Here is a 132,415-nt window from a genome sequence, read left to right on the forward strand (position 1 = left end):
ATATATATTACATTAAAACTATACTAAAAGAATAGAAGAAAGGATTTCATCAGAAGGCTGGCTAAGAATAGAAAAAGAAAGAATGAATAATAGAGAGTCCGAGCCAGCTGGACTGTGATTGGCTATTAATTAGAAACAACCACATGAGCCCAATCCCAGATGCACGTGTTGCATTCCACAGCAGCAGATAACCATTGCTTACATTTTGCTCCTGAGGCCTCTCAGCTTCTCAGGGGAATAAATCCTAAGGAAAGGATTTTTCAGGAAATATCACGGCTACGGAGCTCTGGCTGCTGGTGGAATCTCCAAAGATCCCGTGGCAGAGACGTTCCCTGCCCCGGGCTTCCCTCATCTGCTGTTGGGGTATCTCAGTGAGCGCCAGGGGCTTGCACCCCCACACATATCACAGCACAAAAACGCATTGGAGAGCCTGGGAGAGCTGCCAGGCTCTCGGAACGAAGGGAGAGCAGCGCTGTGAGAGCAGTCGCTGCCGTGTGACCGTGCCCGGAACGCAGCGCTGCCCTGTGGGCTCCGACGGGACACAGGGGCTGCGAGAGGAGCCTCGCTGCGAAAACCCTGAAACAGTTTCGTGTTTGCAAAGGGAGGGAAGGGGAGAGAGGGAGGGCTCGGGACCTCCAGGATGCCGGGAGAAGGCAGCAGCGGGGCTGGCGTGGCACGGACAGGGGCTGCGCGTGTCCGTGGGCGAGATCCCCGCGCTGCCTTGGTTTTGCTGTAAATCTTCTGCTGCACCAAGATCGGTTTCACCGCGCCGGGAGAAAGTGCATCGGGGCCAGATGGAGTTTCGGAGAGGAAAGTGGGGCTTCCCCGGGGGCAGCGGGTGTTTCCTGCTCCCAAATCCACCCGGCAGCAGCTTCCCCAAGAGATGCTCTTGCAGGAATCGCCAAGGGGGCGGCTCATCTCTGTCAGTGCCGGCTTCGAGCACCGCCCGAGTTGTTTTGTGCCGGGTCTGGGGGGATTCACCGGGAATGGGGTGAATTCCCCGCCCGGGGGACGCAGAGGACCCGCAACAGGCGGAGGGCACCGGGCTACCCCCAGCCCTCCCACCGGCGGAGCCCCCGGAGCCGCGGGAGGGAGGCGGACAGACGGCGATGGGACGGACAGACGGACACCGACCCCCCCGCCCCGCGGAGCCGCCCCGCGCCCCGCACTCACATCCGGGGCCGGGTTTGCTAATGACAGACGTAATTAACCCGGAAAGAAGCGACGGCGGAGCCAGGGGCACACCCCCTCCGCCTCCCGGCCGTCCGTCCGTCTGTCCGTCCGTCCTCCTGTCCTCCTGTCCTCCTCGCAGCGCCCGCCGCCCCCCGCCCGCCCGGGGCGCGCAGCCCAGGGACGCCGCGGGGTAAGTGACACCCGGGGGGACACGCGTGGCCACCGAGCCGCCTCCAGAGACCCCACGGGCCGGGCTGGGAGCCCTCAATGTCCCCTCCCCACCCTCTCCCTGCCCCCGAGCCCCCCGCGCTGCAGGGTCCGCGCCCCGCGGCTCCGGACAGCGCTGGTCCCCCTGTCCCTGGCGGAGGCTCCGCTTCCTGCAGCTGCACCATCCGTGCCGGGGCTGGAGCGGAGCCCTCCCGGTGCCCGATGGGGGCAGCGAGGGCGGCTCTGCCCCGGGGGAGCTCCGGGAATGCTGCAGGCACCGTCCTCGCCCGAAGCCCGTGGGGTTGGAGGCAGGCTGGTGGCGGGGGTTTGCAGCTACTCTTGTGTGCGTTCTCCGAATCTTTGCGGCAGATGAAGAGCTGTATGCAGCCTTCCTCCCGACAGGCTGATAGTTTCATGAAGGCAAAGATCTGCCATTAGTAGGAGCGAGTTGCTGGGCGTCTGTCTCGTAGATCGGGGCAGACGCGGCCGCATGGGAGCTCCTCTGCAAGCGCAGGTGAGAGGAAGCGCTGCTGCAGCCGCTGCGGGGCACCGGGCACGTCCCAGTCCTCCTGGAACGGAGGGAGGCTCCTCCAGGTGTGAGGGAGGACGAGAAGGACGCTGTGGCTGCCCACAGGTGCGCCGGGTGCTGCTGTGGAGGGAGGTGCCGAGGCGATGCTTCCCGGCAGCGCGGCTGCGATGCTCCAAATGCCGGCTCCCCCATGGCATCGGGGTTTTTCTGCTGTTGTGCCGGGACAGAGCAGGGCACGGGCAGCCGTGACCGTGCAGGGCATCCTGAGGTGCTTCCCGGAAAGTCTGGCTGGGTGGCTGCACACGAGGCCTCTGAGCCACCCTTGGGTGCTGCACGGACAGTGCCCTGCACCTCCTGCCTCTCCCTGGGGAGCACTTCCCTTTGGCCCAGGCGGGCAAGGGGGTGGTGTTGCTGTAAATCTTCTTCTGCAGCCCAATTGCTTGCCTTGTTATTCACAGAGTCAGGAAAGGGATGCTTTTTGTGGTGGGATATTGTGATTTAAAAAGCTGGCAAGCCAGTTGCTTCAGAGGTAGGGAAGAGTCCTGGAAGTCTCTGATAGGTTTCACTAGGAAACTGAGCATTTTCTGGCCCTCCTGGATTTCCTTAGCACAGCTGGAGATGCTACTTTTATCATTTTCTTATGGAAAAGTGCAGTTCTTTGGTGGCTCCAGAGAGAGACCATTTGTGTTCTGTGGTTGGTGGGATGCGAGGGGACAGGAACTTGGCTGACTTGGTGCAGAGTGTGGGGCAATCCCAATCTCCTCTGCTCACAGCTTTGGGCATCTCCAAGTGCAGCCTGAGGTCAGTGTGCACAGGAGGGGTGAGTTTGCAATGAAGGATGGTGGTGGGAGGACATGGAGACCCCCAAGAGGTGTCCCATGGGGCTGGGGGCCCATCTCTGTGCTGCCTGTGGCACATTCTGCTCCTTCCTCATCCACCTCCTAAGCAGAAATCCCTAGACCTTTGCTGTCAGCAGAAGGAAGGGTTTATGAGGTTTGCTCTGAACGTGTTGGTATGGTTGAAGGTACCTAGGGATTGGTTTTCCGTGTGCTTCCTCACCACAAAAATAACCCCACAAAAGAGCAGCGAGCCTTGAAGTGCCCACAGAAACCCTTGTGCCAGGGCACTGTCGTTGGTCTAAAACAATCTCTCCCCCTTCAGCAGCATGGTCCCCATGAACCAAGATACCCATCTCTGAAATGTTGAGATCTTCACAGCAGGTTGACTTCTTTTCTGCCTCCTCTACCTTTGCAGCTGCACCCCAGCTCTTGCACAACCCTCACCTCCCCGGGCCCCACTCCACTGCAGCTCAAAAATAGTATTTCCTCCTTTTGCTGCATGAGTTCTTTTATTTGTGTAGCTCTGCTTCTGGCACCTGCGTGATCACCACTCACTCTCCTGCCAGACAAACCACACTGGGTTCACTCACATCCTTTGGGTAACGGCTGCTCTCATCCCTGCCCTCCACCCTGTGCCCTGGGCAGGGGGACCCATCCTGCCTCCCCTGGCCCCTTGGTGCTGGTTCTGCTCCCCACACAGGGCTGGGAGTGATGATGGTGCTCCTACAGCAGCCCAGGGGCCTTGAAGGATCCCTCCATGGTGAGGGGTGCTGGTTCTGCTCCTCATTCAGGGCTGGGAGTGATGATGGTGCTCCTACAGCAGCCCAGGGGCCTTGAAGGATCCTCCAGGGTGAGGGGCAGTGCTGGGCAGGGTCCATGCCCCTGGCAGAGCTGGGGGCACAGCGTGGCCCTGCTGGGATGGGTCATTGTTTTCCCTGCTGACTCGACATCCTGGCTGCAGGGATTTTCTGCTGGAGTTGCAGATTGTTCCCCGTTTCCTGGGAGTGTGCTCAGGCTCTCTCCAGCACTCTGCTTTGGGATTATTGCTCACCACAGCTCTCAGGGATCTGGTGTCTCGTGGCAGATCCTTTGTGGCTGCTCTGGCCTCGCTCATGGGGTTTGGTGGCTCTGGGGGCTGGCAGTGGTGGGTTGGACGTTGTCCCTCCCATCTCCCTCCAGAGAGCTCAGCTGTGGCTCAGTGGCCGTGCTGGCATCCCAGAACACCTGGGACAGGTTGGGTGCTGTGGATGTGGGGGCAGAGCACCCACCTGCCCCTGCCTGCCCTCATCCATCACAGGAGCTGTGGCTGAGTGGCTGCACTGACATTCTGGAACACCTGGGACAGGTTGGGTGCCACGGATGTGGGGGCAGAGCACCCACCTGCCCCTGCCTGCCCCCATCCATCACAGGGTGATGCCAGAAGGAGCCCGGCATGCCGTACCTGGACCGACAGAACCGGATCTGTGGCTTCCTGGACATTGAGGAAAATGAGACCTGTGGCAAGTTTCTGCGGAGGTATTTCATCCTGGACACCCAGGCCAACCACCTCTTGTGGTACATGGACAATCCTCAGGTGGGCATGTCCCTAAAAATGGCAGTGGGTCTGTGGGCACTTCCATGTTGGGGAACATGAAACAGGAAGGCCTTATAAATATGATTGTCTGGCAATTTTGAGAATATTTTGATATTTTGATATGATTGTCTGGCAATTTTGAGAATATTTTGAGAATATAGAAACCATAAGCGAGATTGAAATGAAAGCAAGATTTGAGATCTTTTAGTTGCTGAACAACTGGAAAACAATGGTGTGGCTGGCTGAAGGTGATCCCCTTTTGATGGAACAACATCCTCTGCTTGCAGACAGGCCCAAGGGTCAGAGCAGACCCTGCCAGCTTGGCAGAAGGGGCCCAAAGAGGAGTTTGTAGGGTTTAAAATGTAACACAGGATGGGAATGTAATGATTCTTATAGGCTGTATGTAAATGCTGTAGGATTTGTATCTTTAGTAGATTGGTTAGTGAGAATGAGAATATTCAACACAGAAGAAGATTTATTGTATTGGAACGGGAACTTCACTCTCATCCCCTTTTACTCTCTTATGCTTTTGCTCTCTTGCCTCTCTTACTCTCTTCCCCTCTCATCCTCTCTCCCCCTCTCTTCTCTCAGTCCTGCTCTGAGCTGTGCCTGGCAGCTCCCAGCAGGGCCCTGCATTTGGCCCTTTGCAATAAACCCCAAATTCCCCACCTGGCTGCAGAGGTCTCTGCTCTCCATCCATCCTGACCGTCCTGCCCCTGACACTCCTACACATCCCACCTCCCTGGAGCAGGCATCACCCCAGGTCTCCCCAGGCCCCTGCCTGCTGTGTCAGTGTCTCTCATGACCAGGCTCCAGCCCTTCTGTGACCTCTGTGGTTTCCAGAACTGTCCCAAGGAGCACAGCAGGGCTGCTCCCACTGCTGAGGGGTCTGGGCTGAAGCAGGTGCAGGACAGGGAAGTGGCTGAGGGAGGCAGCTGCTGCCTGAGCCCAAGGGCACAAACGACAGGCTGGATTGCCCCTGCCACCTTCTCCCTGTCATTTACCTCCCACTGCTGCCCTGTGTGTTGCAGAACCTGGCCATAGGAGCGGGTGCTGTCGGATCTCTGCAGCTGACCTACATCTCCAAGGTAATGTTGGGGTGGGGCACAGGGAAGGTGAGTGCTCCCTGATTTCCCCTTATCCCTGTGCCATTCCCAGGAGAGGCAATGGGAAGCACCCAAGGCCAGCTGCTGGTCCTGCCTGGGCTCCATCTCCCTGGCATGAAGCTGAGCAGGGCTGTGGGGAGCAGGGAGGGACCCCCCAGCACAAAGATCCTGGAGTGGCACGGGACAGGGTGCAGGGCTGGGCTGCAGGAGGAAGAGGAACTGCTCTGCTGTGAGGAAGGCCAGGGGGTGGCCAGGGCTGAGGGGCGACAGCAGCGTGGTGTTGGTGTGAGCTGGGCAATCGGCTGAGCAGTGCTCCAGGAGCTCTCCCCGTGCTCACAGGGCAGTGCCCTGAAGGATCAAACCTTCTGGAAAGTCACCTGTGTGTCTCAAGGGGGTTACCCAGTCTCCTTGGGAAGGCAGGAGCAGTGCAATAAGGCAGAGCTGTGGCTGTGTGTGGAGAGTGGAGCTGCCACCATCCTCCTCCTCCTCCTGCAAGTGGCCCCTCAGCTGCTGGGGGGGAGTGTGGGGCTGGTGCTGCTTTATCCTGGAGCTGGATATAGCCTTGGACAGATCTTCCTGTTCCTGCTGAATCATGATTTATAAATTAAGCGCAGATGAAGCAATGCTGGGAGGCCGAGCCTTCCCCATTTTGGAAAGAGCCTCACAAATTACATAGGTTTTAGTTTAAATGAAAATTGCTGCAGGACAGCATTTGGTCACAAACTGCGGGGTTGGGTTCTGTCAGTGGCTGGAACTACCAACAGTAAATACACCAGAAAAAGGGAGGTTTGCTTGAGAAAACATATTTAAAGCATTATGGACTGGCTTTGAAGGAGGAGGACTGTCAGAATAAATACTCCACGAATGTTGTTTGTGGAGCCTCAAGGAATATTATTCTTATATAAACGATTCCTACTCTTCAGGGAAAAACCCCCACTATTATCCCTCAATTCTCTTAATTGCTGATGAGAGTGACTGTGTTAATCCAGGAGAATGGATGTTTTCAGGTCCTTTGAAAGCTTTCTGTCCTCTGCTGTGCAGCTCAGCCAGTGCCTGAGGGGATGCAGGGGATGGAAGCCCTGGCTCAGTGCTGACCTTCCCCTGGGAGCCAGCACCCTGTGCTGCATGTGCTCTGACACGGGCCAGTTCCCTTCAGCTGCCACAGCTGTGCTGCAGCTCCAGCTGCCCTCGTGTGTCCGGGGTCCTGCTCAGGGGTCCTGGCTGAGCCCAGGCAGGGAGCAGGGTGGGTGGGTGGACACTCCCAGCTTTTCTGCCCACCCCTAGCACGTGCTGTTATCTCTAATTTTTCTCCCCGATTTGCTGTGTCACAGGTTAGCATTGCCACCCCAAAACAGAAGCCTAAAACTCCGTTCTGCTTTGGTGAGTGAGTGGGGTCTTGGTGGGCTCAGTGGGGGGACAGCCTCCCACGGGAAGCTGCAGTGTGGGTGCCCCATGGACCCTTCTGAATCCTTCTCTCCTTGTCCTTCCTCCTCTGGCAGTTATCAACGCTCTCTCCCAGCGCTATTTCTTGCAAGCCAGTGACCAAAAGGACCTGCAGGACTGGGTGGAGGCACTGAACAGGGCCAGTAAGATCACGGTAGGTTACTTCATGCTCCTCTCAGTTGTTCCCTCCACCATCCCCAGGGATCCTTATGGCTGAGGTTTGCTTGTGCCTCTTCCTTCACCCTCCCAGCCCAGCTGTGGGGGACAGCAGCTGTGCCCCAGGAAGGTCCTGTGGGAGCCATCCAGGCCCTCCTCCTCCTCCTCCCGTTGCTCCTGCTGGCTGGGATCTGGCCTCACTGTGCCTGTCAAAGGCTGGCTTTATTGTGCTTCAGTAACTTATTTATTCCGTTTTTATTCTCCCTGGAATGCTGGCTCTTGTGGTGAGGCAGCGAATCACTGTGGGGCACGGCGAGGCAGGGGCTGTGCCTGCATCCAGAGGGCTTCATCTGCCACCTCCTGTGCTGTGCTGCTGTGCTCACAGGGCCGTGAGCTGATGGGCACTGACCCGGTGCCTGCTGCTCCTGGCAGCGTGGGATGTGCCCTGCTCCCTCCTGGGCACTGCCAGGGCATGGGCTGGGAGCTCCAGGATGGATTCTGCCTGGATAGGGGTCTCTGGGAAAGGGCTGGGGGCTTCTGCTGAAGGGGCTTCTTCTGGGGGCTCACCTGCAGTGAGCAGTAGGGTATTGTAAATCAAAGGTGACTCCAGCAAAGGGGAGAGAGAATGATGCATCTGACTCCATCATCAGAAGGCTAATTAATGACTTTATTATACTATACTAAGTACTGAATCTGCCCTGCACTCACTCTTGCTCACACTGCTCACACTCTCATTCTCTGGTGGCTGTCCCATGACAGCCCCACACACACACACACACCTGGCCCTGACAGGCCAAGGGAACAAACCATCCTCACTTTGGGTAACCAATCTCCATATTGCATTCTACTTTGGCACAGCAAGCAAGATCAGAATTGTGTTTTCCTCCTTCTCTGCTTGTCTCACAGCTTCTCTCTGTTCAGAGGGCCTGTGAATACAACAGTAGGGCCAATGCATAACGTGAGCAGAGTTTTATTAGGTCATGCACTGATGCATGTTGTTCATGGTGTGTAAACTAAATGTAAGGAAAAGTCATGTAAGCAGTTTGATTGGGGCCTATCCATGGGTTTTTTTCTTTAAAATCCCTGGAGTGCCACGGTGTAGTCTCTGGGAAACTCATCTGCAAGATCAGACCTGGCTTGTATTTTCTTTCTTTGTCTGCAAATACATGAAGTGTGACAACCTTTGCACCTGCAGCTGCCACACAGCTCTGGCTCGTGCCTTCTCTTTCTTGGCCACAGACTCCATCTCCAGAGCTGTAGGCAGAGCCTGCCTGGGCTCTGTGTCTGGCTGTACTGTCAGCAGCGTCCTCCAGGGTCGCTGCCTCTGGGCCAGGGGGATTCTGCCAGGCTGGCAGAGCTGGGCTGACAGCACAATAATGAGATGCACCTTCTGCTTCTGCAAGAAGCCGTGGTGCTTTCCATGGCCTGATTTCGGCCAGCCCTTCCCCACTCTGGCTGTGTCCCAGCTGGCCAACCGGCTCGTCCAGCCCTTCAGGGAGGAGCTGGCCCTGGCTGGCTGGGAAAGCCAGGGATGTGGTGCTGCTGTCACTCTGCCCTGCTCTGGGGGAAGGCAGTGAGGGGTGGCATTAGGGCAGCTGAAGTGCAGGGAGGGGAAGGGAAGCTGGTTTTCATTGCTTTTTACTAAACTGCCTTTGCTTTCTTTGCTTTTTACTAACTAAACTTGTTGGAAACTGCCCTTTCTGTCCAAGGGAAGGAGCAGGGAAGGGAGAGGGGAGGATGGCAGTGCTGGGAGCTGCGTTGCTGCAGCCCAGCCTCTGCCCAGGGGTGTGGGGCCAGGCAGGGGGGGCACAGCCAGCTCTGGGGTCACAGCAGTGCCTGGCTCAGCCTCGTTAGCCAGCCCCAGCTCCTCATTAAGCCCGGCTGTAAATGGAGCGGGGACAATTAAAGGAGCAAGTGTCCCACAAACTCACTGAGCTGCAGAGGCGAATCACAGGCGCCTCTGAAGGGATGCTTTAATCACTGAGCTCCTCTCATCTCTCCTCTGGGTGTCTCCTGCTGCCCAGGGGGTTCCACACCCTCCCTAACTGGGGTGCTGGGCCAGGAGTTGTTTTCTGAAGGGATGTGGCTGCATTAGGCAGAGATGGGGTGCCCAGCATGGTCACCCTGTGCCCCTCATCCCTTCCTTTCTCCCACAGGTGCCAAAGGGTGGCAGTGTCCCACCGGCCACAGAAATCACAAAGCCTCCAGTGGTGCCCCAGGCCCAGGAGAGGAAGACCCAGGTGGCCTACAAAACTGAGATTGTTGGGGGGGTGGTGGTCCACACGCCCATCTCAATCAACCAGGTGAGCTGGTTTGCAGTTTCATTCCTGGAAACAGCGTGCCTGCAAGCCCTTTCCTCTGCAGGTATGAATGGCTGCTCTCAGCACCCTGAACACCTCTGCTTTTTCTCACTCTGAAGTCTGATGAGATGCGGGGGTGTGAGGAGGAGAAGGTCATGAATCTGCTCCGCTTCCTGGCCATCACCATCCACCCACCCACGTGTCTTGGGTGCAAATCCTGTTTAGGTACCCAGGGCAGAGGAGCCCTGTGTCTGGTGTCCCACCACAGCAGCCACAGGGACTGTCCCAGGGCTGGTGGCACCTCTTGCTGTGGCTCTGCCTCCCTTCCCTGGCACGCAGCTGGGCGTGCACGTGGCCATCAGTATCTCCCATGTTCGGGCACTTGTCCAGCTCTGGGTCTCACTTCAACTCTTATCAGTGGCAGCACTAAAAATAGAGTGGAGACTTAGGTCATTGCAGCAGTTTCTGCTGGCAGATGCTCTTAACTTCCCTTGCCACAGGGTTAGGCAGGGTGCAGAGGTGTAGGGAGGGCTGTGGGGTGCAGAGGGGTTTTTTGGAGGTGGTGCATCAGCTGCCAGAACATTTCTGTGCTCTTGCTGCTTTCCCCCCCCCGTGTGAAATGGCCATTCCCCTGCTGCAGCTTCCTGGGTGTGTCTGTGGTTTCCTGGCTGTGCTGCTGCAGGACTGCACAGGGGAGTCCCACGCTCAGGAGCATCACCCCAGCCTCGGGGCGTGTGACACTCCTGGCTGCAGGAGTGTCCCCAGCTCTGCTCTGGACACCCCCTGTGCAATGCCCAACAGAGCTGGCACTGGCTCGGGGTGTGGGTGGCATCCCCATCGTGGTGCTGCAGCTGTGCTGCACTGCTCTCTGCAGGGCTGGGCAGCACTTTGAGGCAGACAAACAGCTGCTGGTGTGTCCTGGGGACACGTAAGCAGCTGTGGAAGGTGCTGGGCAGGCAGGTTCACCCAAACCGCAGTCCCTGCTGTGGGGCCATATAAGGCTGGCAGCGGCTGCCATGGCAATGCTCAAACCTCAGCCCGGGGAGGAAGGGCTCTGAGGGATGGGGAAGAAGCTGAGTGCAGAAGATGTTTCATCTCAGCCATCCTCTGTGCTGCTGGGGGGAAGGGAGGGCGCTCCTGGGGTGGGTCTGGCCTTTGGGGTGCACTGGGATCCCAGTGCCCCACTGCTCCTGGGGTGGGTCTGGCCTTTGGGGTGCACTGGGATCCCAGTGCTCCTGGGGTGGGTCTGGCCTTTGGGGTGCACTGGGATGTGCTCAGGGGAGCCAGGGCTGGGTGCTGGGCACGTGGTCGTGACCACAGCCCCTTTGTGCTCACAGCACTGAGCACTGCACTTGGGAGGGACAGCTTGGGGCCAGAGGAGGCACAGCTTCCCTTCCTGAGCTCCTAACACCCAAGTATCTGTGGGAGAACTTGGCTCTGAAAATGAGAATCAGAGACTTTGATGGCTTTTCTGAGCAGTTTATTCCTGTGGTATATTGCCTTCTCTAAAGCATTCCTTTCCAACTTGTGTTTGTCTGGTGGTCCTTGCTCTCCTCATACCTTCAGTGATGCTGTTGAGTCACCTCTTTGTGCAGGATGAGCCAGGCAGGTGGGCTCTGTTAACTCCCCTGCTGCAGGGGATTACCTTCAGCCCTCAAATTGCTTCTCTGCAGCCCTTCTGATTCCTGGTTTTTAACACATGGTTGCAAGAGGGGGAATAGCACCAGGGAGCTGCACACAATGAGAGAACATCAGCTCTGGGCTCATTCCCTGCCCATGTTCAGCACCTCCACAAGCCCTTGGCTCATACTATTCACTCGGGGCTTGTGTCAGGTGGCTTTTCCCTGCAGCTGGCTGTCCTGGGCTGCCTCCCTGCTGACAGGGGCTGTGTTCTCCCTCTGCAGGACGGGGAGGGCAGCGAGGTGGGCACACACCCTCTGCTGAGGCGCTCGCAGAGCTACATCCCCCCCTCGGCCACCAAGCCCCCTGCCGGGCCAGCCCCGCTCAAAAGCGGCTTCTGTGTCAAGCAGGGCAACGTGGTGAGTGCCAGGCATGGGCTGGGGCTGCTCTGGGGGGTGCTCTGGCTGCAGGACCCCCACAGAGAGCGGCAGGAATGAGCACCCAATCTCCTGCTCTTTTCCAGAGGAAGAGCTGGAAGCGGCGGTACTTTGTTCTGGATGAGTTTTCCATCAGTTACTACAAGTGTGAGCAGGTGAGCAGCTGCCCCAGGACCCCAGCAGGGCTCTGGCACCCTCTGGCACGTCCTCCTCCTCCTCTTTGGGGGGCACATGCCCACCCTGGGGCCAGCCAAGCCCAGCACTGTCTCCTCTCACCTCTGCAGGACAAGGAGCCTTTGCGTTCGATTCTCTTGAAAGATGTTTGCAAGACCCACGAGTGCCTGGTCAAGTCTGGGTAATGCTCCCACCCCTGTTTCCCTGCCCTGGCCCCAGGCTGGCTCAGGCCAGAGCAGCCAGAGGGAGCTTGGGCTGCTCCAGCTGCTCATGTGGGGTGTTTTCAGGGTCCCCTGTCTGAGAAGGAAGGAAATGAATCTGATTCCATGTTCTTAGAAGGCTAATTTATTATTCTATTCCATTCCATTCTATTCTGCTATACTAAAACTAAACTAAAGAATAGAGAAGGCTAAAAAGATCCCAATGAGATCCAAGGTTTGCCTTCAATATGTTCCTCCCTGGCACACTCCAGATTTGAAGATAAATACAGGGTTTTTTTCTGTCCACGATGGCTGCTGGGGTGTGACTGTCTCTTTCTCACTGTTTCTAGTGACCTCCTTATGCGAGACAACCTTTTTGAAATCATAACGAGCTCCAGGACCTTTTACATCCAGGTGAGCAGCTGAGGCCAGGATAATTTTTGGGGCAGAAAGTTCAGCTCTCAAGAAATGAGTGAACATGGGCAGATGGGGCTGTAACACACGAGTGTGAGGGAGAACTGTGGGGATTCCCTTCTCCCTTGGGATTATTTATAATAGAGGCTGTTTGTGGGAAATCATAACGAGCTCCAGGACCTTTTACACCCAGGTGAGCAGCTGAGGCCAGGATAATTTTTGGGGCAGAAAGTTCAGCTCTCAAGAAATGGGTGAACATGAGCAGATGGGGCTGTAACACACGAGTGTGAGGGAGAACTGTGGGGGATTCCCTTCTCCCTTGGGATTATTTATAATAGGGGCTGTTTGTGGGAGCAGAGCTGAACTTTGGCAGTGCCAGGACAGCTGAACCTCACTGGGGCTGCTGTGTTTGCAGGCAGACAGCCCTGAGGAGATGCACAGCTGGATCCGGGCAATCACAGCCGCCGTGCAGGCCCTGAAAACCCGCCCCAGGGTAGGTGACAGACTTTCAATTTCACCTTTACCGTCAAATGGAGATTTTACCAACGTGCAAGATATTTACTCAGCGGATTATCTGCCCTGTCCCTGCAGGAGATGTCCTTTATGAGATCCACCTCCGTGGCCAGGCCCGGCGGCTCCGCGGGCCCCTCGCAGCTGCGGCCGTCGGCGGAGGAGCGGCGATCCTCGTGCAGGGCGCCCTCCACGAGCTCCTGGCAGCCCTGGACCCCGGTGCCGCGGGCCGAGGGGCAGCAGCCGGGGCTGGGGGCGCTGCCAGCCCCGCTCAGGGACTCCTCGGTGTTGGTGCCAGCGCTGTCGGAGCGCCAGGCCGGGCCCGGCACGCGCCTGCGGCACCGCTCCGAGCCGCAGCCCCTCAAGGAGAAGCCGTTCGCCTTCGACCTGGATGATGAAAGCATCCGGACCTCTGATGTCTGAGCAGGGACCAAGCCTCCCCAGGGTCTGTTTGGGACACACAAAGTGCCCCCTTCCCTCCAGCACAGCCTTCCCTGCGATGCAGGATCTGTCTGCACCCACGTCCTGGTGCCCTGTGGGGCGTGGGGTCCCTGGCTGCTCCTGCCCAAGCCTGGCCCCCGGTGGTTCCATGTCTTGGAAGGTGCTTCTGGCGCTCGCTGTGCAGGGCAGGAGGTGCTGGGGACCTGTACAAGGGGACATCTTCAGCAATTGCATTGTTTCCCCCACAAACCAGGTCTGGAGGAAGTGGCAGGAGGTTTTGAAGGCATGACGGGGAGTGTGGCCTTTCTTGTGTTTGTCAAATGTTTCTCTCCCCTTTTCTGCTGCTCAGATTCCCCAGGGCAGAGCTGGGAGCCACCAGCTTGCAGGTGCCCACACAGGGGACTCACTGCAGCTTCCCCTTACAGTGACATAATCCCCTCAGAGACCGGATCTTCCCACTGCCCACACAAGGGTTTATCAGCAATCTGTTGGCTTTTAATTATGTCTTTTTATACCTGTGGCTCCTGTTGAACCCCAGCCTGGGCGGGTGCTCAACCCCTCCAAAGGCTTTTGGTACTTCCTGAGCATGAGCCAGAGCAACAGCAGCTCCCAGGTGGGAGCATCCTCAGGTGTGATGTTGGTTTTGCACTACACACACCTGGGCAGGCACAGGTAGCTGTGCCAGATGGTGAAGGGCTTTTAGTAAAAAGCAATGAAAACCAGCCCTGATGGAGCTGGGCAGACTTGTCCAGCCAAGTCCCGCACTGCCTGCCCGAGATGGAAAGCAGCAGGAGTTTCTAGAGCAATGTGAATCGTCATTTCCATAACCAGATGAGCTCCTGTAGGTGTGATAAATAGTGTGTAGAAAATCCAGGTGTTCCCTTGGCAGAGATCTGATACTTTCACCCCACGAGTGTGTGCAATCCCTGCATGCTGAGTGAGAACTCAGCTCCCCTTTCACTTCCCTGGCTGTGGCACGTCCTCTGCTCTGCAAGCTCAGCCCAGTGTGTTCCCCAGGAGCAGAACATCTGGTTTGCCCCAGCCCTTTTGGGGCCTTCAGCTGTTTGACAGCTGTGCCTGAGCCTTGATTAGCCTGACTGACCTCAATGTGATGCCAGTTGTACCTTCCTGCCTCGGTCCCCTTGGGGCTGCTGTGGGATGGGCACAGCACAGGTACCTCCCTGCTGCTGGGGCAGGCAGGAATGGGGTCCCCCAAGTTGAGGGGGAAGAGAGTCTCAAAGGGGATTGTGTGCTGAAGAACACAGACACCATGAAAATGAGTGGGAATCAATGCAAACGGTACAGGGGCGAGTGTTAATGTTATTTATTTGTAGCTACCTAGATCCTGCTGTTCCTTTTTCTGCTCCTTTTTGCTTTATTTGCACTAGAGTTTGAAACTTTCATTTTTTTAGGCTGACTTGCTGTTTGGCTCCTAACACTGTTTCAGGAATGTTTTAGTAGTTTGGCAAGCCCATCCATCAGCGAGTTGCAGCGTTCTGATCTCAGTTTTGGAGAGCAGGGATTGCAGAGGGACGATGGTTCTTTTGTGCAAGGCCTTGGAACCACAGGCTCCAGAGTATTCCTGGTGCTTGATAATTGCACAGTTTCCTCAGGCCTGGGAAGGTAAAGTAGAGGCTTGTTGCACAATTCAGGTAATTATCCAGGAGCAGAAACTACCAGCAATATTGCAACATTCCTCTTGCTGGTTCCCACCCTCCTGCATCCCCAGGACAGCAGAGAGGCTGAAGGTGAGGTTCTAACAAGTGTGGAGCTCAGCTGGGCTCCAGAGCCGTCCGGAGCACAGGTGCTGTTGGGAGGGAGGGATTTCCCTCCTGTTCCAGAGGGCTGGGTGGGTGCAGCCAGAGCTCGATGGAGCTTTGTGGTTATTTTAAAGCAAACTGGTTTCCCCTCAGCTCTGTGTTTGCTCCTGGCATCCCCCCAGAGCTGCTCCCTCCTGTGCTGTGGGGCTTTGCTGGGTGTGGTGCAGATTTGGGGTGCCTTGTGGGGGGCAGAGCGGTGGGAGAGAAGGGTTTGCTATTCCCACGTGGTTCCAGATGTTTCTGGAAGTGCTGGCTGGGGATTCCAAGTGCTCTTAGGGCTGGGGCAGTGCTTGTGACTCCCGGGGTGGGGGCTCCCTGCCTCCCACCCCTCGCCTGTACATGCTGCAATGCCCTTTCTCCCGTTTTTAAATAAAGAAGGAAATCCCAGTTATGTCTATTTGCACTGTGTGTTTTGGGTAACGCTGTCCCCACCAGGGTGGGGGGACAGGGCAGCAGCTGGGGAGAGCCCAGGAGCACTGCTGGCTGCCCCCCATGCTCACAAGTGCATGGTGAGGGCAGGGACATCACAATTCCTTCTGGACCAAGGTCCCAAATGTTCCTCGGGGAGGAGGGAAGCTGCTGGACCAAGGTCCTGCTGTGAGCTGGCAGTGGGGAGCTGGAGACATTGCAGCTGTTCATGATAGTGGCCTTTGCACATGGGATTGTTTTTTGTTTTTCTTTCTGGGTCACTGCAGAACTTTTTCCCCCTCCATGGATTTTCCAGCCCTGTTGTTCTGCTGAGGAATGGCATTTTCAGGACAAAGCTTCCCCCTGCCTCCCCCCAGCTGAAGCTGCCAAACTGGGAGCATGTGTTTGCTGTTTTATCTCAAATATGACTGGACATTTGCATACACAGATTTTGTGTCTGGCTCTGGCTGGGACTTGTTGCAGCTTCCTTTTCCCATTTTATTCAGCTTGGTGAGTTTTTAACCTGCAGCTGGTGGGGCTTCCTCTTTCGGGTGTGAGTTTCTTGCACCCTTTGTGTGCTGCAGGTGCCCTGTGCTGGGGCTGGAGCACCCAAAGGGTGCCTGGCACACACACAGGAGCTGCCCCATGGCACCTCTGGCCCTTTCCCAGCTCCCAGTTGTCAGGTGGCCCATGACCCCATGGCCTTCATCTCTGTGTGGCTGTGATCTACTAATCCCCAAAGTAGGTGCAGTCAGCTTCTTCCAGATTTTATTGTTTGTTTGACCCCCTGTGTTTTCAAGCTCTGATTTCTGAAGCTGTCACTATTTGCAGTGGGAAGCCAGATTATCTTAAACAAGCAAAATATATCCAGTCCAAGGTTGGTACAGAGTCATTATCAAGAGTAACTGTGCACCCTGAGTTACAGTCCTGTAAGTCCAGTTTGTGCCAGGCTGGTGCTGGGAGCGAGCAGAGGCACCCAGGGGCTGCAGCTGGGGCCAGCCCTGCCCCTCCTCAGTACACCGTGCACCAGTTGCTGCCATCACTGGGCATCAGCCCCCCGGTGATGAGCAGAATCAGATCCACAAACCACCAGATGCCCAGGCCCCCCAGCGTCAGCAGCTTCCCCACGGCGGTGCCGGTGTGGCCCAGGCAGAACCGATCCACTCCGAAGCAGCCCAGGAAGAAGGAGTAGAGCAGAGTGGTGATGAAGTAGTGGCCGGTGTACCTGCGAGAGAAGATGCGGCGGGGTCAGCGAGTGTCAGCGCTCCCCGCCGGACCAGCCGTGCTCCCGGGGGGCTCGGTCCGGTGGCTGCGGGAGGGGACAGGGACTCTCCTACTTGACGCAGGGCCGGCTGCCCCGCAGGAAGCTCCGCGGCTCGGCGCACTCGATGCCGTCCAGCGCCCGGCACTGCACTCGCGTGTGATCCACCTCGCCGTGGGCCTGGCCGCCGAACTGCGGCGGGGGCAGCGCTCAGCGCTCACCGGGGCCCGGGGGGCACCGGGGCCGCCCCCGCCCCGCCCTCACCTTCACGCAGCCGTGGCCCAGCTCCTGCTGTGCCGTGGCGTTCCCGCCGTGGTCCACCGGCTCCTCGCACTCCACGAACTCATCGGGGCTGCGGGGAAGGAGCGGCTGGTGAGGGAGCCCGGGAGGCCGCGCTCCCGCTCCCGCCCCGGCCCGGTGCTCACAGGTAGGTGCAGAGGACGAGCGGCGCCCGCGGATCGCTGTAAGCCCAGGCGGCGGCGGGCGGCCCCGGCGGCAGCTCCCGGGGCTCGGTGTCGTTGCCCGGGAGGCCGCGGCCGTGCAGCAGCAGCAGGTTCCCGAGCAGGAGCGCGGCCTGCCCGCACAGCAGCGCGTACCCCACGGGCGGCGCCATGGCGGCACCGCCGCCCCGCTCGGCCTCGGGCCGCACCGCCCGCAGCCAGTGGGCGCCGCCGCTCCGCTCCCGCAGCCAATGGGCGCCCCCCGCTCCGCTCCCGCAGCCAATGGGCGCCCGCCGCCGGCCGCCCGCAGCCAATGGGCGCCCGCCGCTCGCAGCTGGTCGGAGAGAAGCGGAAAAAGCTGCGGAAGCGGCAGCGAAGGGCGTGGCGGAGGGAGTGCGCGCCGGACGAGGAGCTGATTGGCTGCCGAGGGGCCTGGCGGCCAATGGGCGAAGGCGAGGGGCGGGGCGCTGGTGTCGCCGCGCGCGGCGCTCGGGACCGAATCCCGGGGCGGAACCGGCTCAAACTTGGCCCGACCGGGGCCGAACTGGTTCAAACGGGGCCCGGCCGGGGTCAAACCGGCTCAAGCGGGGCCCAGCCGGGACTCGGGGACCCCGGGACCCCTCCCTCGGGGGGCGCCCGCCGCGCTCACCCGAAGAGCGGACACCCTTCGCACCGGAGAAGGGCTCTCAGGGGTCTGCGTTGCCGGTAACGGGCAGCGCGGCGGCTCAGCGATTCATTCCGTCCGAGCTGGCCGTTGTGCTGCGCGGCTCTCCCCAGTGCCAGCCCGCCCTGTGAGAACGGGAGGCAGCCTAGGACTGGGTGTATTTGTGCTCTTTCCCCCAGTAAATTGACTCCGCTTTCCCATTACTTGCTCCTAATATGATGGGTTTGTCAGGTGTTTGTTCCTGATTTTTCTGGAGGATGATGCAGAGCTCTGAAGTTGCCCTGGCAGGCTGTCCACGGGTGACTGGTGGAACAGGGCAGTATGCTTGGTGCTTGTAGAGGAGGGCAAAGCCCGTGATGCCTTCTCATTCTGGGGAATTTCTCGTGCTCACCTGTACCTGTGGTATTGCCCGGCCGGGCATGGTGTGTTCTCATGTGCTTCCAACACATTATGAAAAGGTTCTTTTCCTAGAGGGCTGATGGGGCACTGAACAGGCTCCCGAGGGAAGGGCCCCAGCCCCGAGGCTGCCAGAGCTCTAGGAGGGTTTGGACAACGCTTCCAAGGATGCACAGGGTGTGGTTGTTGGGGTGTCTATGCAGGGCCGGGAGTCGGAATTGATGATCCTTTCCAGCTCAGGATATTCCACGGTCCGTGCTGGGTTCCGGGGCGGTGCCGGGCCGTGCCGGGCCCGAGGGGGTCGGTCGGGCACACGGCTCCGCCCCGGGGCGGTGCAGCGCAGGCCCCGGCCCGGCTCCATAAGGCCGCGGGGCCGCGGGGCGGACCCAGCGCCCCACGGGAGGGGCGATGTGGCCAGGGGGTGCCATGGCCCGGGCCTGGAGCTGCCTCTGTCGCCTCCTCGTCTTCCTCATCTTCCTCATCTTCCTCCTGCCGCCGCCGGCCGCGCCCGGGCAGCCCGCGGGTGAGTGCGCGGGGCCGGGCCGGGCCTGCCGCCCGCAGCCCGCTCGGCGCCCGTTCCCTTTCCCGGACAGCGCCATTCTCCTTTCCCCGTCCCCTCCGGAGGGTCGGGCACCCCCTTGTCACCCTTCCCGTGCCCTCGAAGGGGTCCGGTGGGGCAGAGCCCCCCACAGCCTTGCCAGAGCGGGGGTGCTGCCCGCTGGCCCCGTGTGCCCTGCGGCGGCTCCCGGGGGTGGCCGGTGCCACCCGCAGCAGGCAGGTCTGTGGATGCCAGCACCACCTGTGCCCTGCCCAGCATCGCCAGTGCTCAGGAATGCTGCGGAGGGCCCGGTGGGACCGCGGGGCTCCGGTGCCGGGCCCATGGAGCTCCAGACCGGGAGCTGATCCCGGCATAACGGGGCTCCGGTGCCGGGCCCATGGAGCTCCAGACCGGGAGCTGATCCCGGCATAACGGGGCTCCGGTGCCGGGCCCATGGAGCTCCAGACCGGGAGCTGATCCCGGCATAACGGGGCTCCGGTGCCGGGCTCATGGAGCTCCAGGCTGATCCCGAACAGTGGGGCTCTGGTGTTGGGCCCACGGAGCTCCAGACGGGGAGCTGATCCTGTGATAACGAGGCTCCGGTGCCGGGTCCGTGGAGCTCCAGACCGGGAGCTGATCCCGGGATAACGGGGCTCTGGTGTCGGGCTCATGGAGCTCCAGGCTGATCCCGGGACAGTGGGGCTCCGGTGCCGGGTCCGTGGAGCTCCGGATGGGGAGCTCATCCCGTGATAACGGGGCTCTGGTGCCGAGGCCATGGAGCTCCAGGCTGATCCCGGGCTAACGGGGCTCTGGTGTCGAGCCCACGGAGCTCCACGTGGGGAGCTGATCCCGGCGGCGGCCTCGGGTCCCAGCACACCTGCCCGAGCTCACAGGTGTCCCGCGGCTCTTTGCTCCTCCATCCTCCCAGGAGCTCTGCCCGGCTTTTGCACCCCAGCAAAGCCCCGAGATGTGGGGCTGCCCGGTCAGTGCAGGTGGCCTTGGCCATCCAGGAGCTCGGGTGTTCCTGATGGATCAAAGCTGCCCAGGCTGCTGTCCCCAGGGAGGGAGGGAGGGCAGGACTCAGTGCCATCGTTCTGTGTGGCTCTAAAGGACTTGGCCCCGAGCTGTCCTTAGGGATTGTTTATGAATTGAGTTGGTTCTGTTTATGGGCCCTTATGGTGCTGATTCCAGGCTGTACATGACAGGCAGAAATGTCTCCTCTGTTGTTGTTTCCCCTTCCTAAAGGGATTCGTGCACTATGTATAACTTTTGTGTTTGTCATTAATGCATGTTTTTATAGTCAGGTCTTCCCAGCTGAGGAATATACAACTTGGTACTGATGCTTTGTGCTGGGGACAGTGCTTATGTGGTGTGTGCCTCTCTCCCTGATGGATTCTGTGCTGGAATCTCTTCCTCTCGCTTGCTGTGTTGTTGCTGGAGGGTGTGTGAGCTGTGTGAGGTGAAAGTCAGCTTTGAGAGCTGGTGCAGCACATTGGGAGCTGCCTGACTGGAGGCCCAGGAGTGATGTCTGGAATTCTGCATCTCTGAGGTGCTTGTGCTTCCAGTGGGTGCTCGGTATTTTAGGAATAAGATTTTTGCTCCTGCCTGTAAGAAATAAACACTGCCATTTCCGATGGTGGATGGTGGTGTTCCTCTTTGCCTTTGGAACTCTTTGTCCCAGCTATTAATGCCAAACCTTCCATGAAATATAATAAACCTCCCTTGCCTGAGTGTGAGCATGAAAGAGAGGGTAGAAACCTCCAGCTCTTGGGTTATAATGTAAGTGCTTTTGACACACATAGGGATGTAAGGCAGGAGTGGAGTGTTACCAGAGACCATTATCTGCAAATTCCTGAATGACCATAATCACATAGTGGTGTGTAGCCTTAAGGGATTTGTGTGTATGGCTTTTCCTCTCCTGCTGGTGTCCATAGAAGCCTTCAAGATTTGATTAAATGGATTAAAAAAAATTCACAGGCAGAGGCTGCTTTGTGCTACCCCATCTCTTTCGTGATACTTGGTGTCATACACACACCAGGATGTTCCAGCCAGGCTTGACCACAATTCTTGAAGTGTCTAAATGCTTGGGTTTAAATTTCTGGGGAGAGAGGGTGTTTGGTTAAGATAATTCTTTTATTCAGATCACAGAAAACACAGCACTGCCTCACCCATATTGCAACAAATCTGGGACAATCATTCAGCAAAGAGTGGGTTTGTGGTTATTTCCTCCATGTGAAAAGGAAAGAAAGGGAAGACATTTCAGTGTAGCTAACATTGCCTCTTGTGATGCCTTGCTTTTGGAAAAAAGAAATTAGGATCGTGGCTTTAGAGTTTCTGCATGTCTTGATCATTGTTATTTCACAAGCTAAAAATATAAAAAAAGGTAAGAATGTGCATTTCAGAGTTCCCTTTGGTGGCCAGATGTAAAGCCAGCGATGTCTCCAAAGAGAAGCTTCCCACAGAGGCAGCTGAGCAAGCAGAGCTGGCAAGATGGGGAGGAAGTGAGTGGGCTCAGTGTGCTCAGCCCATCCATGGGCACCCTGTCGTGGGTGGAAGGGAGTGACTCAGGGCCAGTGACCCCCAGGAGGGTTCATTTTGCTGCAGATAGCTGAGCTTTACCCTGCTTCTCCTTTGAGAAGGCTCCGAGGTGCAGAGGATGCTGTGACAGTGCCGGTGGACACGTGTGACAGTCCTTTTTGTAGAACAAGGGGAGCTGTTGTCTTGCAGACAAGTTAGGCTTTAGGAAGGGCAGAAGGAATGGGGAGAGTCTAGACAGGAAACACTTACAGCATAGGTCTGGATTTCAGCAAGGGGTGTAAGAATTTTCTAGGAAATATTTCTGTGGAAGAGCTCCGTAACCTGATCAACATCCAACATCCCCCGTGAAATACCAGAGGAAACTTCATGAGCTGCTCTGGCCAGGTTTAATGTTATCCAAATATTCCAGGTGAGCAGTACATCCAGAGGAATTTGCTGCTCTTGCCATGATCATTGGTCATCTCTTCCTGCACCAGCACAGCAGGAGAACCCAGCAGGTCTAAACAGTGAGAGCAGGGGAGGGAGAGGTGGAAAGAAAAGTCCCAAGGAGTGGTGCCTGTGGAAGAACAGCTGGCCAGATGTTCCCAGGTGTTTTGAAGATGAAGCACCACTGAGGCACTCTTTGGTGTTTGAGGTTTGGGAGGAGCTGGAACTTCAGGCTCCACAGAAAACATTCCTACATTTAGAAGGAGACTTGTTATCTTTGTGGTTTTTTATAAACCTCTAAACATTTTTAAGTGGACTTGGATAATATTTGCATAGTGAAAGTGAAGGAGGTTTTTGCTTGCAGTAGTCCAAAGAGTAAATCCTACTTCAGCTGTGACCTTAGTGCAAAAGCCAAGTGCACCAAAAAAAAATGCTTTTCCTGGTGTGTCATTGCCTGGAGAAATCCTCCAGCAGTGGTTCTGTTGTTTTGAAGGACATATGTAAGTAAGCCAGGTCATGGAAGTTTCTCCTCAGACGCTGCTTGGCAAACTCCTGTATGATTCTGAAAATAGGATCTGGAGAGTGCAGATTGAGCTGGCAGCTGGTACCCCCAGTCAGATGGGATTCAGGCTCCATAAGGACTGGGATAGCAATCCCAGTGATCTGAGCATGAGAGAAGTATCTGTCAGGGATAAGTGGCTTTGAAAGGATGGTGCAAAGTGTTCTGTTGAGGTGGAAATAATTTCTGTACCAGAGGGTGAAAAATGGGGAGCAGGAGCATGGGTTAAATGTCAAGTGAATCAGGTGTGTGCTCTCTGTTTTGAGGGTGAGTTTAACCTGTGGAGATCCATAAACACACACAGCATGTGTGCCTTGGTATGTGTGAGGCCTCACTGGGCTGCTGTGTCCTGTTGTGGGGTTTTTGGGGTGGTGGAGCCAGAGCAGCCTGATATGGACAGGCAGAGGTGTAAGGAAATACTGAATGCTGCTGCTCCTTAGTTGCAGGAAGGGAGATGCAAATATTACAGCAGGAAATCTAAAGGTGTGGAGCTGGAGGGAGGGGGGTGAATGGCTGCCCTGCTCTGGGCTCAGAGTGCAGCTTTGGAGCTGATGGTTGGGTCAGGAATGCTCCATGTGGAGCTGTCCTGGCTGTGTAATGCCTTTGGCACTTCTGGTGAGCAATCCCCTGCCAAAGTGTGGAAGCTGACCTCAGCTGTTAATTGTAATCAATTGATGATAACCACAGTTAACTTAATGAGTTTTGGTGTTAGCAGCTGACCTGCTCACATGCTGCTGAGTTGTTTTTATAAAATTAGCTTGTTTTGTGGTGTAACATGCCACAGTATGAAGTTTCCTCTTTTTAATTTTTTTTTTTCTTCCGTTGAAGAGTGTATCTTTGACCTTCCTTGGGAAGGAGTCACAGCTCAGGAAGGATGGTGATTGAGGGGAAGGGTGAGCGAGTAAGTGGATGTAGCTGTGTGCTCTGACTCTGTCACTGAGCCAATGGGCACACCAAGGTCTAGCAAGACAGGGGCTGCAGTCTGACCTTTGCTGAATGCAGATCTTACCTGGCAGGCACCTCCAGAACACCTGAACACCCCCAGAGGTTCCCTCAGTGTCTGGAGAGTCATTATGGCTGTGGTGTGTTCTGGTGCTTTTCAAGCTCCTGCATGCCTGTGGAGCATGCATGGAATTCCTCTGGTGGATTTGGGGTGGGGAGGGGAAGATGAATCACATCTTCCTAGTTGTCTCCAGTGCTTGGTAATTAATGGTAGCCTTTAATGAGATCAGATGAGATAACTACGGTCATGGATGCAGTGGTGTTCTTCTGATCAGAAATAAAATCTCAGAAGGAAATGGGTCATCAGCATGTCCTGTCCTCAGCAGTGATGTGGTGCAGCTCCAGCAGCTGCCAGAAAGCACCTGACTATTACAAGTCCTGTAACTTGCTGAAAAATTGATTACAAACTCAACCTGGCCTTTGTAGGAGGAGATTGTGGCAGCAGGGCTTGGTTTTCTGCTTGGCTGCACTTGTCCCTTGGGTGGGGTTTTTGTTGAACTGCTCTGTGCCCTCTCTGATGGGCTCTGTGCCCTCTCTAAGGGTTGCTGGGGATGTGTGAGATGCTGCCCAGGGCACTTGGCATGGAAACAGCTGCTTTGGGAAGCGAGGGGCAGTGCTAGGGACATTCCTGCTGGAGACTCCCCACCACCTCCCAAACCAGGGTGGTGAAAGATGGGAAGGAGGGCACAAAGTGGGGAGAGAACTGTCAGAGCACTCAGAGACTCAAAAGTTGGCCTCTTTCAGTGCTGTTGCTCTAAGAGGATCCTCTTGGAGTTGTGCTCTTCCCAGAAATCCCTCCCAGTTGTGCCTCATGTGATGATTCACTGACTTGTTTTCTGCTTCCAAGCTGCTCTTGGGCAAACGTGTCAGTCCCAGGCACTGCCAAGGCTGGCTGTGCCCTGCTGTGTGTGTCACCTGTGAGCCTGCAGAGCCTGGCCTGGGTGTCCCACCCCTCTGCTGAGGGTGGGAAGGGCACTGGGGATGGGACAAGGGCAGAGCAGGAGCTCAGGGCTGGCTGGAGCGCGTGCTGGGAAATGACAAATGGACAGAAGTGATTGCTGCAGTATGTGCTTTTGGTGCTTCATTCCAGGGAAGGAAGCAGCCCTTCCCTCCCTTGTTTTCTGGCCAGGGAGGTACTGACACTGTGTTCTGTAGCCAGTGAATGTCAGGGGCTGTTTTCAGGAATTTTATCTCTGCTTTTTTAATAGTCGACAAATACTTTTGTAGTATTGTATGTCTACTTTAATACTTTTAATGTAGTATTAGTTTAATACTTTTAGTACTTTTAGTGTCTATTTTTAATACTTTTAGTGTCTACTTTTTAATACTTTTAATGCCTACTTTTTTTGTTGTTGTATTGTACTATGTCTACTCTATTAGCAAATAAATACCTTTTTGTCTACAAACACCACAGTAATGAAAGTTGTGCTGCAGTGTGTGCCCTGTGTGAGTTCCTGAGAGCAGTGGGGCTGTGCCTGTGCTCTGGTGACAGAAATTCTGTGTGGCAGAGCAGGAGAGGGCATCTGAGGCCTCCTGCCATGGCCACGTGTGCTGTGACAGGAGGGAAGCTGGCAGGGATAGTGGTGGGAAGTGTGGGAATCCATAAAATCAGAAAGGTTTGGGAAAGCTGCAAAAGGCCTCAGAGACAGCAGAACTGTGATTAGAGCTGAGCAGCAGCCATGAGATTGGGCAGCAGAAAAATTATGTAAAATGTAGAAAAGCAAGGACAAATAGAACAATGGTCTGTGTATTAATGCTTGTCTAGAATAACTCCCTAAACTACAGAAAAGTTTATCTAGAGAGATATTAGGAAGTTCTAAGCTTAATAATGGAGCTCTGTGCATTGTGTTTGAAGGCTCACAAGCAGGGATTGTATTTGAAATAAGCAAGCATTGTTTAACCAAAGGTACCTGTGCTTACAGTGGTTGGATGGAACTACTGTCAGCGTGCTTTTGCTTTGTGGGATTGATCAAAACACTTATAAAGTGAGTTGTGACATTGAGTTCTGTGTCTGCTGGCTGGGATGTGAGCTGGTGGCATCTTCCCATTGTCATCACCATGGAATGAGGCTGATGCTGGAAAATCAAACAGCTCAAGGCACGTTCCCAGCAGTCCTGTCCTGTTTGTGATTTGTGCACAGCCCCTGGCTGGCGATAGGAAGAGTGTGCAAGGGACTTGCTTTTCTCTTGGGATGCCTTTTTGAGTGCTCCCCAAGGGGATGATGATGATGTGTGTCAGCTTCCAGGGAGGGGAAGGCATCTCCTGAATGCCACTGCAGCCTGGTCCTTTCTGGGGAACCCCTAGCATTTCAAGCCTGCCCATTTTCCAAAGGATGGAGCAGGCCTCTCATGGAGCTTTGAGCTCACAGTGCTGTCCTGCAACTTAGAGAAGCCAGAGGCCATTTGGACACGGAGTGTGAGGTTTGGAGTGCTCAGAGGGGCTGGTTTTAACTGGATGCAGCATCTCAGTCCCACTTGAGAGATTTTGGAGGGTCTTGGACACCAAACACTTGCTCACCCAGACATGGTGATGACTTCTGGAGACAGACAGTGAGGATAACTGTTCCCTTCCCCCTGCCTTTGTTGGGAAGCTCAGACTCCTCTTGATGAGCTCATTGATTCCCTTGCCATGAGCCAGGAAAACGATTTCTCTGGAATATTAAACTATTAATAATATTAATATTATTAATATCAATATTATATATAATAATAATAATAATAATAATAATAATAATAATAATAATAATAATAATAATAATAATAATAATATTAAACTATTAATATTAAAACTATTTCTCTGGATGCTGCCTGATGTGCCTTGGCCAACCTCCTGATTCCTGGGTGAGTGGCTGTGAGCCAGGCACCAGGAAGATGCCACCACTGATGGGAAAAGTAATTTGCATGCACAATTTATTGTTGTTTACATAGTTAATATAAAACAGCTGGCAAAAACTGATAAAGGGAGCTTGGACTGTGGACTTGTTTGGTGCAGGGGATCTGTCTGATACTATATAAAGGGGTCTGTGACAGCTTCTTTGTTGCAGGGATTTGTCTCACCTCAGTTGTTTTGATGAGGCCCTTGGGAGCTCTCTAAAAGCATAATAAATAGTAGCACCAGCCTCGGGGCAGGAGTTTGGCTGTGCAGGGCCAGGCTGTGAGGCTCAGCTGTGCCCTGGGCAGAGCAGGAGCTGCTGGAGCTGCTTGAGAGAGGCTGCACTGGGGCAGTTCTGCAGCTTTGCAGCACAGAGCACTTGGTTTGACACTGGGCATCCCTTGCTGTGCTGATTCTGCTGGTGAAGAGTGGTGGTGCTGGTAAGCCAGTATTTGGAATGTCAAGATTTCAACTCAAAACTTTCAGGAAGAATTGGTGTCTCCTCTGCTGTTTGTGTGTTGTTTTTCTCTGGCCCCTTGCAAGGCGATCCAAGTGTGCCTTGCCCTGTGCTCTTCTGTGTGTGGACTTTTCCTCAGGTTGTGTTTTCCTCCTCGTGCTTCATCCTCTTGGTTGCTTTGTTTCTTTAGCCAATGTTTCTGTTCTGCTCTCCAGGTTTCCAGGAGATTTCCCTGCTCACTTCCTACGAAGTTGTAACTCCACAGAGATTGGGGAGAGAACGACGAGAAGCTTCCAACAGCTCCTCCGTACAGGTACTGGGCAGTCTGAGACAAATCTTCACTTTAGTGTCCATTTCCAAATAAAGTCCACCCAAAACTGACCTGGAATGCCTGTGGGATGCTGCTGGATGCACCTGGCAGCAGGGAAATGTCTGTCCTTGCAGAGAGCATCACCTCTGGCACTGCTGGGACAGGAGTACCTCCCTCCTCCAGAGGTCACAAGTTTCTCCAGTGGATTTTTGGTCTGGGTGTAAAACTTGCATCATGTTCAGTAAAAAAACTGTGTTGTCCTTTTCTGGTTCTGTCTTGGAACTTTTCTGTGGAAGTTTTAGAAGGACAGAATAAGAAAACCACATTTCTATTTTGAAACTGTTTCCATTTCTATTTTGAAACCATTTCCTTCGTGGGATTTTTTCCCCAGTCACACAGGAAGAGATGCTAAATTCTCAAGGCAGGGACAATTATAAAAAAAATTTCAGGCTCCTCCTTTGTTGTTGGTTTGAAAGACTCTTTTATTCATTAACATGAGTAAAATGCACCTTTCTTTATATTCAGGACAAGGTGTCATATGCTGTTGAGATTGAGGGAAAAGAATACACCATTCATCTAGAAAAGAACAAGTAAGTGATGAACTTCTTTCAATTATTCAATTACCCAAACTGTTGTGTCCAGATGAGAAGCTGGCAGGTGGCACAGGAGTTTTGAATCCTGGGCTTCTGTGTGGGAAGAGCAGGTACATCCCAGCTCTGCACAATGGGAAAAGATTGAGTCCTCGTGGTCCTGGCCATCAGCCAGAGATGGTTTTTGATTCCTGCAGCCCTGGGGAACCCCCTTCAGAGCAGGAAGCTGCAGATTACTCTGAGGAGACCCAGGGAATCTACAACTCTTTCCATTCACAGCTAAAAATAAACAAGCTGAACTGTACTTCAAGTAAATATTTTCACTTTTGTCTGGATCTTGTTTATTGTTTTAGTTCTGTGGGTTTTCCTGTCTTAGTAGCACAAGGACAGTAATAAATGAGGAAACGGACTCTCTCCAAGGTCTGAATGCTGACACCTCACAGCTGATACAGACTCTGTCTGTCTGTCTGTCTGTCTGGGGTTTAAGGGCCACCTGCAGCACCAGCACATGGTCATTTACCAGGCCACTGCTGCCCTTGTGATAGAAACACAACTGTGCAAGCCCTTGGGGAGCTCCAGCTGCCACTTGCCAAGGCCCTGACCCTCAGAAATGTGGGAATTCAGCTGCACCACATCAATGGAATTACCAGGATGGTGCAGCAGTCTTGGTCGTGGGAGACTTTCCAATGCACTTCCTCCTCAGACTGGGGAGGAAAAGGCATATGCAGCAGACTGAGGGCTAGAATTTTTTTTTTCTGCTTGGAAACAGGGTTTTAGCACAATTTAATGGGTTTTGCTGCTTGTTCTCCTCTCTGAGGTGAGATGGTTTGTTTGATTTCATTAGCAGTTCTGCCATTCTGGTCTCTTGAATTTTGCTGTGAAAATATACTGTTTCTTTGTTAATTTTTGAGGATTTTCCTTTTTAATGTTTCCTTATTTAATTTCAATTTACACATTTGTCACACTTTTGATTAGGGCCATCTTACTGCTCTGTTCCAATGTCACAGCCATTCCATGAAATTCCTCTTGTATTCCTTGTCCCCTGTCATTGCAGAGAACTGCTGCCCAAAGATTTCACAGTTTATACCTATGACAAGGAGGGAAAGTTGCAATTGGAATATCCAGATGTCCAGGTAGGACTTCCTTCTATTCATACTCTCACTGAGGGTGACTGGAACAGAGCATTTGTGGGATGAGGGAGCTGGGATTACAAAAGGAAAGTTGTATTTTCTGCTGGGCCCCCTTCAGTACCCACTGCCCTCTTCCTGGAGAGAGTCCTTAATTTTAGATGAGGCTCTAACCTGTGAAAAACCTGCATTTTCTGCTGTGGAGGTGGTTGCTGTCTCATGAGAAGCTGCTCCTCTGTACAAGGCAGTGCAGCTCTCAGCTGTTGGTGTCTCATTATTGGGGTGCTGCTGTCCTTGTCCCACAGCCCAGTGCAGGGCAGGTGGCTCTGGGTGCTCTGGGGGCTGAAAAGGCAACTTTGCTCTTTTTTGTTGCACACAATGAGCTTCCAGATCAGTCCCTGAGGCACAGTGAGCTGTGGGTCACTGGCCCATCCATTCAGCAGGGATGGATTTTAGGAACTAAAAACTCTGTGAGTCTTGACAGGTGGGAGCTGCTGGAGAGGAAGCACCAAATCTGAAGGACCTTTGGGAGGGATGGGATCTGTGCAGTGTTGGAGTCACTCCACAAAAAGCTTTGCAGCCCTCATTCTGTACAAGCAGGCCTGATGTGTTGCCTTTGGAAATGTAGAATTGAAAGCAGGTTGTGTGGTACAAAATGCAAGAGAGCTTTGCTAATGGTTTCACTCTTAGGGATCAGTGTGGTTCCTTTGAAAGGGAAGTATTAGTCATCCATGATTCATAGGATCTTGTTCTTGAAAATAGAGCACCTGAGTCAAATGACTGTTTGCTTCCTAGTTCAAAAGAATTGCTGAGAGGAAAAATGCTTTTTCAGCATTAGGTCCCAGAAGTCACACTGGCCCTGAACAATTAGCACAAACCCTCTGTGCTTTCTGCATTCCTTGCTGAGCAACAGGAGACAGAACCTGTATTGTAGCCCCCTCTATCAATGTCTAAAGATGCCCTTGCCAGAGGAAATGGGGTGTATTTCCCTATGCTCCCCCTTGTCTGCTTTCCAGAGTTTGTATGCCCACGTGTCAGGGCTGCATTGTGCAGCACAGCTCTGGCTGGGGGGCACAGCAGGTCCCTCCTCCTGCTACAGAGAGGTGACAGACAAGCCAGAACTTTCTGCCAGAAGACTGAAGGGTAATTTGGCCCAAATCAGGAGGGAGGGGCTGGCCTCAAAATATTTGAGGCAGGGTGGAGGACAGAACAGGAGAGGGATAGCCTAGGTCAAATCAAGAAATCCAGATGTGGTAAATTGAACTTCATACATGCTGTGTTCTTGAGTTGTGATCACTGCTGGTCAGTGGCAGCTCAGAGGTTGCCCTGGCTGTGCAGGGATGCCTGAAACCCCTGATAATGCAGCCTTGTTTTCCTGCCCAGGATCACTGCCACTATCAGGGCTTCGTGGAGGGGACCCTGGATTCCCTGGTGGCTGTCAGCACTTGCTCAGGGCTCAGGTAGCACAACTCCTCCTTTGTGTCCCTGCTCTCACACTGGGGCTGCTGAAGCCAAAACCCACTTCTGCTGCTTTTGTCTGTCACTGGCTGCACTGAGCTGCCTTGGTGCTGGTGTCCTTTTATTCAAGGAGTTCACAGATATTTGAAGTACCATCAAATAAGTTATTAATGCAGATTGTTACCAGAATGCAGTAAGTTGGTTTTGATGCATATTTGCAAAATAACTTAAAAAATAAGTTATTTTTTAACTTACACAGATAGTCATGACAACTGTACCTATTGCAGAAGTGGAATGTTAAACACTAGTCTCCAAATTTTACAAAATTGGCCCTAAACCTTATGCACATCAAGTTTGATGGAATTGTTTTCTACTTTGGGCTAATTGCCATTTATTGTGTGCCACTGATTTTTTGCAGGGCCATGTCAGGCACCAGAGTGGCAATAGTGTATTTGAACTAAAAGACCTGTGATGTAATTCCTAGAGCATTGCAGAGCCTTACACAGGTATTTAATGTCCTGCCTTTGTAAGGCCCAGCTCAGTGAAAGGCCTTTGGAAATGTAGAATTGTGAAGTGTGCTGGTTCACAAGAGCTGAGGTATAGGCAGGCTTTGGTTATCCAGTAAAATAAAAATGATGGGTTACTGTCTTCTCTTCTGTGCTCAGTGCCAGATTTCTTACACGCTGCCTTATTTTAGGGGTTTGGTGACAATAGGGAATGTCACCTATGGGATTGAGCCCATGGATCCCTCCTCTGGCTCTAAACACATTTTATATCGACTGGATAATGTGAAGAAAGAGCCCACAGGGTGTGGAGTAACCACTGCAGGCCAGGAAGGGGAACATGCAGAGGGAGAGCTCCATCCCAGTATGACCCAGCTGCTGCGGGTAAGTCCTCCCCAGTCCCACACAAGGGGTTTTGTGAGTTCATGTAAGAGTGTGGAAGCAGCTTATCAGATTTCCTGGGACTTAGTGCATACCTAAAGCTTTATGATTTGGGGAGTTTGCTCTGCAGGACAACTCAGTTTCTTCCCCAAAGCAGCCACAGTCTCCTCCTGCTTCTGCACATGGCAGTGAGGGTGGGGCAGCTGATTAGAATATTCCCAGAATCTTTTTGGGGGACTTCTAAGGGCAGGAGCATGACCCTCATCATGGAGAGGCTTGTTAACAAAGTGCTGCATCAGGAGCCAGGAGAATATTGTCATGTTTATTCCATCCTCCTCATCATCATCACCATCCCAGTAGCAGTTTGCTGTGAAGTCCCCCTTATCCTTCTATACAGGAACAAGATTGAAATGAAAGCAGCAGAATGAAGAAATGTTGTGTTTCACATCCAAGTCATTGGTATTTGCTGGTAGAATCTTGCTGCCCCTTTATCTCAGTGTGTGGTGACATTTCAAAGCAAGCTGTGCAGAGGTGCCTTGCTTTTGAAACAAGGGGAGTCTTTGTGCAGCTGAGTTTTAGTGTAAAACACAGAGACTCTCATTGCATTGGATTACACTGCTTGGCTTTGGCACTGTGTGCTTTGGGTGTGTCTCAAACCACTGGTGGTATCAAGGGAAATAGGACAGTGTCATGAGGGTTTTTTTGTTTACACTTGAACTAATAAATCTGAAGTTGTCTAAAACAGTTTTGGGTTTTTTTTTTTTCCCAGAGAAAGAGGGCGGTCCTGCACCAGACAAGATATGTGGAGCTGTTCATAGTTGTGGATAAAGAAAAGGTGGGAGTTCTGTCTGTTTTTTCTTTTTCCTTCTCTTCAGGAGTGGGCCTGGAAAGCCCTCAGATTTCATTACTCCCAATTGGATTGTTGAAAAACACTTGACAATTTACCCAAGTTGTACAAATATGCTACCCTGGAAAGGGCTAAATGTGTGCAATGCAATCCTCCTCAGAAAAGAAGTCAGCCATCAGACAGGGAAAGGTTCTGTTAGCAAGGAATCTCCTGATGGAAGGAAAGCACGTGGTAAAAGCTGCCTTTGCTGTTGTCTTTGGAATACTGAGCTGCTGAGCAGTACCAGTGAAGATGTTGCTGAATTGGTTTGCATTTTCTTGGAGATTTGGAGCCAGGCACAAATGTTCTGTTCCTTTTTCTAACTGTTGTCTCTATCTCTTCTCTTCATGAAGCTAAGTTTCTTTGTCTTGCAGTTTGAAGATTTTGGGAAGAGTGAAACAGAAGTAAGAGAACACATGGTGCAGCTGGCCAACTTCCTTGACAGTGTGAGTAGGAGGGATGCTCTGCCTTTTGGAAATGTCCACCTTGGGGTCTGTTCTGGTACCACTTCGGGGAATGCATCCCCGTGGAATCTTTTCCATCTCTAAATCCATCTGCACTTACCCACCTTGAGAATTAGTTTATGAAGCTCTTCCAAGCTGTGCTACATCCAGCAAGTGACAGGGACAGATTGTTGCAATTATTGCAATTCTTGTGTCTGTGTAAAGGCATGTTTGGAGCTCCACTATTTCACGTGATATTGGTCAGAATTGAGACTTCTTTTTATTTCTGGTTGGTGTTGTCTGACAATGGAGCCAGTGTGGCATTTAAGCATTGATCCTGTAGCTAATGAAGGTCTGAATCACAGGGAAAATGCATTCTGGTGGTTCCAGTTGTGTACTAGCTGTGAAAAAAACCCTCAAACCCACACAGAAAAGATGGGTGCTTGCAATAAGATCTATAACACCAGTGTCACTGTCATGTTTTCTGAAAAATCCTCTTTGCCCAGGATTTTCTCCTGGGAAGCTGAGAAGCCTCAGAGAAAAAGGAAAACAATAATTATCTGATTTGCTTCTCCTGTGTTTTGCTGTTTTGGAATGTGTTTGGAGATTGTTTATCCAACAGGTGATTGTTTCATTGGTTTCATGTGAATTGTTTTAATGGCCAGTCCTGGTCAAGCTTTGTCAAGGCTCTGGAAAGAGTCACGAGTTTTCATTATTATCTTTTTAACCTTCTGTCTGTATCCTTTCTGTATTCTTTAGTTTAGTACAGCATTCTTTAATATAATACAGTATCATAAAATAATAAATTAGCCTTCTGAGAACATGGAGCCAGATTCACCATTCCTCCTGCCACAAGACACCCCACAAATACAAGACACCGGACACTTGTTTTTGTCTGTAGCTATTAACAAATATTTCTCCTCTTTTTCTCCCCAGATGTATGTTATGCTCAACATCCGCATCGTGCTGGTTGGGCTGGAGATCTGGAAGCACGAGAACATCATCAGCACTGATGGGGGAGCTGGGGATGTGCTGGCAAATTTTGTGCAGTGGCGAGAGAAGAACCTGGTTCTGCGGCGGAGGCACGACAGCGCCCAGTTCGTCCTGTGAGTGCAGCTCCTTCCCTCTGCTCCCAGTCAGAGGAATGGGGGATTTGTGTTTGCAAACAAGCTGTGGGGCTGCTGGGAGATAAAAGAAACAATGGGAAGGGTTCCACGGATTGATGAATGGAAAAAGAGATTTGGTTTTACAAACAAACTTTAGGTTTGATGATAAATGAAATTAGACATTGAAAGGTGAAAGAAACAATGGGGAAGAAAAAGCCCTAAATTCAGTAAGAATTAAAAATTAAAAGGGAGGGTTATACATTAGAGGGGAATCTTTAGGATCAGGTGTTCCAGGAATTGTACAAGTACAATTTCTCAAGTACCTCAGAAAAGGGGAAAAACCCCTAAATTCAGTAAGAATTAAACATTAAAAGCAAGGGTTATACATTAGAGGGGGATCTTCGGTATCAGGTGTTCCAGGAAGTCTGGAACAAGTACCAGACTTGTAATACAAGTACAAGTTTCTGAAGTACCTCAGAAATGGGGAAAAACCCCTAAATTCAGTAAGAATTAAAAATTAAAAGAGAGAGTTATACATTAGAGGGAAATCCTTGGGATCAGGTGTTCTGGGAAGTCTGAACCTCTCAAGTACCTCAGAAATGGGGAAAAACCCTTAAATTCAGTAAGAATTAAAAATTAAAAGAGAGAGTTATACATTAGAGGGAAATCCTTGGGATCAGGTGTTCTGGGAAGTCTGAACTTCTCAAGTACCTCAGCCAATGGGGAAAGAGAGAAGGGAAATGTGGCTGGAAATTGGGATAAAAAGGGAGGCTGTGTCCTCCAAAAATTGCTCTCTTCAGAGACCCCAGGGGATGCCCCATGGCCTCTCCCTTGATTGGAATAAAGTCAAAGGACTCCTCTTTCTCCTTTTTGGACATAAACCTCTGGTGTTTGTAGATTAATTTTCCTAACACCAGGAAGTTCCTTCTGTCCCTGCCTGCTCAGCCCAGGGCCTGCAATGCCTCCATGGCTTTCAGCAGCCTAAGTCAGGAAATGCCTGGCCATGATCACTGGACCTTAGAAGCCCCTCTTTGCCTTCAGACCCTTGTTATTTCTCTGTAAGCCTATAGGATCCTCACCACTGGATAGTTTCCAAAGCTCCTGTACCCTATAAAAACCCCCACTTTTGCCCAGTTTGGCAGAAGAGCTGTCTCTGAGAACCTTTGCAGAAGATACCAATAAAGGCATCTCTGTGGAACCTCATACAGCCTCCTCCTCTCTCTCCCTGCCACTTAGCAAGCTAAAGAGCTGAAATCACTAATGAGCTGATAATCACTAAGAGCTGAATGCTTGCTAAGTCTGGAGTCTGCCTGAGGGGCCTGGACAGGTTGGGCTTAATTGGACTTCTCTGTCTTGGGCACCCACGGCAGAGAGACCCCAAAACACCAGAGCTGCCTCACAGCTGTAATGCCTGTGCTCCTTACATGCAGAGGGATGATGTGGAAGAGGCTGAATTTCTCTTGGTTTAAATTCACAGAGTAGAGGAATCTCGAGCAGCCAGCAAAAGCTTTAGTGGTGCCATTTGTGCTTGCAGTGAGTAGCAGTGCTCCTGTGTTAGCCTAGGGAAGCTGGAGCAGCAGGATTTGTGGCCCACAGGCAGGAGTGGTGTGCTGCTATGGGCTCTGGGTGTGTCTGTACAGACAGATGATGGCCTCTCCTTTCTCTTCATGACTGCAGGAAGAAGGGTTTTGGTGGCACAGCTGGGATGGCCTATGTGGGAACAGTGTGCTCCAAGAGCCATGCAGGAGGCATCAACGTGGTGAGATTTCTTCAGTGATCTCTGAACGTGATTGAGGTCAGAGTTTGCACTCTGAAAATCTTCCTGGAAGCACAGTGTATTTCATAACAAAGCTGAAGTGGCTTAGTGGGGCTCTTATGTTGTCCCAAACAATTTCTGACACTTTCAGGGTATCTGGATCACAACTTCTCTGTAATCTTCTGCTCAGCTTCTCCTCTGCTCAGTGTGCAGTACTCATACAAGAGGATTTCTTTGTGTTGTTTTAAGCATCTCTGCCTCAGAATTTTGTGGGAGCTATGGGTGTTCTCAAATCTGTCCTGTGCTGTCTGACCTGCAGTTGTGACCTCCCTGAGCAGTGCTGGTTCACTCCATGTTTTATATGGAACTGCAGAGCCTTAATGAACCAAGCTGCTGGTGTCAGATAACTCACAATCCCAGAAATCTGCTTCTTTGGACCAGTGACAGAAGTGCTGGAATTTGCACATTTCAGGAGAATTGGGCTGGTGTGGAGAGTTCTAGTTTTTGTGTTAGTGTTGCAGCTGCTCTGGAGAGTGGAGGTTGTTGGGTAGTGTCCCAGAGAGGTTTCTCTGAGGGCTCTTACTGCTAAGCAAATTCCATGTGCTTGGTTGGAAATCCAGCACTGTTGCTCTGAGAATCCTGATAATGTAGAGCCAGAGTGGCAAAAGGGTCTCCTTGGCACAGAAGCAAACATTGACTTAGTCAGGATAAGCTCTGTGCTGACTGCCTTCTGTGTCACTCCTGTGCAGTTTGGAAGGATCAGTATCCAGATGTTTGCCTCCATCATGGCTCACTTTGACTTAGTCAGGATAAGCTCTGTGCTCACTGCCTTCTGTGTCACTCCTGTGCAGTTTGGAAGGATCAGTATCCAGATGTTTGCCTCCATCATGGCTCACTTTGATTAAGTCAGGATAAGCTCTGTGCTGACTGCTTTCTGTGTCACTCCTGTGCAGTTTGGAAGGATCAGTATCCAGATGTTTGCCTCCATCATGGCTCACGAGCTTGGCCACAACCTGGGGATGAACCACGATGATGAACGAGTCTGTCACTGCGGGGCAAGCAGCTGCATCATGAGCTCTGGAGCATCGTAAGTAGCTGACCAAGGGAAGGCAAACAAAGCTCAAAATGCCCTATCCACGTGCTTTGTTTTTATGGATTACTTTCAGCTTCAAATTCCCCTTGCAAAGAGTCCTGCTGTGCTTGTAATGAGGGATGCAAATGTCCCCCTTGTTCTGCAAACACAGGGGGCAGCTGGCTTGGCTCAGTGTAAAGCTCAGCTGGTTTTGTCCATTGCAGGGGATCGAGGAACTTCAGCAGCTGCAGTGCAGAAGACTTTGAGAAGCTGACACTCAACAAAGGTGGGAGCTGCCTGCTCAATGTCCCAAAGCCTGATGAGACCTACAGTGTCCCTTACTGTGGGAACAAGCTGGTGGATGCTGGGGAGGAGTGCGACTGTGGCTCTCCTAAGGTTTGTAGCTGTGTGTGTGTAACTTATCCCAGTCTTGTGCCCCCGCTCAGAGGGGACTGTTTGTGACAGAGGAGGGGATTTTGTGCCATTCACAGCCCTTGTGTCCTCAGGAATGTGAGAGTGATCCGTGCTGCGAGCCAGGAACGTGCAGGCTCCGAGCTGGTGCTGAATGCGCTTATGGGGACTGCTGCAAAAACTGCCAGGTAGGAGACTGGGCTGGTGGGAGGAGGTGGAGAAAAGGAGAGCATTGGCTTTGTCAGTGCATCTGTGAGAGGGACTTGTCCTGTGTTATGGATGGATAATGAGATGATTGGCTCTTACAATTAAAAGATAACTATTGTGTGAATATCAAGAAAAGCTTTAGTGATGTACAGTTGTGTTGTTGTGGTTTAGGTGTCCTCTGTTCTCCCCATAGTTCCCTTTCCCCCCTGTAGTGTGACCATCAGCGAGCCTGGGGTGTCCAGGACAGGTACAAAGTGTGGGATTTTGGGGGTTCCCCAGACAGAGGGGGGAATGAGAATCTGACTCCATGTTCTCAGGAGGCTGATTTATTATTTTATGATCTGTATTATATTAAAGAATGCTGTACCAAACTTTACTAAAGAATAGAGAAAGGATACAGGCAGAAGGCTACAAGATAATAATGAAAATCTCGTGACTCTCTCAGAGCCCCAGCACAGCTGATGGTGATTGGTCACTAAGTTAAACAATTCACATGAAACCAATGAAACAATCACCTGTTGGTAAACAATGTCCAAACCACATTCCAAAGCAGCAAAACACAGGACAAGCAAATCAGATCATTATTGTTTTCATTTTTCTCTGAGGCTTCTCAGCTTCCCAGGAGAGAAATCCTGGCAAAGGGATTTTTCCAGAAAATGTGATGGTGACAAAAAGAAGGCTGCACATGTGTCCCTTACCTGGGGCAGCTGGGAATGGAAAAGCTTGGGGGTGCTCAGGGGGTGCAGCAGGCAACACCTGAGCTCCAATCCAGTTCCAAAGCAGTTTCCAGTGATAAATGGCAGAGAAGAGCTGAGTGACAGACTTTGGGAAGGGCCAGGGCTGCTGATGCAGCCCCAGGGGTATAAAAGCCTGAGCATCCATCTTGAAGTTGTGGTATGCATGAGGGGCAGCTCCCAGCACTGCAGCTTTTTCCTTATGTAGCCCTTTGTTGTCTTTTTGTTAAGGTTTAATAAACCTTTTTAAACTTTCAAAGTGAGCAGTTGTTTCTCACACCTGCCCCCACGAGGACACACAGATCAGAATTCAGATCAGTCCCTGCTTTGGGGCATCTCGCTCTCTGCTTTGAGATTCCTCTTTTCTAACACAATTTCCCCTCCCCTCTCTGCTCAGCTCCTCCCTGGAGGCACAGAGTGTCGTGCCAGCACCAACGAGTGTGACCTCCCTGAGTACTGCAATGGCACCTCCCAGTTCTGCCAGCCAGATTTCACCGTGCAGAATGGGCACCCCTGCCACAACCAGGAGGCTTACTGCTACAACGGCGTGTGCCAGTACTACGATGCTCAGTGCCAGGACATCTTTGGCTCCAGTAAGGAGGGCACAGGGTTACAGTCTTTCTAAGAGATGTAACTAAAGAATACATGAAATATTGGTCTCCTCCAGCCAGGTGTTACAAGCTCTTGGAGGTTTATTTCACACCCAAGATAGCTCAGCTGCCTTAGAAGGTATAAAATCAACAGGATGGCTTCTGTGGTACTGTCAGAAACAAAAAGGTTTTATTAAAAGGCAAAATCACAAAACTCTTTACAGAGAAACATCTCAGTGCCAGGACATCTTTGGCTCCAGTAAGGAAGGCCACAGGGTCACAGTCTTTCTAAGAGATGTAACTAAAGAATACATCAAGTATGGGTCTCCTCCAGCCAGGTCTCATAAGCTCTTGGAGGTTATTTCACACCCAAGATAGCTCAGCTACCTTAGAAGGCATAAAATCAGCAGGATGGCTTCTGTGATAGTGTTGGAAACAAAAAGGTTTTATTAAAAGGCAAAATAACAAAACTCTTTACAGAGAAAAACTGAGCCAGGTGCAAGAGGCCCTCTTGCCCCTGGTAAAACACCTCACAAAAGCAATTTGTTTCTTTGTTCTCTTCTTTTTCTAGTGAATTGCCCAAGCAAAACTTTTTGGCTCTTATCCAATTAGCTATCCTTAAGTTTGAAGTGAAGTCCCCTAAGTCTTATGAGATGCCTTTTCACCTCATTGAAGAGAAAAACTTCTAGGCTTATTTCCTTTTTAAAAACCCAAAAGATAGTTTTGTCAGTCCATCAACAGGTGGCACATTCCTATAAATACACTAAGTTTATTTAAAATATATTTATTTGCTTGTCACTAACAGAGACCAGCTGGCTTTGGCAGAGTATTTGGAGCAGTGGTAGTAATGGTTTAGCATCATGGTCATGCATTCTTCCTGTGTTACATTTAGTTTTGTGCTGGGGATCCAAGTCATAATTTTGTTGCACTTACCATTTTCTGGTACAGTGGGGTTTCTGCTCTATAGGTCTGTAAAGAAATATCAAAAAATATCAGGTTAAGTAACTGTTTTCCTCAGTTTTTAAGCTTGCAACCTTGTAATTCTGCCACTGTAACCTCTTTAGTGTTTTGCCCAAGTTCCTAAGCTCGCTGCTGCAAACACTTGGTGTAGCAGGGTAGTTGCTCTGGGTACAGGAGATGCTGTGGGAGCTGTTTCTGTGCCTGGGTAACGTGGCTCCTCTCTCTGGGGCTGGGCTGTTGTTTGCAGAAGCCAAAGCAGCCCCCGACAGTTGCTTTGCTGAAGTGAATTCCAAGGGGGACAGATTTGGCAACTGTGGTTTCCATGGCCATGACTACAAGAAATGTTCCAGCCGGTGAGTTGAGCCCAGTGCATTGGGAAGTGCTGAAATGCATGTTTGGGAATCTGTATTTGGGTGCTGTGGTGTCAGTTTGGGGTTGAGCCCAGTGCATTGGGAAGTGCTGAAATGCATGTTTGGGAATCTGTATTTGGGTGCTGTGGTGTCAGTTTGGGGTTGAGCCCAGTGCATTGGGAAGTGCTGAAATGCATGTTTGGGAATCTGTATTTGGGTGCTGTGGTGTCAGTTTGGGGTTGAGCCCAGTGCATTGGGAAGTGCTGAAATGCATGTTTGGGAATCTGTATTTGGGTGCTGTGGTGTCAGTTTGGGATGTTACAGGGGAGGGATGCTGGGCTGTGCTGAGGAGAGGGTGTTCCACATCTCCTGTCAAGGACTGTGCTTTCCCTGAGTGATCACATATGGGAAGATGAGAAGCAAATCATCATGTTTTCCTTAATGTAGAGATTCCAACAGCTTACAGAAAGAAGGGATAAACTACTCTTGCAGCACTGGAATGAAGCCCAGTTCAGTTTTATTTGTCAAGTTGCCTCAAATTTGTTTTCAAGTAGCATCTTCCAGTAGAAAGGAAAGATTGCATCAAGCACGTGGCAGTCTGGTTCTCAGAATAAATTCAAGTGTCACTACAGTGTTCCTGTGTTGCTGTTGTAGGAATGCCATGTGTGGGAAGCTGCAGTGTGAAAATGTGAAAGCCATGCCTGTGTTTGGAATCAAGCCTGCTATTATCCAAACTCCCATCAGAAACACCCATCAGACATGCTGGGGAGTGGATTTCCAGCTGGGCTCTGATGTCCCAGACCCAGGAATGGTGAATGAAGGCACCAAGTGTGGTAATGGAAAGGTAATAAAAATTTTTTAAATTATATCCTAATGTAATAATTTGGGTTATTCATGGGAATAAAATTTTCAGCTGCACTGTTTCATGAATAGTTAGGGCCATTATTTTTGGATGCCTGTAGTTAAAATTTTCAGCTGCACTGTTTCATGAATAGTTATGACCATTATTTTTGGATGCCTGTAGTTAATGTGAAATGAAATGAGTCCACTGATTGCCCCCACTGCCCAGTACTGCACTGCATGTGCACCAGACCTTTAATGAGCCTTTCATTTGTAGGTGAAGCGAAAGAAATTGAGTTCATTGAGAGCCAGGAACTTTGCTCTGTCAATGAGCAGGAAGAGGCAGGCCCACACAAATGCCTCGAAGACAACTTTCAATTAAAATCCAACTAAACTAAAGAGTGCAGAAGCTTAGCCCTAGCAGAGGAATGTGCATTCCACTTGTCCTTACTGGGCACAATTTAATTGCTGTTCCTTTACATTCAGACTGGAGACAAAAGGCTCCAGTGCCAGCTCAGCCCCATGCTGAGAGGCCTTTTGTGGAGCAGAGTTTCTGCAGAGTTTGGAATTATCAGTGAGAGTGTGTGAGGCTTTGTGGCAGCAAGCACAGCCCAGGAGCAGGGATCTGGGCAGGCAAGGGGGCACTGAAATGCCATCATCCCTCATCTGTGTGCATTTCTGTTCCCCAGATCTGCAGGCACTTCCAGTGTGTGAGTGCCTCTGTCCTGAACTACGACTGTGATGTGGAGAAGCAGTGCCACGGGCATGGGGTAAGCAGGGAAGAGAGGTGATGAGTAACTTTATTTTTCTGTTTTGTTGAACTGTAAAACTCTCTATAAAATGCCTCTAGGCAAGAGAACCTGTAGCAGTGTCAAAAAAATCTTTGACACAGCTCTCTGCCAGGCAAGAATTCCCAGTTCCAGTATTGCTAATGAAATTTGACTCTGCATCTCACAAAGAAAAAAACAAACAAGTAAAAGCCATGGTGTGTAAGCTGTTGGGATAGCTAATCCTTGGAAGCTCTTCCTGAGCAGTGCTGTGTGTGCTCAGTCATGTGAAATCTTGGGATGCCTGGCCAAGGACTGTGGAGTAACTGGGTAAAAGTCTCCAGGCTGAGCAGCACGAAGGACAGAACAGGTCATGGCTGCTGCAAGCAGATTGAAATGCACAGAAATGGAGCTTACTGAGCAGAGTATTTGTGTTCTGGCACACAGGTGTGCAACAACAACAGGAACTGCCACTGTGAAGCAGGCTGGGCTCCCCCTTTCTGTGACTCCAAAGGCTACGGGGGCAGCGTGGACAGTGGCCCTCCATACAATGGCAAGTGGCTGTGAGGGCTGGGCTAGGCTGGGGCTGGGTGCTCCAGGGCAGCCCCACGTGTTGGTGAACTCTGGTGCATGGCTCTGCATGCACCAGGCACCTCTGGGTTTCACTGGCAAGGAATTCTGCCAGAGGTTTTGTGCTCAAGGCGTTGCACTTCTGTCCCGGGGTGCTGGGCTAGGGATCTGTAAGGATCTGGTTTAGTTCAGGGGATTTCTGCCACCTCAGAACAAAGATCCTCTTGGACTTCTCTGTATCCAGGCTTGGAAGGGAAGCATGATTTCTGCACAAGAGAAATCAAACTGACAGAGCTGGGGAGCTTGCTTTGCTCACTGAGGGTTTGAAGGTGAAATAGGAAGCCAGAGCCAAGCTCTAATCTGGAGAAAACTTGCTGTGTCCATGTGGAGTATATAAAGATGGGGTTGGTGTAACTCCTGTGGGCTCCAAGAATGGTCTTGAAGACTGTTTTTCAGAAGCTGGTGTGGGTTTGGGAAGGCTAGGGACTCTGATGCAATAGCAGGCTGGAGAAGCACACTGGAGCTCAGGCAGATCCCTCAAATCATCAGCCAGAAAAAGGGAAAGGCTGTTTTACTACAGCCTGCAGGGGAGAAATTGCTGCATGTAAAAATGTCAAAATGAAGAGCCCAAGTTCTTTGTCTACAGCAAACAGTGGCTGGAGAAGAGGTAGATTTAACATCAGACCAAAAGGCAGAAGCTCTGTTTTCCTCTCTCATAAAACCTTTAGTAATGAAACATTACACTCATGAAAAATGAGGATTATCTCCTAATTTAATGTGCTACTGCAGCCCAGGGTGTCTGCTCTAAAAGATAAACAGAAAGGATCTATTTGGGCATCTGTCTTCTTGGATTCTTGGGGGTTTTGTCTGTGAAAAATGGGAAGCAGTTACAGAACCATTCCTACCTCATATTCTCTGCTGTAAGGTTTATTTCTTCCCCGTGGTTTTGTGCCCTCAGACAAGGACACCTCTCTGCGCAATGGGCTCCTGGTGTTCTTCTTCCTGGTGCTCCCCCTGCTCGTGGCTGCTGCCCTGGCCTTTGCCAAGAGGGACAGGCTGAAGAGGAGCTGCAGGAGGCTGATGTCTCGCTGCCACTCGTGAGTGCCTCCTCCTTTCTGCCTTCTCCTCCGCCCTGGAACAGGGCAAAATCCATGGATGGTTGTTTTTACACCAGTCATAGCAAAGTGTGGAGGCATATCCCAGTCCCAGGATGTCAGGGGAAGGCCCCTGCATCCAGTGGCACATGCAGGTGGCCTCTGGCAATGACAGAAAGGATAAATCCATCCCAAATCAAGAGCAGGAGTTTTCTCTTTACTGTTATGTTTGTTCTTGTACATTGGTGATAGGGGTTTATGTTTTTGGGTCCCATCTTTTTATAGAGGGGCAAAGGGAAGCTGCCAGAGTCTTGAACAGAAAAAGGGTTGGTTTTGTTTATTAGATTTGTAAATATTGTTATTTACAAATAATATTGTAAATATTAACATTGTAATATCAAATATTATCTTTCTCACACTTGATATGTGCTAAGATAGTACAAATCCAGCTCAGGTTCACAGTGCCTGGGTTCTCAGCCTGCACAGTGATTGTGTCTGAGTTCTGTGCTCACACAGCCCATTTCCTTTGGATTTCAGGTCACTTCAGTCAGCTCCTCCTCGGCCAGACACTGAGCCCAGGGACTACCAGCAGAGAGGCTTCTCCCGTGGCATGCCTTACCCTCCAAGAGCTGTGCCCATGGTAGGAATCAGCTGCCTTCCCTTGCTCTATTTGTTACTCTCAAGTAAAGAGATGAAGGCAGTTGCTCTAACTTTGGTCCTAATAAAAGCTTTAAACTTACTTCTTCACTTCTGAAAATGATGTTTCTCCTTGATAAAAAGCAGAGAGAATATTTGTTTTGTGGGGGGCTCCTCAGTTTCCCAGTTTAGGTGTTGTCCCAGGCTGTGCTTGGTTTACCTGCTTTGCTGCTCCCTTTTCCCCATGACATATGCCCAGCCCTCTGTCCTTGTCAGAGCAGTTGTCCTCTGAAAGCCCCAGCCAGCCCGAGCACACTCCCAGAACAAACCAAGTGCTCTTGTGATCAGCCTTTCTGTCTTTTTCCAAATCCAGCAGTTTCCACAGTGCTGTTGCTTCTTCCTACTGAGTTTCTCAGAGGAAAGAGCACCTCTGAACATTGCCAGGCTGTTTTGCAGCCTTCTTGACCGTCACTTATTTAGCGACACGAATATTTCGATTCCCTGACGTAAATATTTCGATTCCCTGACACAAAATATTTCGATCCCCTACGTGCAATTGGTGACCATTCTCTTTGTGTTTTCTTTGTAGGATATGCATCCCAACACCTTTCCTGTGCCAGCTTACCCAGTTAACCAGCACCCTCAGCAGGCTTTCCACCAGCCCTACTACTCCCCACCGCAGTATCCAGTGCAGCAGCCACCGAGGGTGCCCAGCAGGTCAGTGCAGTTACTGCAATGCCCCCTGCCAGGGGCACTGATGGCATTTCTCGTCCTGGCTGTCACTCCTGGGGTGTTCCATCGTGTGTTGTGTGTGATTGGGGCTGATTTTTCACTGGGGGAAGTTTCTCCTTCACTTCACCCTGGAAGGCAGCGCGTTCATCGTGCGCTGTCACGGCTGTGTTGTGATGGACGAGGCTCAGAGCGCTGCTGTGCAGGCAGATTAGCCCAGCAGGTGGATGAAAGGCCTGTTAAAATAGTCAGTTTAAAAGCAAATTACTCACAAATCTGTCATTGTGCTGATTTGTGAATGCTATGGCCAAGTGCAAAACCATTTCTCTTAACTTTGAGCAGGAAGTTTTCCTGTGTGTTTCATCTTATTTTGAGTTGTGCTTGTGAGATGCAGTGCTGTGCTGTGCCACACACAGACCCAGCAAGTGCCAGAGCGGGAGCATCCTAATGTAGCTCATTTTGGTAGGGCTCTTGGCCTGGGGGATCTTCAGAAAATTCTAGAGAAAAGGTGAGTGTGGTGGCCACATTTCTCTTCACAGAGAAAAGCAAGGCACAATTCTTCCCAAGAATATTCCTGGGTTTCACATTCTTTGGACCTCAGAGAAAGGAAAAACAATTCTTATTGTTTTTCTACCACAAAAGTAGAATGCAATATGGAGATTGTTTGCCCAGAGTGATGGTGTTTTGTTTCCTTGGTCTGTCAGGGCCAAGTGTGTAACCCCACATTTCTTTTCACAGAGAAAAGCAAGGCACAATTCTTCCCAAGAATATTCTTATCTCATTTGCTGTGATTGTGTTTTGCAAAAGTAGAATGCAATATGGAGATTGTTTACCCAAAATGATGGTGTTTTGTTTCCTTGGCCTGTCAGGACCAGGTGTGTGTGTGTGTGTCAGGACAGTCACGAGATTCTGTACAGTGTGAGCAGAGTTGAGTGCTTGGCAGATTCAGTTTAGATGTAATGTAATATGGTATAGAATAAGATGTGGTATAGAATAAGATGTGGTATAGAATAAGATGTGGTATAGAATAAGATGTGGTATACAACATAGAATAATATAGTATAATAAAGTAATCAATTAGCCTTCTGATAAGATGGAGTCAGATTCTCTCCCCTCATCAGGGTTCCCTGTGGATACTAAAGGTGAGTTTTACCAGATGGGGGTTCCCAGAGGATTTCAGGCCATTGAAGGCACGGTCTGAGCCTGGCATGTTTGCAGTGAATCTCGGTGTCTGAGCGGGCAGGGTGAGGTGTGAGCCTGTGGCACTGACTGCTCCTCCTGTGTCCCCTGCAGGCCTCCACCCCCGCAGCAGAAGGTTGTACCTCAGGGAGCGCCTCCAGCACAGCAGAAACGTTTACCTCAGGGACAGTACTTCCCCTCCCGACCGGCACCTCTGCCTCCCAAGTAGCTTCCTGAGCTGTTGGCTGCTGAAATTGCAGTTCCCCTTCTGGCATCCCGTGGCAGTGCAGTGCCGGCAGCCTCCCTCTGCAGCCTGGGACAGGGCAAACGAGAGATCCCGAGCAGGAATGTAGAACTTTACACTCAATAAATACCTCGACCAAAGCTCCAGGGACTGAAACACCCGGCCCGTCCCTCGCTCTGTTCAAGCTTTGCCGCTGCAGCCAGGCTGGCAGCAGGAGTGCAGCAGCCTGCAGGGAAATAGTCCTGAAATCCAGCACGTGGCTTTGGGCTTCCCCATTTCTGCCACGAGCCCTGGTAAGGAAATTGTCTGATTTGTTGTTGTCTCTCTGACTGTGCAGTGAGGAATTGGAGTAACCCGTTTGCAAAGCAAGGAGATCTGTCAGTTAATTTACAGTTACTCTGCATGGACTGGGAAGGGTTTCCCATGTACATCTTAATGGCATAAATTGAATGAGGTCTCAGAGGACTTTTTCAGGAAGAGAGATCTATTTTAAACATGTTTATGCATGTATATATGTTTATAGATGCATAATAATGCACTTAAATTCTTAACTCCATGCTGACTGACACTAAGCTGTGCTGTAGGAGCACTGAGTTTAATGCTTTTTAATTAGAGAGTGGCTAAACGAGACTCCTGTACTAATTCCCACTAATCCAAGGATGGGCAGTGAAGATAAAGGTACGAGAAGACACGGCCATATTCTGGTTTTAAAAAATGGGCTGCTGCTAGGTTTTAATTGAGGTCTAAAGACAGCAGCAGTCCCTGCAGAACACTGGGAAGTGGGAAGTGTCTCTGCCTGGACCACCAGAGCTTCTCTGAGGACTTTAAATGGGAACCTGGTGGCTCATGCACCCTGAATTTAACAGCCAAGGCCTTGTAGTGTCAGTCAGGGCTGCTGTGTGTCAGACTGGGCTGCCCACTGCTCCTGCACCGTGGGCTGGACTGGATTTTGGAACTCCTCCTGAGCAGAGGTGCTCAGCATCCACTCTGCTAGGAGAGGGAGCTGGAGATCCTGATCCTGTGGTGCCATGGGTAGAAGCTGGATGTCGTGGTCACAAATAGAAATCTATTGCACAAGTTGCTAAAAGTGAGGTTCTATTGCACAAACTTGCTAAAAGTGAGATAAGTGCTGAAGAGCCTGCTGGGCTGTTTTGCTCTGTGCTTGCCACAAGCACAGCTCAATCTGTAAAATCCCCCTAATATTGCCAAAAAATAATCTTTTTCTCTGTATATACATACATAAATATATATATAGTGTGTGCAGTAATAAAATACTTGAACTCCTGTGGTTTCCCATAACCTTAGATTAAGATTTATAACACCGTTAAAAATCTGTAAAATGTCACCTAGAATTTCACCAACTGTACTGGTGGGGGTCTCCTTTTTTGTTCCAAGATAATCAATTACTTCCTAATTGTGTTGCTGTGACCCGCTCTGCCTGAGTGGGCAGTCTGTCTGTCTGTCTGTCTGTCTGTCACAGTGAGCTCTGCAGCTGGATGCAGCCCATCTCCAGCCCTGGTCAGAGGGTGGGGAAAGAGGAGGGGATCCAGGGAATGAAGTCATCCAGAGAGATGTTCTTAACTGTGCGTGTGAACTAAACTATGCTGAACATGGTGCCTTCATAGACAAAGAGTTTTTGTACTCCCGGCGTGCCCGTTGGAATAGCAGGGATGTGTGGTGTGAGGAGCCGTGCCATGGACAGGAAATGGCTCCAGTTTTTGCTGGTGGATGCTGAAGATGACTACTGACTTTCTTTTGTAAAGTGTAGGGATACCTGTCCCGGGCAGGTTGGCAGCTGTGTCCCCCTCTGCAGCAGCCCCGCGCTGCTCCCTGGCCCAAGGGCTGCTCCCAACCCCTTTGTACAGCCCCAACGAGCAATAAAGATGCCAGTTTTGTACAAATCTCTGCCTCAGCCTCTGCTTTAAGTGGTGGGGAGGCTGTTACTGGTGGGGCTGTTACCTGTGGGCAGTTACTGGTGGGCTGTGGGGCCGTTACTGCGGGGCGGTTACCGGCTGGCCATGGGGCCACTTTGTGCAATGCCACCAGTGCTGCTCCTGCTGTTCCTGGAGCTGCTGCACGAGGCTGGGCAGGGCCCCCCAGAGCCCCCAGCCCGCCAGGAGTGGGCTCAGCCATGGGGGTCTCTGTCCCCTGTGGGTGGGCAGGTCTGGTCCCAGATCACAATCCCGCAGCAGCTGGGGGCCAGCACAAAAGGAGAGGAGGGGCTGAAGCAGGCACGGTGCTGGGGGGCTCTGGGAGCCTGGGGGAAGGAGGGTTCAGCTAAAGAGGAGGGCAGGGGCAGTGTAGATGTGGTGGCAGCTGTAACAGAGGCTGGGGGAAGGGAGGGTTCAGCTGAACAAAAGGGCTGGGGGGGCACAGATGTGGTGGCAGCTGTAACAGTGGCACTGCCAGCACCACGATGGCTGCAGCCACCCTGTGCTCCCCCTTTGCTGTTCACAGCAGGCCTTGGATTGTGCTATTCCCAACTCCCTGTTCCCATTTTTCCCCTTCTCTGCTTTTCTGCATGCACAAGGAGGCAGTGTCCTACACCCTGAGGATCGAGGGGAAGCCTTACACCATCCACCTGCAGCAGCAGTGAGTTGGCCCTGCCACTGCCCTGGCTGCCAGTGCCTGCCCTGCTCCCTGGTGGCTGCAAGAAGCTTGAGAAGCTCTGGGTGATGATGGATGCTGCTGTAAGTACCTCACTTTGTGCCTCTCTCTTGCAGTGCCTTTTTATCTGATGATTTCCAGACTTATGTGGCCAGCGAGCAGGGATCTTTGCACTCTGATTCTGCCCACGCTGAGGTAACCTGGCCTTGCTTTGGGCTGTGTTTGTCCATGTTGGGCTGTGCCTGGGGTTTGTTTGTCTCTGCCCAGGGCAGCTGCTCCAGCTGGGGTGGTGGGTAAGGGGATGGCTTGCCCAGCCATGGAAGGGCTCCCTGTCCTCTGTCATGTCACAGGGAGGCTGCCACTACTGGGGCTACATCGATGGCTTCCCCAGCTCAGCAGTGACCCTCAACACCTGCTCAGGGCTCAGGTAAAGCACCAGCCCCATCCCTGTGCTGCCCTCCCTGGCAGCCTGGCCTGCAGAACAGGCAGCTGTGCCAGGGGCAAGTGGGCAGTGCTGGTGCCCTGGCAGGGGTTTGCTGCAGTTTGAGAACGTGAGCTACGGGATCCAGCCCCTGGGCTACTCCCCTGCCTTCCAGCACGTGCTGTACCGAGTGGGTGAGGAGCAGATGGCAGCAGCCCCCCCTGCCCACAGCCCCCCTGAGGCAGGGCAGGGTGGGCTGGCAGCCTGGGACCTGCTGGACAAGGCCCCCAGGGATGATGAGGTGAGCAGTGCCTGTTCTCCCCGTGCTGCTGCTGTCCCTGTCCCCCTGTGAGCAGGGAGCTGATTCTGCTGGAAGGTCTCCTGTCTGTCTGTGGCCAGACACTTGGACACCAGCTTTGAAGAAGCACAGCCAGCAGCACCTCAGCATTCTCTGAGGTGACCAGAGAATGCAGAATCTGTACTTTGAAGCCCATTTTCTCTTTTAGCCCCTCCCGGCCGCTGCACAATCTCCCAAATACCTCACAGTGTACGTGGTTTTGGACAAGGCTTTGGTAAGTCCATGCCAGCCACTTTTTCCTTTTCTTTGCCTGACTTCTGTGAGCATGGGAATGGTAACATTCCCCAGCTTTTATGTGGATTTATTTTCTGTTTTCAAAATTACACGTGCCGTGGATTTTGTAGGAAATAAGGAACGTGAGTTTGTAGCTCATGTCTCCGTGGCTCAGTGTTGGGAATCATTTCAGTGCTCCAACACTGACATGCTTCACCCTGGTAAGCACCTTGTCTGCCTTTGTGTCCCCTTGGGTTGTTTTTCAGTACAACTATATGGGATCAGACCCGAATGCTGCGACACAGAACATAATCCAGGCCTTCAGTTTAATCAACAATGTGAGTTCTTAAGTCTGGTTTGTACTGCAGTGAGATGGGGGATGAGGGGGATGTTGATGTTAGCAGTGGCCACCCTCTTTTCTAGCTGCTTTTAGGTTTAGGAGGATGTTATGTAAAAAATTCCATGTTTCCTGGGAAGGTTTTTCCTCTGGACATGTCAGTCTGCCACAAAAGAACATCTTTCCCTGTGTGATGGCCATGTCTTGTGCAGAGGTACAGAAAAACAGGCAGTTTGCCACAGGGCAGCCAAACCCTGCATTTTGAGGACTCCTGGGTTGCTTCCCTGTCCCCTGATCTCACTGATCCAATTCACCTGCTTACTCTCAGGTGCTTGTAACCAACTTCCAATCCTGTTCTTTACTCCACCGCTGTTTTATGCTTCACTTGTGTAATGAGAAGTTATTCCCCAAACCCCTAACCCTTATGAAGTTATTGGAGTTTGGCTCAGGCCTCTTTGTTCTTTAGGTGTGTTCATTCTTTTTGGCTACAGATGCCATTGAGGCACTGACAGCAGCAATTTACTTTTCCCCTGTGTTTACTGTGTGCAGAGTGATGACTGCATGAAGGGAAGGTGTGAGAACAGATTTCCTCTCTTATTCTTTCAGATGTTTAATCCCCTTAATGTCACCATTGTGCTGTCCTCCCTGGAGCTGTGGGCAGAGGGGGATAAAATATCAACAGCAGGGGACACAAATGACCTTCTACAGCGATTTTTACAGTGGAAACAGTTGTCTCTGGAGACACAGGCACACAACATTGCTTCTCTTTTAGGGTAAGATAAAGGTTCATTAGTGTTAAAGATTACGTGGTAGCAATCAGTCAAACCAATGTAAGTCAAAACTTTGACAAAAAATGCTTTTTAAAAAAATCCATATTTCCTAAATCCTTCGAGTATTTCTTCCAAGCCATTCCTCCTAGCGATGCAGCAGCTGCAATGGTGCTGTCCATCCTTGTCACCCCCCAGTCCCTGCCAGCACCAGGCACCAGACCCTGCCCCAGCTCCCCTGGGGACAGCAAACAGGGACACCAAGGGGACTTGGGCTGTACAGAGCCAGCATCCACCCCCTGACCACAGCAGTGACCCCCCCTCTGTTCCAGGTACAGGCACCAAGGAGCCCTCGTGGGTGCAGCAGCTCCAGGAAAGGCATGTCAGAGAGATGCTGCTGCCACGGTGGCCCTGGTATGGTCCCCCCTGTCCTGTGCCTGTCCCTCAGCCGCCCACATGGCTGCGAGCTCAGCCTGGGCAGCAGCAGGAGCAGGGGTGGATGGAGCACATGGGAGGATCTGGATCTCTGCAAGGAGTGCTCAGCTCTGGCTGCTCCCCTCTCTCCTCCCTGCAGTACCACGGGAACGTGACCCTGGAGGCCTTGTCAGTGCTGCTGGCCCAGGTGCTGGGCCAGAGCCTGGGCATGAGCCCCGACAGCCCCCGAGGCTGCAGCTGCCCTGGACGAGTGTGCACCATGAGCCCTGCGGCGCTGTGAGTTTGCCTGAGGGGCTGCAGGGCTGGGGCACGGGAAGGGGGGGACAGGGGTGGCTGCGTGGTGTCCCCTTGTCAGAGGTGTCCTCCACCACTGTCATTCCACTGCAAAAATGGAATCACTCAGGCTGGAAAAGGCCTTCAGGACCATGGAGTCCAACCTTTGACCAATGACCACCTTGTCAGCTGGACCAGAGCACTGAGTGCTGTGTCAGTCATTTCTTGAACTCCTCCAGGGATGGGGACTCCATCACCTCCCTGAGCAGCAATTCCAATGCCTGAATACCAGTTATTTCAGTTATTTCAATACCATTATTTCAGTGAAGAAATCCCTGCTTTTATTCCTCTAAGAAGAAAAAAAGAATTAATTAAATAGCAATTTAGCGCTTAATTTGACCTTTGCTCTCTAAAATGAAGAGAAGAGACCTTTGCTCTCTAAAATGAAGGTACTCCAGGATGTTTTTCAATCTCTGTTAATAATGAGCTGTAGATCAGGTGAATTAATAGACCCTGGGGGGCTGTCAGTGTCTGGGTGAGCCCTTGACTTGCACAGAGCTTTGGTCAATGTGTAAAGTATAAACTGATAATTGCTTTGTGTAATGTATAACCTGATCACTGCTTTATTTTAGACATCTCAGTGGGTCAAAAGCCTTCAGCAACTGCAGCATCAGGGACTTTGAGAGCTTCCTGAAGCAGGGCAGAGGGGATTGCCTTTTTGGCAGCCCCAGGCTGAGCCGCCAGTCCCGGCAGAGCGGCGCCGTCTGCGGCAACCACGTGGTGGAGCCGGGCGAGCAGTGCGACTGTGGCACAGCCCAGGTGGGCACAGCCGTGGGGGCACAGCCCAGGTGGGCACAGCCGTGGGGGCACAGCCCAGGTGGGCACAGCCCTGGGGGGCACAGCCTTGGGGGGCACAGCCCTGGGGGGCACAGCCCTGGGGGACACAGCCCAGGTGGGCACAGCCCAGGTGGGCACAGCCCTGGGGGACACAGCCCAGGTGGGCACAGCCCAGGTGGGCACAGCCCTGGGGGGCTCAGCCCAGGTGGGCACAGCCCTGGTGGGCACAGCCCTGGTGGGTTCAGCCCTGGGGGGCTCAGCCCTGGTGGGTTCAGCCCTGGTGGGTTCAGCCCTGGGGGGCTCAGCCCTGGTGGGTTCAGCCCTGGGGGCACAGCCCTGGTGGGCACAGCCCAGGTGGGCACAGCCCAGGTGGGCACAGCCCTGGGGGGCACAGCCCTGGTGGGTTCAGCCCTGGGGGGCTCAGCCCTGGGGGGCTCAGCTCTGTCTTTGTGCTCCCAGTGCCTGTGAAGTCACCAAGCCTTGGGATCAGGAGCCCCAGTGCAGCAGGGTACCACCAGCCAGGGGCTGTGTACAAATCACCAACAGGACAGGGCTGCTGGGAACGTGCCTTGAGCTGTTTGATTTTCCAGCATCAGCCTCATTCCATGGTTATGGCAACGGGAAGATGCCAGCAGCTCAAATCCCAGGCAGCAGACCCAGAACTTAATGTTACAACTCACTTTATAAGTGTTTTGACCAATCCCACAAAGCAAAAGCACATTGACAGTAGTTCCATCCAACCACTATAAGCACAATACCTTGCTTATTTCAAATACAATCCCTGCTTGTAAGCCTTCAAACACAATGCACAGAGCTCCATTATTAAGCTTAGAACTCCCTAATATCTCACTAGATAAACTTTTCTGCAGCTTAAGGAGTTATTCTAGACAAGTGTTAATACACAGACCATTGTTCTATTTGTCCTTGCTTTTCTACTTTTTAAATAATTTTTCTGCTGACCAATCTCCTGGCTGCTGCTCAGCTCTAATCACAGTTCTGCTCTCTCTGAGGCCTTTTGCAGCTTTCCCAAACCTTTCTGATTTTATGGATTCCTGCATGGGGAGCAGCCCAGGGAGGGCTGTGTTGGGTTGGGGATTGTTTCTGTGTGGCAGCTTTGCCCGTTTGTTCTGCTGGATATTGCCCAAGTAATATGGGGAGAGGAGGAGGAGAAGCTCGGGGGGACAACAAAATAAAATAACGTGGGTTTGCCATGTGTCCACAGGAATGCCTGAAGGACAGGTGTTGCACTCCAAGATGTAGACTCAGGCCAAGAGCAAAATGTGCCTCTGGATTATGTTGTAGAAATTGTCAGGTAAGGCAGATTTTTATAATTATAACAAAATCATTGTTTATTTTTGGACACATGGCATATTCCCATGCTTGAGGGATAGAGCCAAACTTCCTGCTGTGCAGTGGGGAAGGTTCCTGGGGCTGGGCTTCCTGGCTCAGCTCTTGGGATCCCCTGGGGTGGGGGAATATTACCTGGGGACTGTCCCAGGCAGTGTCACACACCTGTCACACCTGAGCACCTCAAGGGGGAGGGACCCTGAGGCCGTGGGCAGACGGGGCTGTGTGGGCTCAGGCTGGGAGGTCAGGGAGGCTGCAGGGCTCCTGCTGCTCAGGCTGGGAGGCTGCAGAGCCCCTCCTGCTCAGGCTGGGAGGTGATGGAGGCTGCAGAGCCCCTCCTGCTCAGGCTGGGAGGTCAGGGAGGCTGCAGGGCTCCTCCTGTTCAGGGTGGGAGGTGATGGAGGCTGCAGAGCTCCTCCTGCTCAGGCTTGGGGGCTGCAGAGCCCCTCCTGCTCAGGCTGGGGGCTGCAGAGCCCCTCCTGCTCAGGCTGGCAAACATGGGAGGCTGCAGAGCTCCTCCTGCTCAGGCTGGCAGGTCAGGGAGGCTGCAGGGCTCCTCCTGTTCAGGCTGGGGGGCTGCAGGGCTCCTCCTGCTCAGGCTGGCAGACATGGGAGGCTGCAGGGCTCCTCCTGCTCAGGCTGGGGGGTTGCAGGGCTCCTCCTGTTCAGGCTGGGGGTCTGCAGAGCTCCTCCTGTTCAGGCTGGGAGGCTGCAGAGCCCCTCCTGCTCAGGCTGGCAGGTCAGGGAGGTTGCAGGGCTCCTCCTGCTCAGGCTGGCAGACATGGGAGGCTGCAGAGCCCCTCCTGCTCAGGCTGGCAGGTCAGGGAGGTTGCAGAGCTCCTCCTGCTCAGGCTGGCAGACATGGGAGGCTGCAGAGCTCCTCTTGCTCAGGCTGGGGGTCTGCAGAGCTTCTGCTGCTCAGGCTGGGACATGGGAGGCTGCAGAGCCCCTCCTGCTCAGGCTGGCAGACATGGGAGGCTGCAGAGCCCCTCCTGTTCAGGCTTGGGAGGCTGCAGAGCCCCTCCTGCTCAGGCTGGCAGGTCAGGGAGGCTGCAGAGCCCCTCCTTCTCCCCAGTTCAAGTGGAGGAACTCGCTGTGCCGCCCGGCCGCCGATGCCCAGTGTGACCTGCCCGAGTTCTGCAGCGGCTCCTCCGCCTCCTGCCCGCCCGATGTGTACGTGCAGGACGGGCAGGAGTGCGGGCGTGGCACCGGCTACTGCTACCAGGGACGCTGCCAGTCCCCGGACCTGCAGTGCAGGAGGCTCTACGGGACAGGTAACAGGCTGGGCTGGTGGCACTGGCACTGCTCAGGGGCAGGGGTGGCCGCAATATCACAGCATCACGTACCTGTGCTCCTCAATGCACCAAGCTCGGCAGAGTGGGGCACCTGGAGAGAAGGCACAGCTCTAGGAAAGCGTTTCAAGCTCTGGTTGGAAGCACAGAGTGCCACCCCACCCAGTGCTTCACAGATAATTTGCTTTTTGTTCTTTCCGTAGTTATTTTCTGTGGGCAAGCTCAATTAGAGAACTTCCCCTGCTGATTCCTGAGGTTCAGGACTGCTGAGGGTTTGGGCAGGGATAGGTGTGTTTTCTCTAATTAAATAGTGAAAAATGAAGCTGTTAGATACCAGAATATGTCCCTTTGTGTTCCTTTTAATGGTACTGTTATAAATGAATTAGCTAATTTGATTAATAAGGAAAATTTATTCAATAATTAAAGTACAGTCAGATAAAAGGCCACAAGGAAAGATCAGATCAGTGCTGAACCAGGCTAACAGCATCAAGTGAGATGGGGGGGCCACCAGGGCTCCACTCCTCTGTGCATCATGGAGAGACAGCTCTCACAAAGTCTTTTTTATACATTTCCAAACTCCCGAGGGTTGCTGGGAAGGGTTTCTTGCTGCTTTCTTACTGTTGATTTTATCTTTTTAGCATATTTCTGTAGTTTTTCCTTTCTTGCTGCTGCTCTTGCTGAGAGTTTCCTGAAAATGGCAAACAATTCACTTTGTTAGAAAATCTCCTGCAATATACATTCTAGGAGACACATATTTATCTTCTTGATGATGCATATCAAATGCATATTGCATTTGGTCAGATGAATAATCCTCTGGAATCAACATTTCTGGAGATGAATATTCAGGCTAGGAGACACATATTTATCTTATCGATGGTGCATATTGAATACATATTGCTGGTCTTTGGTCACATGAATAATCCTCTAAAATCAACATTTCTGGAGATGAACATTCAGGCTAGGAGACACATATTTATCTTATCGATGGTGCATATTGAATACATATTGCTGGGCTTTGGTCACATGAATAATCATCTGGAATCAACACTTCTGGAGATGAATATTCATGCTAGGATGTTGGTGCATATCGCTGTAATCTCATCACAGGGAATTTCCTGGAGCCCTCCTTTGGCACGCCAGGACTTTCATTCGGTGGGATTACTCAGCAGGAATTCACACACATCATCTATTAGAGTAACAAACGTTCTTGCTGCACTTGCAGACTCCAGGAACGCTCCTGTGATGTGCTACGAGGAGATCAACGGGCAGCGGGACAGGTTTGGGCACTGCGGCTTCAAGCCCGACCGCAGCTACCGGCTCTGTGTTTGGAGGTAGGCGGAGCAGGGGGCGCTGCCTCTGCCGAAATCCACCAGGTTCTTCCATCTCTAAATCCATCTGCACTTACCCACCTTGAGAATTAGTTTAGGAAACACTTCCAAGCTGTGCTACATCCAGCAAGTGACAGGGACAGATTGTTGCAATTATTGCAATTCTTGTGTCTGTGTAAAGGCATGTTTGGAACTCCACTATTTCATGTGATATTTCTCTGAATTGAGACTTCTTTTTATTTCTGTTTGGTGTGGAGCCAGTGTGGCATTTAAGCATTGATCCTGTAGCTAATGAAGGTCTGAATCACAGGGAAAATGCATTCTGGTGGTTCCAGTTGTGTACTAGCTGTGAAAAAAAACCTCAAACCCACACAGAAAATGCTTGCAATAAGATCTATAACACCAGTGTCACTGTCATGTTTTCTGAAAAATCCTCTTTGCCCAGGATTTTTTCCTGGGAAGCTGAGAAGCCTCAGAGAAAAAGGAAAACAATATTATCTCATTGCTTCTCCCATGTTTTGCTGTTTTGGAATGTGTTTGGAGATTGTTTATCCAACAGGTGATTGTTTCATTGGTTTCATGTGAATTGTTTTGACTTAATGACCAATTACCATCAGCTGTGTTGGACTCTGAGGGGTCAGTCATGAGTTTTTCATGATCATTCTTGTGAAGCCTTCTGTCTGTATCCTTTCTGTATTCTTTAGTATAGTTTTAGTTTAGCATTCTTTAATGGTATAGTAAATAATATAATAATAATAATATAATGAAATAATATCATAATATAATATCATAATATAATATAATATCATAATATAATATCATAATACAATATAATAAAATAATATATAAATAATAATATCATTCTATAATAAAATAATAATATAAAATATAATAAAAATTATTATTATAATATAAAATAATAATATATAAATATACAAATAGTATATTAATAGTAATGTGATAAATAATAAATAATATAATATAATTGTATAATAAAGTAGTCAATTATTAATAAACAAATAAATAAATTATTTAAATAATAAACTAATAATATAATAGATTAATAAATTAGCCTTCTAAGAACATGGAGTCAGATTCACTCACCTCTGACTTTGTCCTGCAAATACCACAAATGGTGACCTCAGATGTTGGCTGTAGCCTGTGCTGAAGATCAGACCCACATGTCTGTGTATGTTTGCTACACATCCTGTGCAAATTTGCTTTCCAGGGACCTCAGGTGTGGGAAGTTAATCTGCACATACCCATCCCACAAGCCCTTCTTAGCCCCTGCCACTGCTGTGATGTACGCCCGGGTGAAGCATCATATCTGTGTGTCTCTGAACTACCTGAACGTGTCCAGATGGCTGGATCCCCTTCTGGTTGCTCCAGGGACAAAGTGTGGCTCTGGAAGGGTAAGGAAATATTCTGTAATCACCTGGAATGACAAATAGAAACTGTGAATATTAACAAGATCATAGAAACACTTGTTGCTTGCAGCAGTGTGCTTGATATTTAAAAACACTGTAAAAACTTGCAAATATTGCATTCAAGGTTTGGGTTTGGCAGGGTGTGAGCACTAAAATGACCTGGCCTCAGGGCAGAACTGTGGCTTCTTTTTTTTTTTTTTTTTTTTAAATAGTGTGTTTTCATTTCCCTTTGGGCCATAGCCTGATATGCTGAGCGCTGTATGGGTGGGACAGTGCTGGGCTGGAGCTGCCATGGTTTTTCCCAGGTGTGTATGAACAACACATGCCACCCTCTGTCGGTGCTGGGACCCATCTGTGACAGCAAAACAAAGTGCCACGGCCACGGCGTGAGTCCCAGGGGTGCTGGGCTGGGGAGGGCAGGCTGCACCAGCCCCCTGCACACCTGTACCCCTCCCTGGCCCTGCAGGTGTGCAACAACAAGGGCAACTGCCACTGCAACATGGGCTGGCAGCCCCCCGACTGCCAGTGGAGGGGGTCACGCCGGGGGGGCAGCTGGGACAGCGGGCTGCAGTTCACAGAGGGAGGTGAGTGGGCACCCGAGGGATGGCGTGGGCAGGGCTGGCAGGGGCTGTGCTCAGCTGGGCTGGACAGGCTGGGCTGGCAGGGGCTGTGCCCAGCTGGGCTGGACAGGCTGGGCTGGCAGTGCCCAGCTGGGCTGGACAGGCTGGGTTGGCAGTGCCCATCTGGGCTGGACAGGCTGGGCTGGCAGTGCCCATCTGGGCTGGAAGGGGCTGTGCCCAGCTGGGCTGGACAGGCTGGGCTGGCAGGGGCTGTGCAGGGCTGGCAGGGGATGTGCCCAGCTGGGCTGGACAGGCTGGGCTGGCAGGGGCTGTGCCCAGCTGGGCTGGACAGGCTGGGCTGGCAGTGCCCATCTGGGCTGGCAGGGGCTCAGGGGCTGTGCCCATCTGGGCTGGGCAGGCTGGGCTGGCAGTGCCTGTGCCTGGCAGGGCTGGCAGTGCCTGTGCATGGCTGGCAGGGATGCCCTCAGCCATCTCACACCCCGTCTCCCACCAGGCCTGCAGCGAGCACTGGAGGACGGTGAGATGGCCTGGCTGGTGCTGGGCTCCAGCCTCGTCCTGCTGTTCCTGACGGCGGCCCTGGGGCTCGGCCTGTGGCGGCAGCAGGTGCCTGGCCAGTGCCATGGGGAGCGGGCGCCGGGCACCGAGGGGTGAGTGGGGCCCCACGGCTGCAGGGTGGGCCAGAGGGCCGAGGGCATCCCTGCAGAGGGGAGGGGTAGGGTGACTCCCATGGGGACATGAGGACACTGCCCGGCCTGACCCTTGGGCAGAGGTGACCCCAGGCTGAGGCACCCCTGAGCCAAGGCAGGGCCAAGGCCCCACTGCAGATCCCCCACAGCAGCAGCCGGGACACGGGCAGGGAGCTGGAGCCAGACCTGGAGCGAAACCTGGAGCCAGAGCAGGAGGTAAAACGGGAGCCAGGCCTGGAGCTAAAATGGGAGCCAGACCTTGACCTAAACCGGGAGCCAGACCTGGAGCTAAAATGGGAGCCAGACCTGGAGGTACAGGAGCCAGAGCTGGCCCCGGAGCTGCAGACAGACGTAGAGCTGGAGCCAGAGCTGGAGATGAAGACAGACACGGACCCACCAGCAGAGCCAGCGCTGGGGCAGCACCACGGGCACTAATTAAAGGTGTTGGGCAAAGCTGGAGTCATGGCCAGTGCCCCGTGGTTTTATGTTTACGTAGTTTATGTTTTTTATCAGATTTAACCCTCTCTCGGGGCCTAGAGGCCACAGCTGCTGAGATTGTCCCCTTTTCTCTGTGGGCACACAGTGGTGGTTGGGATTTGCCCGTCTGTGTGAAGCTGCCTGATGCTGGGGGCTGTTCAGCAGCGCTGGCTCAGGCACTGGGGCTGCCTCTGAAGTGACCCTGTCCTGTGTGACTGTGGATGTGTGTGGCTCATGGCTCCCCTCCTCAGAGCTGGGGACCAGGGGAGGCCACTGCCTCGTGTGGTGGCCCTGGTGCTGACTGTGAGTGAGGGTGTCACCTCTGTTTTGTATGTGAAGTCAATGTTTCCTGCAGTGCCCTTGCACCTGCACCCCACAGGGGTGTCAGTCCTGCTGTTTGTACCCCTGTCCTTGGCCCTGCACCCCACAGGGATGTCAGTCCTGCTGTTTGTACCCCTGTCCTTGGCCCTGCACCCCACAGGGGTGTCAGTCCTGCTGTTTGTACCCCTGTCCTTGCACCTGCACCCCACAGGGGTATCAGTCCTGCTGTTTGTACCCCTGTCCTTGGCCCTGCACCCCACAGGGGTGTCAGTCCTGCTGTTTGTACCCCTGTCCTTGCACCTGCACCCCACAGGGATGTCAGTCCTGCTGTTTGTACCCCTGTCCTTGCACCTGCACCCCACAGGGGTGTCAGTCCTGCTGTTGTACCCTGGCTCTTCCCTTCCCCTGAACTCCCAGTGCCTCCAGCCCCAGCCCCTGCCTGCACAGGCAGCATTCTCAGGGCTGATTTTCCCCCAGGAAGCTGCTGTTTGGGAAGGCCCTGCTCAGAGAATCCTGCTGGGACCCCACTGGCATCCCCAGTGACCCCAGCAGCATGGGGAAAGCATTTTTCATAAAACATGTCTGTGACAGGTATTGGGAAGGTATTGTAAATAATGCACATGTAGTTTTTAGTATAAAAAGTTAACACCATCCTGAAGGCAGTCAGTGTACCTCAACCTGACCTGCCAGACAGAACTCAGCAGGTCAGAGAAAGAATGTTATACATAAGAAATAATAAATAACCTTGAGAATGAGAACATAGGAATCCTGACTCCTCCTTCATGTGCTGGGCTGGGAAAAGGAGACTTGTACATATCTCAGAGTCCCTCTGAGCAGCAGATATTCTGAGAGTGCCTCCCAGCCCACAGGAGCCTGGCAGCCCTTTGGGAGGAGTCAGCTCACAGCCCCTGCTCCCCACAGACAGGTGACCCAAGGCTTTCCCATCCACGGGGACAGAGTTTAATGCAGGGCTCTGAGGCCACATATCATGTTGCAAATTGTAGATAGATCATGATAGGAACAGTGCAATGAGGAGGAAGGTAAGGGAGTAGAAGTCTGTTTTGAGGCTGATGGGGATTTTGAAGTTTATAATGGATTTTCATTCTCAGAAGGAGGTGAGGCTTTCTGTTCCGGAGGGGATGTAGATTGTGGTGTTTGCTGCAGACAAAGCCTTATCAGCAACCTTTAGCCGTGTTTGCTCAGACCCTCTGGCCATTGGGCAGCCAGGCTGGCCCCCCCAGGCCCAGGTGCTGGCTCAGCACATTCTGCCAGCGGGGTGGCCAGGCCAGAGCAGCCCTGGCAGGCAGGGCCAGCCATGGAGGGCAGCGCTGACACCGAGGAGCCCCCGCTGCTGCCCCTGGCACTGAGCAGCTTCCACATCTCCGAGGAGTTTGGCTTCCTGCTTCCCGAGCCTCTGGTAGGAGCTGGCTGTGCCTCCCCATCTGCATGCACAGGAAATAGAGGGGTTGGTGAGCAGCTTTCTGGTGGGGGAGCTTTGGTTTAGCATTTTGCTGTAGCGCTTTCCAAAGAGCTATGAGGAAGGCAGGTGCTATCCTGGCACAGGGAGTTTCACAGGACAAACCTCTACCCTTGAAAATGATGCAAGCAGCTGCAGCAAGCAGCACAGAGGAGAGGTGAAGGAGCTCTGACTGGCCTTGGCTCTACAGAATTTAGGGAGCAGGTGTCCTGTGCCCAAAGTGGGGCTATTTACCACTTATAGAAATGTGTTTCTTGTTGACGGAGTGACAAAACTATCTTTTGTTTTTTTAAAAAAGGAAAGAAGCTTAGAAGATTTTTATTTTATTTATTTTATTTTATTTTATTTTATTTTATTTCATTGTTTTAAGAGATTTAGCTTTAAACTTAAGGATAGCTAATTGGACAGAAGCTAAAAAGTTTTGCCTAAGTAATTAATTTTAAAAACCGAAGAAATTAATCACTTTTAAAAAGTATTTTACTAAAAGCAAAAACGTTTAACATCTAACTTAGTTTTTTTGTTTGTTATTTTGCTTTTTATAAAACTTTTTTATTTTTAACACTGTAACAAAAGCTATTTTGTTAATTTTTATGCTTTTAAAAGTAGCTAAGTTATTTCAAGTGTGTTACAAGCCTCCAAAAACTTATTAAACATAACTCAAAAAAGCTACTATAACAGCTGGGAGCCTGGGCACGTTCACAGCCCTCCCTTTGCCTCTCTCCACCAAGACAGAGCTGCCAGCAGCCTACAGCCCCTGGATGGACATTGCCCATGAGCTGCCCCAGCTGATCACAAGCCGTCAGCTCCGCTCACGCGTGCACCAGGTATGGCCTTCTCCTTCCTGCCCCCAGAAGAGCTCTCTGAAACCTTGCTCTGACACAGCAGCATCTGTAAAACCTGCCAAAGCAGCCCAGGTGTGTGCTGAGCCAGGGCTGACACCAGGCAACAGCAAAGTCCTAACTTTGGCACAGGAATAGCTCCTGCAGCAGATCTGAGTGCTCAGCAGGCAGCAAGGGCTGGAGCAGGGCCCCTCTAGGTGTCACAGGAACCATGTCTGATCCCAGCTGTGCCCCTCTAGGTGTCACAGGAGCCGTGTCTGATCCCAGCCGTGCCCCTCTAGGTGTCACAGGAGCCATGTCTGATCCCAGCCATGCCCCTCTAGGTGTCACAGGAGCCATGTCTGATCCCAGCCATGCCCCTCTAGGTGTCACAAGAGCCGTGTCTCATCCCAGCCATGTCCCTCTAGGTGTCACAAGAACCATGTCTGATCCCAGCCATGCCCCTCTAGGTGTCACAAGAGCCGTGTCTGATCCCAGCCATGCCCCTCTAGGTGTCACAGGAGCCATGGCTGATCCCAGCCATGCCCCTCTAGGTGTCACAAGAGCCGTGTCTGATCCCAGCCATGCCCCTCTAGGTGTCACAGGAACCATGTCTGATCCCAGCTGTGCCCCTCTAGGTGTCACAGGAGCCATGTCTCCTCCCAGCCATGCCCCTCTAGGTGTCACAAGAGCCATGTCTGATCCCAGCCGTGCCCCTCTAGGTGTCACAAGAGCCATGTCTGATCCCAGCCATGCCCCTCTAGGTGTCACAAGAGCCATGTCTGATCCCAGCCATGCTCCTCTAGGTGTCACAGGAGCCATGGCTGATCCCAGCCATGCCCCTCTAGGTGTCACAGGAGCCATGTCTCATCCCAGCCATGCTCCCTGATGCCAGCTCCCAGTCAGGCCTGACCCTTTTGGGATCAGCTGGCCCATGGGCATCCCAGCACCAGGAGGAGCAAAACCCCATGGATTTTACTCACAAAGCAGTAACAGCACAGCAGGAGCAAATCCTGCAGAGTGGCTGGGAAGGGAGGCATAAAGAGAAGCAGCAGGAGGGTTCCTTGCAGCTGGCAGTGTCGCATGTCCCGGCTACATGGTGACAGTAGGGGGGTGACAATCACCCTCTTCAGAATCCCAGCTGCCAGTGGAGGCACAGCACGGAACAAAAAGACCACAGCAGCAGCACTGGGTTCCTTTATTTGATGTTACACTCCCCGAGTCTCCCAGGCAATGAGCTGGGGGTAAACAACAGCTTATACAGGGGGCAGGTCTCAAGGGAGGACACAATGTTCAGCTAATCAGGAGAACTGGGGGTGGAACACAAGGGCGAGGGATACAAGGGAGGAAAACTGCTTGGGACAGGAGGGGTTAACAGCTGGATGTAGGAGGAAGGGGTTTTGAAACTTGGCAGAAAAGTAGATAAGTAGCAAAGAGATAAACCAACAGCTGGCTCAGTTGAATAACAAAGACAAGTCTGTGTCACTCCAAAAGCAAGGGGGAAAAAAGCCCAAAAAACTACCCAACAACAAATCAAACAATAACCTACAAAACAAAACCCCACTACAACATGGCAGGGCAGCCCCTCCAGCACAGGGGCCTTGGCATTGCTGGCTCTGCTCCTTGCTCCCAAGGGTTTCCCTGGCAGATGCCGCAGCTGAGCCCCCAGCAGCTCCGAGGACGTGAGGAGCTGCACTTGGCACACCTGGTGCTCAGCTTCATCACCATGGGCTACGTCTGGCAGGAGGGCGAGGAGGGCACCGTGCAGGTAAAGGCAAGGTAAAGCAGGTTCACCTGCTCCTTGGGCTCTGGGAGCTGGTGCTGCTCCCCTAGCACCTACCCCATGGGAGCAAATCCCCTTTCCTGTGGCTGCAGCAGGAGCTGCTGCCTCCTTCCTGCAGCCTGACCACATGCCCGCCTTCCCCTGTGCTTTGTGACACTCAGGTCCTGCCCAGAAACCTCGCTGTCCCCTTCTGGGAGGTGTCCCAGGCCCTGGGCCTCCCGCCCATCCTCAGCCATGCAGACTTTGTGTTGGCCAACTGGAGGAGGAAGGACCCCAGCGGGTAAACAGCAAATGCCAGCGGGCAAGCACGGTTCTTCCTGCAGGTGTCAGGGACAGATCAGTGATCAGCAGGACAGACTGTTCCCAAACTGCTCCTGTTCTGCCAAAGCCCCTTGAACCCCACTTTTGCTGAGCTCAGCCTCGTGGTTGTGGACACAGGAGCTCTGTGGGGATGTGGGAGTCTGTGGGAGCAGCCCCTGGGAACAGCTCCTCTATTCCCTGCAGAGCACGGGACCATTTCAGCTCCATCAAATGGAAAAGTCATTCCTCTGCTGGGTATTAAGTCTACTTTGCACAGCAGACAGTCTCAGAGCAATGGAAAGCACCTTCTGTGCCCAGCACAGATCCCAAGGTCCCCCCAAGCCCTCCCTGCCCCAATTCTGCCCAGATTTGCTCTTTGCACACACGAGTCCCATGCTAAAGTCACCGAGCTCCCTCCATACCCAGAGGGAGGAAAAGAGGGAAAGTGGATGAAGAGCTCTCCTGTGCAGAGCCAAGGTTACTAGAACAATTGTTACTAGAACAATTTATAATCTCTCTCTCTCTCTCTCCTTTTCTTGTGCATTTTGTTGGCCATAATTGCAATGCCTTCAGGCCTCTGGAAATTGAGTAAGTACTTACTGCTCATTTATTTTCTAACGGTGTTGGTGATTGTTTGGATTGGCTCAGGTCTGTAGCACTGCTTGGGCTGCTCTGCCTGCACAGACCATGGGGAGGGCCCCTAAACCACAGCAGTCCTGCTCCCCCATCTCTGTAATATTTTCTGGAAAAATCCCTTGGCCAGAATTTCTTCTCCTGGGAAGCTGAGAAGCCTCAGAGAGAAATGAAAACAATAATGATCTGATTGCTTCTCCTGTGTTTTGCTGCTTTGGAATGTAGTTGGAGATTGTTTATCCAAGAGGTGCATGTTTAATTGGTTTCATGTGAATTGTTTTTAATTAATGACCAATCACTGTCCAGCTGTGTTGGGACTCTGGAGAGTCATGAGTTTTTAATTAGTATCTTGTTAAGCCTTCTGTCTGTATCCTTTCTGTATTATTTAGTATAGTTTTAGTATAGCATAATGTAATGTAATGTAATGTAATGTAATATAATGTAATATAATGTAATATAATGTAATATAATGTAATATAATATAATATAATATAATATAATATAATATAATATAATATAATATAATATAATATAATATAATATAATATAATATAATATAACAATAAATTAGCCTTCATGGAGTCAGATTCTCAATTCCTCCTCCATCCTGGGGACCCTGCAAATACCACACTCCCCTTTCACTCTGTGCCAGCTCCTCTCTGCATGGGGTGCAAATAAGAAGCTCTGGAGTCTGGAATGGTTTTGTTCCCAGGGTGCCACAGTGTGTAAGGAAATCCTGAGCCACCACTCCCCCCAATCCCTGTTCTTGGCCCTTTTGTGCAGGAACCTGGACACGATCATCTCACTGCCTGGGGGAGAGAGTCTGAGGGGCTTCATCCTTGTCACTCTGCTTGTTGAGAAGGCAGCTGTGCCTGGCATTAAGGTGGGTACCACCCTGTGTTGGGTCTTGTCTGCACTGCCCAGTGCCTGAGGTGCACCCCAAGGTGTTCCTGCCCCTGAACCCAGGCTGGGGAAGGGCCAGGGCTGCCATGGGTAGCAGCAAATGTCCAGAGCTGCTGTGCACAGACATCCTCCCCCTTTGTGACCTGGTGCTCTCCCTCCTCCTCCCACAGGCAATCCCCCGGGCCCTCGGTGCCACCCTGCAGGGGGATGAGGAGTCCCTGCACAGAGCCCTGGAGGAGCTGGCAGGGGCCATCGAGGCCATGAGGGAGGCACTGAGGAGGATGCATGGTGAGAGCAGCTGGTGCCTGTGCGTGCTGCAGCTGCCCATCACCTCTGATCTGATCTGATCTGATCTGATCTGATCTGATTGACTTCCTCCTAGACTATGTGGATCCAGAAGTATTCTACTCTGTGATCAGGATCTTTCTGTCTGGGTGAGTGGATCTTTCTCTCTGTTTCCCTCCAGGGTCACTGTGCTGGCAGCTCCCAGGGCTGGGGGAAGCTGGGGATGTGCAGGGAAGGGGCAGCCCAGGTGGGATATGGAGTTCCCCAGGGCAGGGTAGGGACCAGCATTGCTCTCCCTGGAGCATCATGACCCTGTCCCTCCTAGGCACTGTGGCCAAGGGCTGGGCTCTGCCTCCCTCCAGCTTCTCTCCATCCCACGCTTCAGCTCAGCCCTGACAGCCCCAAGAGCCAGAATTGTGCACAAATGAATCTGCCCTGCTCTTGGCTGAACAGTTCTGACAGAAGAGGAATTTCTCTTTCCTTCCTCACTGTGTACACAAAGCTGCAGAGCTGAGCAGAGGCTCTTCCCACTGCGTGTTAAGCAAACATCTGTAACAATCCTTTTGCTGCTGCTCTGTTACAATTCTGTCAGTTCAAAAAAAAATAAGAAAATCCCCCCCAAATACTGAAAATGCTGTTTGGGCAAGGCAGAACCACAGCCCAGGAGCCCAGCACGGAGCCTTCAGCATCCCCCAGCACCCTGTGGGGCTGCAGCATCTGCAGACACCAAATCCCAGGCTTCTCAGGGGGAGTCTATTTTTATTTCTCTCCATCATATCTCAGCATTTCCAAGTAAAAGGCTCCGTGCATTGTGATTAAGTTTGTCTCATTTTTTATCCAAGCCGACCTTGTCTCGATGGTCATCAGCTTGGGAAAACATGCCTTTTAAATTCCCTTCTGCTTCTAAGAACTTCCCACTAGTAGAGGTTACTATAAATACAATCCTGGGAAGACTAAAAATATTCTGGTATTTGATAATGAATCTATTTTCTCTGCAGTTTGTGTAAAATCTGTTCCTGTAGCCCAACTGCAGCCAGCACCCAAAGCCTCATGGAATGGTGCATTCTGCTAAAAGTCCACAGATATTTTTGTGCCAGGCACTTTACCTCCCTGAAATCCCAACTCCTGTCTCCATTTGGGTGTGAGCACTTCTTCATTTCAGCAAAAGGGGGGGTGACAGGGACTGAGTCCAGGGTGTGTGTGGGAGGCACCAGCAGTGCTGGCTCCCCACCTGCTCAGGACCAGCAGCTTCAGAGGGAGGAAATCCCACCCTTGCCTTGTTATCTGCAGGGATAAATAGAAGCAGGCTGGCCTGGCCTCTATTTTTCTTTTAAATGCTTTTAAAAAAGACATCACCTTGAGTAACAAGAACAAAGGAAAATCCAGACTTCAGGGGCTCAAAGGAGTGTTTGGGTGATTACCTTCTTCTCCAAACGGCCCCTGACATTCAAGGAATTGATGTAAAGTGCCAGTGTTGCCCAGAAAAGTGCCCCCTCCCCTCTCTGCTTGCAGAAACCTTCCTGAGCTGGAGCAGGAGGTGCAGGCAGGCAGGGCAATGTGTCCCAGCACCAGGCCACAGGGTGCTCACCAGGGCGTGGAGATCCCAGAGAACTCTTCTGGCAAAGGAAAATTAAGGACTTCTCCTTACCCCCATGTCCTCACTGTGTGCTTTGGCACAGAATCTGATTTCTGAGTTTATCTCCTGTTTGAGGAAAGCTGACATGGCCACATTGGAGGAGGAGATCCATGGGTTGGGCCAGGGAAGTTTTGCTCAATCCTGGCAGCCCAAGGTCCCTTCTCACAAGGCCCAGAAAAAAATTAAGGAAAAGGCCCAGAAAAAAATGAAGGATTCCTCCTTACCCCCATGTCCTCACTGTGTGCTTTGGCACTGAATCTGATTTCTGAGTTTATCTCCTGTTTGAGGAAGGCTGACATGGCCGCGTTGGAGAAGGAGATCCATGGGCTGGGCCAGGAAAGTTTCCCTTCTCACAAGGCCCAAAAAAATTAAGGAAAAGGCCCAGAAAAAATTAAGGATTTGCCCTTACCCCCATGTCCTCATTGTGTGCTTTGACACAGAATCTGATTTCCAAGTTTATCTCCTCTTTGAGGAAGGCTGACATGGAGAAGGAGATCCATGGGCTGGGCCAGGGAAGTTTTGCTCAATCTTGCCAGCCCAAGGTCCCTTCTCACAAGGCCCAGAAAAAAATGAAGGATTTCTCCTAACCCCCATGGCCTCACTGTGTGCTTTGGCACAGAATCTGATTTCCAAGTTTATCTCCTCTTTGAGGAAAGCTGACACGGCTGCATTGGAGAAGGAGATCCATTGGCCAGGGAAGTTTTGCTCGATCTTGCCAGCCCAAGGTCCCTTCTCACAGGGCCCAGAAAAAAATGAAGGATTTCTCCTTACCCCCATGGTCTCATTGTGTGCTTTGGCACAGAATCTGATTTGGCACAGAATCTGATTTGGGACAGAATCTGATTTCTGAGTTCATCTCCTGTTTGAGGAAGGCTGCCATGGCCGTGTTGGAGGAGGAGATCCATGGGCTGGGCCAGGACAGTTTTGCTCAATCCTGGCAGCCCAAGGTCCCTTCTCACAGGCCCTGTCCCCAGCCCCATGGCTGCTGCCTGACTCTGTGTCTCCTGCCCAGCTGGAAGGACAACCCTGCCATGGCCCACGGGCTCATCTACGAGGGGGTGTCCCCGGAGGCGCTGGCGTTCTCGGGGGGCAGCGCGGCACAGAGCACGGTCCTGCACGCCTTCGATGAGCTCCTGGGCATCCGCCACCGCCAGGACTGTGGTGAGCCACCAGCTTTTCTGTCCAATTTGCAGCAACCCCGATGAGGGGGGAGTAGATAAATGTGACTCCGTGTTCTTAGAAGGCTAATTTGTTATTTTATGGTATTATGTTATGTCGCAGGCATATTTTATGAACAATCCTTTCGTTAGGATTTTTTCTCCTGAAAAGTTGGGAAGGTTCAGCTTCTCAATGTTTTGCTGCTTTGGAATGTGATTTGGAGAATTGTTTACCCAGCATGTGAATTGTTTTTACTTGATGACCAATGACAGCCACCTGTGTCAAGGCTGTGAGCAGTCCCAAGATTTTATTATCATTGCTTTCTATTCCTTTCAAGCCTTCTGATGAAATCCTTTCTTCTATTCTTTAGTATAGTTTTAATATATAATTTTTTAAATATAACATACATCATAAAATAACAAATCAGCCTTCTGAAACATAGAGTCAAGATTCTCATCTCTTCCCTCATCCTGGGAGCCCTGTGAACACCACCACAATATTATATTAAAGAATGCTATACTATATACTAAAGAATAGAGAAAGGATACAGACAGAAGGCTTAACAAGAATGAATAACAAAAACTCATGACTGCTTCCAGAGTCCTGACACAGCTGGATGGTGATTGGTTATTAATTGAAAACAATTCACATGGAATCAATCAAACATGCACCTGTTGGGTAAACAATCTCCAGACCACATTCCAAAGCAGCAAAACACAGGAGAAGCAATCAGATAATTATGGTTTTCATTTTTCTCTGAGGCTTCTCAGCTTCCCAGGAGAAGAAATCCTGGCAAAGGGAGTTTTCAGAAAATATGATGGTGACAGTTTTTCTTCTTCAAAACAGATGAGGGGCCAGGGAAGAGATGAGCCAGAGCAATTCCCATGAGTGTGCCAGCTCTGGCAGGCAGGAGGGCATGTGCCCATCTCATCCTGGCTGGCACCAGGCTCTGCCCAGTTCCAGGGAGGAAGGTTATAAATGTGCCTCTGGCAGGTGCTTCCTCACCATGATAAATTCATAAAAGCACTCATTTGGCTTCTTGCACATCAGCTTTTTGCTGAGGTTCTCTATGGGCCCAGAGATGAGGGAGCAGAGCATGCAGGCATCCTGCCAGTGAGAAGCCTTTCATGAAGCTCCACTTTAGTCCAGCCCACGACAGAAATATTTACCAGAAATTAGCAAAAACAACAAAAAAAACAAAAACCAAAGGGCTGGGAGCAGGGCTAAACCCTGCCTTTTAGGGTTAGCACCAGCCCTAATGGAGCACTGACCTAATATGGGTTTTCTTTCTCAGTTAATTGGAGGCAGGACAGAGGAGGCTGTGCAGGCTGTGTCAGCATCGCAGCTCTGTGGTATTCACAGGCCCTCTGCACAGAGAGAAGCTGTGAGACAAGCAGAGAAGAAGGAAAACACAATTCTGATCTTGCTTGCTGTGCCAAAGTAGAATGCAATGTGGAGATTGGTCACCCAAAGTGAGGATGTTTTGTTCCCTTGGCCTGTCAGGGCCAGGTGTGTGTGTGTGTGTGGGGCTGTCATGGGACAGCCACCAGAGAATGAGAGTGTGAGCAGTTCTGGGCAGTTGTGAGCAAGAGTGAGTGCAGGGCAGATTCAGTTTAGATGCAATGTACATACTATAGTATAATAAAGTATTATAGTATAATATATAGCATATATTATACTATAATATATATATGATATATATATTATACTATATATATAATTTTTATATATTATACTATAAGATATATTATAGTATAATATATATACGCTATATATATTATAGTACAATATATAATACTAGTATTTATATAAAGTATAATAGTATTTATAGTATTTATATAAAGTCAGATGATGAATCTGACTCCATCATCACCATTCTGATGATGGAGTCAGATGCATCATTCTCTCTCCCCTTTCTCAGAGTCACCTTTGATTTACAATACAGCTCCATGCCAGCTTCTCTCCTAGAGGGTCGGGGCTTTTAATCCACTTACTCACAACTTACTCCTGCCTTTGCTGGTGTCTCACAGCCGCCTTCCTGTGCAGGATGAGGGAGTACATGCCCCCGGCACACCGAGCCTTCGTGGAGCAGATCCGCGGCGCGGCGTCCCCGCGGCACCTCGTGCTCTCCTCGGGGGACGCGCGGCTCCGCGACGCCTTCAACCGCTGCGTGTGGGCGCTGGCAGAGCTCAGGTCCTACCACATCACCGTTGTCACCAAGTACATCGCCGTGGCAGCGGCCAAAGCCAAGGCCAGGCGGGCAGAGCTGAGTGGGGCCGGCCCTGCTGTGGGAAAGGCGCCGTCAGCACTGGAGGACAAAGGAACGGGAGGGTCGCACATCTTCAGCTTCCTGAAGAGCATCAGGGACACCACCAGGGAGGGGGTGATAAGGGCCTGAGTGTGGCAGTGTTTGTGGGTGTGATGGGAACCTTGACTCTGTGCTTCAGAAGGCTGATTTATTATTTTATGGTATATATTATATTAAAAATGCTATACTAAAGAAAGAGAAAGGAGACATCAGAAGGCTAGCAAAGAATGATAATAAAATCTCCTGACAGACTCCGAGCCTCGACACAGCTGGACCGTGATTGTTTTTACTTGATGACCAATCTACATGATGAGACCAATCAAAGATGCACCTGTTGGTAAATCGTCTCCAGACCACATTCCACAGCCATCAGATAGTTATTGCTTACATTTCATTTCTGAGGCCTCTCAGCCTCTCAGCAGAAAATCCTAGTGAAAGGTATTTTTCAGAAAATAGGTCAGTGACACCTGACCCACCCTGAGGGTTGCCCAAAGTGGGTGCAGGAGGCCAAGGGGCTCCATCTGCAACAAGCCAAGATGCAAAACCTCCCATCAGCAGCACCTTCCCACCTGTGCAGGCTGGGACACGCTCGGGGCTGGTGACAGAGAGCAGTGCTGCTGCTGCTGTGAGCTCAGCATCCTCCTGTTGGAATTCAGGACATCCCTCTGGCTGTCCTGGGCTGCCAAGACCCCTGCCAGGGGGCTCAGAGACCCTGGCACAGAGCCCAAGACGCTTGTGGCTTTGATTATGACCCATGGAGCAAGTTACCAACCTTAGATGAAGATCTGCAAGCCACGACAGTTTAAGTAGAATGATAGGGAATTTATCACAGGGTGAAAAATAGATTTTTGGGGTTTTTAGAATGGGGGTTCAGGGGCCAAGATGGAAGAATCTGAACCTGTCCTGTCCTCCTCCTCCTCTTCCTCCTCCTTCTTCTTCGCCTCCATCTTCTTCTTCTCCTTGGCCTCCATCTTCTGCTGTGATGTTGGCACTTTTAGATTGGTTTAGAGTAGAAGCTCACTGTCTAACATAGGTGATGGGTATTGGGAAGGAATTGTAAACATTGTACAGGTAGTTTTTAGTATAAAGACATAACCCTGCCCTGGGGGAGGCAGAGTGCCTGGACTGTCCTGCTGAGCTGACCTCGGCTGGACAGAAGACTTTTATAGATAAGAAACAATAAACAACCTTGAGAACGAGAAATGAAGAGCCCTGACTCTGGGAAAAGAGACTTTCTAACACATCTCAGGGTCACTCTGACCAGCTAAAGTCCTGAGACTCCCCTGGCACGGGCACAGGGTCCTCCTGTGGCACTGATGCCAGCACATCACCCCCGGGCCCCAGGGAGGAGCTGTGTCCCTGCAAGCCCCGCTTGTTCCCCGCTCCACCCCGGATGGACACGGGTGGGTCACAGGGACCGATAAAGCAGCGATTGCCGGGCCCTGAGATGTCACAGCCCTTTTGTGTCCATCACCAGGTGGCGGCAGAAAGCCGCGTTTGGCACCGGGGAACCGAGCGGGGCAGGGATGGAGAGGTGGGCACGGGGGATGCAGGGCGAGAAGGAGCTGCCCACACGGCTCCTGTCCCGCCACAGCCGCAAAGGGACCGTGATTACCCCAACAAACACCAACCCTCTGTCGTGGGAGTGACGCTGAAACCGCTGAAACCCAAACTCCCCGGAGGAGTGTGGGATGAGAAAAGGGAGCCAAGTGCTGGGACAAATGTGGGGTGTCCAGGAGGCTGCACCGAGGCACAGGGGCACAGAGGTTGCTCTCCATGCCAAATCCATCTCCTGGTTCATGAAGGGCTCAGGAGGTCACAAAAAGTACAAAGCTGCAGCATTGGAGGTCACACAGGCTTCACTTCAGCATCACAGAGTGCTATAGTAGGGACATGGGGACACATGGCACCCCCAAGGGGCCAGCATGGCAAAAATGCTCGTGACAAAGCCCTGATCCTTACAGAATAACAGAATAGAATAGAATAGAATAGAATAGAATGGAATAGAATAGAATAGAATAGAATAGAATAGAATAGAATAGAAGCAGAATAGAAGCAGAGTAGAGTAGAGTGGAGTAGAAAGAATAGAATAGAATAGCATAGAATAGAATAGAATAGAATAGAATAGAATAGAATAGAATAGAATAAGAATAGAATAGAATAGAATAGCATAGAATAGAATAGAATAGAATAGAATAGAATAGAAGCAGAGTAGAGTAGAGTAGAGTGGAGTAGAAAGAATAGAATAGAATAGAATAGAATAGAATAGAATAGAATAGCATAGAATAGAATAGAAGCAGAATAGAAGCAGAGTAGAGTAGAGTGGAGTAGAAAGAATAGAATAGAATAGAATAGCATAGAATAGAATAGAATAGAATAGAATAAGAATAGAATAGAATAGCATAGCATAGAATAGAATAGAATAGAATAGAATAGAATAGAATAGCATAGAATAGAATAGAATAGCATAGAAGCCGAATAGAAGCAGAGTAGAGTGGAGTAGAAAGAATAGAATAGAATAGAATAGAATAGAATAGAATAGAATAGAATAGAATAGAATAGAATAAGAATAGAATAGAAGCAGAATAGAAGCAGAGTAGAGTAGAGTGGAGTAGAAAGAATAGAATAGAATAGAATAGAATAGCATAGAATAGAATAGAATAGAATAGAATAGAATAGAATAGAATAGAATCAGAGTAGAGTAGAGTAGAGTGGAGTAGAAAGAATAGAATAGAATAGAATAGAATAGAATAGCATAGAATAGAATAGAATAGAATAGCATAGAATAGAATAGAATAGAATAGAATAGAATAGAATAGAAGCAGAATAGAAGCAGAGTAGAGTAGAGTGGAGTAGAAAGAATAGAATAGAATAGAAAAGAATAGAATAGAATAGAATAGAATAGAATAGAATAGAATAGAATAGAATAGCATAGAATAGAATAGAATAGAAGCAGAGTAGAGTAGAGTGGAGTAGAAAGAATAGAATAGAATAGCATAGCATAGAATAGAATAGAATAGCATAGAATAGAATAGAATAGAATAGCATAGAATAGCATAGAATAGAATAGAATAGAATAGAAGCAGAGTAGAGTAGAGTGGAGTAGAAAGAATAGAATAGAATAGCATAGCATAGAATAGAATAGAATAGAATAGAATAGAATAGAATAGAATAGAATAGAAGCAGAGTAGAGTAGAGTGGAGTAGAAAGAATAGAATAGAATAGCATAGCATAGAATAGAATAGAATAGAATAGCATAGCATAGCATAGAATAGAATAGAATAGAATAGAATAGAATAGAATAGAATAGAATAGAATAGAATAGAATAGATAGAATAGATAGGATAGCACACAGCCTGGTGGCAGTGTCAGCCCCATAGAGAGGCTCCTCTGACCCCTCTGCAGGTGAAGTGAGACCCTGGAGCATCCCCCATGCTGGGTGTGGCTGCTCCAGAATGTCCCTGCCCAGCCCAGGGCTGCAGGAATGGGCTCACCTTGCACCACCCAGCTGGGCTGAGTGGGCAGAGCCTGTGCCAAGAGCCCTGCTAAAGCTTTTTTTATAATGCCAGGTGCCTGTGCTGCCCTTTTCTAGCAAGTCAGCACGCCCAGATTCCTTGGAATTTGCATCTTTAGGGAAATGGGGCCATATGGCTCTGTTTTGCCTCCCCAGGTTTTGCTGGCACCAGCACCAGAGGAGGATTCACACCCAGTCAGTGTCTTGGTGCAAAAATAGCCCTGGCAGTGCCCCTTCTGCACGACCAGGAGAGTCAAGGTCCTTTGAAATGAGATGATGTTCCCATAAGGGCAAGAACAAGCTCAGAATGCTGTAGCTTGAATTATTAAACTCTTGCTAAATTGTATTTTGTGCTCTTTTTTTTGAATACAGCCCTAAAACTGGGGCTTCTGAGATGACTTCAGTAAACAACCCACGGGAACGTGTCAGCACCTTTAAATCTCTGCCTGGCAGCGCTCCTTCCACTTGATCTTCATTTCTGAATAGCTGCTGCATATTTCATGGAGGAAATATTTCATCCCAATGATTGTCTTGGCCTATTACATTTCAGACCATTTCAGGAAAACAGCAAACTTGGACCAGGGGAAAAATCACTCCATCTAAATGAGAAACACAGCCAGGGCTGGAGGGAGGCTGGCCCTGCAGGGATGGGGGCTCTGCACAGGCTGGAAATGCCCAAACCCTGCTGGGAGCAGCAGTGCTGGTGCCAGGGGAGGCACAGGACCCCAAGCAAGGGCATTTTCTTCCTTCTGCCAACTCCCTTCCCCAAACACGCTGCCCTGTGTCACCAGGGCCAGGAGCAGGGATTTGTCACCTCAGAAGGGAAGAGGGGAGATGGGAAATCAGAGAGGCTGATTAGCACTGGCTGGGGTTTATGTACAAATCACAAACAGGACAGGACTGCTGGGAACGTGTCTTGAGCTGTTTTATTTTCCAGCATCAGCCTCATTCCACGGTGATGACAATGGGGAGATGCCACCAGCTCACATCCCAGGCAGCAGACCAAGAACTCAATGTTACAACTCACTTTAAAAGTGTTTTGACCAATCCCACAAAGCAAAAGCACATTGACAGTATTTATATCTGAATAGTATATATTCTATATTGACAGTAGTTCTATCCAACCACTATAAGCACAGGTACCTTTGGTTAAACAATGCTTGCTTATTTCAAATACAATCCCTGCTTGTGAGCCTTCAAACACAATGCACAGAGCTCCATTATTCAGCTTAGAACTTCCTAATATCTCTCTAGATAAACTTTTCTGTAGCTTAGGGAGTTATTCTAGACAAGTGTTAATACACAGACCATTGTTCTATTTGTCCTTGCTTTTCTACATTTTACATAATTTTTCTGCTGCCCAATCTCATGGCTGCTGCTCAGCTCCAATCACAGTTCTGCTGCCTCTGAGGCCTTTTGCAGCTTTCCCTCTGATTTTATGGATTCCCACAGTGATCATGTCAGAGGGCTCTGGAGAGCCAAGTTTCCCTGCTCTGGAGAGCACACTGCCCTTCTTTTGGTGGACAAGGAGGGTGCCAAAAAAAACCTGCAGAGACAGAGTCAGCCAGCACACTGCACAGCACAGGCTCTGTGCTTACCAAATGCTCTGTCACAGCCAGCCCACAAACAATCAGCAGCTCCTTTGGAATGGGGTTCAGCGAGGATTCTGCCGCTCTGGAAGAACCCAGAACTGAGGACAGACCTCTCCTGTGTGCTCTCCTGGCAGGCTGGGACAGCTGCTCCAGCAGAGCTTTGATCCCTCTGTGTTTTCAAACCACTGCTGTCTAACACTGATCACAAGACACAGACATCTAAGCTCTCAGGTGCATTCTGACTGGAAGCACGTGGCCTTTCAATAATTTATGCCCGCGCCTAAAAATGGCACGAGGTGTTCGAGGACAACCATGTGCTTGGCATCCATGCTGCACCCCACCAGAGGGAACAGGCTGCCCACCTGAGGCCCTGCTCTGTCCTCAAGGGTTTGTTTTGGCAGCACTGCACAGCCCAGAATGTGTGGGGTGAGTCACCCTGAGCAGCAATGTCCAGGCTCTGCTGCTCTCTGTCAGACCCCAGCTGGGACAACCTGGAACAGGCAGGGTTAAGGCCATTTCTGCAGCTCAGCAATAGAATTAATGGTATTTCAGCAAAAGAGCTGCTCCCCTCCCTCTCTCAGAGGTGCTGCCCCCCAGATCTCGGCTCCCAGAGGTGCAGGGTCTGTAGGGGTCACAGATCCACACCCAAAGCTTCTCACTGCCTTCTGAGATTAAACCCAGTTTTGAAAGGTTTTTGGATCCTTGATTGCCAAGAACCTCTTCAAAAAACACCACTTTCTGTGCAGGCCTCGAGGCAGTGGCCCTGTATTTTCCACTTCTCAGGGAGTTTGCACCAACTCCCCGAGCCCAGCAGTATCTGCTGGGTCAGCTGGGGCTGACGCCTGCCAGGGAGTGGATGGAAAAGCAGGAGAGATGCCACAGCCCTTGTCCACATGCAGAGCAGCAGCTCCAGACCCAAAGCAGTGCCACCCACACCGAAATCTCCCTTATCTCTGGAGCCAGCCCTGTCCCTGCAGCACTGGGGCACAAGTTTCCATCGAGCAGCTGCCACTCAGAGCAGCCCAACAGCTCTTCCAGCCACAAACTGGAGTTTTGCCTCCTGACTCCTTGCTTTTGTCAAGCAGAGATTTCCCCCATGGTCTCTGGTGGTCAGGCCTGTGTGATGGAGCCTGGTGCATGCCCAGGGTGGCAGGAGGAGACCTCACCTGGGCACACCTTCCATGCACCAATGTCACCCTGATTTTTTAAGATTTTCTAAGCCTTCTGATGTTTACATTCTTTAACAAACTTTCTCACACAGTTTCTGTAAGTAACTCACTGTTTTGCATTCTTTTATAGAAGAAGAGAAATTTGATGGACTGCTGGTTTGCCCAGTGTCATTGGAGAGGTGGCACTGTCACCCTCCAACCCACTGTCACTTTTGGAAAGCTATAAATGTTGGAGTCAGAAAATAAACTTCCCTTTTTCTTCACCTTGAGAGCAGCCGCGTATGGGCTCGTGTTGTTTCGTGTCCTATAGCAACACACCAAACCCCAGAGAGCCTCACCAGCCCTGGCACCACCCCACAGGAGGTGGCCAGCCCTGCCTGCAGGCTCCCTGTGCTCCACATGCCATCCCACCCACACTGCTGGCTCACACTTTCCATCCTCCCCAATCGCTTTGGCCTCCGGGTCCCTCCTTGCCATGCCCAGGTCTCACCCAGGTCACCGCTGAGACAAATCTGTGCAAAAGTTCCTGAGCACCTTTCCTGCTGCTGGGCCAGCCCCCTCCACAGGGATTCCCACAGCCCCCAGGCAGCTCCAGCCTAGTGCTTTGCTGCTTTTGTCCCATGAATATTTGAAATCGAACAGGAACACAAACATTTGGATTTCAGACACTTCCCAATTGCGGCCTTATTTATCATACTTGGCTCTGCTCCTGGAGCTGGGGCCAGAAGAGGCTCTGAATGATTTAAGTGATTTAGCATGCTGTGCATAGATCAATCTCACTCTCCCCTCCAGCCATAGGTTTCCCTTTGTGGTTTGCTGCACACTTATTATATCCATCAATATCCAAGTAATTAAAATCCCCCATTATCTGGGTCCTGGCTCCCTTACAAAGCCCTCATAAGCCATAAACTCGTTCATGATCAACCTCCCTAAAGTGTCTGGGAGTTTGCAGCCCCATCTCAGGGTCCCCAGGCTGCTGTTACATCCTGAGGGTCCCACTGGAGCCATGGCCAATTCCAGCCTGAGCCACGGCTGCCATTCCTCTCCCTGTGCTCTTGGTCTGTGCCAGGACTGCTCATTTCTATCCCCACCTTTCTCCACTCTCTGCTGAGTTTATCTCAGAGCAGCTCCCTCAGCTCCTGCCTCACTTGTGCTGCTGGAGCAGAGATTTGGAGCTGCTGCATTCCTGGGAGCACCCAGGGGCTGCTGGGCTCCAAATGCTGTATCCCTGTTGGGGAAGATGAAACAGGAAAGCCTTATAAACATGATTGTCTGGCAAAAGATTCTGAGAATATGGAAACTATAAGTGAGATGGAAATGAAAGCAAGCTTTGAGATCCCTCAGTTACTGAACAACTGGAAAACAATGGTGTGGCTGCTGAAGGTGATCCCCTTTTGATGGAACAACACCCTCTGCTTGCAGACAGCTCCAAGGGTCAGAGCAGACCCTGCCAGCTTGGCAGAAGGGGCCCAAAGAGGAGTTTGTAGGGTTTAAAATGTAACACAGGATGGTGATGTAGTGATTCTTATAGGCTGTGTGTAAATGCTGTAGGATTTGTATCTTGTACTGGATTGGTTGGTGAGAATTAGAATATTCAACACAGAAGAAGATTTATGGTATTGGAACGGGAACCTCACTCTCTTACCCCTTTTACTCTCTCCCCCTCTCATCCTCTCTCCCCCTCTCTTCTCTCAGGCCTGCTCTGAGCTGTGCCTGGCAGCTCCCAGCAGGGCCCTGCCCTTGGCCCTTTGCAATAAACCCCAAATTCCCCACCTGGCTGCAGAGATCTCTGCTCTCCATCCATCCCCACCATCCTACCCCTGACACTCCTACACATCCCAAACCTTCCCCTGCTGCAGAACCACCTGCAGTACCTTGGAAAGGCAGCAATCCCCAGTGCTGTCACACCTGTGGCCCAAATGTCCCTGCTCTGTGACCAGGGACCATCCCAGGGCTCTGTTGAGGGGACAATTCCTTCTCACCTGGCCAGGCTCTGTTCCTGCACGCCTTGACCACAGGTCTCTAAGGAATTTATTAATAAAAACCAAATTTGCCTTGTGATTTCCCATTGGGAGGGATCTGAGAGCACAGGAAACAACTGCCTTCACCTTCTTCCTGTGCTGCCACTTGCACAGAGCTCAGGCTGTGCCTGGAGCACTGTGTTCCCTTGGCACAAGCAGGGGCTTATCTGCACCTGGGGAAGGGCTCACCTCTGCAGAGCTACTGTATGATCACAGGCCATGACTCAAGCCAAAAAGTGCAAATTACAGCAAGGGGGAGGAGAGAGGAGCTGCTAAATTACACCTAATATGGAGAAGGATTGGGGAACAGATTGAGACGCCACCACTGCTGGATGGCACAGGGCTGGGAGATGGTAAAATCTTCATTATCAGATAAAGGATGCCCAGAGGGACCTTTGGAAAGGGGTTTTATTTCCCTAAAATTCTTGGTGTCTGTTTGTAAAACATTGCACTATTCCAGCTGTTGGTAAATAAAGAAACCCAAACATTGGCACTAGAATAAAAATAACGCGGGGCAAAGGGTGGGAATAAGACACAGGCAGGTCCTGATGAGAGAGTCAACACTTCTCTGCTGCCCAGGGTGCCCAGTCAGGGTTTGGCCAGGGGTGCATGGTGGCACGTCACTGGTGCCACTCAGAGGATGTGCCAGGACCTGTTTGCCAAGTTACTCAGCACAGCCCACAGTGCCAGCCCTGGTAAACAAGGGCACCTCTCCCTGTGCTCCTGGTCTGTGCCAGGATGGCTGATTTCTACCCCCATCTTTCTCCACTCTCTGCTGAGTTTATCTCAGAGTAAACAAGGGCAAACACAGATGCTGGTGTCCAGTGAACCTGTGAGGCAATCACCACCCGGCTTCCCAGGAGCTCTACTCAACCTCATTTCTTAGAAAAGAGAAAAAAAAAAGGAAAAGAGAGAAGGAGCTGCTATTATTGCAGTCAGAGGCTGTGTCATGCTGGGCTCTGCAGCTAAATTTATTCAGTGTTTACTGTAAGCAAGGACAGTGGGAAGCCTTCCGAAACGGCACAGGGGCTGCTCCCATTTTGTCTCAGCTATCAATCACGCCTGGCTTGAGCCATTTTTATCCTGACACAAATGGAAAATATTTTCCTGGTTTCATTTCTACTGATCAAAGATACTTCCTCAACAGAGAGGAGCCCCACAGCCCCAGGGGTGGGTGGGGGGAGAAGTCCCCGAGGAAAGAATTTGCCTGAGGGGAACATGGGACAGCTCAGAGCAGATGGGGCACATCAGGACAGCACCCCTGAGAGGCAGGACACTGTCCCAGAAGTCAGGACACCGTCCCACCAGCCCAGGGGCACTCGGCCAAGCTATTATTCCTTTCTCTTCTCCAATTAATCTGCCAAACCAGCAGCTTGGTGTTCACCGCATGCCTGCCAAACTCAGCACCAGGAGCAGCTTGGGGTGAGGATCCCCTTTGCTGCACCAGCATCCCCTTCCCCAGCTGATCACAGAGCTCAGCAGAAGGGCAGGGGTTGGGGTCAGATATCTGTTTACTTTCTCTGTAAGGTTTCCCTAAACAGCTTTGGAAAATGCTCCTTCCACAGCGGCCGGAACTGACTCAGCTCTGTGCACAGAGGGTGCTGGACATGAGCTCATGGCCTCAGCCACCCGACGTCACACTCAGCACTGTTTACTGACAGACCACAGCTTTTAGTTTAGGTTTTTTTGTTCCCATCAGAGCGGTGAGGGCTCCCCATGTGTCCCCTGACCCTCCAACCTCCCTCGGTCTCACACAGACCCTCGGGATGGGCGGATTCTCTCCACAAGGCAGACACTCAGTCAAACGGGATTTGCTTCTCCCAGGCAGATGCCAACAACTCCAGAGCACAAACTGCTGGCTGGGCTTCTGGTTCGACCCTGAACCACTGAGGGCTCAGATCCCAGGCTCACCATCAGCACTTTTCTGCTCAGCCAGACCCTGCTAGAGGGACTACACTGCTTGCTGTACACACAGCATCACCCCTCTCCCCTTCCCTCCCCTCCCTCCCAGAACTGAAATCTACAGGCAGCTCTAAACGGGTTCTTTTTCATCTGAACTGCTGCATAAATAACCCAGCAGACAGCCTGAAGCCCCCGCTCGCTGACACCTGACAGCGAGTCAAGGGCAGATCTGGAGAATAAAGACAAGGCTCCCGTGCAAACAAGGCATCACTCACTGAGGCTGGGGCTGGGGCTGTGGGGAAACATCCAGAACATTGCTGGGAGAGTTAAACCCCTCTGGGGGCAGGGGCTGCTGCTGGCAGCGCTGGGGCTGGGGGCTCTGCTGGAGCCGGGACACCAGGGGAAGCTCTCTGAGCTGTCCCGAGCTGCCCCGTGTTAGAAGTTAAAAAATCTGCCAATTTTTTTGGGAAAAAAAAGGGTTGCAGAACCAGCCAAACCAGTGGCTGCCAAGGTGAAGTTCTGCCTGTTTGTTCTTGTAATCACCGGCCGTTCTCGTTAATTGCTCCTTTTGTATCGGTAAGGCCCTGCCTGGGGCTAAGCTGATGCTCCTGCTACCCAGACGGTGAGAGGAGGGGACATGGGGGGGCATCAGAGAGAATGCAAAATAACCTCGGCACCAGCATGCCATGGGAAGCCACCCCACCAAACTTACTGAAAAGACCCCCAAAACAACGAGCCAATACAGAATTAAGAGATCAGAGTGATGTCTGTACGTGAGGAACAAAGTACTGAGCCTGCAGAGATGCTGAAAACCTGTGCTGCCCCTCGCCCTGACCATGACCTCAGCTGGAACCAAGACAACATCCCTAGAAAACTCCAGAGCTGTAGCACAGGACTACACCTATTGCTTTGGTGGGGACAGAACCCCCAGCTCTGCCCTTTAGTGGACAAAGCTGCACATTCCACCTCCTCCGAGTCACTGCGACAGCAAAACCGCGGATGCCTTGAGCTTCCCAACCTTGAGCTCATCACTTTTACTGAAGTCATCAAGAGGAGCGAACGTCTCCTGCCCTGTTTATTTCACCCCCGAGGTGATTCAGGGCTCCTGGGAGCCTCCCTGCTCCAGTTCTGCCCAGCTCAGACCTGTGGCAGGCGGCTCTGCTCTGGTGCCTGGAGCTGCCAGCCTTGTCTGTCCCACTGATAGGTTTTACAGCCCTGAGCTGCTCTTTGAGCACGGCTGACGTGTGCAGCTGAGGCAGCTTTCTGGGGAAAACAACGCTGGCAAAAGTTCACTTACCTGCCCTAACAGCTGCAGTGGCCTTGGGGGCAGCCAGAGCCCCAGCACAAACCTGAATGAGAGCCCTGGAGCAGCTCCCATCCTCCTGCAGCAGCTGAACCTGGGGAGGATCATGCAAAAAATGCCCCAGAAATACCCCAATGCAGCCAGCAGCCCCTGTGGCTCAGGCACTGCCACAGGGATGGGAAGGGGATCACAGAAATTGCTTTTCTAGCAGCTTCAAAGCAAAGTTGCTGGGCCACCAGAGATGGTGGTAGGAGCCAAACACCATCTGTTCTCTCCCAGAAACTCTTTTGTTAGTGGAGAAATGAGCTATAAGGCTGATGACTCTGCAGTGCCAAGCTCATCTCCCAGACGATCAGCACAGCCCTGACTCCCTGATAAATCTCCACAGATGCAGCTTTGCTCTTCCCCTCCTTCCCTTCCCTTCCTGGTATTCTTCTCCCAGAGTTATTCAGCTACACAAACCTCAGCCATTTCTCTCCAGAACACAGCCAGGTCAGGAGCTCCCTCTGCCCCATTCCCCTTTGCTTTGACACAGAATTAAGCAACTGAAAACTGAATACTTCTCAACAAGGCTGTGCCTCTCACCTTGGGTTTGGCTCTTTCAGCACGAAGCCAGTGTTTCCCAGCCTGGGCTGCTTGCAGGGTTTCAGACATTGCACAGAGGTCAGCCAGGCTTTCCCCTGTGCCTGGCCCCAGACAGAGCCATGGTCCTGAGCCTTTGGTGCCCCCTGCCTAGCCCAGGATCATCTCCTCTGCACGGCCACAACCCTCCCTGGGGAGCCCAGACCACCCTTAATGTTACAGATGGATAATGAGATGATTGGCTCTCACAATTAAATGGTAACTATTGTGTGAATATCAAGAAAAATTTTAGTGATGTACAGTTATGTTGTTGTGGTTTAGGTGTCCCTGTTCTCCCCATAGTTCCCTTTCCCCCCTGTACTGTGACCATCAGACAGCCTGGGGTGTCCAGGACAGGTACAAAGTGTGGGATTTTGGGGGTTCCCCAGAGGGGGAAATGAGAATCTGACTCCATGTTCTCAGGAGGCTGATTTATTATTTTATGATCTATATTATATTAAAGAATGCTGTACTAAACTATACTAAAGAATAGAGAAAGGATACAGGCAGAAGGCTAAAAGATAATAATGAAAAACTGGTGACTCTCTCCAGAGCCCTGACACAGCTGATGGTGATTGGTCATTAAGTTAAAACAATTCACATGAAACCAATGAAACAATCACCTGTTCTTAAACAATGTCCAAACCACATTCCAAAGCAGTAAAACACAGGAGAAGCAGATCAGATCATTATTGATTTCATTTCTCTCTGAGGCTTCTCAGCTTCTCAGGAGAGAAATCCTGGCAAAGGGATTTTTCCAGAAAATGTGATGGTGACAAAAAGAAGGCTGCACATGTGTCCCTTACCTGGGGCAGCTGGGAATGGAAAAGCTTGGGGGTGCTCAGGGGGTGCAGCAGGCAACACCTGAGCTCCAATGCAGTTCCAAAGCAGTTTCCAGTGATAAATGGCAGAGAAGAGCTGAGTGACAGACTTTGGGAAGGGCCAGGGCTGCTGATGCAGCCCCAGGGGTATAAAAGACTGAGCATCCATCTTGAAGTCGTGGTATGCATGAGGGGCATTTCCCAGCACTGCAACTTTTTCCTTATGTTATATTTTTGTTAAGGTTTAATAAACCTTTTTAAACTTTCAGAGTGAGCAGTTGTTTTTCTCAGCACCCCTCAGCCCCGAGCTGTTCACCCCAGGGTGCCCCAGGTGAGGAGGGGGATCCTGAAGGGCAGCACGGCTCCTTCCCCTGAGCTGTGTGGGGCAAACCCTGTTGGAATAATAAACCTTAAATAAACCTTTTTAAATTCTCAAAGAGAGCAGTTGTCTCTCACCCTTAACACACCCCCAGGCTGCCCCAATGCCACCATCCTGCCCCACCCTTGGTACCCACCCCGCTCCCTCCATCCAGCTCTGGGGGCAGCCACGTGTGGTGTTCACAGGCCCTCTGCACAGAGAGAAGCTGTGAGACAAGCAGAGAAGGAGGAAAACACAATTCTGATCTTGCTTGCTGTGCCAAAGTAGAATGCAATATGGAGATTGGTTACCCAAAGTGAGGATGTTTTGTTCCCTTGGCCTGTCAGGGCCAGGTGTGTGTGTGTGTGTGGGGCTGTCATGGGACAGTCACCAGAGAATCAGAGATGAGTGCAGTGTGAGCAGCTGTGAGCAAGAGTGAGTGCAGGGCAGATTCAGTTTAGATGAAATGTACTTGGTATAGTATAATAAAGTCATTAATTAGCCTTCTGATATCCATGGAGTCAGATGCATCATTCCCTCCCCTTCGTCGGAGTCACCTTTGATTTACAATAGCCACGGGGGCTTTGGGGAGCACTGCAGACCCCCAGAAGGAGGAGCAGTGTAAAAACTATTTACTGCAACACAACAGAGCAGCACAAAGGCACCAAGGCACATCCTGTCTGCCACCTCTCCTGCAGCAGAGGAAGGGCTGGGCAGAGATTCCAGCCCCAGGAGCGGGCACGGCGGCGCCGAGCGTGTGCGGGGCGCTGTGACAATGGCCCGGGCCAGCCCCCAGCCCTGCCCCACGGCAGGATTTCCGTGGGCCCGTCCCCGAGGCAGCACACAATGAACTGTCTGACAGCTGGAGACGGCTCTGCCTGCGCCCCTCTCCAGCCACGGCTCCTTGGGACCTGCAGGAAGATCAAACAGGAAACTGGGCAGAGAAAGAAAAGGTTGTTCGTGCTCCAAAGTCCAAACTTTCATTCCTGACCCGGCAGGAAGATGCTGAAGTCATCAGCGTATTCAGGCATAGAATATCAGAGATATTCAAACACTTTCCTTGGCTCCCAGGGGAATAGCAGGACATGAAGGGCTGGTGCCATCCCATGAGGTTGGTGCCATCCCATGAGGTTGGTGCCATCCCATGGTGCTGGTGCCATCCCATGGTGTTGGTGCCATCCCACGGGGTTGGTGCCATCCCAGGGGGTTGGTGCCATCCCACAGGGTTGGTGCCATCCCATGGTGCTGGTGCCATCCCAGGGCACTGGTGCCATGCCATGGTGCTGGTGCCATGCCAGGGGGTTGGTGCCATCCCATGATGCTGGTGCCATCCCAGGGTGCTGGTGCCATCCCATGGTGCTGGTGCCATCCCATGGTGCTGGTGCCATCCCAGGGGGTTGGTCCTGCTGGCACATGATGGAGTTTTCCCCCTTAAATTCCCACCCTGCTGCACACCCCCGGGTGTTGCTCACCTGCATCCCCACAGACAAGGCTGTTCTTTGTGTGGCAATGCCCTGGATAGCAACCAGCACTGTGTTTCAGGAATGATCTCCCCTGACATGTGGGGAGCACCACAGCCAGAGTTTCTCTTTGCAAGATGGATTTCAGAAGTCTCAAGCACCAAGAGAATCAGCTGTGGCTTTCTTACACAGCAAGGCCTTGCATTTCCAGACCCTGCAGTCCCACAGCAGCCACACCAGATGTGTCCTCAGCTCTGCTTTGCTGCATTCAGGGCTTCTCTCAAGGGGTCCTGCCTGGTAAAAGTGCCAGAAGTTTCTGTTTCTCTTCTGTTTCTTACCAGACATGATTTACTTACTGTAACTGGCTATCCGTCATGCCCTGCGCTGCATTATTAACTTGGTGATCGTACATTTAGCAGAGAATTTATGAGAAATCAGGAGACATTCATTATCAGTAACACCACAGGCTTTACTCTTATATGGTCTCCCTGCACAGAGCAATGCTTGGCTCAGCCAGCTCCAGCCATTCCCTGGGCCAGAGCAGGCCAGGGCTGCTCTGCACACTTCTGGGGCTGCATTCCCCTCACTTAGAAAAAATTCTCCTTATTTTTTCCCCTATTAAAATATTTTCTGATGGAATTTAACTGGCTTAATCGTGCCATCGTGCCTTCTGTTGTCTGAAAACCAGGATGTTTTTCCTGTTTTCAGGCCAGGGAGCTGTGTGAGGATTGTGAGACATTATCTGTGCTTCCCAGCAACTGAACTGCAACAGAAGTGCCCTTAAAAGACTCTCCTTATCCTGAACCTCTGACCTGGAGACAAACATCCCCTTCTTCCTGTACCTCTGAACTGGGGACAAGTACCTGCCCTGTCCCGTATCTCGGAAATGGGGACCACAGGAGGAGTCACAAGGAGCACAGATGGCCAAGTTAAACTCTTGGGGTTTCTGAGCAAAGGCTACCGTGTCCTGCCGTGAGATTTGCACAAGTGTTCCCAGATGTTCTATTAAAGAAAGAGCAACCACAGAAAAACCCAAGCAATGGCCAAACAAACAGAAATCTCAGGTGGAGTCCCAGAGGCACACAAGTCCCAGAGCAGAGAGGCTGTGGGCAGGTTGGAGCCAGGGCAGGCACTGCCATTCGCATGACCTGGATGTCTGACAACCTCCCAGGAATTTGGATTCCAAGAGCAGCACAATGAACCAGCTCCTCCTTGACCTTAGAGCCATCCCACAGCTGTCTGCAGAGCCCTGCATCTCGGAAACCTTCCCATCTTGGAAACCCTTCCCAGCAGCCAGTGGCATTTCTGGCTCCTGAGAAAGGCTGGGCTTCCCCAGCTGAGGAGCCAGAGCTCCGAGCCAGGGAAGGGATGGGAAGAGCAGAGATGGCTGGAGGCTCCTGGACATTTCCCATTCTTAGGTTTTCACTGAGTGGCCTGAAGACAAAGCAAATATCTACATCTATCTATCTATCTATCTATCTATCTATCTATCTATCTATCTATCCATCTATATCTATATCTATCTATCTATCTATCTATATCTATATCTATATCTATCTTTTAATCTATATCTATATATCTATATTTATATCTATATATCTTCTTTATCTATATCTATATCTATATCTATATCTCTATATCTCTATATATCTCTATATATCTATATATCTATATTTCTATATATCTGTATCTATATCTATCTATATCTATATTTATATCTATATCTATCTTCTTTATCTATATCTATATATCTATATTTATATCTATATATCTTCTTTATCTATCTCTATATCTCTATATCTCTACATATCTATATATCTCTATATCTCTATATCTCTACATATCTATATATCTATATACCTATATATCTATATTTCTATATTTCTATATATCTGTATCTATATCTGTATCTATCTATATCTAATCACCCATATCTATCTGCTCCATCTCACAGGATATTCTGAGTCTCAGTTTCTCAATGCCCCATGGCTGGGAAGGGCTGGGCAGCGCTGGTGCTCCATGGGGGCTGCTGCATCCTCTGACCCCAAATGGGTGCTCCAGACCGTGCAGGCTTTGGCAGCAGCCAGGGGAGGGAAAGCTATGCAAAACATGTCCCAGGGAGCTGCCAGGCATCCCGGATTACCTTCTTTGGAGCGCTTTTGGAGGTTACATGAAGGCAAAGCCAGTTCTTCGCAGGAGTTTGTGGCTGCTCCAGCTCCCTCCAGCTCCTGCCCTGGGGCTGCCAGATCCCTGCCCAGTCCCGGGGCTTTCCTGGCAGCAAAACCGCCCCCATCCCCAGCACCCCGAGCCCGTCACGCCGGGAGGAGAAGCAGAGCACAATTAGAGATGTGGCTGCGCCTCTCTGCAGACGGTGGGGATGGGAATTAATCCTCCCATTAACGGGTGAAATGGAGCGTTTGCGTCTCACAAAGCAATTACACAAGAATAGACGGAGAACGATGATAGAAATCACATCTTCTCTCAAGTTGCTCTCCAATCCAACACATGAATAATTCCTCCTAGGCATTACTGGGAAAGCAGTATTAAAACACCCATATAAACAAGAATTACTGGAAAAAAACAGACGAGGCATGCTTCATCGCTCTGTCAGAGCCAAGCACAACTAAATTTATACAAAGTGGGCAGAGAAGCTTGAAGGGGCAAAGACATTTGTTACTGCTCTGTGTGAGATGAGCTCACAAGGAACGCGTGCTTGATCTTGGCAGCTTTTTGATGTCTTACTCCTAAAGCATCAGCTTTAGTCTCGGTTTCCATGGCAGATACTTTTCTGAGCTTGTATCTTCCCCAGATATTGCTAATTTATGCTGTCAGCCACATCTCTGCAAATACCTGCAGAGTGATTCCATGTGCAGTGGGAGTGGTGAAAACAAGGCACACGTGAACCTGCCTCAGCTCTTGGTTTTTGACCAGGGGACAAAAAAAAAAGGGTTTGTTTTCTTCAGCCCACAAGATCTTGGCTGATCTCTGGCACTGAATTTTGCCCCAAGCACCCTGACACTGTTATCTGTCCTGTGAAGCAAAGCACTTTGAGCATTTCATCCAGGCACGTGTTTTGGGCAGATTTACCCCCCAGTGCAGCTCTGAGCAGGAAGGGTTGGGCAGCACATCTGGCCCCGCTTCCTTCTGCTCCCCCATCACATTTCATGTTAGCACAGTCTACAAACCATGAGATCTTTTCCAGGCAGCCACACCAAAACTGTTCTATTTTCAGGGTGGATTTATCAGCCCTGCAAATGTTGAACAAGCAGCTGACGAATTGGTCTCACCAATTTGGCAGGGCCGTGGAAAGGTGAGAGGCTGCACGTCTGCCTGGGTGGGAGAAGAATCCCCGGGACTTGCAAAGCTGTTGTTTACACACTGAAGCACAGAACATCCAGCACATACAAAAGGACTTGTGAAAAACTTGTAAAAAGCAACTCACACAATGACAGGACCGCAGGAAGCGATGGCACGTGCAGAGAGAGCTCATGCCAGGGCAAAGTCCTGGCAGCACTGAGGAAACCCATGTCCTGGCAGGATATGGGCACTGCAGGGGTCAGGGCTGCTTCAGGATGTGCCCAGCAGCACCAAGTCCCAAGTCCCAGGTAGAAAAGTGGCCAGACACTGAAATGAGGCCACCCCCTCTCCTAAGGAAAGAAGCCTGGCAAGTCCTGGCCAGCTGGAAGCTGATCTGAGCCTGGCTGGAGCTGGGCTTGCCAATCATTCTGGGGCTCAGGAGCAGCCTGCCCTGCTCACAGTTCACCTGGTGACCAACAAGTCACAGGTAATCCCCTTCTCCATTCTGAGCCAGCACAAACATCCACACCAAGGCTTCAGGTGTGCTCAGCTCTTCGCTGCTCCTGCTGAGTGCTAGAGAGGCCCAGACATATCCCCTGAGTGTGGCTCAGACATGTCCCCTCCCTCTGTTCGAAGGAGCTGAAGTTTTAAAGGGAATGTGGAATAAAAAGCATCTGGGTGACGTTTCCTTGGATCTGTTCTTCAGTGTGGTCAGAGGTGATTTCCGCAGCCCTCTGGTAAAAAAGGGAAACCCCTGGTCTGAGCGGGATGGGGACAGAGGCTGCTCCTGGAGCCTTTCAGCCAGGATGAGTAACAGGGTCAGCAGCAACACTAAACAAATTTCTACTTTCCTAAACAGAGCCTCTGCAGCATCCGGCCGCTTTAAAACATTAACCAAAATACACTTATCTCTGGCTCCTGGCCTTAAGTGACTCTTGAACCCACAGCTATTCTGGGCCAGGTTGGATTGTGCTCAGTGCAGTCCAGGTGTGTGAGGCCAGCAGGAGCACTGGTGGGCAGAGGCAGCCCCTTGCTGTGCCCTGCTCACAGTGCCCCTCGAGTGAGAAGGGACCCAAAGGGACATTGAGTGCAGCTCCCTGCTCCTCACAGGAGCCAAAACTGACCTGCATGACTAAGAGAGAGTCCTCCCAGCCCAAGGGCTTGTCATTGACCAAGGGTGGTATGGAAAGCCCTGTGGAGCAGAGGTGAGTTTTCTTTCCAGCACTAATGAGCACGAAATTTAAGCAAAAGGACACTGGAGGCAGGAGCAGGGCAGCAAACTGAGTTTTCTTGCTCTCCCTGAGACCATTGCCATGGTGTAACGCCCAGGGAAGTCATCTCAGGGGATTTCATGGATCACCTGCCTCTGGGACAACACTTGTCAGTCAGAAACTGCAGCTCTGTGTGCACTAAAGATGAGCTGCACCTGCTGGGAAGCAGAAAGGAACCCATGTCCAGACAGGAGCAGGTTTGCAGTGCTGGCAGTGGAGACAGAGCCAAGTTCTTGGCTGTTTGCACAGGCTCCAGCCTGTTGCTAACATTGCAGCAGGTCTCACCTGGAGATTTACTCATTTATGGTTTGATATATTGTGCACACAGTGCTGTTCACATGCAGCAAGGACAGCAGTGCAGTTTGGGCTGTGCTGGCTCAGTCCCATGGTTGAAGCCTGCTCTGTAGTGGGTCAAAAAACCCCAACATTTCCAGAAGAAGAGTTCCAGAAGCAGAGAGGACTTTTCATCTCGTCCGCACGCCAGGAAAGTTGGCAACTTAAATGTTAAACTTTGCCTGCGACTGTTGGTTGTTGACATCATCGTGATCTCACCGCTGTAACCGGAGCCCTCCGGCTTTTTCCTCCAGCCTGCCTTTAAATACCACTCCTGGAGGCAGCCCAGCAGCGGGGCAGAGCCGGCAGAGCTTCGATGAAAGCAAAGACGAGCTCCAGCACCGCAGCCATGTCCACATCCCTGCGGGTGAGCCCCTCGGTCCATGGGTACCGCTTCGACACCGCGCTGCGCAAGAAAGCCGCGGCCAACATCTTCGAGAGCATCAACGAGGCGTCCCTGCAGAAACTCTTCAAAAACTCCGGCGACAAGAAGGCGGAGGAGAGAGCCAAGATAATCCTCGCCACCGACCAGGACATGGAGGAAAAAACGCGAGCGCTGATGGCACTAAAGCAGAGGAGAAAAGACAAACTGCTGCAGTTCCTGACGTTTCGGAAATACTCCATCAAAGTTCACTGAGCTGGCGGAGGGAGAGCGTTTTGTGACGGGACTGTTTGAGAGCTCCCAGCACGCTCAGCATGCTCGGCTGCCCCGTGGGCCTGGGGACCTGAGAGTCCATGCAGGGGGCTCCAGCCCCACTGCAAACCATGAGCCAACAGCGGCAGCGCTGCGGGCAGCAGCATCGGTGCCCACGGCACGTTGGTGTGGCCAGCAGCAGCATCGGTGCCCACAGCAGGACTGGTGTGACCAGCAGGATCGGTGCCCATGGCACATTGGTGTGGCCAGCAGCAGCATCGGTGCCCACAGCAGGACTGGTGTGACCAGCAGCATCAGTGCCCACAGCAGGACTGGTGTGACCAGCAGCATCAGTGCCCACGGCAGCACTGACGTGGACAGCAGCACTGGTATGGCCAGCAGGATCAATGCCCACAGCACATCGGTGTGGGCAGCAGCCTGATCAGTGCCCATGGCACATTGCTGTGGCCAGCAGCACTGGTGTGACCAGCAGGATCAGTGCCCATGGCAGCACTGGTGTGACCAGCAGGACTGGGGTGGCCAGCAGCATCAATGCCCACAGCACATCGGTGTGGGCAGCAGGACCAGTGCCCATGGCACATCAGTGCCCACAGCAGCACTGGTGTGGCCAGCAGGACCAGTGCCCATGGCACACTGGTGTGCCCAGCAGCATCGATGCCCACAGCACATCAGTGTGGACAGCAGCCTGATCAGTGCCCATGGCACATTGGTGTGACCAGCAGGACCAGTGCCCACAGCACATCAGTGTGGACAGCAGCCTGATCAGTGCCCATGGCACAATGGTGTGACCAGCAGCTCCTCTGTGGCCAGCAGGACCAGTGCCCACAGCACATCATGTGGACAGCAGCCTGGTGGCCAGAGGCTCGCAGAGAGACACAGCAGCTCCCAGCTGGGGCAGTCGAGCTCCTCTGGGCAGCCATGGGACAGAGCTGGGGGAAGCCCCCACACCCAGGACCTCCTGATGGACTTGGTGCTCACAGATTCACTCTGCCTCTGAGCCCCGGTGCTGTGGTGGTGGGGGGCTCTGGAGACCTCCCAGCTGCTGGGCAGGGTCACTTTGAATCGGTGAAATGCCCCCAAAGGCAGCGTGTGGTGCAGTGAGTTCAGCCGTCCGGGAAAGCGTCAGCTCCAGAGACACTCTGCACAGCTGGGCCTTTCCTTGCCAAGCTCTGTGTGTGCAGGAAAAGTCTTTTGCACAGAAGCAATAATAATGACAGATTTCCCTGAATTTACTGTGAAGTTCCCTAATATTATGTTCACTTACCACTAACACTAAAAATCTGAATATAATAACTACAGTTCTTCTCTGTGTAGGTGACAGCCACTATTAGATGAGTACTTACTTCATGGCAATATTTTATGACAATGTTAATATTATATTGGCTATAATTTATTGCATACAGTGATGTGAAAACTAATAAATTATGAAGTAAATCTAAATTATCTTGTCTGAAATGCTCAGTTCTCCTGGAGTGGTGGGGTGAGACTTTTTTTGGCATTTCATAGAGGTCTGGTTTACGAGCAGACTACCTGCACCTGTCCCTCATTCCCCAGATATGGCTTTGGCAGCCCAAAGGATGTGGAGCAGCCCCTGGCTCCCCCATCCCACCAGCCTGGCCCACAATTGCTATGGCAACCATGTCATTTCCCCAGAAAAGCCTCACCAAATTTATTGCTAATCAACTCCAGCGTCTGTTTCCCCTCTGTAATAAAGCAGAATTACATCTTCTGCATTGAGGAAAGGTGTAGAAAATGATAGTTGAGGAGCGTGGCTTGTCAGCCTTTGGCATTTCTGCAGAGCAGAGAAAACATGGGCTTGGCTCCTCACCACCCAAAGAAACAGCAGTAAGTTACAAAGCTTTGGCAGCAGAACTGGACTGTTTTTCTGCAGGTTGTGCTGTACTATCATGATAGACGATGCTGAAAGTACTTAAAAATAGCAAAGACTGGTTATTTATAAGTCTGTCCTCTAATAACCTGATGGTTTAGATAAAAACATTCCCATGACTCTGCTTAGAGCAACAAAGATAAAGCAGCTTGGAAGAGCAATAGCCCAGCTACAGTTGTTTTTTTGTTTTTTTGCCTACAGTAAGAACTCCAAATTGCCAATAAGTCAGGGAGACTGGAAATAATCTTTTAAGTCACCTAATAGAATGGGCAATTATAATTATTTATAACTGGAGAGGGATGCACGATGATTTCCCCTCCCAGGAAGACCAGTGCTGGATTTGGGAGAACCTTGTCACCCTCTAGGCCCCAAAATCAAACCCAGCCAGGGCCAATGCTGGATTTGGGAGAACCTTGTCACTCTCTGGGCCCCTAAAACCAAACCCAATGCTGGATTAGGCAGAGCTTTGTCACTCTCTGGGCCCCAAAACCAAACCCAGCCAGGGCCAATGCGGGATTTGGGAGAACCTTGTCACCCTCTGGGCCCTCATAAACAAACCCAGCCAGGGCCAATGCTGGATTTGGGAGAACCTTGTCACCCTCTGGGCCCTCATAAACAAACCCAGCCAGGGCCAATGCTGGATTTGGGAGAACCTTGTCACCCTCTGGGCCCCAAAATCAAACCCAGCCAGGGCCAATACTGGATTTGGGAGAACCTTGTCACTCTCTGGGTCCCAAAACCAAACCCAGCAAATGCTGGATTTGGCAGAACCTTGTCACCCTCTAGGCCCCAAAACCAAACCCAGCTGGGGCCAATGCTGGATTAGGCAGAGCCTTGTCACCCTTTGTGTCCCCCAAACCAAACCCAGCTCCCCTTTGCTATCAATGACCTGGGCAGCATTTGCCACCAGCCTTTCCTTGAAAGAAGGAAGCAAATTTTGCAGAAGCCAAGCTTGTGGCAGACTGAAATCCACACCCTCTGAAGTGGTTGCTGCTGGCACGTCCTGGGATTGCCCAGACAGTCCTGTTCACAAGATTTGCACAACATGATTCATAACATCTGCTGACTTGGGGATTTTATAGTCCCTCTTGTCTCATTACATTGAAATCATTAGCCTGAGTGCTATCCCTGATAAATAAAGGCCACTTACTAAGAAGTTATGTGATTATTGGGTATTTATAGTGAAAAAAGGCACTTTTCCTTGGTTGTAGCCTGTCTGCTGCTTTGGCAGGTTTGTTCTCCAGGAACGTGCCTTACTCAAAAGGCTCAACAAAACTTGCAATGAATTCTCATGGAACACAGGCCAAAAAGAGGTTGAGGTACAAATGCCCAACCATCCCAAGGCCCTTGCCCACTCTGCAAGAATTAGCAGCTCTTGCTGGTTTAACCTCCCCTGGGCAGGTAAGAAGGGTTTAGCTCCTAGTTTTAGAATCACAGCCTAATGTTTGGGTTGAAACTATACTTGCACATGGGGATACCAGAGATTGGTTCAGGTTTGAGAGGTGTGGGAGTCTCGGAATCTCTGCTGCCCACAGTGACCCTGAGGTGTGTTGGAAAGTCTCTTTTCCCAGCCTGGTGCTTGGAGAAGGAGTCAGAGCTCTTCAGTTCTCGGTCTCAAGGTTGTTTATTGTTCCTTATCTATAAAATTCTTTCTTTGGCCTGCTGAGGTCTGTTCAGCACTCTGGCCACCCTCAGGGCAGTGTTATCTTTTTATACTAAAAATTATGTGTACATATTTTACCATAACTTCCCAATACCTATCGCCTGTGTTAGACAGTGAGCTTCTACTCTAAACCAATCTAAAAATGCCAACATCACCCAGAAGATGGAGGCCAAGAAGAAGAAGGAAAAAGGACAAGGCACGCCCAGATTCCTCCATCTTGGGACCCTGAACCCCATTCTAAAAACCTCAAAAATCTCTTTTTCACCCCATGATAAATTCACTATCATTCTACCTAAACTTTTGTGGCTTGTAAATCCTCATATAAGCTTGGCAATTTTTTCCATGTGGTGATCAAAGGCACAGGGCTTTGTGCCAAGGTCTCTGAGCCCCCTGGGCTCAGCAGACAGTTTACATTTAAAGCATTCCCAATCCAGTAAATGTATGGAAGAAACCATGTTAATGTTAATTACTCATTCTTGCAGTTTGATTAAAATAAATAAATTGAGAATGGATGTCTCCAAATGTGTTGGGAGATTCCGTAATTGTTTGGTGAACTTCTGCATGCACAGTACAAGAGAGAAGGATATAGTCAACTACAAACAACTAGACAGCTGAAGAGCACTAGTTTTTGAATTCCAGTTTAAATACAGAAGGGAAAGAAGCACGAGACTTCTTTGGGTGTGGATTGGTCCAGTGGCATTTGCAGTTTCAACTTTTTTTTGCCCGTAAAAATACTCACACTTTGACAAGCTGAAGCAGTCTTTAGGAGGCAGCCAGAGGGATGTCCCGGGTTCTGAGAGGATGGCAGAGATTAGTTTGGGTTTGGGAGGTGTGGGAGGGCAGGTCAGGGCGGTGCTGTCACTGTCACCAGCCCTTCCTGAGCTGCCGAAGTCCCGGCGGCGCCTGCGGGGCCAGGAGCAGAGCCCATTGTCAGCCTGCAGCACAACAAACAGAGGAAAAGGCTGTTCAAGGAATTTCCTCCCTGCAGGAGCCGGGCGTTTCCATTAATTCTTCTCCATGAGTCAGGCTGGCTGTACTGGGTGTCCCCTGTCCCAGCATCCTGAGGAACGTGCGGATGAACAGCTAATTTTATCCAGCTTCTCTGATGCCCTGCTTGGCAGCCGTGCTGGGAGGGTGCTGGTGGCTCCCCACCAGCACTGCTGGGTAGGGAGAAGCCACAGAAAGGCAGGACACAAACTAAGGAGAAGACTTTTGGCAGAAGCTCTGGCTTAATGGACTGGGCAAGGTGGGGAGCAACTCAAGGTGCTGTATTGAATTTGCAGGGAATCCCAGTGAGGGGAGAGAGAATGATGCATCTGACTCCATCTTATCAGAAGGCTAATTAATTACTTTATTATACTATATTATTCTATGCATCTAAAACTGAATCTGCCAAGCACTCAAACTGCACACACTGCACAGAATCTTGTGACTGTCACCCAACAGTTCTGACACACACACACACCTGGCCCTGACAGGCCAAGGAAACAAAACACCATCACTGTGGGTGAGCAATTTCCATATTGCATTCTACTTTTGCAAAACGCAATCACAGCAAATGAGATAAGAGTATTCTTTGGAAGAATTGTGCCTTGCTTTTCTCTGTGAAGAGAAATGTGGGGCTACACACTTGGCCCTGACAGGCCAAGGAAACAAAACACCATCACTTTGGGCAAACAATCTCCATATTGCATTCTACATTGGCACAAACAGGCACAGCAGATGAGATAAGAATTGTGTTTTCTTTCTCTGAGATTCAGAGAATGCGAAACCCAGAAATATTCTTGGGAAGAACTGTGCCTTGCTTTTCTCTGTGTGAAGAGAAATGTGGGGCTACAGTGCTGGAAAGACAAAGCCCAGAGCAAGAGGGGGTGTCAGCAACAGCAACAGCAGACCACACAGAGGTCCCACCCTCTGTCCCCTCATCAAACACCCATCCCCGTCTCTCCAAAGAAAGTCCATGAAAAGATGGGGTTGGAACAGGTCAGCAGCCCAGCTCAGCTGGTGGGGAGAAGCCACAGAAAGGCAGGACACAAACTAAGGAGAAGACTTTTGGCAGAAGCTCTGGCTTAATTGACTGGGGAAGGTGGGGAGCAACTCAAGGTGCTGGAAAGAGAAAGCCCAGAGCAAAGGGGGTGTCAGTGACAGCAGACCAAACAGAGGTCCCACCCTCTGTCCCCTCATCAAACACCTGTCACCTTGATTTTTAAAGATTTTCTAAGCCTTCTATGTTTACATTCTTGTGACGAACTTTCTCACACACTTTCTGTAAATTACTGATTGTTTTGCATTCTTTTATGGAGAAGTTTGATGGGCTGTTGGTCTGTCCAGTGTCATTGGAGAGGTGGGCACTGTCACCCTCCAATTCACTGTCATTTTTGGAAATCTATAAATGTTGGAGTCAGAAAATAAACTTCCCTTTTTTGCCTTGAGAGCAGCAGTGTGTGCATGTCGTGTCATTTCATATCCTGCAGTAACAAACAGCCATCCCCATCTCTCCAAAGATGAAAAGATGGGATTGGAACGAGCCAGCAGCCCGGCTCAACCGGAGCAGAGCGTTCAGGAGGAGATGAGGATGTTCCCAGAGTCTGAACACCCAGTCCTGTGACCTTCAGTGCCTGCTGAAATCCAGCACACAGGCAGGAGCAGAGTCCAAAGCCAAGCCCTCGCTTGGCTGGGGTTGTGTGTGGGGGGGACAGGGTGCTCCAGTCAACAGCAACACCTCCCTGGCAGCTTCCCTTCCACCATGGAGCAACAGGCAGGTTAAAAATTAACTGCTGAGCTGAGCTCCTGCCCTGCTGCGCCCACAGGGACAGACTCTGCTCGGCAAATGTGAAAAATGCTCGTATTTTATGATTGGCTTTTGGCAAATATTCCAATGAATATTGTATGTGTTGTGTTAGAAAGTTATGCTGTATTAATTCTCTTAAGTGGTGTGTTAAATGTAGTTTTAGGTTATAAAAAATGTTAAAATAGAAACGGTGCTATGTAGGATACTTTTTTAAAAGAAAGGACTCGCAGTGAGATAGCAGCCACAGGACACCTGAATATTTCAGAGAAAAAGAATTTATTGCCCTCTTATCAGAAGAAACGAACTTCTTCCCACCTCAAAGGCACTGTCAGGATTCAGAGGAAGAAGCTGACACTGCCCAGACAGAATCCTGTGTTTGAATGGAATTTATGCATCATGGATGAGGTGTATGAATATGCAACAGGTTATGGTTTATAAGGGTTAATCCTCTGTTAACGTGGGGCCTTTTTTGGGCTCGTGCTGCCCAGAAAGAGGTACCCAGATTGTCTGTAACTCTTTGCTCTATTGTCTCATATTGTCCTAATTCAATTTGTCCAAATTATTATTACTCTAATTGTATTACTATTTTTATAACCATTTTATTATTATTAAACTTTTAAAATTTCAAAAACAATGATTGGTATTTTTCACAGCAAACCAGGAGAGCAACAGCCTGGGTGCCCCTGGCATAGGGGTGCCTCGTGCTTGTGGAAACAGTCACAGGTGAAACATATTTCATCTGCAGCTGCCAAGGGAAACCTCTGCTCTAAAGGAGGTTAAGTGTGAGTGACAAGCTGTAAAGAGTGAGATTTGTGGATGTGTTCGTGTGGTTTTCACAGAAAAGAGCTGGGCTGGGGTTTCAAAGCTCAAGCGCCTCACGTGCAGCAAAATGATGCTCCAGTGTCAAGACAAGGCTATTTATGAGACAAAAAGCCTCTAAAATACTGCAGGCAACAGGAGATGGCACAGTTGCCATTTATCTCTGCTAAAAAAACCAAAAGCTGGGCCATGACCAGAATCTTAATACACAATCCTGAAAAAGCCCCTTATTCCCTGTGAGCTGCACCCATGTCACTGAGAGGAATGGTGGATTTGTGTTTCCAAACAAGCTGTGGGTCTGCTGGGAGATAAAACCAGCACTGGGAGATGAGAGAAACAATGGGAAGGATTCCACAGATTGATGAATGGAAAAAGAGATTTGTTTTTACAAATAAACTTTAGGTTTGCTGGTAAATGACATTAGACATTGAAAGATGAAAGAAACAATGGGGAAGAAAAAGCCCTAAATTCAGTAAGAATTAAAAATGAAAAGGGAGGGTTACACATTAGAGGGGAATCTTTGGGATCAGGTGTTCCGGGAAGTCTGAACCTCTCAGGTACCTCAGAAATGGGGAAAACCTCCTAAATTCAGTAAGAATTAAAAATGAAAAGGGAGGGTTATACATTAGAGGGGAATCTTCAGGATCAGGTGTTCTGGGAAGTCTGAACCTCTCAAGTACCTCAGCAATGGGGAAAGAGAGAAGGGAAATGTGGCTGGGAATTGGGATAAAAGGGAGGCTGCATCCTCCAAAACTTGAGAGACCCCAGGGGATGCCCCACGGCCTCTGCCTGTATTGGAATAAAGTCAAAAATGACTCCTGTGTCTCCTTTTTGGACACGAAGCTCTGGTGTTTGCGGGTTAATTTTCCCAGCACGCTGTGCCGTGGGAAGCTGTGCCATTTTCTGGTCCAGGGCTCCCAGCTGGGGCCCCGGGCAGTGAATCAGAGCTGGGGCAGCGGCTCCTGCCGGGCTGAGCGCCCACGCCGAGGGAGCATCACCGGCACAATCACTGCGGAGTCATCGGGGCCATCACCCAGCCGCAGGCTGCGGCTCCCGCAGCCTCCCCCGTGGAAAATCCGCTTTTTCCAGCGCTCAGCACCGCCCCAGGCCTGGGAAGGGGCACTGATTCATCTGCAGGGTTGTTATATGTGATGGAAAGCAGTTCGTGCTCGGGTGGAAAATGTGTAAGATAAAAACTGTAAAATGAATGATACATGTAACGAAAATCCTCAGACCACGGACGGCCCGGATTACCACACAGAAGTTGTGAAACTGGCGGCAGCAGGAAAGAATGCCTCATTAACAAATTAAAAACGAGGCTGGTGCGGAGATTGGGCTTCCCCCAGAACCACCTGAGAACACCCAAGAACGATCAGCACTTGATAACATCATCAGTCAAGATAACCAAAGTCGTCAAACATTTATAGTTTTCCAAAAGTGACAGTCTGTGCTGGTGTTCACAGGGAACAGGGTGAGGGAAGAGATGAGAATCTTGACTCCGTGTTTCAAAAGGCAGATTTATTATTTATATATATATATATATATATATATATATATATATATATATATAAAATATTAGAATATTATAATAATACTATATACAATATTATAACATATAATATTATATTATATGCAATGTTATAATATTATAATTATAATAATATAATGTATAATATTAGTATAATATATATGATATATGTTATACTAATATATACATATATATATATAATATATATGATATCTTTTAAAGGGAAAGATATATTAAAACCATGCTAAAAGAATAGAGAAATGGTTCATCAGAAGGCTTGAAAGGAATATAAAGGAATGATAATAAAATCTTGTGACTGAGCAGAGAGTCCGAGCCAGCTGGACTGTGATTGGCTAGTCATTAGAAACAACCACATGAGAGCAATCACAGATCCACCTGTTGCATTCAACAGCAGCAGATATTTATTGTTCACATTTCATCTCTGAGGCCTCTCAGCTTCTCAGGAGAATAAATCCTAGCAAAAGTATTTTTCATAAAACATGTCTGTGACAACAGCGGATTGGAGGGTGACAGTGCCACCTCTCCAATGACACTGGACAAACCAACAGTCCATCAAATTTCTCTTCTTCTATAAAAGAAAATTCAGTTTTTAAAACATTCATGCGCGTAGAAAAGTGGATTTCCATCGTCTTTGCAATGTAGAGATGCTTTAATGCCTCAAGGAATCAGGGAAAATCGGACTAAAAGTACTTTCTCCACCTGCTGTTGTTTCTGCCTGGACCATAATGGAAAGGGAAAAGAAAACTGCCACACTGTGCTTCCCAGACTGGCTGTAACCCAGCTGGGCTCTGTTTAAAATTCACCTGCCTTCCCAAATGCTGAAAATATTCCAATCCAGACACGTTTTTTTTCTCCCCCTCTTCCTGAACAGTAAAGCACAAGACACAATTTCTCATTTAGAAATCTGCTTGGCAGCCACCAGACCCTTTTTTCCCCCAGACTTTCTGGGAGGCTCTGATGTGCACCCTCCCCCTGGTACCATTTTCTGAGCCAGTTTGCAGGAAGGCAGCACAGAGAGGACAAGGACAAATGTCCAACTCTAAGGCAAATTGAAACCTTGAGCAGAGCGCAGTCCATGGAAAAATTCCAGGTGACTTGAAGGATTTGATACAGAAGTAAAAAAACCTTTGATATATTATGCAGAACGTGCTGCCAAACACATGCTGGGTTTATCCTCATTCAAACAATAAACTTCTTCCTAAACACTGAATGTTTTAGCACAATATAAATATGAAAAAAACCCCCACGTTGTGAGGTTGGAGAGGCATTTACCAAAGTCAGGGAGCAGGCAGAGCTGAACCCATGCTGTTCCAGGGTCTCTGTGCCTGGGACACCCCAGATTTACAGGGGTCAGTCCCTGCCTGTCCCTGTGCTCAGCAAACCCCCCTAAATCCACGGCCAGGCACGTCCCCTGGCTCCCAGGAGAGCTTGTGACATAAAGCCTGACACACTTGATTGCAGAGCTTACCATAAGCAAATAAATTAGGTATAATTTAATATTTGATTGTAAGATTTACTGTTCTACCCTTTACAGCTTCACAGGTGGGTACCCAGTAATGGAGAGAGAGGAAGAGCCCCATTAATTCTCAGCAGCCTGGACAGGCTGGGAGAAATAGGAGCCTCTTCCAGCCAGGTCTCATAAGCTCTTGGAGGTCTATTTCTCACCTAAGATAGCTCAGCTACCTCAGAAGGCATAAAATCAGCAGGATGGCTTCTGTGGCAGTGGTGGAAACAAAAAGGTTTTAATAAAAGGCAAAATAACAAAACTCTTTACAGAGGAAAAACCCAGCCAGGTGCAAGAGGTCCTTGCTCTTGGTAAAACACCTCACAAAAGCAATTTGTTTCTTTGTTCTCTTCTTTTTCTAGTGAATTGCTCAGATAAGACTTTTTGGCTTTGTCCAATTGGGTATCCCCCTTAAGTTTGAGGTGAAGTCCCCGAAACTTATGAAATGCCTTTTTCACCTAATTGAGGAGAGAAACTTCTGAGCTTCTTTCCTTTTGAAGAGGACCAAAGGTAGTTTTATCACTCCATCAACAAAGAGCGCATTCCTACAGCTGGGGAAACCTTCCAGTCCCTGCTGGGGAAGATGAGGAAGCTCCTCCTGGCTTTAGGAGGACAATTTTCGCTCTTTGCCTGTAGCTGATGCCCAGAGCCACACGCCCATCACGGGGCAGAGCAGAGTTCAGAGTCTCCCGACAGAACCCGGCGTGCTTTGGCACAAAGCTCAGCAGTGACCTGAGGCTGCTGTTTACAGAGTGAAATTCAGCTTTGAAACCCTTCTATTTTGAATCATGTAACCTAATTCTTATAAGATGTTACAAAGCTGTGATATTTTCTGAAAAATCCTTTCCTTAGGATTTTTCCTCCTGAGAAGCTGAGAGGCCTCAGGAACAAAATGTAAACATTGGTTATCTGCTGCTGTGGAATGCAACAGGTACATCTGGGATTGGCACATTTTGGATGTTTCTAATTAATGGTCAATCACAGCCCAACTGGCTCGGACTGTCTCGGTCAGTCACAAGCCTTTGTTATCATTCTTTCTTTTTCTATTCTTATCTAGCCTTCTGATGAAATCCTTTCTTCTATTCTTTTAGTATAGTTTTAATATAATATATATCATAAAATAATAAATCAGCCTTCTGAAACATGGAGTCAGATCCTCGTCTCTTCCCTCATCCTCAGACCCCTGTGAACACCACCACAATATTAAAGCTCGGTCAGAACCTGAACTTGAAGCAGTGCCCCAATATATTTTAGCAACTTCCCAATGATGGATTGCATCACACCCTTGTGGAAGCTGGGCTCACCTCCCTTCCTCCTTTCAGCTGTGTAGAGAAGGTTTTCCCTGATACAACATTAAAAAATCATCATTTTGTGGAGTGTTTGAGATCAAGTGCTCCTCAAAGTTCTCTAATCACGCAGTCTGGTGCAACACTGCTGTTTAGTCAGCATGTTTGGCTCCTTCTCTGTGACCGTGTTCACAGGGGTGTCAGGTTGAGGGAAGAGACGAGGATCTGACTCCATGTTTCACAAGGCTGATTTATTATTTTATGATATATATTATATTAAAACTATACTAAAAGAATAGAAGAAAGGATTTCATAAGAAGGCTGCCTAAGAATAGAAGAGAATAGAATGATAAAGGCTCTGTCTCAGAGTCTCTGTCTGAGCCAGCTGGGCTGTGATTGGCCATTAATTAGAAACAACCACATGAGCCCAATCCCAGATGCACCTGTTGCATTCCACAGCAGCAGATAACCATTGCTTACATTTTGTTCCTGAGGCCTCTCAGCTTCTCAGGAGGGAAAAATCCTAAGGAAAGGATTTTCCATAAAAGATGTCTGTGACACTTCTCCAGGATGGGTTCAAGCACAATTTGATTCCTCAAAGTCCCATCCTATGGGAATTAGGTTTGCAGTGCGAGCTCTTCCCACACAGCTGCAGATAAAAGTCTGCAGGTGCCAGTGCCAGGGGAAAGCTAATAAAAGAATTCCATTTTGGACTCTTTTTTCAGGGTTTGGCTAGTTCAGGTGCTGATTCCCAAGTGCTGTCCCTTGTCACTGTGCGCCAATTCTTAGTTTAACCTGGAGTGGTTGCAGGGACCTTTCTCAGAAACATCTCACTTCAACCAACCAAACAAACAAACCTCTTTGGAAGGTAATGCCCTTGCCTTGCTGCAGACTGAGCTCTGGCCAAGAAATTATCTTTATCCTGCAGAAAACATCAGCAGGGCTGGCCTGGCCTGGCCTTAGCCTCACACACCCCTCAGACAGGCAAATCCCATCACCTGAGCGGGTTTCAGGTTAAACATCAGCCAAGCTGCAAAGCATTGCCAGCAATTCTGCATTTCAACACCATTTATATAACTTTTCCTTTATTTAGTGAAGCAGGAGATTGAGCAGGAGCTTTAAGATCACCCCTGGGGGTTTCTCTGTGGCTCCAGGCACCCTTGAGCCTCCTGACCCCACAAAAACTGTACCCAGAGAGACCCTGGGACCTCAGCACTCACTAATTTTCTCTTTTAATTATTTTCCAAGCCACTCAAAACAGCCACCGAATTAAATCTTTACCCTTTTAAAAGAGATATTTGAGATGATAAATGATTTGTGAATGAATAGCGCATTATGTCACTGTCCAAGTCTGTTGCAGCACATTTAGACCATGGAAAAGTGCCACAAAAGTCCTGCTGGCTTTCTAGTCCCCCCCAGCTCTTAGAGGAAGCAGGGCTCTTCTGCTGTATCACTTCATGGGGGCTTAACCTTCTTTTGATACTTAAAAAATGATTTAGGGATAAATCTCGCTTTGAAAAATAAACACTCTTTCCCCTTGGGTTTGCACAAGGGCTCAGCGGGGCTGGGCGATGCTTGAGGGTTCCCTCCTTCCTTCCTGTTAAGGTTTTATCTTTTATTTCGTAACATGCACACAAATATGCGCTAATTTGGTTTGTGATTTTTGTTTTCCTTTCCTAACGAAGCCAGGCTGCTGTCACCAGCACTTTGGCAGCTTGTGCTGGTGCCGCCCTCCTGTGGCTGGAGAGCCGCTCAAGCTGGAACGAAACCAGAACCTGTGGGCCACGGAACTTGTGTGAGACAGAACTTGTGTGAGACAGAACTTGTGTGAGACAGAACCCCCATGCCACAGAACCCTTGTGCCATGGAATTTGTGTGAGACAGAACTTGTGTGCCACAGAACCCCTGTACCACGGAACTTGTGTGAGACAGAACTTGTGTGCCACAGAACTTGTGTGCCACGGAACCCCCGTGCCACGGAACCCCTGTGCCACAGAACTTGTGTGAGACAGAACACCTGTGCCACAGAACCCCAGTGCCACAGAACTTGTGTGAGACAGAACCCCTGTACCACAGAATTTGTGTGCCACAGAACCCCTGTGCCACAGAACCCCTGTGCCACGGAACTTGTGTGCCACAGAACTTGTGTGAGACAGAACTCCTATGCCACAGAACTTGTGTGAGACAGAACTCCTATGCCACAGAACTTGTGTGAGACAGAACCCCTGTGCCACAGAACCCCTGTGCCACAGAACCCTCGTGCCACAGAACTTGTGTGAGACAGAACTTGTGTGCCACAGAAGCCCTGTACCACAGAACCCCAGTACCACAGAACTTGTGTGCCACGGAACTTGTGTGCCACAGAACCCCTGTGCCACAGAACCCCTGTGCCATGGAACTTGTGTGGCACAGAACCCCCGTGCCACAGAACCCCTGTGCCATGGAACTTGTGTGGCACAGAACCCCCGTGCCACAGAACCCCTGTACCACAGAACATGTGTGCCACAGAAACCCTGTACCACAGAACTTGTGTGAGACAGAACCCCCGTGCCACAGAACTTGTGTGAGACAGAATTTGTGTGCCACAGAACCCCTGTGCCACAGAACCGCTGTATCACAGAACCCCTGTGCCACAGAACCCCTGTATCACAGAACTTGTATGAGACAGAACCCCTGTGCCACAGAACCCCCGTGCCACAGAACCCCTGTGCCACAGAACTCGTGGGCCACAGAACCCCTGTACCACAGAACTTGTGTGACAGAACTTGTGTGAGACAGAACCCCCATGCCACAGAACCCTCGTGCCACAGAACCCTTGTACCACAGAACCCCCGTGCCACAGAACCCTTGTACCACAGAACCCCCGTGCCACAGAACCCCCATGCCACAGGCCCAGCTCCTCTGGGTCTCGTGTAAGAGCCGAAATCTCAGAGCAGGAAAGCGGTGACTGACGAGGGCAGTGACGCAGGTGCATTGTGACTCAAAGTCCCAAACACATAGGAAGCAGCTCAGTCAATCAACAACCCAGGACAAGAGTCCTCTCTCTCTGCATTCCTGAGGAATGTTCAGGGCCAGCATTCTGACAATGAGCCGCTCCTGGTCAGCCTTGGCAGCCCGCACTGCCAGGAGCAGCAAAATCACACCAAAAACTGCCCAAAATGTGCATGATTCTGATGTTCTGAGGACTCCTGCTGCACCAACAAAGCCCTGGGTGAATTCAGAATTAGAGCACCCGTAATTCACTTAAAGGGATAGGTCAAAGCCTCCCTTAATTGTGATAAATCCCGTCCCTTCATCTGAGAAGGTGACATTTCACAGCAAATAGTCCCAGGAAATTGAGTGGAACAAGGAAGAGTTTCCTGTTTTGTAAGTGATTTCCTGTGATGACAAAGCCCAGCATGGGAGCAGTTGGCTGCATGGCTGGCGCTCAGGTTTTTTAGGTCTTTGTTGTTCCCAGGCAGACAGATGGAATTTGTCACAAGAAACTAATCAGGGACACTGAGACCTAGTTGCATTTACAGGGATAAAAATCTCAGTTTGAGGAGTCATTAGAAAGCTGCCTGCTAAGTCACAGCCCATTTCCCAGGCAGAGCATTTCTGGCAGGGGGAGCAGGGGGAGCCTCCACCGAGCCAAACGTGTCCCTGCTCCCTGTGACAAGAGGGCTCTGCCACTTGGGAGAGGGCCAGAAGGAGCCACTCGACCTTTAAACCATGCAGGGGTGGCCGTCTGGGGCAGACACAACCCCCAGCTCCTCCAGTTTGGAGGGACAGGAATGGGGGATTTGTGTTTGCAAACAAGCTCTGGGTCTGCTGGGAGATGAAACCAGAACCAGGAGATGAAAGAAACCATGGGAAGGATTGCACTGACTGATGAATGGAAAAAAGAGATTTGCTTTTAGAAATAAACTTTAGGTTTGCTGGTAAATGAAATTAGACATTGAAAGGTGAAAGAAACTATGGGGGAAGAAAACCCCCTAAATTCAGTAAGAATTAAAAATGAAAAGGGAGGGTTATACATTAGAGGGGAATCTTTGGGATCAGGTGTTCCGGGAAGTCTGAACCTCTCAAGTACCTCAGCAATGGGGAAAGAGAGAAGGGAAATGTGGCTGGGAATTGGGATAAAAAGGGAGGCTGCATCCTCCAAAAATCTGAGAGACCCCAGGGGAATGCAGCTTGGCCTCTGCCTGTATTGGAATAAAGTCAAAGGACTCCTCTGTCTCCTTTTTGGACATAAACCTCTGGTGTTTGTAATTTTCCTCACAGAGGTCAGGTTGAAAATCCCCTTTTTGCCCTGGAGAGGGGACAAAGCCTCCAGCATCCCACAACACCCAGCAGCCAAAATGAACTTCCAAGCCAGCACAACCTTTGTTAACCTGTGTCCTTTTTCGGGCTCGTGCTGCCCAGAAAAAGGTACCTGGACTGTCTGTAACTCTTTGTATTTATTGTCTCATATTGTCCTAATTCAATTTGTCCAAATTATTATTACTCTAATTGTATTACTATTTTTAGAACCATTTTATTACTATTAAACTTTTAAAATTTTAAAAACCAAGTGATTGGCGTTTTTCACAGCCTTCATGCATTCCAGTGCATTCCAGACAGAGTTTTGATCTCTCCCAGTTGGGCTTTGCCATTTCTCTGATGTTTCCATTATCCCCGCTGTGACACCCAGCAAATTCTGCCTTGTACCAAAAGCCATTTCTGTCAAATTGACTTAAAAGGAAGCAGTGAAAAACTAAAAACTCTGTATCAAATCCTGCCACCTGGAAAATCAGCAGAGAAATATAATTTTGTGGTCTTTCAAATTAAATCAGATTCTGGGCACTCTGCTGTTGGGTTTATCCAGTGCTGAGCGGAATTTCTCTGCCCTGCTCAGTTTCTCACTCACACTGAGGACAGGGGAATTCTCCTGCTGCTTTTGTTGGGTTCCCTGGCTGGCTGTGCTCTGAACTCTCTCCTGGCTGCTGCTTTCCCTGCCAGCCATGCCCAGGAGCAGTCACTCCCACCTTCTTTGATGTTTTGTATAAAACTGACCTGCAGTTTTTCCTCCCTATTCTCCTTTCAGCATGCCAAGTACAACCACGAGTCTCTCTGCACTTTGCATTATTCTGGTTTTTTTTCCCTGCTTGCTTTTCACAGGCAAAGCCCAGAACATCACATCTGATCCCTCATTTTCCAGCAGGTTTTCTGGGGAAGCTTCGAGCAGCTGCAATAGAAGTAGCAAGAGTGATTGAAAGTGTGATGGTGCTGAGCCATCACCCAGGGCTCCTTCACCTTCAGTCCTCGAAGTCAGAAGTTTTTGGGAGCACTGGGGTCCCAAACACCAGGGACAGAACTGGGGGACCACACCTGTGCTGGCTGCACCTCCCAGGCTTGGTGCTGCCAACACTCACCTCCCTCTTTTCAGGCCTTCCTTGCATATTCCCCTGCAGAACAGTTCCAAAAGGGCAAACACCTGCAATTCTCTCCTTTCAGTGTGAGCCTGAGCGCTCTCCAGCGAACTGCTGCTGTTTCCTGAAGGAATTCCAGACTGGAACTCGGTAATTATGGGCTGTAGTCATACCTCCTTAACTAGCAGAGAGATGACAAAGCTGGCTGAGGAAAACTTACCTGGGGCTGCTGAGATCTCAGCGTGAGACTTTCCAAGCTTTTACGTTTAACAAGTTAAAGGATCACGGAATGGTTTTTTTTCTCTTCTTTTCCTGGCCTTGGAAGGAGCAGGGCTGCTCACATTCCACCAGGGCTCCGGCTCTGCTGACCTCTGCAGGCAGTGAGGCAAGGCTACAGAGGTGGCATGGATGACAACAGCTGGTTTTTTACAGAAAACCAGAAATGGCATCTTTTTCACTTCTTCAAATGAAAAACCCCAAACAAACAAGAGTAAACATGAACGAGGTGGTTCATTCTGAGAAGCTTTTCTGGTATCAAGAGACATGATCTTACACAATATGGTGTTTTGGTTTGGTTTCTCTCTTGTTTTCCTAATTTACGATGTGTTTTAGCATCTCTGAAAAATATCCCTCAGGCTGCCAATGGCAACAGGACCTAGAGTGGTGATTTAACACGAGAGAATATGTTCTCTTACCCCGTTTTCTCACACTCTTCCCTTTGAGCTGTGATGTGATTAAACCACTTACAGCTTGGTGCAGGGGCTGGATCTCCATCTTCTGCCCTGTCATCCAGCAGGATCTGCCCCTTCTGGCACCTCACTGAAATCCAGGGCACCACTGGGAGTGATCCTGGGAGCTGGCCCTGCCAGGAGGATGAGGAGGATGAGGAGGAACAGGAAGAGGATGATGATGATGATGATGATGATGAGGACAGCGACACTCACAGAGTCAGGCTGTCACTGTCACATTTTCTGGAAAAATCCCTTCGCCAGGATTTCTTCTCCTGGGAAGATGAGAAGCCTCAGAGGGGAATGAAAACAAGAATTATCTGATTGCTTCTCCCTGTTTTGCTGCTTTGGAGTGTGGTCTGGAGATTTTTTTTTTTTAGCAACAGGTGGTTGTTAGATTGGTTTGATGTGAATTGTTTTAACTTCGTGGCCAATCACTGTCCAGCTGTGTTGAGGCTCTGGAGAGTCAGGAGTTTTTCATTATCATTCTTGTTAAGCCTTCTGTCTGTATCCTTTCTTGATTCTTTAGCATAATATAATATAATACAATATAATATAATACAATATAATATAATACAACCCAATACAATATAATATGACATAATATGACATAATATAATATATATAATATAACAGAACATAAATAAGCCTTCTAAGAACATGGAGTCAGATTCACTCATCCCTGCAAATACCACATCAGGCTGCACGTGGTATCACCCCAGTGAACACTCACTGTGCTCCAAAAATTAACAACCATCCTCATCCAGAGCCTGAAGCAAAGGCTGGGAAAAAGGCAGCAACAATTCTTGCCAGCAGCACAGCTGTCCAGGCATGGGGGAGCAGAGCTGTGGGAGAGCAGCTGGGCTCACATGGGTTATACTGTGGGCAGGGAAGGAGGAGCTGAAAGCTGCTCCTTTGACCCAAATCTGGCATTTTTCCACGTGCAGGGAAGGCAGTTTGCACTGCTGTTCCAGAAGAAGATGAATCTATTGCTCCTCTCTGGGCAGCTGTTGATGGATTGTTTGTGGAGCTGCACAATCTCCCCCCAGCCCTGAGATGAAATCAAATCTCCAGGAATTGTTTCACTGCTCATATTCAGGGCTCTCTAGAAAAGGCAGCTCCTCAGGAGCATGGCTCTGCCTGCAATCATCTGCAGCAGTTCTGTTTCCTTTCAGGAGACCCAAGAGTGCAGTGAGAGCCCATTCCAAGGATCCAAAGCAGAGGGCAGGATCTGAGCTCTCTCCATGGCCTCGTGTGCAAGTACTGGCAGGAGGGAAGGAGGCAATACAGGCACAAAGAGAGGTGACCAGGAGTTATCCAAACCCATCTCTGCCTGGATTTGGGGGAGATGTGGGAACTGCCACGGAGGAGGCAGGACTGAGGCCACCTATTGGAATTAAATCCCAATATAGGCAGATGGAACGTGCCTGGGCTCGTCTGGCCCTTGCTGCTTGGCCAAAGGCAGCAGCTGTGATGGTTTCACCTCAGAGACACCTTTGCCTGCCTGGGTGTGTGGTGTTTCCCCCCACAGACACTTTTGCCTGCCTGGGTGTGTGGTGTTTCACCCCACAGACACTTTGGGCTGCCTGGGTGTGTGGTGTTTGACCCCACAGACACTTTGGGCTGCCTGGGTGTGTGGTGTTTCACCCCTCAGACACTTTGGGCTGCCTGGGTGTGTGGTGTTTCACCCACAGACACTTTGGGCTGCCTGGGTGTGTGGTGTTTGACCCCACAGACACTTTGGGCTGCCTGGGTGTGTGGTGTTTCACCCCTCAGACACTTTGGGCTGCCTGGGTGTGTGGTGTTTCACCCACAGACACTTTGGGCTGCCTGGGTGTGTGGTGTTTGACCCCACAGACACTTTGGGCTGCCTGGGTGTGTGGTGTTTCACCCCTCAGACACTTTGGGCTGCCTGGGTGTGTGGTGTTTCACCCACAGACACTTTGGGCTGCCTGGGTGTGTGGTGTTTCACCCCACAGACACTTTGGGCTGCCTGGGTGCTGCAGCTGGGCCCTGCAGACAAGTCCAGGCCTGCAGGAGCTCTGGTGCTGCTGGGATGGAGCTTCCCCCCATACCAGGGGCTGCCCCTCAGGTTTCCCTCTGTGGAGAAGCTTTCAGGCCATGGTGAAGGAAAGGAGTCGGTTCTGAGGGAGGGTTTGGATCCAGAGCTTTATTCTGGCCCTCAGGCCTCTGAATGCAGCACCAGCTCCCACAGAACTCCCTGAGCCCGTGGCTGCTGCTCCTTTAACCCCGGGGAGAGGGGCAGGGAAGGGGCAGGGAGGCACCAAGCAGGGACAGGAGGGGAGGGACAAAGGGACAAAGGACACCTGGATGGCCCAGGGCCCCCCAGGGGTAGAGGGCATCCTTTGGATCTGCCCAATCACTCGAGGCCCTTCTGGAATGCCAGGCCTGACGGACAGCACTCAGCAAGGGGGCAAGGGAGGGGAAGGGAGAGGGCATTGGCACACCTGGCAAAGAAGCAGGATGACTGACACAGGCTATCACATCACACCACAACAGCCACCCTCCAGCCTGGCACTGCTGGCTCGGGCACCTTCCCTGGGGCTCGGGCACAGACAGGGGAGGAGCAATCCCTGCCTCCAGAGAGCTCAGGACCAGCTCCATCCATGCCCTGCTTTTGATTTCCTCCATCCCTGTCCCAGCCCAGGGCAGTGTGGGTGCATGGAGCAGCTCTTGGCAACATCAAGCTGGCGTGTCTTTAACTCCACAGTTTGAAAGGCAGACTCCACAGCACTGCCACTTGAGAATTTCTTACATGTCATCCTGTTTTAGTGCAATTCTATTTCATTTGCTGCCTTACCTTAGTAATTTTTTAGCACTCATTCAGCTTGCATTTCTCTCTCTTTTCATTTTCATCTGTTCCTGATATTTTATTTTTTCCAATAAACTAAGTAATTTAATGGCTTTAATCCCAAGCCTCCTATGCAGAGCATGGATGTGGAGGCTGCAGAAGGAAAAACTGTCAGTCAAACATAACTTAATCTATCATCTTCTTTATATCTAAGTCTGATTTACATGTTCTCCATTTCACTGGGACCAGGACCTGTACAAACAAACCCTTGTGTCTCCTTCCAGGGCTGGGCAGTAGCTCTGGGTGTGAGCACTCACTGTCCTGAATCATCAAGGATGAACAACTGTGCTCCCACGGCGAAATGGGAATTGTGATTGTGTTAGTTTGATGCCATTCCTCATGAATCATTCAGGAAAATCCATCCTCAGCACCAGCTGGATGCTGAGCAGGTGGCTGAGGGTCCCTGCAGCTCCAGAGCTGCAGCAGAGCAGGGCAGGGCACATTCACACACCCTGCAGAGCTCCAGAGCAGAACTGGGCACATTCACAGACCCTGCAGAGCTGCATGGCCTCAGAACTGGGCACATTCACAGACCCTGCAGAGCTCCAGAGCAGAACTGGGCACATTCACACACCCTGCAGAGCTCCAGAGCAGGGCAAGGCACATTCACAGACCCTGCAGAGCTCTAGAGCAGGGCAGGGCACATTCACAGACCCTGCAGAGCTCCAGAGCAGAACTGGGCACATTCACAGACCCTGCAGAGCTCCAGAGCCTCAGAACTGGGCACATTCACAGACCCTGCAGAGCTGCATGGCCTCAGAACTGGGCACATTCACAGACCCTGCAGAACTGCAGAGCAGAACTGGGCACATTCACAGACCCTGCAGAGCTCCAGAGCCTCAGAACTGGGCACATTCATGGACCCTACAGAGCTCCAGAGCCTCAGAACTGGGCACATTCACAGACCCTGCAGAGCTCCAGAGCCTCAGAACTGGGCACATTCATGGACCCTACAGAGCTCCAGAGCCTCAGAACTGGGCACATTCACAGACCCTGCAGAGCTCCAGAGCAGGGCAGGGCACATTCACAGACCCTGCAGAGCTCCAGAGCCTCAGAACTGGGCACATTCACAGACCCTGCAGAGCTCCAGAGCAGAACTGGGCACATTCACAGACCCTGCAGAGCTCCAGAGCAGAACTGGGCACATTCACAGACCCTGCAGAGCTCCAGAGCAGAACTGGGCACATTCACAGACCCTGCAGAGCTCCAGAGCCTCAGAACTGAGCAGGGCACATTCACAGACCCTGCAGAGCTTCATGGCCTCAGAACTGGGCACATTCACACACCCTGCAGAGCTGCATGGCCTCAGAACTGTGCCCACACCTCTGTCACACACCTCTGCTCATCTGTGTACATTTGGGATAAACCTGCAACACTGAACCGAGCCATTTCTCCTCTTGAAAGCTCCCATGGGCTCTTATTTGTGGCTGGTGCATCACTGATGGCTCTGTGGCAGGAGCTCAGCCCCAGCTCTGCCAAAGCCCAGGGAAATCACTGCACAATCCTGCCCTGAGCTGGAGCATCCAAAGCTCCCCAGTCAATACATTCAGGGCTGCAGCAAACAGCCTGACAGCTGGGTGCAGCAGCCATTTAGCAGATAACCACATTTTATTCTGACCCTTATTTCATCCTGCAGCAATTAGCCAGGAAAAAAAAAAAGAGCTGCATCCCACTGCCATTTCAGCCTGGTGTTCCAGCATGTTTAGTGAGGCAGAACCCAGGCATACCTCCTGGATCCTGAGTAAAAACACTGTTTTCTGCTAGCTCACAGCAGTTTTCACAACTACAGCACGAGGGAAAAGCTGCTGCTGGGTTTAGCCAGCTTAGAGGATGGTTTGGAAGAAATCTGAGGCAATCCAGGGAGCCCTGTGTCTTCACACTGCATTCTTGGTGGGGCAGTGCAGCCACCCTGGCACGGGGATGAGCCCCCCACCAGCACTCAAGACATTTATTGCATGTTAGGTCCCTTCCCTTTGCTCCAACTTGAAATAAAACCATAAATTTGATGTCCATATTCTAGTTTTCTGAAATGGTATCTTCCCCATAAATATCTTCTCAATAGTCCCAACCCCAAGCCCAGCTCTAATAAAAGTGCTCTTTATGGTTATTAGACAAGTGAGATATCCCTGGACTGAACAATTACCCTCAAATTTCTGCCCAGAACAGGCTGGGAGTGGAAATCAGTTTCTTCCTCCCCAGGCACAAATCCATAATGAGGATTTATTTCTGAGGCAGTGGAAATGAGGTAATCCCTCTCCTTCTTGAGGTGAGATAAGGAGAATGAAAAAAAAATAAAATAAAGCAAGAAATAGTCCGAGTTAATAGTGAAGCATCTGGAAAAGCAAATGATTTGCAGGAGTAAGAAGGGGAAAATGATGGATTTGCCTAATGCTGACCTGTGTGGGGGCATGGGCAGGGGGCTGGCGTGGGCAAGGGGCCCCTCCTGTGCTCAGGGTGCCCTGCAGGCCTGGGAGCACACCCAGCCCTTGGCACAGCCAGCACCCAGGCACTGTCAGCCTCTCAGCCATCCTGGGTTGCTCCAACGCCCACCAAAAGCAAACCAAATACTGAAATCAAACACTGAAACCAAACACTGAAATCAAACACTGAAACCAAACACTGAGGTCCTGGGGAAGCCTTGATGGGCTGTTCCCAACAGCTGACAGACAGTGCTCAGGACAGACAGACACCAGCAGAGCTGGGGTTACTGTGGCACAGGATTAACCTGCATTTCTGGGCATGGCCCCTCTCCTCCTGTGTTGTTTCAGCAAATCCTTCACTATAATAACCCAATTTCTGTAAAAACAGAAAATTGCCATGAATTTAGGCAGATGAGGAGGAATTATATCGTTGTGGAACCCAAACTGATGCCCAGCCTCTGCCTCAGCAAAGCCACAGCAGATCTGTATTGCCCTGTGCAAACGTAGTGACTTGAGAAACTGTGCAAATGATGATAAAGGTGGGTATTTATGGAAGAAATTGAGGAAAAGCACCTTGGCTGTCTCCTGGGATTCACACTCCAGGTTTGCTATTGGCTTTGCTCTCTGCCAAGCCCCAGCAGCTCAGAGGCAGAATCTGTTGATGCTACAAAAAGCAAATTCATGCAGAGCAGTCAATGGGAAATAATGGATATCAATTACACAGCTTGAAGTGCCGACAGGATCAGGTTTTATGACTCCTTATTCTTGTGGTCTTCTTAATAAATCCATTGGGAGAGATGTCATATCCTTTATAGCAATGTTTCAATGTTTTATTTCCTATGGAGGAGCAAGTGGCCACTTTACAAAATGCTCCTTGGAGTCTCCCACAGCCTCATGAAGGAATCAAAACTGGTGTGAGATGAGTTATTTGTCCTCTAATACAGGGACCAGCTTGCCATGAGGTTCAGGTATTGCTGCTGGGAATCAGATGCATTCCTTCCCTTCTGCTTCAATCCTGTTTATAACACAGGGGCAGCTTCTGAAGGATGTGGGAGCCTTACAGTGAGGTGCTCGAAGTTCAGGTCACCTAAAAGAAAATCACACATTGAGGAGAACCTACGTTTTTGTGGCAGGCAGGAAACAGCATCAGTCTGTGGGGGTGTGAGATTTTCCAGCCCTGCAAGTGCAGGCAAAGAGCAGACACATCACTTAAATGAAGGTAAAAAATTAAACTGAACAGGGGTGCAAAACCCCCTCATCTTTATCACTTGCAGTCCTTTATCTGCATTTTTAATTCAACCAGCACGAGAAGCAGAAATGCAGCCTTCTTCCATGGCACCTTCCCTATGGTAAATCTAATTAAACAGCCATTAAAATGTGTCTTAGCTTGATTATATCAAGGTGACCTGGAGCTCCTGCTAAATGTTAGCAGCAGCATTCCCCAAAACTGGCATCCAAGAGGGAACAGGCAGTACTGTTTCTCCTGATGTGGCCTTTAGATGAATGTGGTTATTAAAGTGCTTTGTGTACAACAGATTTTCAAATAAATGAGCCTAATTTTCTGGCAGCTGAAGCGCTCTGTGTGCCCCTGCAGTGCTCCCAGCCAAGGCTGGCATCCCAGTGAACATCCCAGCTGGACTCTGGCTCTGCAGGATGCCAGCAGCCACGGGGGATGGCACACAGGGACAAAAAGGCACCAAAAAGTGCTAAAATGTCAGAAAAGAGAGAGAGGGCAGAGTCTCACCTGCAACAGCCAGAGCAGCTTCCACCTCTGTGGGAGGACGCTCCACCTGCAGACAGCAAGGCTGATTGTTTCCCAGCCCAAGCAAACACCTGGCTGGGAGTTTAAATATCCTTAAATCCCTAGGTCTCAGTTCAGATTAAAGTCTAGAAACAGTTCCTTGATTTACACTGGCCTGACCTGCGGTGTCAGAGCCACACACAGTTCATATTCGTGATGCAAAACTCTGTAAACCAAATCCCACGTCTCTCCTCACAACTAGACCTGCTAATGCCCAACAAAGAAATAGCTGTTTTATAAGCAATTTATCATGCTCAGGTTAATGAGAGCAAAATGCTAATGATGAGACTGAAAACTGAGAACAGTGCCTGTTGATTACTGCAGGTTTTTATCATGCACCCTAAGAAATACCATTATGCTAAAGAAAATGTTCACCAGGTACTGAATCAGAGAGATCTGCAGCTAAAAAAACGACTTCTTTTGGTTGTTACCTTATGTTTGATTTCACAAATTTATTCCTTTAACTGCAGCTACAGTTAAAAATAGGAACTATCCCACCAAGCTGCAAACGAGCTGAACAGGTGGGAAATGTCTCACTTCCCCCTTGCACATGTCAGCAGCCACAATTTGGGCACTGGGGCTCCTTGAGTGTGGAAATCTCCCCCCACGCTGTGTGCAGGGGGCTGGAGAAGCTGGAGGCACAGGAGTGATGAATCCCCAGGTGCAGTGAGAAAGGGTTTGAAAACAAAATGAGGGATGGGGCCAGGCAGTGGCACAGAGCTCTGGTTCCCTGGGTTGGGAAGTCCTGGGAAGCCTTGGAAGGACAAACAGCCTTTGTGTGCAGCCCACACAGATTTTCTCAGGGCACCTTGACAGTGCTCACAGCTTAAACTCTGCCTCAGCCCAAGGTGTGACAAACGTGCTTCAGAGTACAGGAATGTGAGATGGGAGCAAGTCTTGATATGGAAGAAAAGAATTGCTGAGCCAGTCTCACTGGATAACCAAGGAGCAAAGGGTGTGTGAGTTAGAAGGGGCTTTTATGGCTTAGAGCAAAGGATAAACCCACCCCAAACAAGAAGATGTTTGTACCAAGCAGAAAGCACAGGCAAACAAGGCAGCAAATGTGGCAAGGAGAAAAAAGTCTCAGAATTTTCCTCTGCAAGAAAACTGAAAAACAACTTCTGGCTTAAACTGTAATGTACTGACTGTGAGTGACTGGAGAACAGTAACATGGATATGGAAATTACAGTAGTTATGATAGGCTGTAGATAATAGTTAAGGTATAGATTGGTTCTACTGTATGAAGATGCTCAGCAAAGTAAATAATGCATTGTAACCAAAAAAAAGTAAATAATGCATTTGTAACCTTAACTAAGGGTTTCCAGGCCTGCCTGCAGCTGGAGCTGACAGTGTGGGCACAGCTCTGTCACCCACCAGCCTGGGCTGCTGTAACACCTTGGATGGAATAAACTGCATTTTGGATACAATAAAGTGCATTTTGGATAAAATAAACTGCATTTTGGATACAATAAAGTGCATTTTGGTTACAATAAACTGCATTTTAGATACAGTAAACTGCATTTTGGAGAGCTGCCACATCCCTCATTTCGGCTCTTACAGGTGATGAACATACAGCAAGGAAAGGGGTGATGTACAGGGGAAGGGAGGGATGTGCCCAGCAGAGAAAGGGCTGATGAACACAAGGGCAGGGGCTGATGAACACAATCCAGGGTCTCCACGTGCTCAGCTCCAGCACAGGGCACACACACAGCGTGGGGCTCACAGCGTGTCCCTGCATGGAGAGACCCCAATGCTGGGCAGGGGTCTCTGCACTGCTCCCCCAGCCCCTGGGGCAGAGCATGCCCCAGGCTGCTCCTCCCTGCTCCCACCCAACCCCTTTGCCACCCCCGGCAGGAACCTGAGAGGAAGAGGAGCAAGCCCAGGGCCAGCATGGAGGATCCTGCTTGGCAGGGACATGGGGGATAAAGGAGCAGCTCAGTGCAGAAATCTACTGTCACAGGGGGTAATGAATTAAATGAAGTGGAAAGCATGGCGTGAACGGGAGATTTGCTGTAGTGGCTAATGTAATTAACCTCTATTGAAATAATTAGGCCTCCTGATTTGTGCTGCATGAGCGGCACAACTGCAAGGGCAGGTGTGGGCAGCACCCACCACGCCGAGGGCCCTGGGGTCTCCTCTGCTCTGAGGAGCTGCTTGGCTTCTGCTGCAAATAAAACCCTACAGGTTTAGGAAGAAAAAGTCATGATCACAAATATCCCACAAAATGCTCTGGCTCATTCCTCTTGGACTTGACCTGCTTCCTCATAAACTGTGACATTTTTTCTTCCTTCAGCACAGGATTGCTTTATGCCAGTCAGAGAAGCAGGGTTTGTTGTCTCTAGTTATTAATTTACTTTTATTGACTGCAGTGCCTTTCCTGGTTTTATTACCCAATAGCTCACACCAGCAGAACAGCTTTTCTTTTAGGTTACACATAAACATTTGACTTTCTCAAGCGGGCACCAAGGAGAGACAAAACCCCTGCAGCTCCTGCTGGGTGCCTGCGCTGCCCTGGCTCCTGCTGACCCCAGGGACACCAGACCACGTCTCTCACAGCCCCATCCAACCAGCAAAAATGCTGATCCCTTTCCTCCCCTTTTCACTGCTCAAGGCACATGATGAAAAAGCACAAGATTTAGATTGATTTTTTTTTTTTGTGTCCTAAAAATATGCTCTGAAACGCTTCCATTGTCCATGTGCTGCTCCCTGTGATAAGGCACATTTTCCCTCCATAGCAATTATTTTGAACACCACTATTAGGCTGACTGTGAAAACCCAAGAGCACCACAGAAGGTTCTGGGGATGTTAAACCATCAGGTTCCCTGCTGCTGCTGGGCACGTCCTGCTGTGGCCAGGGCAGCAGGGAGCTGCAGAGAATCTTTTTTGCTTTTTCTGAGAAAACAGACAGCTGAAATGAGTCCTCCACTTAAACAACTATTTGTTGCTAAAGCTAAAAAAAAAAAAAAAAAAAAATAAAAGCAGCTCAATGCTTGGCTGACTTTGAAACCCAACAGAGGAAATTCCCTGGAGCTGTCAGGGATGGGCAATTCAAGGTGGAGGCTGAGAAGGGCATGGCAGCTCCAGGCTCGTGTCCCACTTCCAGCACTTTTAGGGACGTGCAGGACCCAGCTGGGAGCAGAGGATTAGCAGTGGGCCAGGGTGAGGGGCAGAGCAGGCTGGTGGTGCCCAGTGCTGCTGCTGGTGTGTGCCAAGGCTGGGTGAGCACATCCCCACCGGGGCTGCTGCTGCATGAACGAGAGGCAGCATCAATTCTAACTCACTGCATCCCTGTCAGCAGTGCTGAGCAGCACAGCTGCTCCCTAAATGTGATTATAGCTACTCCACTGCTGAAGATAACTGGGGGGACGTGTCGTCAGTCTTACATCAAGTACAGCATGTATTCTGTCTTTCAGTCATATTTACTGTAACTTCACAAAAGGATTAAATGAAGTTTACAGTGATATGCAACAACTGTTGTGAGAAGGTGAGAATTCAACTGAGAAAGAGAAAAAAACCCCCACAAACAGGAAAAAAAATTAGCTCAGCAGTGTCTTATCCTCCCTTCCTCACTCTGCTGTAGATGGTTTTCCCAATCCTACTCATGAGCTCAGAGGAATTCTGAGAAGTTTAGGAGAAGGTGCCCTGGTGCAGGTGTAGGAAGCAGAAGATGCCCTGCAGCCCTGGGCACAGGTGTAGGGGGCACAGGGCACTGAACCCCCCTGCCCACGCCCCTGAGCTGCAGGAGCTGACCTGGCCCAGGTGGCTCCTCCATAGCTCAGTGCCATTTGCACATTCCTGGCTCCCAACCCTTACTGGCAGTGAGGTGCAGCTTGTAGGAGATTTCCTCTGCAGCTTTTCAACCTCCAGAATGTGGTTTCATCAGTCTGCAGCAGCTTTTGCACCAACCTCCCCTCTGGGGGGGATGCTCACCTTTGAGACAGCACCCAGCACCCAGCTGTGCATGCAGCATCTTCAGCATCTTCTCCCTCCACTTTTTGGTTCTTCTATTTTTTTTTATTTTTTTCAGATTCTGAGCTGGGACAAATATTTTAAATATTTTCCATCTGTGTTTTGACAGGTGAAGGAGCAGAGCAGAGATCCAGGGAGAGCAAAGCCAGCAGCTCCAGCAGCTGCTGAAGGACAGGGCAGGGCCATGAGGAATTGCTGGTGGGTGTAGCTGAGTGCCAAGCCCAGCATCTCCAGCTGCTGGAATTCAAAGCCAGGACATGTTCTGATCAGTAGATTTGGGGTCTGTGCTGCAGCACAAAGGTGGGCACAGCAGAAGGTGAGAGGAGTTGTCCCTCAGCCCTCCAGACACAGCATTTCTCCTGGAAAAATGCCCTTGGATCCTTCTCCAGAGCCCCCAGCTCTGCTCTTGAAAGAGGCAGAGCTGCTGATATTAAAGGTTTGTTCATTTGTTTGGGGTGTTCACTTCCCTGGAAGATTGACAGGCTCCCACAGAGTGTTTATATGAATCCATTGAGTCTCTACATTTAATTACACTTGACTGAGTGCATTAACACAACCACGAAATTTTAAGAGATATCAGTTTGATTCTGTTTGACTCCAAACCTGACAGTGACTTGCTTTGCAGCATATCCTTCCCCCCAAGCCCTTTTCCCAGGTGTCTGCAGCTGAGCTCTGGCAGCTCCTGAACCTGAGCAGTCACCCCCCAACACCCCCCTCCAGCAGGAAAACACCAATTCCAGCCCCCAGGCCCTGTGGGGGAGAATGCATGTGCCCTGAGCCACGGCAGGAAAGGCTAATTACAGGGGAGAAATGCATTAACAAGACTGAGCTGGCTGAAAGATGAGCCCCCTGCTCTGGGTCAGCAGCACTATTGGGAATGGCTCCGTTAGAAATGGCCTTCACTCAGGAATAGATGAATTCAACTCCCAGCTGCTCACGCATGGCACAGCACAAAACTCCCCCCAGAGAGCCCAGATCACCTGCAGGGCACCCAGGGGGGAGCACCCACCTCCCACACACACAGAGGCAAAAACTGAGCTCAGAGCAGGCTCTTGTGATGGTGTGCACAGGGGTCTGAGGATGAGGAAGAGATGAAGATCTGACTCCATGCTTCAGAAGGCTGATTTAATATTTTATGATATATATTACATTAAAACTGTACTAAAAGAATAGAGGAAGGGATTTCATCAGAAGGGTAGCTAAGAATAGAATAGGATAGAATAGAATAGAATAGAATAGAATAGAATAGAATAGAATAGAATAGAATAGAATAGAATAGAATAGAATGATAACAAAGGTTTGTGGCTCAGAGAGTCCGAGCCAGCTGGACTGTGATTGGCCATTAATTAGAAACAACCACATGAGCCCAATCCCAGCTCCACCTGTTGCATTCCACAGCAGCAGATAACCATTGGTTACATTTTGTTCCTGAGGCCTCTCAGCTTCTCAGGAGGGAAAAATCCCAAGGAAAGGATTTTCCATAAAAGATGTCTGCGACAGGGTCTCACTCCCCAGTTTGTATCCCAGCCAGGCCCTTGGACCACAATTCTGGAGACATTTCCCAGCTTGGTTTTGCCTGTGTAATCTGCTCCTCTCTGGCTCACACACACATCTATCATTTTCCCACAGTTTGTTACCAATAAGAACTCACATATTTCATTTCTGTGAATAAAAAATACCCTCCTATTAACACACACACACAACCCTGGCTGTAGAGCTGCTTGCTCTACACATATCACAAGGAGGCTGTAGAGCACAGTGCTGGGAGCATTTATTTTTAACAACTCCTTCCCTGTGTATTCAGGAGGGCACACAGGAAATGCCAGGCATAAATACAAATTTTTCTGATGGCAGCCCACAATGAGAAGTCTGCAGGAGAAACTGCTCTGCCTATTATAGTCTGTATTTTTCATTCCTCCACCTTGCAGGGTAAGTGTGGGTCCCTTAAGGTTTTAATTTAGGTCTTAAAGACACCCCACTCCCCCACAGAAGGCAGCCCACTTCCAACTTAAATGTATCTCTTTTTTGTTTATAATTATTTATAATTATATATATATATTATTATAATATATAATATATATCTATAATAGTATACATTTATTATTAATATATTTATTTCTACAAAATATAAACATCAATATATTAATATATTTACTTATTATAATATACATTATTTATATTTATAATAATATAAATATATAATATATAATATATAATATATAAAATAAATTATATAATTATATATAATAAATTATATAATTATATAATTATATATAATATATAATATAAAAATATATATTTTATATATTATATATAATATAAATATATATATATTTATAATATATAGATGTAATAATTTTGTTTATAATTTTGTTTACTGCACAAAAATATAAACTATCCCAGAAAGCTGCTCTGGCTGATTTTTAAGGATTTTTCACCTGTAAAGCAGGTTTCTTGGAAGGATTTCACTATGTGGATGAAAGACTCTTTCATCCACCTATTATTTGGAATTTATCCCTGTGCTTGCCCCGTCGAGAACCAACAGATTTCCAAAAAGTGAACGGCTTAAATGCTACTGACAACACACACAAACACAATCATTTAATTGCAATAAGCTGCCAATTTAAAAAATGAAGTGGCATGAAGTACAGCAGGAGGGGAGTCTGGATCAGCAGGATGGACAGGGAGATTTTCCTCTTGGCTGGAGTCTTTCCCACAGCCTGGAGAGAGGATGGCATCTTGTGCTATTTTTAATCTGCTCAAAACACATTATTTAAATGCTGTGAACTTTAAGTAAAACAGGGACATCTCATAAACATTAGAAAAACATGCAAAAAAGCAGCTGCCGCAGACAGATGAAGCCATATTCCGGAGATTAACAGCACCTGAACTTTTGAAAAGCTGCAGTTGGAGTGGCCATCGAGCAGTTGTACTGCCTTGTACCTTGTTTTCTGCTGCCTGAGCGGCCAAGTCAGCCTTTAAATCGCTGTTTAATCGGTCGGGAAATGGGGCATTTATTACCTCCCTGCAATTCTGCCTTTCACCTGCACTGCAGCACAGCAGCGCTGCAGCTCGGACCCTCTGCACCTGCATTTGCAGGCACCTCCTGCAGCAATTCCCGGCAGAATTTCTGGGAATCGTTCACCTCACGGGGCAGGTGAGGACCCTGGACAGCTTCAGAAGGAGCTGCACTGGGTGGTGGCTTGAATGCTTCAAGGTCTTGCGGCTATAAAAGCATTTATGACTATAAAAGCTGTCAGGAGATGCCCTTAAAGCTTTTCATAGCTTCATGGCATTAGGAGGTGGCTGAGTTAATCAGAGAATCCCCAAATGGCTTGGGTTGGACCTTAAAGCTCATCTCATTCCACCTCCCTGCCATGGGCATGGCTATAGTGGATATTTTTGCCCCTGATGGAGGAGAGGAATGATGAGGAGGACTCCATCTTATCAGAGGGCTAATTAATTACTTTATTATACCAGATTAGCCTATACTATATTACACTATATTACATTACATCTAAACTGAACCTGCCAAGCACTCAACTCTGCACACACTGCACAAAATCTTGTGAATTTTAGCTGAAAGTCCCCACACACACACCAAGGAAACAAAACACCATCACTTTGGGTGAACAATCTCCATATTGCATTCTACATTGGCACAAACACAGCCACAGCAAACGAGGTAAGAATATTCTTGGGAAGAATTGTGCCTTGCTTTCCTCTGTGAAGAGAAATGTGGGGATACACACCTGGCCCTGACAGGCCAAGGAGACAAAACACCATCACTGTGGGGAAATAATCTCCATATTGCATTCTACATTGGCACAAACACAGCCACAGCAAATGAGATAAGAACTGTTTTTCCTTCCTCTGAGGTTCAGAGAATGTGAAACCCAGGAATATTCTTGGGAAGAATTAATTGTGCCTTGCTTTTCTCTGTGTGAAGAGAAATGTGGTTCCAGGTGAGCGATAACAGCGGCCGGGCATCGATTCCAGCGTGAGGAGCAAATGGAGAAGGATGGCACCTTGCACCTCATTGATCCTGCCTGTTAGAGAATGGCAGCTCTCTGCACCCTGCCCAGCCTGGCACAGGGGCTGCACACAAGGGGATCAGCAGCCTCAGCCTCACGCCTTTGGCCACAAGGGACGTTTGAGGTGGTGAAATCACATTTGCCTTTAAAAGCCTCGGTGCAAGGGGAGCAGCTCCACACTCACACACAGCTGGGCTCCCCCTCAAAACACCCCATGAGGCCAGGAGTGATCCTGAGTGCTGCCTTGCCATGCAGTTCCAGCCCTGGCATAACTGGATCTCCTTCTTTAACACACTCAATTCCTTTCACCCCAAATCCTCTGTGATCCTGCCTCCTCTGGTCCGATCACAAGAACTGAAACCTGGACTTGGAGCCCAGATTACAAAGCCAGTCCTCTGCCAGTGACAAGGTGATGTTTGGGTTTTTTTTAAAAATCTATTTCAAGTTACAGTTCATGCACTGTGGTTTAATTGCATTTGCCCTCCAGCCTTCCCATTAAAAATAGAACAGAAACCAGCACTTCCAGGATGGAAATGAGAATGAGAAAAAGCCCTTTTAAAAAGGAAAATGCTATGTTTGGAGAGGAAGAATAATTATTGCCACAGGTATAATAAAGAGGGAAGTAGTTGGATTCTGTGTCATATCCAGGGGCCAAATGCAAGTTATTCAGACCTTTCAAAATGAGGTCACACTGTCACTGGAGGCGAAAAGAGAACTGCAGGATGGCAGAGCTCATGGATTGATCTGTTTTACCTGAAATTCTGAGATGCAATACTAAAACCCCTGAGCTGGAAAGAATTCAATTCGTGATTTCAGGGAACTCCCCCTGACATTCTGCTCCATGACACTGAACAAGGGCAGTCATCAGGAGCACTCAGGGAAAGCTGGGCCCCAAGGGAGCCCCAAAAGAGCCACAGGGAGACTTCAGGAGGCCACAGCAGGGAAACCTCCACCCCAACACCCTCCCAGGTTTCAGGAGGAGGAGGAGGAACAGGGGAGGTTGTTCCCAGCTGCCCAGAGGTTCTGCAGCTCAGATGGTTGAGCCCCACCACCTCCATCAGGAAGCTCAGGGCACTTCCAAGCCCAGCTGGGACACCTCGGGGCAGCCAGGAGCTGTGCCTGCCACTCCTCACTCAGGGCTGCTTCCCTTGCCTCATACACCAAGAAATCGTGGTGACTCAAGACCTTGGAGTCTTGTGGCCCTGAATATTAACCACCAGCGTCCCTGCTGACAACAGCTCTGGAATATTAAAAATAAAATTTAAAAAAATCTGATTGTACCTTCAGATAAATCACATCCCACTTTCTGCAGGCTGAGCTCAGTGTTGTGGGATCTCCTGGGATGCTGGGGGCTCAGCAAGGATGTCCTGCCATGTGCCAGCAGCTCCTGCACCCTGGTGCAAACAGATCCCCAGGCTGGTTTGGTTTGGTTTGGTTCTGGGTTGGATTTCTGCGCTGCCATTAACGGGTGCTGAAGCCACGGGGAGCTTTTAAGGCAAACTCCCCGAGTTTATCTCATGATGTGAAGCCTTTGCTCCTCCCACGCTTCCCCTCACTCCCAGCTCCCACCCAGATGGGCTTTGCCTCAGCCCACTCGTCTGTAAAGGAGGCACCGGGCTTGGCAGGAGGGAAACAAAAGGCAGCAGCTTTCCAGCCAGCAGGGCAGAGAATGGGAAGGAAGGGAACAGGGAGAGTGAGTTCTAATGGATGGAAGGGGAACAGAGCAAACCAGGCTGCAGAAACTCATTCTGCTGTGTGGGCAAGTTTTAGACTGTGGATTTACAAACCTGGATGCCTAAAAGCCACTGAGCATTAACGTTGCTTTCTCACACCCCAGCTCACCTCAGTGAAAAAGCAGCAGCTGCTTCTTTTTAGTAGAAGCTTTCCTGCCTCTACTCAAGCACTGTCCCCGAGCCCACACACAGCAGAGCTGTGACCCCTGGGCAGGGAATATTGCTGGGAATCCACTGGAGTGAAACCCCAAACATCAGTGAAATAAAGGTGCCAATAGCAGGAGCCCCTGCTGCAGTGTGTGCTGGCAAACAGATCCTGACAGAGGGAAAACAAACGAGATCATTGACAAAACATCCAAGACATCTCAGCAAAGCACCTCCACCAGAAAGAGACACAGAACTGGCTGCAAGGACAGCCTGAGGCCTGCAGGGTTGCCATTTAAGATACTTCTAAGTCTATTTAAGACACTCCTCCTGCAAAATGCATGTGCAGACATGCACAGACCTCTTCAGGTCACCGGCCTGTCACCCCAGGGAGCACAGCAGCACCTGGGAACTGACAGCCACTGCAGGAGGCTTAGAAAATATTAAAAAAATCAAAGCAGCACAGCCCTGCTGTGCCCGTGCATCTATTGCAGCTGGCAGGAGCTGCTCTGCAGCCCAGACAGCCTCTGCTAGACAGCAGAAACAGGAGTGGAAGGAGCTGATGAGCAGGAGACTACAGAGCTCCCCAAAGCCTGCTATTTTTGGCTGAGGCACGGTTAAACACCAGCACAGACAGAACATAAAACCCAGCATGAAAACCCAGCACATTTTGCACTCTGGATTCATTCTCTGGCTAATGTTTTTTTCCTACACAAGTCACTCAAGCTAGTAGGCAGGAGGCCAAGAAAAATGAGGAAAAAGTTTGTGGGGAGAAGACCCAGGGGATATTTAATGACCCAGACTGATCAGCACCAGAGACAAGAGCACCTCCAGCCCTCAGGGCTGCCCTGCTGTGAGCTCAGCTCTGTCACAGCAATAAATCTCCCCAAGGGCCCAAATGACTCAATAATCCTTGGGTTCTTCTCAGCAGGAAAGGGCAGGGACTCGCTGTGGGCACCAGCACCATCCCCAAGGGCATTGCTGAAGCTGCTGGCAGCTCATTGCTCAGCAAGGAGCAGACAGCAGTGCCCTGGTGACACACTGAGGGCCAGGGGAGCCACACAGCATCCCTCTGCAAGCTGCAGATATTCTTTAACTGTGTGTTTAATTAAATAGAACGCTTGTGTTTGATATTAAACCTGCACAGCAGCTGACTATTTAAAACATGCACACTGAAGCCAGCCAGCAGGGAATGGCTCCAGAGCTGTTCTCTAGATTGACTTCCAAGAGAAAATTCTGTTAAATGTCTCTGAGGCCTTTCTAAACGCCCCTCCTGGGATGGGAGCCTGGTGTTGCTATGCAGAGAAATGGGTCTGAACCATTGGGTCTGAATTTAAAATATTACTTTATTACTCATCACTGTGAACACACTGAGGCAACTGGCACAGAGGGGAGGCAGGGCTGGCTGGGCTGTCAGCACGTTTGCTCGGTGCTGAGAGGGTGATGGATGCTTGCCTGAGCTCCATTTGCTGTTCCCAGCACTGCTGTCCCCTGTCCCCAAGCGGTGGCAGAGATGCAGAGATCTGGGCTCCTGTTCTGAGAGGAAACCTCAGAGAGGAGCAGCTGGGACAGGGAGAGGCTGGTGTGACCCAAACAAGCATCCTGCTGTGCCAAAGCCTCTCTGAGATGAACAGGGCTTGGCTGGGGAAAGAGAGACACACAGCTGAAATAAATCCTCAAAAACGCAAAACTAATCCAACCCTATAGCATGCTTTTAAAATAATTCATTTTTCACATTCCTTTTGCAGTGCACCTCTGTGTTCGTGCTTGCTTTAGAAGTGGCACAGACACAAATATCCTGTTCTCAGAACAGAAATCACCACGGTGGGCATTTTCACACACAAGTGCATGATGCTGAACGGCAACAGAGGGGTGGACAAGCCCCCAGACACAAAAACCCTCAACATGTGCAATCACAGCACTTCCAACTTTCTGTCCAGTGCAAAACAACAAATTCATTTCAGCCCCTGTGAAATTAGGTGATGGTTGTAGCACTATTTAAACCTCCCAAATCTGAAATAATAAATTAGGTTTATGCTACTTAATTTTACAGGGACTTACTACCTTTTGCCCCACACTGTCTAATTTGTTGCCATAATTACATTAAGTTGAAGCTGATTTTTTTTCTAGTCTAGATCTAGCTGGAAGCTTGTTGTTCCTACTCTTGATCCAAATGAGAATTTGCTGTTGCCCTAAAGCCTGTCTGGGCTCTGAATCTACTGGATACTCTAATTTTCACTATAAATCTTTGTCCTAAGTTGACACCTTTGGGGGTTCTTTCCAAAATTTGCCCTGAACCAGGACAACCTTATTATCCTATGGCCTTAGATCCTCACTGCTACAGCACTGACAGCAAATTACACAGAACTAATTATAAGGGTGAAATAAGTGCCAGGGAGAGGCTGCAGATATTTGGGGTATTTGGAGAGGAAAACAACCTTTGGGCACAAGAGCAGAGATTGATTTTGCCTTCCTGTTTCCAGAGCCTGTGGGCACTCACTGGTCAGTGGCCAAAGAAGCTCAGGACAAGAGGGAGGGGAGGGGGAATTGTTTGGGTCTTGTGTAATTAGCTCTGCCTTTTCACTGAGATCCATTTTAATGCATGACTGCACTACTGAACTAAATATCTGCATTCGAAAGCGACTCATGGTGGGAGCAATGGAGACAGCACTCCCTGGCTCAGAGGTGCATGCTGTGAGCTGGATTCTGGCCAGGCCTTTCCAAATTTAAACTGCAATTTAAACTGCAATTTAAACTGCAATTTAAACTGCAGGAGCAGGCAAAGGCATTGCCTGAGCAGCCTGTGCCACTTGTGAGGGCAGGCTGAGGGGAGAGGCTCCTGTTCCAGGCCTGCTCCTGGCCACCCCAGCCAAGTGGCCCAGGGGCACAAACCCGTCCATGTCTGTGCTCCCCAGGGCCAAACACAAAGGCAGCGTCCTCACAGCACCCACCCAAGGCCCCCACTCACCCCTGGCACTGCACCACCACGTTTCTGGCGCTGGCAAAGATGCTCTTCTGTTATTTAATCCTGTGCACCTGCTGGGTTCCACACTGCCTAGCACAGATAGCAATTTCCTCATTAGGAGGAGCTGTTGAATTGGCAGCAGTGGGTGAACTGGGGTTGTCTCTCTGTTCAGACCAGCACTGCCCCTGCTGCAGCTTCTTCCTCCAGCTCATTTCGTGGAGCTGGGCTGGAGGGCAGAGCTTTGTCCTCAGGGCTTTTTCTTTGCATTTTCTGTTTCCATAGTTCTCCTTTATCGCTGTTTGAGCTATCCCATGAGCACTCCCTCATCCCAGTGCATCCTCTGAGGAGCAGCAGCCCTGCTCCCTCTGCCTCCTGTGCCATCAGCACCACCTCAGCCCAGTCTGGCTCTGGCATGGATGGGGAAGCCAACACTGTGGAGCTGTGGAAGGCTGGGGCCTGGAGAGCACTGCCATAATGTTAATTATTCTTCTGGGTCAGCTGCAAAAAACGGCTCCCAGAGCGGGGCCACCTTTTGTCATTTTCCAGAAGTCAAAAGCACTGAACAAGACTGTTGTATTTAGCTCGGAGCTGTCACAACAGGCACAAAATCCTGCCCCAGTCTCTTGTTAAATGATCCTTGTTCTAAGGGGAAAAAAGAAGCTTAATGAATGCATCTATACGAGCCATTAAGAGCAAAATAAAGGCAGAGATAAAGGAAGATAGAGACAAAGAATGGACGATCCTCAGACATGTTTTCTGCCGAAGTCATTCTTTACATAATAGATGCAGCTCCTTTCTTCCCTCGGATGGGAAGATGGGCCTGACACCATCTCATCAACAGCAGCTGTAATAACAGCTCCTTGCTATTAATATGCAAATCGAAATGCACACACTGATTAAAACCGTGTTAGACAAAGGCTTTTGTCAGAGACCTGCGAGTGGGTGCCAGGGTTCAAAGAGGAAGCAGTGCCCCAGCACAGAATTTCCCCTGCAGTCTCACCCTGGAGCCCAGCGCAGGAACTTCAGCAGGAGCACACTGCAGGGCTGATGCACATTTGCTCTCTCTCCGGAGCTCTCATTTAACCCCCAAAGTGGGTCCTGCTTGTCCCCAGCCCCACTCCAGCCCTGGGGACTCCCCACAGCCTCTTGCTGTGCCTGGCAGCTGCTCAGGTCCATGGCCTCAGGCAGGTGCAGCCCAGAGGAAGAACCAGACTTCCACATACTTAATTTGAAGATTATGGAGGGTGGTTTGAAAGGTCAGGGCTTGCTAATTAAGTGGATGCAACGGGAACTTCACAAGGGAAGCAGCACTTCGGTACCAGGAGCATTCTCCTGCCATGATTAATCTCTGTATGAAGCTGCTGTCTCAGGGCGGCCTCAGGTTACACCCTGTTGCCATAGAGCTCCATTGCCTCCACATAAGGAGCCAGATAAAACCACGTATTATTTGTTTTGGGCTGTGACTGAGCATAAAACACCACTGGAAGTCAGTGTCCTGCCCCTGAAACACAACCTGACTCGGGAGAGCTGCCTCAGTATGGCCACATTAATGGAACACTTCTGAAACATTGCATTTCTCCCAGTGCCACCTGTATTCCAGGGAGCACTGACTGTAAAGTGAGTCTGGGGAGAGACCCAAGCAGACTGAACACGTATTATTGAGATTTACTTTCTTTACAGAATATCTTGCACAGGATTTTAAACCAGTAAAACATTTGGCCAGAACAGAGAAAAATCAAATTGTTACCTATGGATGTTCTGCATGAAAAATGCTGAGTGTGTTTTTATGGTTTTTTTTTTTTTTAATGAAGAAAATATACCCAAATGTTTTCACCCTTCAGTTTAAAGCAACCTAGGGGGATGCAGTGGTTGCACTGAACCATTTTCAAAGCTCTCTAATACATCCTCTCACACATTCCAGCCTGGGGCCATTGGACCAGGCTTGACATCAGAGATCTGGCATCACTTCTACAAGGATCACTGACTTACCATGAGCAGATTTATCTTTTTATGTCTTGCTTTGAAAGCCTAATGAACTTAGGAAAAGCAACAGATGAAAAGGATTTAGGGACCAAAGACCTGGACAGCATTGGCAGCAAATGGAAATATTGTGTTGCTCTGTCCCTCCAGGCAGAAGCTGGAGCCAGGGGTGTGATGGGGCAGCTCACCTGCCTCCCACTCACCTGAGCCAGGTGCTGTGGGATGGGAATCCCATCAGCAGTGCTGAGCCTGCTCTGCAGTGCCACAAGACACCAGAGTGGCACCAGTGACACCAGTGACACCAGTGACACCAGAGTCGCACCAGTGACACCAGTGACACCAGAGTGACACCAGAGTGGCACCAGTGACACCAGTGACATCAGAGTGACACCAGTGACACCTGGACACCCCAGGGAGAACATCCAGCCTAGCCCAGGCTGGGAGCAGAGCCTGGGTCCAGCCCAGCTCACTGCAGAGCTGTCTCCATGCCTGCCTGGGGAAAGAAATTGTGTTTGTGCTGTAATTAATTTGCTGCAATTAGCTTGTAGTGATTACTAGAGCACACAGATTTTTGGACTTGTCTCCTGACAAAAACGCCTCTGCAGCACCCTGGATGCTGCTTGGGGGAGGGCTCCTTTGGGGAAAGAAGGCTTGGAAAAGTCAGGCTTGAACCCACATGACTGATGTGCCCTATTTCTGTAAATCATTCTCTCTGTAAAGAGGCAGTTTAGCTTCAGGAACACTGGCAGCTCGTGTTATTACCCAAAACACAATAAATGAAACCACCCCACAGCTATGAAACCCAAGGAGATGTTTACTCATCTGTGAAAAACCCATTCTCCTCCACACATGAAAGGCATCGATGCAAGAGCACAAATTAATCACACAGAGCTTCTGCAGTGCCTCTGAGTGTCCCCAAAGAGGGAAGGAGGTGATGCTGCAGGGCACCTGAACTGTCCCTCCACAGCTCTGGAGGCTCAGGGACAGCCCAGGGCTCAGGGACAGCCCAGGGGCTCAGACACAGCTCAGGCACAGCCCAGGGAGGGTTCAGGGACAGCCCAAGGGCTCAGGGACTGCCCAGGAGAGCCTCAGGTACAGCCCAGGAGAGACTCAGGTAATGCCCAGGGCCTCAGGTAATGCCCAGGGCCTCAGGTACAGCCCAGAGGCTCAGGTACAGCTCAGGTACAGCCCAAGGCTGGGGCTCCTGGCCAGCAGAGCTCTGGGCACTGCCCAGGGCTCAGACACAGCCCAGGGGCAGCTCAGGCACAGCCCAGGGGGGACTCAGGTACAGCCCAGGGGCTCAGGTAATGCCCAGAGCTCTGGGCACAGCCCAGGGGCTCAGGCACAGCCCAGGGGCTCAGGGACAGCCCAGGGGCTCAGGCACTACCCAGGGGCAGCTCAGGCACTGCCCAGGGCTCAGACACAGCCCAGGGGCAGCTCAGGCACAGCCCAGGGGCTCAGACACAGCCCAGGGGCACAGGCACTGCTCAGGGGCCGCTCAGGCACTGCCCAGGGCTCAAACACAGCCCAAGGGCTCAGACACAGCCCAGGGGCTCAGGCACTGCCCAGGGGCTCAGACACAGCCCAGGGGCAGCTCAGGCACAGCCCAGGGGCTCAGGCACTGCCCAGGGGCTCAGACACAGCCCAGGGGCAGCTCAGGCACTGCCCAGGGCTCAGACACAGCCCAGGGGCAGCTCAGGCACTGCCCAGGGCTCAGACACAGCCCAGGGGCACAGGCACTGCTCAGGGGCCGCTCAGGCACTGCCCAGGGCTCAAACACAGCCCAAGGGCTCAGACACAGCCCAGGGGCACAGGCACTGCCCAGGGGCAGCTCAGGCACTGCCCAGGGGCTCAGACACAGCCCAGGGGCAGCTCAGGCACTGCCCAGGGGCTCAGACACAGCCCAGGGGCACAGGCACTGCCCAGAGGCAGCTCAGGCACTGCCCAGGGGCAGCTCAGGGCTGGGGCTCCTGGCCAGCAGAGCTCTGGGCAGCCCCGGGGTGCAGAGCACTGCAGGGCTCTCCTCCCACTCGGCTCCTGCTCTGCTCAGGTGCCCAAAGCAGGCAGGGGAACGAGCTCCTGCCGGGCAGAGCTGGGTCAGTGCAGGGC

The 132,415-nt window shown here is 50.3% G+C and overlaps 6 protein-coding genes across 9 annotated transcripts; 5 read left to right on the forward strand and 1 right to left on the reverse strand.

The window, feature by feature from the left end:
* Positions 1-655: 655 nt before the first annotated feature.
* On the forward strand, positions 656-15,447 carry PLEKHA2 (pleckstrin homology domain containing A2). 2 transcript variants are annotated; one of them, XM_054650549.2, is made up of 12 exons: positions 656-1,894; positions 4,158-4,321; positions 5,353-5,409; positions 6,759-6,807; positions 6,927-7,024; positions 9,183-9,329; positions 11,231-11,365; positions 11,470-11,538; positions 11,668-11,738; positions 12,108-12,171; positions 12,587-12,664; positions 12,763-15,447. In XM_054650549.2, exons 2-12 carry the CDS (start codon positions 4,181-4,183, stop codon positions 13,102-13,104), a joined length of 1,251 nt encoding a protein of 416 aa, XP_054506524.1. In that variant the 5' UTR covers positions 656-1,894; positions 4,158-4,180; the 3' UTR covers positions 13,105-15,447. The 2 variants fall into 2 exon arrangements, with proteins under 2 accessions (XP_054506524.1, XP_054506523.1); XM_054650548.2 differs by having other exon boundaries at positions 658-1,363.
* A 654-nt stretch (positions 15,448-16,101) lies between these two features.
* Positions 16,102-17,284, reverse strand: TM2D2 (TM2 domain containing 2). Its single transcript, XM_054650551.2, has 4 exons — positions 17,037-17,284; positions 16,876-16,963; positions 16,688-16,803; positions 16,102-16,575 (listed from the first exon to the last, which is right to left on the reverse strand). Exons 1-4 carry the CDS (start codon positions 17,222-17,224, stop codon positions 16,362-16,364), a joined length of 606 nt encoding a protein of 201 aa, XP_054506526.2. The 5' UTR covers positions 17,225-17,284; the 3' UTR covers positions 16,102-16,361.
* Positions 17,285-18,424: 1,140 nt separating this feature from the next.
* On the forward strand, positions 18,425-47,346 carry LOC129131613 (disintegrin and metalloproteinase domain-containing protein 9). The gene is made up of 22 exons (XM_054650547.2): positions 18,425-18,634; positions 26,718-26,815; positions 27,338-27,402; positions 28,457-28,535; positions 29,913-29,989; positions 30,685-30,874; positions 31,641-31,706; positions 32,132-32,203; positions 33,137-33,306; positions 34,984-35,065; positions 36,016-36,149; positions 36,359-36,530; positions 36,641-36,733; positions 37,884-38,079; positions 39,284-39,389; positions 40,041-40,230; positions 40,916-40,996; positions 41,441-41,546; positions 42,522-42,660; positions 43,195-43,297; positions 43,883-44,010; positions 45,316-47,346. Exons 1-22 carry the CDS (start codon positions 18,520-18,522, stop codon positions 45,428-45,430), a joined length of 2,577 nt encoding a protein of 858 aa, XP_054506522.2. The 5' UTR covers positions 18,425-18,519; the 3' UTR covers positions 45,431-47,346.
* Positions 47,347-47,888: 542 nt separating this feature from the next.
* Positions 47,889-58,793, forward strand: LOC129131567 (disintegrin and metalloproteinase domain-containing protein 18-like). 2 transcript variants are annotated; one of them, XM_077191810.1, is made up of 18 exons: positions 47,889-48,037; positions 48,169-48,247; positions 48,403-48,479; positions 48,582-48,774; positions 48,980-49,045; positions 49,311-49,382; positions 49,988-50,154; positions 50,481-50,562; positions 50,723-50,859; positions 51,489-51,675; positions 52,916-53,005; positions 54,116-54,314; positions 55,555-55,663; positions 56,889-57,072; positions 57,393-57,473; positions 57,554-57,671; positions 58,162-58,315; positions 58,504-58,793. In XM_077191810.1, exons 1-18 carry the CDS (start codon positions 47,967-47,969, stop codon positions 58,787-58,789), a joined length of 2,352 nt encoding a protein of 783 aa, XP_077047925.1. In that variant the 5' UTR covers positions 47,889-47,966; the 3' UTR covers positions 58,790-58,793. The 2 variants fall into 2 exon arrangements, with proteins under 2 accessions (XP_077047925.1, XP_077047926.1); XM_077191811.1 differs by having other exon boundaries at positions 58,507-58,793.
* Positions 58,794-60,444: 1,651 nt separating this feature from the next.
* On the forward strand, positions 60,445-70,717 carry LOC129131615 (indoleamine 2,3-dioxygenase 2-like). 2 transcript variants are annotated; one of them, XM_054650550.2, is made up of 10 exons: positions 60,445-60,569; positions 61,358-61,453; positions 63,096-63,215; positions 63,392-63,510; positions 64,104-64,118; positions 64,947-65,046; positions 65,237-65,354; positions 65,449-65,500; positions 68,000-68,148; positions 70,176-70,717. In XM_054650550.2, exons 1-10 carry the CDS (start codon positions 60,468-60,470, stop codon positions 70,541-70,543), a joined length of 1,239 nt encoding a protein of 412 aa, XP_054506525.2. In that variant the 5' UTR covers positions 60,445-60,467; the 3' UTR covers positions 70,544-70,717. The 2 variants fall into 2 exon arrangements, with proteins under 2 accessions (XP_054506525.2, XP_077047928.1); XM_077191813.1 differs by lacking the exon at positions 60,445-60,569 and having other exon boundaries at positions 61,350-61,453; positions 63,082-63,215.
* A 19,542-nt stretch (positions 70,718-90,259) lies between these two features.
* TCIM (transcriptional and immune response regulator) lies at positions 90,260-91,238 on the forward strand. The gene has a single exon (XM_054650552.2). The coding sequence runs from the start codon at positions 90,432-90,434 to the stop codon at positions 90,750-90,752; it is 321 nt and encodes a 106-aa protein (XP_054506527.1). The 5' UTR covers positions 90,260-90,431; the 3' UTR covers positions 90,753-91,238.
* Positions 91,239-132,415: the final 41,177 nt, after the last annotated feature.

This window comes from Agelaius phoeniceus, chromosome 30 (assembly GCF_051311805.1).
Source record: "Agelaius phoeniceus isolate bAgePho1 chromosome 30, bAgePho1.hap1, whole genome shotgun sequence".
Lineage (NCBI taxonomy): Eukaryota > Metazoa > Chordata > Aves > Passeriformes > Icteridae > Agelaius > Agelaius phoeniceus.

Coding starts and splice junctions, on each gene's coding strand:
- PLEKHA2 (XM_054650549.2), top strand. CDS start 4,181: ATGCCGTACCTGGACCGACAGAACCGGATCTGTGGCTTCCTGGACATT. Junction 11,739..12,107: donor GAGTGCCTGGTCAAGTCTGG/GTAATGCTCCCA, acceptor CACTGTTTCTAG/TGACCTCCTTATGCGAGACA. Junction 12,172..12,586: donor CCAGGACCTTTTACATCCAG/GTGAGCAGCTGA, acceptor CTGTGTTTGCAG/GCAGACAGCCCTGAGGAGAT.
- TM2D2 (XM_054650551.2), bottom strand. CDS start 17,224: ATGGCGCCGCCCGTGGGGTACGCGCTGCTGTGCGGGCAGGCCGCGCTC. Junction 16,964..17,036: donor CTCGTCCTCTGCACCTACCT/GTGAGCACCGGG, acceptor CCTTCCCCGCAG/CCCCGATGAGTTCGTGGAGT. Junction 16,804..16,875: donor TGGGCCACGGCTGCGTGAAG/GTGAGGGCGGGG, acceptor CCCCCGCCGCAG/TTCGGCGGCCAGGCCCACGG.
- LOC129131613 (XM_054650547.2), top strand. CDS start 18,520: ATGTGGCCAGGGGGTGCCATGGCCCGGGCCTGGAGCTGCCTCTGTCGC. Junction 36,734..37,883: donor ACTGCTGCAAAAACTGCCAG/GTAGGAGACTGG, acceptor CTCTCTGCTCAG/CTCCTCCCTGGAGGCACAGA. Junction 40,231..40,915: donor CCAAGTGTGGTAATGGAAAG/GTAATAAAAATT, acceptor TCTGTTCCCCAG/ATCTGCAGGCACTTCCAGTG.
- LOC129131567 (XM_077191810.1), top strand. CDS start 47,967: ATGCACAAGGAGGCAGTGTCCTACACCCTGAGGATCGAGGGGAAGCCT. Junction 48,248..48,402: donor CTGATTCTGCCCACGCTGAG/GTAACCTGGCCT, acceptor GTCATGTCACAG/GGAGGCTGCCACTACTGGGG. Junction 58,316..58,503: donor CGGGCGCCGGGCACCGAGGG/GTGAGTGGGGCC, acceptor GATCCCCCACAG/CAGCAGCCGGGACACGGGCA.
- LOC129131615 (XM_054650550.2), top strand. CDS start 60,468: ATGGAGGGCAGCGCTGACACCGAGGAGCCCCCGCTGCTGCCCCTGGCA. Junction 63,216..63,391: donor GCGAGGAGGGCACCGTGCAG/GTAAAGGCAAGG, acceptor TGTGACACTCAG/GTCCTGCCCAGAAACCTCGC. Junction 65,047..65,236: donor CAGCTGTGCCTGGCATTAAG/GTGGGTACCACC, acceptor CTCCTCCCACAG/GCAATCCCCCGGGCCCTCGG.
- TCIM (XM_054650552.2), top strand. CDS start 90,432: ATGAAAGCAAAGACGAGCTCCAGCACCGCAGCCATGTCCACATCCCTG.